The sequence below is a fragment of the Haliotis cracherodii genome, unplaced genomic scaffold (assembly GCF_022045235.1).
Source record: "Haliotis cracherodii isolate W230 unplaced genomic scaffold, xgHalCrac1.p SCAF_8, whole genome shotgun sequence".
Classification (NCBI taxonomy): Eukaryota; Metazoa; Mollusca; class Gastropoda; order Lepetellida; family Haliotidae; genus Haliotis; species Haliotis cracherodii.
The window spans coordinates 50039709-50183887 of record NW_027266341.1 but is presented as its reverse complement, the minus strand read 5'-3'; the positions used below and the strand labels follow the sequence as shown (position 1 = coordinate 50183887).

At 40.2% G+C, this 144179-nt stretch overlaps 9 protein-coding genes and 2 pseudogenes across 9 annotated transcripts in view; 9 read left to right on the top strand and 2 right to left on the bottom strand.

Annotated features, from left to right (window-relative positions):
- LOC139450665 (uncharacterized) overlaps positions 1 to 543 on the bottom strand; it is a gene marked incomplete at its 3' end in the record, with an annotated part of 1004 nt that extends 461 nt beyond the window's left edge. Inside the window, exons 1-2 of the mRNA XM_071232462.1 lie at positions 520 to 543; positions 1 to 226 (exon numbers count right to left, since the gene is read on the bottom strand). The exon at positions 1 to 226 is cut by the window's left edge and continues 461 nt beyond it. Of these exons, the coding sequence (XP_071088563.1) occupies positions 1 to 226; positions 520 to 543 (250 nt within the window). The remainder of the gene's footprint in view (positions 227 to 519) is intronic.
- A 5065-nt stretch (positions 544 to 5608) lies between these two features.
- On the top strand, positions 5609 to 17240 carry LOC139450038 (uncharacterized). The gene is made up of 6 exons (XM_071231668.1): positions 5609 to 5634; positions 7069 to 7300; positions 8718 to 8828; positions 11979 to 12038; positions 13622 to 13825; positions 14948 to 17240. The coding sequence occupies exons 1-6, from the start codon at positions 5611 to 5613 to the stop codon at positions 15127 to 15129; spliced, it is 813 nt and encodes a 270-aa protein (XP_071087769.1). The 5' UTR covers positions 5609 to 5610; the 3' UTR covers positions 15130 to 17240.
- Positions 17241 to 28265: 11025 nt separating this feature from the next.
- On the top strand, positions 28266 to 47378 carry LOC139450185 (transmembrane protein 272-like). Its single transcript, XM_071231859.1, has 6 exons — positions 28266 to 28319; positions 31226 to 31313; positions 44326 to 44436; positions 44956 to 45015; positions 45821 to 46033; positions 46774 to 47378. The coding sequence occupies exons 1-6, from the start codon at positions 28284 to 28286 to the stop codon at positions 46956 to 46958; spliced, it is 693 nt and encodes a 230-aa protein (XP_071087960.1). The 5' UTR covers positions 28266 to 28283; the 3' UTR covers positions 46959 to 47378.
- A 16770-nt stretch (positions 47379 to 64148) lies between these two features.
- Positions 64149 to 67683, top strand: LOC139450371 (uncharacterized). The gene is made up of 3 exons (XM_071232053.1): positions 64149 to 64399; positions 65935 to 65985; positions 67202 to 67683. Exons 1-3 carry the CDS (start codon positions 64334 to 64336, stop codon positions 67310 to 67312), a joined length of 228 nt encoding a protein of 75 aa, XP_071088154.1. The 5' UTR covers positions 64149 to 64333; the 3' UTR covers positions 67313 to 67683.
- Positions 67684 to 70716: 3033 nt separating this feature from the next.
- On the top strand, positions 70717 to 74259 carry LOC139450607 (uncharacterized). Its single transcript, XM_071232374.1, has 3 exons — positions 70717 to 70846; positions 71806 to 71856; positions 73910 to 74259. The coding sequence occupies exons 1-3, from the start codon at positions 70781 to 70783 to the stop codon at positions 74018 to 74020; spliced, it is 228 nt and encodes a 75-aa protein (XP_071088475.1). The 5' UTR covers positions 70717 to 70780; the 3' UTR covers positions 74021 to 74259.
- A 4881-nt stretch (positions 74260 to 79140) lies between these two features.
- LOC139450166 (uncharacterized) lies at positions 79141 to 95156 on the bottom strand. Its single transcript, XM_071231843.1, has 13 exons — positions 94922 to 95156; positions 93470 to 93578; positions 92838 to 92936; positions 91516 to 91662; positions 90183 to 90310; positions 88510 to 88618; positions 86796 to 87070; positions 85715 to 85853; positions 84962 to 85115; positions 83997 to 84126; positions 82979 to 83071; positions 81599 to 81743; positions 79141 to 79778 (listed from the first exon to the last, which is right to left on the bottom strand). Exons 1-13 carry the CDS (start codon positions 94984 to 94986, stop codon positions 79581 to 79583), a joined length of 1791 nt encoding a protein of 596 aa, XP_071087944.1. The 5' UTR covers positions 94987 to 95156; the 3' UTR covers positions 79141 to 79580.
- A 4456-nt stretch (positions 95157 to 99612) lies between these two features.
- Positions 99613 to 102306, top strand: LOC139450270 (multiple epidermal growth factor-like domains protein 11). Its single transcript, XM_071231949.1, has 3 exons — positions 99613 to 99823; positions 100036 to 101430; positions 102024 to 102306. Exons 1-3 carry the CDS (start codon positions 99613 to 99615, stop codon positions 102095 to 102097), a joined length of 1680 nt encoding a protein of 559 aa, XP_071088050.1. The 3' UTR covers positions 102098 to 102306.
- A 1311-nt stretch (positions 102307 to 103617) lies between these two features.
- On the top strand, positions 103618 to 106540 carry LOC139450272 (multiple epidermal growth factor-like domains protein 11; annotated as a pseudogene).
- Positions 106541 to 107935: 1395 nt separating this feature from the next.
- On the top strand, positions 107936 to 110973 carry LOC139450271 (multiple epidermal growth factor-like domains protein 11). The gene is made up of 3 exons (XM_071231950.1): positions 107936 to 108022; positions 108245 to 109639; positions 110510 to 110973. Exons 1-3 carry the CDS (start codon positions 107962 to 107964, stop codon positions 110581 to 110583), a joined length of 1530 nt encoding a protein of 509 aa, XP_071088051.1. The 5' UTR covers positions 107936 to 107961; the 3' UTR covers positions 110584 to 110973.
- Positions 110974 to 124177: 13204 nt separating this feature from the next.
- LOC139450266 (toll-like receptor 4) lies at positions 124178 to 126673 on the top strand. Its single transcript, XM_071231943.1, has one exon. The coding sequence runs from the start codon at positions 124178 to 124180 to the stop codon at positions 126671 to 126673; it is 2496 nt and encodes an 831-aa protein (XP_071088044.1).
- A 3923-nt stretch (positions 126674 to 130596) lies between these two features.
- On the top strand, positions 130597 to 131707 carry LOC139451048 (toll-like receptor 4; annotated as a pseudogene).
- The last annotated feature ends 12472 nt before the right edge of the window (positions 131708 to 144179 follow it).

Below are 144179 nucleotides of genomic sequence, written 5' to 3'. Positions count from 1 at the left end.
CCTGTTCTTCTTCCATGGACAATAGTGGTTCTCCACCAGTGGTACTACATTCAATAGAAACCTTCCCACTAATCCTGTCATGAAGTGTAGCAAATGGAGCAGCAAAGGTAGTGGCAGCTTTCCTAATTGCCACTCCATCCAAAACAGCATTATATGCCTTGTCTAGGGCGGCAGACAAATATTGCCTATATTGGCCTCTTCTGGTTGGTTCACCATTCGTCAAAACCTATAAAAATAAAGCTTTATTTTATATATCATCAAAACTACAGAGACAGAAGCATAAAGTTTTCAATAAAAAATGACCCTTACTTGTTTCCATAGTTTTAAATTTTGGCGAGCACGTCACTTGTCTCATCACGTGACATTTACACTATGATAGTAAACATGCAGACGATGGATGTGCCGTCGATTTACAACGTTTGAATTTATTACAATTGACATTTTATTTGAGCTGATCAAGTTACATAAGTGATCTCGGGTTAAAAAGTAGTTGTTTGCTGAATATGAGCTATTACTTACGTTTGGTAACTTGACACAAAGCATTTACCGGTCCAAGCAAACGAAAGCGGTGTTGCCTGAAGATCAAAGCTGCAGGTATCGTAATTTCTCGTTACATATCGCAAGAAATATCATTCAAAATGGCCTATCGAGGTGAGGACAAATGGGGTTTAACATCGCGTCCAAGATTAGCGACGTGCATGCACATGTGTGTATGTGGCTACTTAATTGTACTAGTCCGGACTAATGCAGATCTATAGTGCTAGCACACTGAGATACCATGCCGCAGTTTAACATGAATACCCCACTCAGACACAGTATACTGACTCCGAGCCGACCAGTCCTTGTTTTAGCCCCTTAATGCCGTAACAACAAGTACCATCTTTTAACGTCTGTTGGTATGACGCGGCCGGGGATCGAACCCCGTACCTTCCGCTTTCCAGGCGAACGCTCTACCTCTAGACCACGAAGGCGGTTAAAATGGCCGATCGAAGTTACATGTCGATCGAACTTGTGTGATTTGTCGATACATGGTTTTTTATCTTGTCATTTTCAAATCCCGTTTTTGAATAATTGGTTTCTCATAATAAAACATAAACTGTTACTAAATTTTGCGTCTGTTTTGTTTTAGACCAGACAATTGTTTGGTGGCGTATATTTTGCCTGTTAGTTTATGATTTAATGTAAATAAAATAATTACTGCTTAGATGCTTATAGATAATGCCTAACCTTTGATTACTACAATCTAGAAGTAAAGATATCTTAAATACTAACCTTTTATTGATGATCCCCAAATGCTCCCAATGAAGTGCATAGTGAAAGTGGCAATATGGAGTTCGTCAGAGCAAGAAGGTAGAGTTTGAATTTGCCCAATCACAGGACAGCTTGGGATGTGATTGATCTGGACATTGAATGTAGGAACAGCTTGGGATGTGATTGGTCAATAGAGGGCTGGACATAGAATGTAGGGATAAAAACTACTTCTTGGACAACAAAATATATTGCCACCCTGAAATGCCAACAAACCTCTGTTGAATATAATTCAATAGTGTGAGTGAGTGAGTTGGGTTTAACGCCGCTTTTAACAGTATTCCAGTTATATCACAGCGTGTCAGCTTAATGTGGGAGGAAAGCCCGAAGTGATGCAGGTCTCAGACGTTTACCTCTTCCGTGAAACCCACGAGCACGGGCATGGTGCTGACAAACCTAGAACCATAATCGGGGCGAACCGGGATTCGAACCCACAATCATAGGTTTCTGGCCCAAGGGACGCAACTCTGCACAGCGAATCGCGGCGCCTTGGACGACTGGGCCACCCGTGTCCCCTATTATTCAATAGAAACAAAGGCTGAAATAGAAAATACTTACAAAAACCTAAAATACAAATATATACACCTGCTACAATTAACGTCTCTGGTCGTCTTAACCTGGACTGAACATTGATATGAATATGTATACTTTAACATTTTAAACATTATAACCTAACATGCATAAATACGGTAATGAAATTGATAAGCGGTACTCCTTTGTTCTCGTTTTATTTACATGGTCAATTAACCGTGTCTGAGTCCTTATTGATCCCGGGAACGCAAAGAAGAGTTTTCCTCCTAAATATCAAATTTGGCGCTGCCGGGCCAACACCATTTATACCACCTGCTTCACTTCGGGCTTTCCTACAGCACATAGCTGCTACGCTCTGATATAACTGAAATAATGTTCAAGGCGGCGCTAAACCCATCTTATTCATAATTAAGTGGGTACTCGAAAGCTAGTTATTATGTAATGTCAGCAATAAACGTCATATTATGGTGCTAGAAGTGTATCTTTGGTATGACAATATGGCACTAAAAATGACTGAAACTCGTTTATATTCAATTCTCAATTCTTTATTCATGTACACGTGTAGGCCAGCGGCCCATGGTACAATATTCGGTCCATCATTAACATTTATAGGCTTTGTGTTTGGAGTGTAACATTCATAGCATGGTTTATAAAAGTTGCAACATTTCTAATTACAGTTTCATTGTTTACCGCCATAAGCATATTGAATTTAGCAAGAGTAGGATGTACAAAATACTTCTGTGGTAAATACTGAAGATGAAGTTCATCATAAGCGTTACAAATTAATAAAAAATGATACTCATTCTCGACATATCTTTGGTTGCAACTATTGCACAATCTCTGCTCTCGTGGAGTCTTAACGTATCTACCAGTCTCAATATTGAGAGTGTGGGAGCTACAGCGAAACTGGGCTAGTGCAACACGAAATTTGTTGATAGTGATAGCAGACAAATACAACTCTAGACTAAATAAATTTTTGAAAAGTTTATAATGGAACATTTTAGAACTATTTGCTAAAGACCAATGCCAGTCCTGTTCGTAAGCAAATTTTAACCGATCTTCACATTCGGAAATAAATGATTCGGGGCAAATAACATATTGGTTCTCCCATATATATCCAAATCCAAGGCTGTATAAAAGAGTTTTGACTTTAGTAGCCCAATTAGTTTTACCATGTGTGGCTAGCTGAAATAACATATCATAACTTTTCTTAGGATATCGTGAATTTGGTAGGGACATAAGTTTACACCAATATTTTATACAGCGTTTATACGCAGAAATGTACAGTGGGTATCTTCCACACTCTCCTCGCACAACATGATTGGGAGTAGAAGTTTTAACACCTAGCAGACGTTTACAAGCAAGTACATGGATACTTTCTATTTCTTTGCAGTTTTCAAAACTCGTTTATAGTAAGACCTATACACTTTAGATCATATGCAGGTTGTTACAAGGCGGGGGCTACTATGGGCATTGTAATGCGCCACATATGCAGCTTGGGTTGTATACTACCCAGGGAGCTGAGAATGATAAATGAGTGCACACTGATCCATTGACCGGATAATAATAGCGCTTTGAACATGCACCTGTGTGGTGTTGAAATATGCGCAATATGAATGGCCTATTATTATTATTAAGCTAAATTTGATAGACCCGCTTTGAAATTAATAATTAAGGATCTAGAGAAGTCTAACATGCATATCCCAAATCAGCGAATTCACGTTATTGCCTTCACTTCTAAGGAAAGTGTTTCAACATTCATGAACAATAAGGAAAATATATACATTTAGGAGCAGAGGGGTTTCTAGTGCCTGTAAAAAGGTAAAAAATCAACGCTGACTCGACGAAAAGTGCAATTCATACCAATATCTAGAGTTCCTGGATAGCCCTATTGTCCAGTGAGAGCATTCTGTCGGATAATGGACATGATTCCTGGTTTAGAACAGGAGCCAGCATTTGGTGTGACCCATGGAGCCTAAACGTAACTTCATGATCAGACGCTTGTTGGAAAAATATGACCTGCAAACTGATAATTATTCATTCCACAGCCTCAGAAGGGGAGGGGCATTCGCTCTTTGAATTGATTGATGCATGACACGTATCCAAATCGCCCCTTTTGTCAATCACTGGATTGTCTGGTCCATTCTCGATTATTTATATACCGCCGTTATATAGTTGGACTATTGTTGAGTGTGGTGTTCAACAAATAACAAACAGATATCAAATCTTATCCTGTCTCAAATATTGCCAGTGGGGTCATGCAGTCGTGTAAGGTGTCGCAAATCGCGTCCCTTGCAGAGTTGCGTCGCTTAGGCGTATGTAGCAGGACGTGGAGTCATCCCACAGATGACATCCTCACCTTGTCAGATTGCTGACGGAGTTAACCTCTTTGGTCATATGGACAAGGCGTCCGACCTCTGATCAGAAGGTTCTTGTTCGAATCCCATCACGGGATTTGGAAATTTTATGGCCGCTACACTGGCGCCCAATGTGGGGCTGAGCACGTTCATATAAAATTTGAGCAAAATAAGCCCCAGCACCCTACTATGCGACCCGGGACGTGCCTTCTGTTGACGGGGGAGTATGTAGCAGGACGTGGAGTCATCCCACAGATGACATCCTCACCTTGTCAGCTTGCTAACGGGGTTAACCTCTTTGGTCATGTGGACTAGGTGTCCGACCTCTGATCTGAAGGTCCGTGGTTCGAATCCCATCGCGGGACTCGGAAATTTTATGGCCGCTACACGTACAATAAAATTATGGTCGTGGGTTTGAATCCCTCATTCGCCCTCATTTCGTTGTTAATTTTGCTAATGAGCGCCATATCCGTGCCCGTGTGTTCCATCAAAGTAGTCATCGTCAATCCAAGTGGACTTCACCTGGCGTCTTGTAATAAATAAAATAGAACTCAACACATGGATAAAATACTCTTTCTAAATATATAAGTTCTTAAATCGTTTTGATATGATATATTTATGTTTCTGAATGCAACACAGTATAAGGAAGGGTTATTATCACCGATGTCCTTTCTTTTACTAAAATTTACCTGAACATTATGGACAAAGTGTCATCATTTTAACAATACATGGAGCTCACACCTTTCCTTTCGTATTTTTTGCGATTAAACATTTGCGCCGAAACAATATTTTTTCCAATATAATATTTTTTGTTTGTTTGTCTAATTGTTTGTTGTTTAGAAACGCACTTAACGTTATTTTCCACTTTATGACGGCGGCAAGTTCATAATCGAGGATATAACTTTACTTATTGTCTGTTCAATTCAAATTTCATGAATGAGTCAATTTAACTGTACATCCGAGAATCAAAATGAACCTTTGGAGCACAACATTATGTATGCACATACAATTGTGATGATTTAACGTTATAGACAGGGGTAATATCATCTCGCTCTCATAGTTGATAGGAATAATTTCCTCAACTACTAAAAACACAACAGTTAAAAAATAATGCTTCGAATGAAAATAAAGAGTGATTTTCACCTGGTTAATGCATAATGTTCACCTCCTCATGCAATTCTAGTACAGTTGTAAGAGAACAATTAGAAATAACTGATTTAGTTGCCGTGAGTAGACACGATGAAATTAGCTACTATCTAAAAAAGATTGCTTGCATCCGTCCACCTATTTCACATCACAGACGTGTGTAACCCATTTGGCATCATTTTGCTGGGCATGGGTTCGAGACTAGGGAATTCCCCTGATTTATATTTAGAAACGTATTTCCAAAACGTCATTTCCGGTATCAAGAAAAATGGCGGCGGCTGCCGACGATCAGGTTAGTGTTAGATGAGTTTTTGTAACTGTTTCGATTTCCTTCCAATAGAGCACTTTGCAGTTTAGTTATAAATGTGCTTTGATGCATTTAAATCATTATTTTGACAAATTCTATATTACCATTGGTCTGTGTTTCATGTAGTCGACGTGTGTTAGTTATTACTTGGCCAAGTAGAACTGCTTTCAACTCATAACAATGCCCAATCTATTACTCGTCGTCTTCTAATGTCAAAATCAATAATATATTGTCGACATTCATAACGTTACGTCATGACATTGACTATTTGTGTGTATCATGACTCTTTAATGACCGCCTAAGTTGGCCGCTCACATGATCAATATACACACCAGATGTTTACGCTGAATATGGACACAGAACAGGCGCATTGATATAGAATAATAGATGCTGCATAGATGCTGCGTTCATCTTTTGGACAAAATCCTTCATGAATAAATTAAGGGCCTGTTATTTTGGTTAAACTTTAATTTCTTTATGTTTTGTGATTATTAATGACCAGAAAAAATACTCCTTATGAATTTGCATCATATTTGTATGGTTTAATCTCATTTTACCTCAAAAATTGATTTCAAAGCTATTCGTAAATTTCGATAATTACACAACAACATCAAAATATTACTCAATGTTAGAGGTTGCATAATTTCATCATTTTTAGCCATCAGCATAAGGGTCACATTTCATCAAATGTATTTTCATGAACTTTGATAACGAAAAATACTTACTAAAAGATTTATGAAAAGCAATCACGTTGAGGGCAAGTCCCCTGTTATTTTTGTGAGGTAGCTATATACTGCATCTGAAAATCTTTGAAACCAAGGTGCACATCCCTTACCAAAATGGTATATCTGGTATATGCATTCTCTCACATTAGCCGTTATCTAAACATGTGAAGTTTTAATTACAAGCCCAAAGAAGTGTTTTTCCCAAGAAATTGTTTTTTCCAACATTTTTGTATAAAACTTGTATAAAAAATATTCAACCATTTATTAAATCTAAATTTGACATATGTAAATTACATATCAATGCTCTTATCTGTATCATTATGATTATTAATCATATTACCATATATTAAATAAGACAAAAAAATAATCGAGAATAAATTATTTAGATAATTACAGTACAATGTACTGGGTACAATGATGCGAAAATTATGAACTTATTACAGTTATGTAATGTATTTGTTGGCTAAGATGTTTTCCTCAATATTCAATTACCTGTCATAATGATCATGTCTTTTAGAATGATGTAACAATGCACTGGTTATCTTCATCATAGCTGTAACCATGTTACATTGCACTGGTTACCATGGTTACACAATACACTCTCTCTGACTCTCCATTCAACTCAGAGTTTTGCAATCATGTCATATTTCATAGATAGATGTCTTCTTCTACCCATCTCTTCTTCATTTCGTAGGTGAAGCCGCCAAAGTATGATGCTCTGTTTGGCGAGAATGAGGATGAAGCAGTATATGAACCATTGACATTCTGTCCACTAAACACACCCCCCCACCAGTCTCCTCCAGCCTATGACGTGTCAGAACAACAGGCCCTGGTAGATCGGCTTGTTCACCAAACTGCAGAGAGGAACACTGATTCTGATGTTGCTGTTGTTTGTCTACCTCCGCCTTACGAGCCACCACTTAGAGGTACTGGATGGAAGGGAAAAATTGCATACAAAAATACGTCCAAACAAAATTTGGGAATATATATAACCCTATTAGACTAAAAAAATATAACAGTCTTGGTTCTCAGGATCCGCCCGCATCATCATTCTTAGTTGATATTTCCATTTTTTTTTAAATAAAAAAAATTCCTAATACTTGAAAATAATGCAGTCCAATATGGCACACAGTTACTTCCCTTTACACTGCTCTACTGCACATCTCGGTGATGGTCATGGTGGCAATAGGAGTTTGTATACTTGTTTCTGTAAGGAGGCTCTTTCGAAGGTTGATGGTACACAACTGTTTATTTGGTTACATACTAGTTTTAACTACCAAAAAATAAAAAATACTGCTCGCCCGTCCGCACTATATTTGTAAAAGTCATTGCCTGAGAACCAATTCATTTATTTTTTTAAGCCTTATTTGATCTTGACGATATGACAAAAGAGACAAAGAGGCCAAAGAACCCTTTATTTGAGAAACAGTGTTGATAATTCTACATGTTTTTTGTGAAATAATAGGAAATGGAACCAGTGCATTTTTGAATGAAAAGTCAAAGAGTTACGCCCCTTCCGATATTGTCCTGATTTGAAGTGCTTTTGAGCACTGAAGTGTAGTAAGTCACAGGCTTTGAGGGAAAATAACATGACCGCTCTCAACATGCTCAATGGTATTGCTTTTTTACACATTTGTGTTTGTTTCCTTATTTATTTGTTGTTTAACGCCGCACTCAGCAATTATTTATGTTATATGACGGCGGTCTGTAAATAATCGAGTTTGGACCAGACAATCCAGTGAATACGATGACATGCATCAACCAAGTCAGCGAGCCTGACCACCCCATCCCGTTAGTCGCCTCTTACGACAAGCATAGTCGCCTTTTACGGCAAGCATGGGCCGAAGCATTGCTCAAGACGTAGTCTGTGAACATGGTGAAGTAAACCATATGATAAATTAATATCAAAATGCAGAAATGTACACACACACACAAAATATATGTTATTTATCAAGAACGTTCCAACATACTCAGCAGAAGATAGGGTGTGTGTTGTCATTTGGGTTGAACATCACTTGAATAGTATTTCATTTTTATCATGGCGTCAGCTTGATGTGGGAGGACAGCCTAACATGATGCAGGGCTAGAGGCTTACCACTAGAAATCCACTAGAAATCCACTAGAAACTGCTGACAAACCGAGAATAATATCAAGGGCTGGGCATATCTGAGATTTACTCATACTCGGTGGATTCTCAGGCAGCTAAGGGACGTAACTCTTCACAACAAAGACACGTCATGACATTGGACCACATGATATTTGCTGCAAAACTTGCACAGAAAATGCGGGTAACAAACAATGTTGTTTTAGTTTGTTCTGCATCTGATACATTTGTTGCTCCAGATTCTCCACCGTCATACGACTCGCTGTTCGGGCGAGTTATTGCAGCCCACAACCACAGCAGCAGCCGAATCGACTTCCTTAAAAAGTTCTATGAACTTCTGAGGGAAACATGTAAGTATGAAATCTTTCCTCCACGGGATAACGGATTATCTTCTAGTTTGGAGATATTCATATCATGTTTTGTTGATTATACATGTTTGGATATTGTGTTTACATAATTTTTACAGTTCAACACTTTTGTCTCCAACTCCGGTGGACAAGACACATAGCAGTTTATACACATTTAGAACCTTTTTTCAACTCGCATGTTAAAATTCTGTAGAGAATTTTACAAATTTAGCAGCATAAAATTGCAAAGTTCTGCACAAGTTCTGCATTTTGTGCAAAATAATCTGCGACCTCAGAATACAGTGGGTACTGTATTACTTCCTCTTGGTACTATAAACAGAGTTTGGGACAACCAGGAATTTAAGACACCCAGTTTGACATATCCAGGTAACAATAGTTTTAAACAGTGATAAATATGGTAAGAGTTTACCAGGATCGGTCTGTGAGTTCAACACTACAAGGTATTCGTCACATTTGAGTTCGAGACAGCAGGGTTTCACTGTATTTTAGTATAGTATTTAGGTTAATCAATAACCATTAAAATCGTTCTGTCCAGTATTTTCCCTTTAACTCAGACAAATCTTGACAACAATTTCCCAAGAAGATTAAAGTAAGGTGAAAACATGAAAATCCTCATTTGCAAATTGTTTGCAAGATGGCTACTTTTTCAAAAACTCAAAGAGCAGAGGAGAGGTTTACAGCAAAGATGTTTTAAACATAAGAAAATGCAATATTTTGTACAAAGTGTTTATGGTGCTTGTGTTTTACATTGTGTTGTCATAACATGTCTGATACTTACAAATGTTTTGAACCAGTTGTCGGTTTAACCCACACCACTTAAATTCATTTTTTGTCATTCCTTTTCACAACACAAGGCCCACTAGGTAGCCTCGTAGTTGACGTGTTTCGGTCATGCCATGCCAGGGTTCGATTCCCTATATGGGTACAATGTGTGAAATTGAAGCTTATTTCCGGCGTCCCTACCTCCATGATAATCTTGGTGGCATCTTACTCACTCACACAACACTGAAAGTGTCAAGTTCTCATGTATCTCCTACAAGTAGCAGGGGACTCCCAGTCTTTACATGAACACCCTCTGGAAATTATGTATTTATACCATGTGTCCGTGTTCCGGTTTACTGGTAATTATCATGTATCTCCTACAAGTAGCAGGCGACTCCAGTCTTTACATGAACACCCTCTGGAAATTATGTATTTATACCATGTGTCCGTGTTCCGGTTTACTGGTAATTATCATGTATCTCTACAGGTAGCAGGGGACCCCAGTCGTTACATGAACACCCTCCGGAAATTATGTAGTTATAACATGTGTCCGTGTTCCGGTTTACTGGTAATTATCATGTATCTCTACAGGTAGCAGGGGACCCCAGTCTTTACATGAACGCCCTCCGGAAATTATGTAGTTATACCATGTGTCCATGTTCCGGTTTACTGGTAATTATCATGTATCTCTACAAGTAGCAGGCGACCCCAGTCTTTACATGAACACCCTCCGGAAATTATGTAGTTATACCATGTGTCCGTGTTCCGGTTTACTGGTAATTATCATGTATCTCTACAAGTAGCAGGGGACCCCAGTCTTTACATGAACACCCTCCGGAAATTATGTAGTTATAACATGTGTCCGTGTTCCGGTTTACTGGTAATTATCATGTATCTCTACAGGTAGCAGGGGACCCCAGTCTTTACATGAACGCCCTCCGGAAATTATGTAGTTATACCATGTGTCCGTGTTCCGGTTTACTGGTAATTATCATGTATCTCTACAGGTAGCAGGGGACCCCAGTCGTTACATGAACACCCTCCGGAAATTATGTAGTTATACCATGTGTCCGTGTTCCGGTTTACTGGTAATTATCATGTATCTCTACAGGTAGCAGGGGACCCCAGTCGTTACATGAACGCCCTCCGGAAATTATGTAGTTATACCATGTGTCCGTGTTCCGGTTTACTGGTAATTATCATGTATCTCTACAGGTAGCAGGGGACCCCAGTCGTTACATGAACGCCCTCCGGAAATTATGTAGTTATACCATGTGTCCGTGTTCCGGTTTACTGGTAATTATCATGTATCTCTACAGGTAGCAGGGGACCCCAGTCGTTACATGAACACCCTCCGGAAATTATGTAGTTATACCATGTGTCCGTGTTCCGGTTTACTGGTAATTATCATGTATCTCTACAAGTAGCAGGGGACTCCCAGTCTTTACATGAACACCCTCCGGAAATTATGAATTTATACCATGTGTCCGTGTTCCGGTTTACTGGTAATTATCATGTATCTCTACAAGTAGCAGGGGACTCCCAGTCTTTACATGAACACCCTCCTGAAATTATGAATTTATACCATGTGTCCGTGTTCCGGTTTACTGGTAATTATCATGTATCTCTACAAGTAGCAGGGGACTCCCAGTCTTTACATGGACACCCTCCGGAAATTATGTAGTTATACCATGTGTCCGTGTTCCGGTTTACTGGTAATTATCATGTATCTCTACAAGTAGCAGGGGACCCCAGTCTTTACATGAACACCCTCCGGAAATTATGTAGTTATACCATGTGTCCGTGTTCCGGTTTACTGGTAATTATCATGTATCTCTACAAGTAGCAGGGAACTCCCAGTCTTTACATGAACGCCCTCCGGAAATTATGTAGTTATAACATGTGTGCGTGTTCCTTTTCACTGGTAATTAGTTTTCGACCAAAGTTAGCTTGTCTGTTACCATCAGGGTTTCCCCTTGTCTATTTTTAGTGCAAGGAAATAACAGTTTGCTTTGCTTCAAGGTTAAAAATATAGCCTCAGTTATTTCAACAAAAGAAAGAAACTTGTGATTGAACTTTGTGTGAATGACAAGTAGATCTAAGTTACCTCTGAGATGATGTCATTGCATTGAACATGACGTTAAAAGAATATAAAGCAGGTAATTTTCATTCCTTTTTTCGTTTGTTGAAAGTTGAGACAGACAAAAATTAGGGGGGACTGGTAATTTTTAGACTTGCCAGACAAACAGGACTGGCAGTTTCCAAAGTCAGCGGGACACTGATACTGCGGCCACCATACTGGTGTCTGTCTGGTGCATGTTCTTAGATAATCTCAGAATGGATCTCACTGTAGAATTGTTCTCGTTCCAGTGGGATGTACCCTCTTTCTGGGAATCATCATGGCAGTTCCGGTCACAATGATTGTCATGGGTAAGTTGATGCCAAGTTAGAGTCACTCATAGGCCCTGTTCCACAAAGTTATCTTAATGCTGTAACTGCCATAAGCCTATGTTTACCCGTGAAGATCCGGGGTAGAATAGGTCTTCGGCAACCCATGCTTGCCGTAAAAGGCGACTATGCTTGTCGTAAAAGGCGTCTTACGGGATCGGATGGTCAGGCTTGCTGACTTGGTTGATGCATGTCATCGATCCCAATTGCGTGGATCGATGCTCATGATGTCAATCACTGGATTGTCTGGACCAAACTCGATTATTTTACAGACCGCCGTCATATAGATGGAATATTGCTGAGTGCGGCGTTAAACAACAAACCAACCAACATAAGCCTATGTTATTTTATGGGAGCTATGATCACCCTAGTGCTAAGACGGCTTTGTGGAACAGGGTCCTGGGTCCCGTTCCACAAAGCGATCTTAGCGCTACGACTGTCATAAGTCTCTTTTAAAGTATGGGAGTTACGATCGACTTAGGGCTAAGATCTCTTTGTGGAACGGAGCCCTGGCCTTTAATTGCATGATCATGTCCCTTACATTGATATGGCTGGGATAATGTAAATCACTTGATCACTCAAACACCCCAAACCCCATCCACTGACACATCAACCAACACACCCATGAAAACATGTTGTGGGTTGAAAACTCCTACTGTACTGATATTACTGACTATGAGGTAACGGCACTGGTTATTTATCATAAAGGGTGGTGTGGGGTCTAGTATGATTGGTCTTAGGACTGTGTCCTATTTTGTCGACTCCTCCCCCATTTTATGTAACATTCTTTCACCACCCCCTCAAATACATATAACATTCCACCCACCCCCCCAAAATATCCCCATAACACATTGCCATATATATAAGTGGCAATAATCTTGAACGCAACGTTTAACCTTATTTCACCTCACCTCACTAAATTACCAGTCCCTAAATAATATTCATATTTTCATGGTGCCAGTCGTCTAAGGCACCACGATTCGCTGTGCAGAGTTGCGTCCCTTGGCATGCCAGAAACCTATGATTGTGGGTTCGAATCCCTGTTCGCCCCGATTATGTTTCTAGGTCTGTCAGCACCATACCTGTGCTCGTGGGTTTCACCGAAGTGGTAAACGTCTGAGACCTGCATCACTTGGAGCTTTCCTCCCACATTGAGCTGACACGCCGCGATATGACTGGAATACTGTTAAAAGCGGTGTTAAACCAAACTAACTCACTCACTCACTTTAATCTCTACCCCCATCCCACAGCTCCCACCCCCATCACTATAATAAATGACCAGTCCCTTAAATCTCTGTTTCAGTTTGGCCCAGGTGGCCAAGTGTCCTATAGCTGCAAATTTTGTTTTGCAGAGTTACTTCCCTTAGCATCAGAATCTGAAAATCACTGCAACCCTGTTTCACCCTAATTATGGTGCTTTGTTTGACAGCTCCATCACCATTCTTGTTAGTTTCACTATGGTCATGATAGTGGTAGCTATCTACAACCTGCATCAACTTTAGGCTCAGCAGCTATGTGACTGTAAAACTGTCCACGCAGCCTTCAACTCCCTCCCTCTGTTTCAGGGTGCATGCATCTGTTCGACTGTCCGGCGGAGCAGTACATACCACTGTACCTCCTGGTGGGGGGCATCGCCATATCAGCCAAGATCATCAAGGCCTTCCTAGAGATGTACACATGCAAGGACTGTCCCTTGTTCCAGCATGGCCGGGGCAAAGATGCACTGGAGGTGTTACTTGTCTTCTTCATTGTGGGATGGTTTATAGCTGGTAAGTAGGTTGGTAAATAAAATAGCAACTTCCTCAAGCTCCCCACAGCAATATCCTGTTCGCAGAGCTCTCTATACTATCGCTGCCACCAGTCAAAACTCCCCACAGTGATAGATGATCACAATCATGCTTGGAGTTGAACTCACAGCCGATTGACCATTATGTTTACAAACAAGTGACGACTGTCGTGAGGCCGAATACACTTACCCCTGCCTAATTACTTTCTTTGATTGTCAATTTGAATTTCTATTTAATTAAAACTATCATGTAATTGATAAATTGAGAATGTAAGAGAGAAGTTGGTTGATTTTCCCTTAGTCTGTAATCTCAAACCAATCTGATTATAAAAACAACAAAGTAAATTCATCTGGAAAACATGGTCAGTCGTAAACCTTTTCAAAATGAACTATGATGGCATTCCCAAACACATAAACAAAAGTTTGAATGTGACTACATTTGGGGCTAGAGGGCAGATTTCAAGATTCTTGTAATGGCCGCACCCACACTGGTGGCAGCGATGTTACCGAGAGTGTAATGAAGGAGTCACGCGCTCGGAAGGAGCTTGCAACTTCCTAAGGCAAGGGAGTTAACTGACCGGTAAATTTCTGGGTTCAGTCATGGCTATTAAGAGTTATGTCCCTTCTACGGTTTAGCCCCACGCTCAAGAATATTGCACTTATATAGAGACGTGCATGCACATGTGTGTGTGTATGTGGCTGCTTGTACTAGTCCGGACTAATGACAATTTTAAAGTGCTAGCCCACTAAGATACCATGCCACAGTTTAACATGAATACCCCACTCAGACACGGTATACTGACTCTGAGCCGACCAGTCCTTGATTTAGCCCTTTAAAGCCAAGCGCCAGACAGGGTAACAACAAGTACCATCTTTTAACATCTTTTGGTATGATGGCTGAGGATCGAACCCTGGAACCACTAGACCACGGAGGCGGTCTTTGTAGGCATAAGGATGCATTATAACACAACACAAAGGAGTTCGGCAAACTGTATTTCATCAATATTTCAGAAATTCTTTTATTTACTTGTAGTGTAATAGTACTGTTTTGTCATTTATGATGCGTATATGTTTAAGATACAGGAATAAATGTTTGTCGTTTCAGGGAACATGTGGATATATCGAACACAAGGCAGGTTTGACAGTAGGAATCCCAAGTCCCCAAACTACTGTTCTCCGTACGTGTTCTACTTCGCCTTTTGGCTGACAACGTCAGTGTATATACTGTTTGCTCTGTTTCTATGCTGCATGTATGGCATCTCAGCACTGGGGAGCAAGTCTACGTAGGGGCAGCTCTCCATAAAGTCCAGTGAATATTAAACTTTATCATTTAGTTATTGAATTATTACTGGTAATATTGTAATATACGATGGATCTCAGAACACTCATAAGAATATATTGTATATTGGGTGAAATATTATTTGGGGAGGAGTTTTATTAAGATGCAGATGCTGTAAAGGATTATTATCTCATTGGGTGTATTTTGTTTAACATGTCTAATGCTGTAGAGGTTTACTGAAGTATCAGACCATTGTGATACTTTGTCCCACGGTATGAGCATATCATGCGGCCATTATTGATACATATACATGTTTATATTGCATTGCATATTGTCATGATGGTATGAAAATGTAAAATTGAAAAATACTATTTTCTGACAGTATGTACAAGGTTATTGTTAGTGTAAATTAAGTGAGTCATTTCTTTATACATGGAATACGGCTCCTAATGAAACAGTGTCAAATATCCATGAATCACATCTCAAGCTTATATCAAGATATGTATCATATCACTACGTAGTGTATCATTATTGCCCACTTTTAACACTTAAACCCTAGGGATGAAACAATACACTAATGCATCGTGAGTTTTCATGCCTCGATAGGACGATACCATACACTTGCAAAAAAAAATATTTACTACTGCCTCCGTTTTTTGTCAATGTTATATCGCAATATGTATTGTAATTAGTTCACTGCTAAAAATAGCCATTACGAACATGTGTCTACAGCTAGATTTCATTTGAATCATGCTCTGAAATATTTACGGTCAAGGGTTTTGACGTGAATAATTATGTATAGCAATATGTATCGTATCGTGGGCTATGTAATGATATGATTATCGTTTTACCCCGGCTTAACCCATGACATGACGGCAGCAACAGAAACTAGTCCTTATTATGATAACGTATAGCAAAACCCTTAATTTCTACTAGTCTTTATGATACAGAGCTCCAGATAAGCTTTTGGTGTTGTGGGTATTTTACCCATGCATTTTAAAACCATTGGGTATCAGTAATTCTATCTGGGTATTCAAATTTCTGTTACCCACTAGTTTTTACACATGTGGGTATTTAAGTTAAATATTTAAAAACACTATTAATCTAGTCCCTGCAAACTGGTGTTGTGTGGCTTCGAGAGCTTTATAGGACTCAAAAATAGCATGATACTTCCACAAGAAAGTGTGATGGCAAATGATCATGATGTAACTGTCATCATGGAGTTTGGCAAGGTTGACGGAATGCCCGTTTATAATTTCAAAATAAGTTGCTGATTTGCTAATCGTATACGCAGGGTTACTTCACAATATTTTGATGATATGCACAAGTTTTATTTTTGTAGCGTATCTTTAATGTTCGTTGTGTATGTGATACGCTTGGATTTTATTTTACTGCGTATTTCTGCATTTCTGATGCGTATTTCTGGAGCTCTGATGATACCTTAAGCATGTTAAGTATTGGTCAGTTTGGCAAGGACTATAGGACCAGTGCCAATTTCTAACGCTGGATGTTCAGCCTTGACTATTTTCAACATCGACATCCAGTTCTCTAAGCATGCTAAGACTGTGGGAACGCTATTCATGAATGTTTGTTGTGTATCACCTATCCTCGATATGGCCAGACCAATTGTCTTATCTTGTACAGGTTTTTATTGTCAATATGCCGAAAAGCTGGATGCAGAATAATTGAATGAGGTTTAGATCCTAAAAAAAGGCCTTAAAAAATGTTCAACAAAACTACAACAAACATGACAAAAATATGTTCACAAACAGCATTTTTAGTGTCTATATGTAGGGAAGGTTTGTAAAAACAGTCTGATTTGGTATTGAAATTAATTTTCTGTGTGTCAGTCTTACTTTTTCTTGTTTTTATCATATTTGATAGAATTTCTGGTAATGCCTCTGTATGTCATGGTATATCAGAACAGGGGCCCATTCCACGAAGCAATCATAGCTCTAAGTAGATCGTAACTCATGCTTTAGAATAGACTTACGACAGTCATAGCTCTAAGATCGCTTTGTGGAACAGCACCCAGATCTTTATTAATTTATTTTTGTCACTTGTTCGTCTTTAAATTTCAGCCTTCCTTCAATCTCATTAAAGTCAGATCTTAGTTCTCGCTACTGCTAAACAAAGATCTGAGGACATCCCATTATGGGTCACGTCAGAACGACATTTCGCGACCAATGAAATGACTGACAAGAAATCGACATTAGCCAATCAGAAGGCAGCTTTCTCGAGTTTTAGGACACTAGTTTCTAACTGGCGACTACGCTTCAAAACATATTTTGACGTATTCTCGATTAAAAAAATTAAAACTGATAAGAAGAACACTCTGGAATGGCTTTTGGATGGCCTAGATTGTATAGATATAATCATAAAACCCGTAACTGTCGTTTGGAATACCCCATGTTAAATATTTCGTGGTGGCATAATTAGAAAACACATTCCGACTGTCACTTTCATGATCTGGTAAGCGACACTCTGATTGGTCGGATGTGAGGTCGTTCTGACGTGACCCCTAATGGGATGTCCTCAGATCTTTGTTTAGCTGTAGCGAGTACTAAGATCTGATTTTAATGAGATTGGCCTTCCTTTGACTCATGCACATAGCATGTCTTTTTCACTACATCATGTTTGCAGGGTTCTGAAAATAGTATTTCACACAAATATATCCAAAAATGATTTTTCTTACTTTCCCCGATTTCCTTCTGAACTGCTGACCTCCCTGCTGAAAAACCCATTGGAAAACATTGAGATAAGATCACAACAGTTATAGCTGTGAAATGTGTAATTAGAGTTATATGCCCTTGTTATACACTTACCAAGCTCCTCACTGCGATATCCTGTTCGTGGTGCTCTCTATACTATCGCTGCCACCAGTCAAAGCTCTACACTGTGATGGGTGGCTACAACCATGTATGGAGTTCAACTCGCAGCCGACTGATCGATATTTTTACAAACAAGTCATGATTGCCGTGACTCCAAATATACTGGTGGCAGCAATGTTACCAAGAATGTAACGAAGGTGTCACACACTGGGAAGGAGCTTTAACACTTTTCAACATAAATGAGAAACAATGTTTTTTCGCCCATGTTCTCACAGTTATGAAATGTGGGAATAATATCTATGTGTAAGAGTCAGTTAGGATCTGATGAGTTTTGAGATTAGAGAATTAGTGATAACAAACTGTATCACAGTATGATATTGTCATCAAATATTGCCAAATATTTGACATATTGTAAATTATGTAATATCAAATGCTGTCACATTGAGACATTGGTTTTTCATGATGAAGCTAGACATGTATGTATGTTTTCTTTTACTGTATATTGTCTTTGGATGATTTATGTTTTTGTATTTGTATGTTGTGATATTGAATGTAATTCCGGGTTTATTCTTGTTACTCTGGTATTGTTCCCTTTTCCTAATGAAACAAGTATAAAGGCAGGGTTTGTTTAAAGCTGTCGTAAGAGGCGACTAACGGGATCGGGTGGTCAGGCTTCCTGACTTGGTTGATGCATGTCATCATAGTCCAATTGTGTAAATCGATGCTCGTGATGTCAATCACTGGATTGTCTGGTCCAGACTTGATTATTTACGGGTCATCAGATAGCTGGACTATTGTTGAGTGCGGCGTAAAACAATTAACAAACGAAAAAACAAATAAAGCTTGTGCTACCCAGGTCAAGCTCATCCAAGGTTGCCCTTCATAGTAACCTATGCCAGTTTTGGGTGTGGACACTGTCCAGAAATTATCAGAAATCCTAAAAAGCACTAGGATGGAAAGTTACTTGTTGTGGTGGATCTCTAGTCGTAGTTGCCCCAAAGTGTTGAATAATGCAATTTAATGTATGTAGGAAACAATATACTAGGTTAGGTTGCAGATTGTGTGTATTGTTTCCTCTCCAATGAGAGATATGTTGTAAGCTTGTGCCCCCAAACCCAACACCACCCACAATAGACACTACACCATTTAGTTCATTTCCACTGGTCTCAAACAAAGGTAACTAGACTAGAGCCAATGAACCAGCATTAGTGTCATGAATGCATAAATGTTGCATAGCAGTAATCTACACAGGACCACCTATGGACTTTATTGTGACCCCTTGTTTGTATGGAGTTGTTACCTTGGAACTCCGTGGTTTTCTGTATATACTACATTCGTGACCAACTCGTGCTATTCCGGGACAAGCCGAATAGCCCCTCATGGCCATTTTTGTGACTGGGTTCCATCTAAGCGCAAACGGGTATAGTTAAAAGAATTGTCAACTTGTTGCATAATGATTCACGTAAATATGTCATATATATATTCCAGAAGTTTTTTAAAACACATCAGGACTTACGGTATTAATACAGTATGATTGAACACATTTAACTGTATCGAGGGTATATTTTTAGAACCAAGAATGGTAAATAAAAAATTATACCTGAGGGAGTCATACGCGCATTCTGATTGGTTTGTCATATTTTCAGACATAAGATTCATCGATAGGGGGACGAGTCTTCATGGAGGTTGAAGGAAGGTGCGAGTGGTGACGAATGAAAACTCCGAAAATACCACTGAACAAAAAAACTAGTGTAACATTCCATCCATCCTTTTATCAGTCGGAAATGTTAATCAGTAAGCATGTTGATAACAAAATTCATGTCCCATATTGAAAGTCTCGATTATGATACTGGCCTGATTAGGACAAGAGAAATGTCGCTGAATGCAATTATCCAGAAGTTGTAATCCATAAAGTTGAGTGTTTTGTTGTCAAGAATGAATTGGACCTTGTCGTAAGAGGCAACTAATGGGATCGGGTGGTCAGGCTCGCTGACTTGGTTGATACGTGTCATCGTATCCCAAATGCATGGATCAATGCTCATAACGTCAATCACTGGATTGTCTGGTCCAGACTTGATTATTTACAGACCGCCGTTGTATAGGTGGAATATTGCTGAGTGCGGCGTTAAACAAACAAACAAGAATAAATTGATCACAAAGTTACAAGGAAACTTTAATGAGATGCGTCAACATGGCAGCAAACTTTGTTGGTGAAATACAATTTACGATGAAATAATTTTCCTAAAATATTTTTCATCACTGGCATGTTTGAAACACTACGAACAATTTTGGTTTCTAGTCATTCTGTTATGCATCTTACACAATGTTTTTGACTACAATGCGATTACCTCATTTACATACTGAATTTGATAAACAATGTCTTGTTCAGGCCAACACTAGGTCAAGACACATTCTACTTGTGATTGTGATGGCGCAGTCTCCCTCATTCTTGCAGTAAAGTTTCTGACAATGTTCAATCTCATTAAAATCAGATCTTAGTTCTCGCTATTGCTAAACAAAGATCTGAGGACATCCCATTACGGATCACGTCAGACCGACCTTGCGCGAATTTTGACTGACCAATGGAAAGACTGACAAGAAGTCGACATTAGCCAATCAGAAGGCAGCTTCCTCGTGCTTTACGGCACTAATTTCAAATCGGCGATTACGCTTCGAAACATATTTTAACAAATTCTCGATTAAAAATTTGAAATACCCTGTGTGAAAGTTTTCGAGGTTGCATGATAAGAAATCACATTCTGATTGTCACTTTCATGATCTGGTAAGCGACGCTCTGATTGGTCTGATGAAAGGTCGTTCTGACGTGACCCCTAATGGGATGTCCTCAGATCTTTGTTTAGCAGTAGCGAGAACTAAGATGTGATTTTAATGAGATTGTGACAATGTTTTGCATTTCATGGTATAAATAAAAATGTAACTCAACAATTAACAACATATCAAGAATTTTAAGAACTAGCTAGTAGACCAAATATGATGTTATAAATATTTATTGAAAAAAAATACCAATGTATGTACTGTACTTTTACTCAATTACCTTTAAGTCCAGTAGACCTTGCAGAAAACTATTACAAAAATACCACGGCAGCATGGCCAGACTATTTGTGTTGCAGGTACAGATTAAATTATTAGTGCAGTCATCCTTGTCTCAAATGAGTAGACAAGAAAAATGCATAGTTCGTAACTTTTCTTCTTTGTAGAATTTGAACAGACACAAGATCTTCATATGCATTTAGTTTGTCTTATATGCTTGATCAGCTTACAATATTGATATTCAGTTGCTCAAAGAATCGTCATGCATATTTATCTCTTCATTCTTTGTCAATAAACATCGCTTTGTTTGTTTTATATTTGTACTTGCATTCCTGGGGCCATAGACATAAAAATCTCACAGCGCTTGAGAAGTCTTAAGTCTGAGAATATTTTTTGTGTTAAAAAAATTTCAAGAAAACAAAAAAGTTGCTCTGAAGTCTAAGAATTTTCTTAAGTCATTTTCATAGAAACTTTTTGCGTCCTCCTAAGTTAAGAGTAATAGAGAGGACTTTCAGTGAAACTGGCACGCCACAGCTGTTTTCAGGTTGAGTGTCACTCTTAGCTAAGAATTTTCTAAGCAAGTTGAAAGAGAATTTGGGTGAATACAGCTACTGGGCTTGTAATATGTGTCTGCTGTACATCTCATACAGTGATGTGCCCAGGTCCAGAATGCCAGGGGTTTAGACCTCTTTCCTCCCTAGTACCAGGGACCCCCGGGTAGGACTGGAGCCCTTTATGTCCCTTAGGACACACTTTATCAATTTCATGTTTCACCGATTTATTCCACACTAAATAAAACTAAATGTGAATTATTTATTTATATGAAAGTCATTCTGTTGTGGAGTTGCAGGTTGCCTCTTGATCACTGATAGTGATGTGTACATGGTATTTAGAACGTCATATGTTTTATAAGAGGGTGTATGTAACTTGTGGGAGACATAATAAATTATCAATATTTTTAGGTTTAATTTATTTCTTAGACTCATTTTGGCCTTACTTATATTATTAATCCTGTCAGAAATCTGAAAGGTGCCGGTGTATATTACCAGATGGGAATACTAGGACTAGATACATGATGCCTTGGGTCCCAGTGTAGGGATGGAAACCTTGGAGCATCACTAATCACGTTTTTTTATCTTGTTTTCGCCTGCCGCTCTCCCATATACTTTCAAGTCTTTCAAGTCACATATGCCATGTTTTGGCCCACTTTATGCATAATATATTTCCTTTGAAATTATCGATGCTGTATTTAATCCATCTTTGTTGTACATGTTCTATTGTGATTATTTTAGAAGTGTTTATTTATATGATTATATATGTCAACAATGGTGAGAAGACAACTGTTTTGCAGTGGAGAGTTCTTGAGAAACAGAAACTATCATCATGAAACTTTGATTTTTTATATTGTGTTAGGAGACAACTTACAAAGAATATATAAAAAAGATGACAGGTGCCTTGTCTCGGGCTGTAACAATTCACCGAAGTGTCTGTGCATTTTTAGCTTTGTTCCAAAATATATTGGGCTTAGAATTGATATGAAACGATGTAATCCTTGATATTAACATGATTAAACATCCTTACTTATCATGCATGAAGCATTACATTGGTCTTATATAATATACACTGTTTGGCATTTATCAAAGTGTATTTATCTTGTTTTATGTTTATGACAGAAAATGTCTAAAAAAATACATTATTTATTCATGGGTTGTCATTCATGACTAATAATCATTTTGACATATATTTTTTTCCGCCGTAAATCCAATCCAAGCTTTTTCTTCCTGTCAGAGCATCGCCCCTATTACCTACACTAGTGACTGTGGGACATTCAATATATGTTACTCGCCTGTGTGTATGTTTATAGCTCAAGTCTTGTCCAATGACACTGTGACATGGCACCACAAAAATATATAATTGTTTTAAAAAGTATTCTTTGTAAGCTTGTTTACCCTCGTCTTTCTATAGCAAAAGAAGTCAAAGGGTTTTCCTTTTTATCTGTCGCGAAAGGACTGATTTTGCGATTTTTTATCTGTTTATTTCACAGAGTATTCTTAATCATATGTCTGATTAGTTCCTGGCTCTATCAGCGTCTATAATTATCATATGGAACTGTACAGTGCAATATTTTTACCTGTATTTATTGCTGATGTCACAAACCAGTGTTCCTAATTATGCCAAATTTCTTTTAAGCATTATATTTATTTCTGCCTTTTGTTATGTTATAAAAAGTGAAGGTTTTGAATATTAAACAATATGTCACTTGTTACTGTGCTGTCTTGTCTTTGAGAATGGGGGCCTGTTGGGGAGTTCGGTGGTTAAGGTGTTTCTTGTGATGACAAAGGCCTTGGTTCGATTCTCCACATGGGTACAATGTGGGAAGTCTATTTCTGGTGTCCCCACACACTGATATTGCTCTAATACTGTAAATCTTAAAATTAACGCGAGCGTGAATTAAATGCGAAATATGAGAGTGGTCTCTTCTTTCATTATTAAATGTCGCATTTATATCAACAGTAAGACATTTTGGATAGCAGAAAGACCAACTTAGACATATGCTGAAACTATGTATTCAACATCACTGTTTATTGAACAGCACTTGTAACAAGTATATAAAGAATGTCATTCAAACACTAATTACAAACCGCCTCCGTGGTCTAGTGGTAGAGCGTCCACCCGGAGAGCGGAAGGTCCGGGGTTCGATCCCCAGCCGGATCATACCTAAAGACGTTAAAAGATGGTACTTGTTGTTACCCTGTCTGGCGCTCGGCATTAAGGGGCTAAAACAAGGACTGGTCGGCTCGGAGTCAGTATACTGTGTCTGAGTGGGGTATTCATGTTAAACTGCGGCATGGTATCTCAGTGAGCTAGCACTATAAATCGGCATCAGTCCGGACTAGTACAAGCAGCCACACAAACACACACACGTACATGCACGTCGCTATAGAAGTGCAATAATCTTGGACGCAACGTTAAACCCAATTTCACCTCACCACCTCACTAATTACATCCTGTGAATTGTCACTGCTGGGGTCAAGACAAGAGTTCCATTCACTTATGTCATCACTGATCACACCTGCAAGTCGAGGCAGACGCCACCCATACAACACGGTGTCTTTGTTCTTTGCGATTGCGTCAAAGGCCGACACGAGCCAGCGCGCACGTATTGTTTTAGCTGAAGTACTCTATTCAGCACTAATAAGCGGTGCTATTTGGTGTGTGATTGGATTAATGTAAGGTTGGACTGAGGTGAGGATTCTCCTGTAAACCTGACCGAGGACATTTTCATCAAATATCAATCCACTGATGCTTGAGAAGAAGGGGTGTCGCATTCATTTTGAGTCACATTTTTGGCTAGGGGCCAGCGGTCACATTCTTTTGGAGATGCATTAATTTCACCATTTACAGCATTTCTGCAATATTTTTAAAAGCGGCCTAAGACCATACACAATCACTCAGGTTTAGAACGTGGCACAGTGGATAGAGTGTGTGCCAGGGGACCATAAGGTCAGTGGTTTGATCCCCGTCTGCTTACCCTGCCTGGTACTCGGCATTAAGGGGATTAAATAAGTACAGAATGGCTCTGAGTATAATGTGTCAGAGTAGGGCATCCACGCAATCTCATTAAAATCAGATCTTAGTTCTCGCTACCGCTAAACAAAGATCTGAGGACATCCCATTACGGGTCATGTCAGAACACACACGACCTTTCGCGAATTTTGACTGACTAATGAAATGACTGAGAAGAAATCGACATTTGCCAATCAGAAGGCAGCTTACTCGAGCTTTACGACACTAGTTTCCAACTGGCGTATTTTGTCGTGTTCTCGATTAAAAAATTTAAAACTGATAAGAAGAACATTCTGGAATGGCTCATAGATGGCCTAGATTGTATGGATATAATCATAAAACCCATAATTGTCGTTCAGAATACCCAGTGTTAAATATATCGTGGTTGCATGATAAGAAAACACATTCCGACTGTCACTTTCATAATCTGGTAAGCAATGCTCTGATTGGTTGGATGAAAGGTCGTTCTGACGTGACCCCTAATGGGATGTCCTCAGATCTTTGTTTAGCGATAGCGAAAACTAAAATCTGATTTTAATGAGATTGAGCATCCATGTATATCAGACTGCTAGGGTATCTCAGTTGGCAAGCGCTATAAAACAAGCATAAGTCCCAGACGTGCACTCACACCCACACGCACGTCACAATATAAGTGCAATGAACTTGAATGCAGTGTGAAACCCCATTTACCTCACCTCTTTTCTTTTAGAAAAGTCAATATATATCAGTGTAGCTCACCTGATAAAAGTTACCATGGTTACTATTTGAATTTGGTGAGTGACAGTGATTTTATACCAGTCAGCAATATTTCAAGGTTATAACGAAAGCCTTTAAATAATAAGGACCAGACAAACAAGTGGTCAACAACATGAGCAACGATCAATTTCTACTTGAGTACAACAAGCCAGGTCAGCCATTGTTACCACTCATTTATCATTTGTTTGTTTGTTGTTTAACGCCGCACTCAACAATATTCCAGCTGTATGATGGCGTCCTGAAAATAATTGAATCTGGACCAGACAATCAAGTAACTGACATCTTGAGCATCGATCCACGCATTTGGGATACAATGACATGCATCAACCAAGTCAGCAAGATGTCAGGTCCCGTTAGACGGCTCTTTGGACAAGCATCGTCACCTTTTACAGCAAGCATGGGTTGCTGAAGACCTATTCTACCCCGGATCCTCACAGCCCACTCATTTATAAACAAGTATGGGTACTGATGACCCTTTTTAGCCCCAGAAGTCCCTTTGGGATTTTTAACAGTAATTATGCAAACACATGCACTAAACAGCTTATTAATCAAAATAACCTATTTGAGTCAGCAATGCTCAAGTCATATCAGGCCAGCTGTAAGTGTTCCAGTCTGGTCCTGGCAAACCAGTGATTAATATCATGAGCCACATTCAACGCCAGTATAATGACATCCAGTCTATCAAGTCTGAGCCAACTGAACTATCAAGGATGCATGATTTACCATTTTATGGGCATTAATTTCACAGGAACACTAGTTTTACATAATTAATACTAATCCTAAGAGGCGACTATAACGGGATTGGTGGTCAGGCTTGCTGACTTGGTTGATGCATGTCATCGTATCTCAATTGCATAGGTCGATGTTCATGATTCTAATCACTGCATTGTTTGGTCCAAACTCAGTTATTGACAGACCGCCGTCGTATAGCTGACTGCCGTCGTATAGCTGACTGCGAACAACCAGAGACAAATCCCCTGCAAATTCTAAAGAACAAATTTGTTACTGCATGTTCGACAAGAGTGATCTGTCTAACTTGATGAGAGTATTCCTTGCCAATCTGTCTGTCTGTATACAAGACAAGTTATTGACTATCAAAACAATACCATGGAATTAAGATTTGGAACTTTGAACTTCATGTAAATATAAATAATCATGATAATGTGAACACACAATGCCATTAAGAGAGTGGTCAGATGTAACAAATGTTATATTTGGGATAACACTTTATTAGTAAAGTACAGATTCTCGTACTTTTGGGTGTTGAGTTCAGTCCGGGATTCTAACTCACACTGCCAGAGTGAGGCACCTAATCCACAGCACATGAAGTCAGCGATCTAACCCATTCAGCCACCGAGGCTTCCACAAAAATGAAAGTGTGGTAGTTTAGATCACATACTTTGTGTACCCACCTGACAAGTGTAAATTGACATGGCTCCCATGGCCGAAAGCTATGAACACACACACAACAATTTAGAAAGTGGCCAAATGTAACAAATGTTATGTTTGGAGTAACACTTATTTACTAAAGTACAGATTCTCGTACTTTTTGGGGTACGTCTGGGATTCGAACCAACACTTCCGGGGGCTGAGTGGGTGGGATCACTGACTTTGTGTGCTGGGATTAGGTGCCTCACTCTGGCAGTGTGGGTTCAAATCCCGGATGGTCCGGACAAACACATCTTCCCGAGGCAACTGAGTTAACCCCTGCCTCTAGATCCGCGTGTGCAAGACTGAATCTCTGAACAAACATCGAGTACAATATTCGACGTCATAAGCGCCCCGCTCTAATAAGCGCCCACAGCGATATTTGCTAATATATTGGCTAGTGAACAATCCCAATTAGCACCCCTCCCGATTGATCAATGTACACAAGACTTATTTATTCGCGTATAATACACACTCAAGTGTCATATGCACCCTTAATTATGGGCAATTAAATTCTGGAAAAATATATCTGTCGTATATAAACATTTCAGGCTGTCAGCATAAACCACGAATTTTATTTTTCAACTCTGTTTTTTCACAAAATAATATTCTAATAAGATCCCCCTATTTCCAATTTTGAGAGCGCCCTGGGCACTTATTACATCAAATACGGTATTTAGTGTCCCATGATGAAACAACTCGTCATTTTGTTTACATGAATTATGATGAAAAGGTTGATATTTTATTTGTTAAATTGTGACAAGCACTGGAATCCATTTTATCTATTCCAAACAAGTGTTTCGTTCTCTTTTATTTTCATTTCATTTTAATCTTTCTTGCTTATTATGTATAGTTGAATCAACTTTAAAGGACAAATTGAGTATTCATCTGACCACAGATGATAAAATAACATTGGTTTACTAGCAGGTTACCGTATTCGACCTAATAAGCGCCCCGCTCTGCGCCCACAGTGATAATTGCTAACATATTGACAAGTGAACAATCCATGGCCAATTAGCACCCCTTCCGATTGATCAATGTTCACAAGACTTATCAATTCGCGTATAATACACACTCGTGTGTTATATGCAACCTAAACATGGGCCATGGAAAAAAATATATATCTGTCGTACATAAACATTTCAGGCTGTCAGCATAAACCACGAAATGTATCTTTCAACTCTGTTTTTTTTCACCAAAATAATATTCTAAAAAGAGCCCCCTATTTCTAATTTTTAGAGCGACCTGTGCGCTTATTACATCAAATACGGTACATGTAATTACTTATGTGACACGTGGATTGGGACGATGCTAATGCCTCCAATCACTGTTTTTCTCGCCAAGATTCGTTGAATTACTAACATGCCACGATATGTATAACTGTTATACTGTCGAAAACATTTGCGAACTCCGACGACGCCTGTCGGAGGCGGACGTCGCACCCATCTTCTGTATTCGTGTTCACTCGTGCCTTTCCGTGACATTCCCGAAACCTTACGGAAACACTTGAGTTGACAGCGAAAACAAAAATGGCGTCTGCTGATATGGAGAAAGGCTATCAACAGGTAAAATCGTTTGCATGTGACAAATACCGATCAATTCAGTACGAAATACCCGAAAGTATCGAGTGTGCGTTAACCACGGAATAGTTTCGTGTATTTCTTTAAGCGAGACACTGCATCTTAGGGTTAATATTTCCATTTGTTTAGCTTATTATGTCTACTTTCTGTTGATCGCAGACCGACAGTCATTATTAGCTGTGATTAAAAATAACACAGAGGAGTGACTTTAGGATCATGACAGTCATTGTCACGTGTATTTATACACAGTTGGTTAAAGTTCTAAAGTTGTGTTAATATTTTAAGAAACCGTGGACACATTTTGTAATAAACAAGGTAGACTTCGTTTCATTCCCTGCATTCTTCAGATAGTTGCGGTCTCTTACTAAGAGTCTTAGGCTATATGTCGCAATGGTGTTGGTAATTTTACGTCGTGTAGTCTGAGTACAGGAAATGAATCAGCAACCAGCAGGGAATTATCTCGAGACAATTGGCAACAGGTCATATTAAGTTCATGTTTGATTGGACATTCTTCTTGGTCCTTACAAAATAATTGAATCTTTAAGTCATTTTTTATAACAATCACCATAAACACTGGAACAGCCAATGTCTAAGAACTTGAGCCATTCTGATTCCTTGGACCCGGATGATTCATTACAACATTTTGTATTATCCAAAATTAAAAAATGTAAATAAGATTGATGGATGTCAAATATATAGTTGACATGGATAAAAGAAAGTAAGACCTTATCTTATAAGAAATTGGCACAAGTCCTATAAAGTCCTTGCCAAACTGCCATATAGTTAAGGTATCATAAGGACTATTTGAAATTTGCCCTCTTTAAGGGTTTTGCTGTATGTTATCATTTTAAGGACTAATGGACTATAACTGTTAGTTATTATCGCTGTTATCATGTGTGTCGTTATTTTGGTGTCATATCAATATTGAGTCATAAAAATATATCAACGTGATAAAATTGTTCATAGTTCAAGACAAGCAGACTGTAATTCTGGACTGTCAGTATATATAGCATTGATAAGTGTTCTGTCAGGAACTTATGTATATTATGGTAATGTGATCTTAAACCATATACATATGTGTATCAAATTGATGGAGTCTTGAGTTATAAAGTTTCACTATGTATGTTTAATCATATGGTACACTAGTTGGCAAGCCAATTGCAAGTGTTGCTGTATTGCTGACAGATGGAAATATATAACATGTGTTAATGTCAATGATCACATTACATTAATTAGGCATTCTCTCTCATTATTAGGCTTTCTCTCACTCAGTGAAAGAATGCCTAATAATGTAAAGTGATCATTGACATTAACACATCTTATATACTTCAGCCATCCATTGCTGATTACCAATCAGTGCTAATTAAACCCCTGCCTTCCATTTACAAATCAGCGCCAATCAACTGTTGGCTTCCCTTTTGTTTCTCTCTATGATTTCTGCATCCTAGCATTTATTCACCTCATGAAGGAGTAAGCTTATACTCTGAAACATTGTGTTCCTCATAAGGAAGTTGAAACCCATAAATTCTCTCTCTCATGTGTATCACTTATAAATGCCATTCAAAGACTTGATTCTCTCACTTGTTTTAAGCAATTATGCATCATTAGGCAACAATGGGTGGGTAGAGGTTTTCCATGCAGGGATAGACATGGACACTGGTCTGTAAGTCCAAGACAAGTAACAATCTACATGGACTTGTTATTTTATCTAAAGTCTAGTTATGTTACATAACCACTAGTCTGCAGGCCAGTTGGATATGACCAAGGTATCTACCCCTGATTTACCTATATCATTTAATTCATTCAGACAAGTACTGTCCAGTATGAGGTTGACATAGCTTGTTCAATAAAGAAGGTCAGTAATCATTGTATGGCAGGTTGCTAAATCATGTTAATGTGTATGATCAGATCGCAACAAATATTCAGGATTTTCCTGAGCCATGTTAGGCAGTATGTGTAGGCTTAAGCTAAGTGACTGCATGCTTCAGTGATCTTGTGGTTTGGGGCTGCTTTTACCCTCTCCTGTTTCTACCAAAGGTCAGCCAGGGGGCGGTCGGGTAGCCTAGTGGTTAAAGCGTTCACTCGTCGCACGAAGACCCGGGTTCGATTCCCGACATGGGTACAATGTGTGAAGCCCATTTCTGGTGTCCCCCGCTATGATATTGCTGGAATATTGCTAAAAGCAGTGTAAAACCATACTCACTTACTCAGGTTAGTCAGCATGATCAGTCTGGGTGAATCATGGCTTAGATTAACACAGGGAAGATCATCTACATGATATTGTGAAGTTGGTTAACAAGAAACGTGTATAAACTGTTAACACTTCATCACTTCATCACTATATAAGGTCAGGTTCGGTGACTTAGTTATTTGCGTGTCACCATACCCTGACGATATTAGACGTTGCTCGTGATATCCATCACCGGTTTGTCTGGCCCAGACTCGATAATCGTTCTGCTACATGACCCACATTTTCACAGGCAGTTAGTTGCTTGATCCCCATGGAGAATTGAAATCAGTCAGAAACTCTTTCAGCTAACGACCACATAACATGTTCATGTTCTGCTGCTATTACTCTTTGGTTTTTTATGTCATTGAATGCAATTCTAAAATACCCATGAATTTAGAAAATGAGGACATTAGTTTAAAATATGTTCCTGTTTTGGACATGTAAGATTGAACAAAATAATGCCCTTTTCCCTAATTTTGTGTCTACATGGTCTACATTAACACTTTGCATGCTTAGTTTTGATTGATAATTCCTCAGTGTTTGTGTTGAATCTTAGAAATGTCATACCTTTTATCCCTTCAGCTTCAACACAGAGTATTGGATTGTACATTAATATTTTCTACCCGTGACTACAGTTAAGTTTCCTTGTGTTGTATTTCAGGGACCTCCCCCTGTGTATCCAGGCATGGATCCTCCATCAGGCAACATGCCACCCCCACCCTACAGCCAGGCTATCCATGACCCCACAGGTAACTGTTGTCCCGCGGTGTATACTCGCTCCAGGACAAACCTAGGGTATACAAATAATTGATGACAGTACCAAGGGAACATATTCAACTGTTATTATTTTAATTTTCATGTTTATGCATGTTTTAAGAGTTTATGAATTGTATCGACTTTACCTGATGCATCTTCCCGAGGCAAGGGAGTTAAAAGTCCAGTTTCCATCCTTGCAAAACTAGTCAGGAATTATGGCGATACATCTTGGCTGGACTAACGAGTCCATGTACAATCCACTCAAGACCGCGTAACAAAATCATAATCTATTTCAACTGCCGTGCAGATTTTGGTCGATTGCAGGGTTTGTAAAGCTTGTGTACCGTCAACTCGGCTTCAACAGATATTTTCAAAATGCTTTCATGTTTCTAATTAAGGTGCTCACATGATCTGATGCACGACACAAAGTAAGACCCGGTTCTGTTTTTACAATATTCAACTTGATCATCGATCTAATCGTCTTGACTGGGCACCGCCATTTTGTTTGAAGCAAATGCAAGATATATGAGGGGTGGAATCTGATTGGTCAGTAGGAGGGACATAACTCATAATATCCACTGGTGATGCTACCATGGCTACTGATCGAGCCCAGACATTCCAGCCTTGTTCGGCAAGGGTGGAAACTGGACTTTTACAGTCAGTTAACCAGCGTTAGAAAGTGACACTGGTCCTATAGTCCTTGCCAAACTGCCCAATGGTAAAGGTATCATAAGGACTAGTAGAAATTGGCACTTTTTAAGGGTTTTGCTATATGTTATATATAGCACAGAATAAATATACCCTAAATGTGTCATATATTTTTCTCCCGTAAATTTATCAAAGTTGAAAGTAAGTCCAGTCTGTTGCTTGTGTCACATTAATTAATGACATAGTGCTGAATTACAGTAGGAACATTGCAGCATTAGAAATTGGCACTCATTGTCCTCTTGTCCTTACCAAACTGCTATCACAAGGACTAGTAGAAATTTGCCATGTTTTAAGTTTTTGCTATATGTTATCATTATAAGGACTAGTTGACTAAAATTATTTGCTTCTATCGCTGTCTGGGCTAGAATAGGTTTTCAGCCACCCATGCTTGCCGTAAAAGACAACAATGCTTGTTGTAAGAGGGATTGGGTGGTCAGGGTCACTGATTTGGTTGATTCATGTCATCACATTCCAAATGCGTACGTCAATGCTCATGATGTCAATCATGGGATTGTCTGGTCCATACTCAATTATTTAGAGACTGTCGTCATATAACTGGATCATTGCTGACTGCGACTAGTATAAACAAACAAACAAATAAAGCTTCTATTGCTGAAGCAGCATATGAGATGTCAGTGATCATCTTCCTGAGGCAAGAGAGTTAACTGTCTATAAATGTCCAGTTTCCAACCTTGCCGAACTGTGCTGGTATTATGGAGTTACATTTTTGCTGGACTAAAGAGTCCATGCATAGTCCAATCAAAATCGTGCACCGAAATCATAACCTTGTTCATTAACTGTCATGCAGGTTTGGGTCGATTGCAGGATTTGCAAAGCATGTGCACCGCCAACTCGTTGTCAGCAGATATTATCCAAATCTTTTCATGTTTTTAATGAAGGTGCTTACGTGATTTGATCCATTTCGTGATGTAAGACCCGTTTTATCACAATTTAGATCTTGATTATCGATCAGATAGTCCTGACCAGGCGCCACCATTTTGTGTGAAGCAAACGCAAGTGATACGAGAGGTAGAATCTGATTGGTCCATAGGAGATGCTTAGAAGGGACATAACTGGTAATAGCCACTGGTGGCGCTACGATCGAGCCCAGTAATTCCAGCCTAGGTCAGCAAGGGTGGAAACTGGACTTTTAAAGTCAGTTAATTCTCTTGCCTTGGGAAGATGAATTCAAGTATACATGAGTAAAGACTATGAACTGGTCTACCGTGTCACTACCTTTAATAGAAGGCTGTCTGCTATTTCTTCTGGCCATCAGACAAAGGAACTAGTAAATTAGCACATGACTATAATCATGACTGTCTGAGAGTATACATGGTAAGCAGTGCTTGGTGCTGTGTCATGTGATGCAGTGTTCGAAATTAAGCATGAATGTCAAGTGGTTGTAGTTTGAAGAGAGCCTAGCTCCCAAGAGACAAATATCACATGAGAACATCTCATGGGTCCTGTCCATCCCCTTCAGTTTTGAACACTAATGATATTTTGGAAAGGATAAAAGAAGTTAAGGATGAAACTAAATGGGTTAAAGTCATTACCAATTGTAAAGGATGAAATAATTAGGGGTTCCCCAGCCATGGTAGACATGCCAGATAATCAAGATAGCAACACAATATTATTTAAAAAACTGCAGCATGCTGTATACAAAACAATTAGCTCCCATCATCTCAATGTTTATGATTGAAAAAAGGTTTTGATTGTTGACATGCCAACCTTTAGTGATGGGTATTGGCCTGAATATCATATTTCAATTTATTGCAATGATGATTCATGCTTTATGATACCACAATATATTGCATGCATTCTTTCATGTGTAATTTGTTATGAACCTGAATAATCTCGTCGGCACACTTTGCATGTTGCAATACCCGATACACTTACTTTGGCATCAATTCACATTAAACCCCATATTGATTGTCACATCAATAAGTACCAACTGTCTTTTTAGATACTCATAAGTTCCTTGGTCTTCTTTGGATAACAAAGATGGCCCTATAACAAGACTGACCAGCGTCCTTGCTAAGTGTTATAATACAGTATGTAAACTTGCTTGTTTGTTATTATTTTTTCAAACAGTATAGGGGCACGAGTGGCCCAGTCGTCTAAGGCTCCGCGGTTCGCTGTGCAGAGTTGCGTCCCTTGGGCACGCCAGAAACCTATGATGGGTTTCAATTCCGGTTTGCCCCGATTATGTTTCTAGGTTTGTCAGCACCATACCCGTGCACGTTGGTTTCAGGGAAGTGGTAAACATCTGAGACCTGCATCACTTCGGGCTTTCCTCCCACATTAAGCTGAAATGCCATGATATAACTGGAATAATGTTAAAGGGGCGTTAAACCAAACTGACTCACTTATAGTTATACAGATTAGTTGACTTGACTGAAGGTCATGTCAAAAGAATGTCTTGAGAAAATGTTGTATATTCATACAACATCGAGATATGTATCGTATTGTGGCTTCTGTATCGAGATACGTACCATATCATGTGACACCTCTATCGTGACATCCCTAATATCGGTATTTTCCAAACATATTGTGATGCGTATTCATTAGTATTTCATATGTCGTGGTATACCGGATATACCACACGCCTCTACTAATCTTTGGTTAAATTAATCTTAGTTAAAACCTTGAAGAAACCTGTCAGCATGGTCAGTAGTCTCAGGACCTTACCATGCAAAAGAAATCAGATGTTTCCAATTTAATGAATACTTCTTGTTTCCTTTTCAACAGACATCACTCATCATGCCCCTAGTGCTCAGAGAAATACATATATATCATATGATCAGCGGGGGCACGGGTGGCCCAGTCGTCTAAGGCGCCCAAATTAGCTGTGCAGAGTTGCGTCCCTTGGGCACGCCAGAAACCTATGATTATGGGTTCGAATCCCGGTTTGCCCTGATTATGTTTCTAGGTTTGTGAGCACCATACCCTTGCTCGTGGGTTTCACCGAAGTGGTAAACGTCTGAGACCTGCATCACTTCGGGCTTTCCTCCCACATTAAGCTGACACGCCGTGATATAACTGGAATACTGTTAAAAGCGGCGTTAACCCCAACTCACTCACTCACACATATGATCAGCAGAAGTTGAACTACCCAACACCAGATATTTAATTTTAGTTGATGCTTTTGAATACACAGTCACAGGTAAAATAAATATCAGTCAATAACTGTTAACAAGTTCGTAACACTTCCTGAGTTGATATGGAACGAATAAGCGTGACAATGAAAATGTTCTGCATTATTTATTTATGTATCCTGTAAGTAATGGCAAATTGATCATGTTGTTCATATATATTATGTTTAAATATATATATATATATATATATATATATATATATATATATATATATATATATATATATATATATGTAGAATAGAGTTGTTTTATAAAGCAATTCGGCTTCCAAAGCTGTTTCTGGTGGCATCTAATTTGTACAAGTGCTGCCCAACGTGTAACACATGTTGCTGGTGCTCGCAACAGTACACATACATGGTATAGGTAATTAGGTATACAGTGTTCGGCTCTGGGAAGTTGGGTAGTTTCAATTTAATTTTGTATGGCTCCTTATGGTCTGCAGTAAATTTAAGTGTTGATTTATTTGTCCTCAAAACCTGTCCTCAAAAGTTATTTCCGTTTCGTTTTTCTTGACAAATAATTTCCATCCGTCACTTGACAAAGTTCAACGTTTGTTTCCGAAATCTGAAGCTTTCGCAATCACTTCAGTTGATAAATTTATGTAACCTGTCGAAGCAGGCTTCTTATTGTGTAGTTTTAGGCATCACAATACCATGCAGAGTTCATCTTGACCCTAATCAACATGTGGTGATGTGTGGAAGGCCTCAAACCTCCGAAAAACAAAAACAGGTTCTGAAATTTGATGGCAGTAGGGCTGATGTTTTTGTTTCAAACACTTCATGTCTAATGTCTGCAGGTGAGTTCGTGTACACATGATAACTGGGTTTGATCTGTGAATACAGGAGTACAGGTACATACAAACTGAAGAGGTGAGGTGAGGTGAGGTGAGGTGAAATGGGGTTTAACATTGCATCCATGATTATTGCAGTTATATTTACTGTAGCTATGTGTGTGCGTGCGTGCTTGTGCTCTTGTAGTAGTCCAGACAAATGCCGATTTTTATATTGCTAACCCACTGAGATACCAAGCCGCAGTTTTAACAAGAATACCCCACTTAGACACAGTATACCGACTCCAAGTCGACCAGTCTTTGTTTTAGTGCCTTAATGCAGAGCACCAGGCAGGGTAACAACAAGTACCATCTTTTAACGTCTTTTATTATGACGCGGCTGGGGATCGAATCCTGGACCTTCCGCTCTCTGGGCGGACGCTCTACCATCAGACCACGGAGGCGGTCCGTTCACTGACTGAAACAATTAGCCGTAATAGCCATGTATTCAGTGTCAGGATTTTCAGAAGTTTCATCATTTATGTCAAGTATCAATAATGTCTGTATTGGTCTTTTGGGTAATCATGGTAATGTCAAATACTGTAGAAAATGTGATCAGTCTGTGTCAAAATAAATTGGTCTACCAGCCATGCTAACCCGAACTCTCTTGGCAATTTTCACAGCATTCTGTAGATATGTGGCTACAGTCACAGACTCAGATATAATAAGCAGCTTGAGCATCTTGAACAACTTCTTTTTATAATATTATTATGTGCTGCCTTAGCATGCTCCTTTATACCATTTTTCTCGCCCATGCTAATTAAGGCCACAATAAATTAGTTTTCATATTTTCATTAAAAAAAGTCTAATATGAGGTGGTGACATTATATTTTCAATTATTTTTTCTATGAACAATTGTTCCAGGCATCTGTGTACATACACCGTCAACAGGTGTTCTTCACATGAAGCATGAATGTTTGGGTAGTACTATGCATGTTGTGTATTTCTTCAAGTGAATTAATTAAAACAACCAATCTCATTCAAATCAAATATTTTGCTTCCATATGATACCTCCATATTGAACATCTGACAAACAAACCCTCCATGGGAAGTCACTTCAGGTGAACTTTGTCAGAGTATTTTACAAAAGAATGCATTTACAGAACACGAATATTCCAATTTTTGTACTCCCTTCTTGGTACCTGTGGTATGGGTGCCATGGTCACAATAGCTCTCTGAAGAGAGAGGGTGGATAGTGTATCCACTGCACTATAAAAGCGCAGGCAAGTGTGTGATACGAATGGTAAACCCATGGCTATCAACATTCTGATTGGTCTATGATGATTAAATGGAAGGATCAGTTAGAATGTTGTAGCAATAAATTTTCTTCAGCATATTAACATTGTTCTGACTTAATTTTTCTTGTCAATTGACAAAATCTGTTAATTTATCCAGCTAAAAAAGCAACAAGAAAAATGTTTTTGAAAAAGGTTTTTAATTCTTGCTCAAGATCACACCATTTGCAGTTTAGATTCCAAATTATCAAGGGGTGCATGCCCTAGAGGGCCGAATTGTAGCATTTTACAATTATGGGGGGGGCCTCCTTCCAAGGTTTTGGGGCTACCAATTATATATTTCTTGACAGCCCAATAGGCTATCTGTGATACTTTTTGGTGTCGTACACTAACAGCCTTTATTATTTTCATTTGGAACTGTCTGTGTTTGTTATTTAAAACCCCCCAGCTTAAATGCCTTGTACCAAGACTCAATGCTGACAGGTTTATAAGAAAGTTCTCATGACGTGACCTCCTGTGGATTGATTTCAGTACACACAGAGAGAGATGTCTCATTAAAATCGATCTCTGCTTGAAAACCTGACAACCACCACAGAATATGTAGAAGGTCCTCCCAGTGTAAATAAAGGATTTGTGGGCTCTTGAGCTTAACAGATCACCTTTCTAAAACTATTTCTTTATAACATCAATATGGAAATTTCAGTCTTAGCAAAAGAAAACTTCCCCTGAGCACAAATACACCCTCAAGAGCAACCCCGTCTTCCCGAGGCAAGAGAGTTAACTGACTATAAAAGTCCAGTTTCCACCCTTGCCGAACTAGGCTGGAATTGCTGGGCTCGATTGTAGCGCCACCTGTGGCTATTGCCAGTTATGTCCCTTCTAAGCCTCTCCTATGGACCAATCAAATTCCACCTCTCGTATCACTTGCGTTTGCTTCACATAAAATGGTGGCGCCCGGTCAGGATGATCTGATCGATAATCAAGATCTAAATTGTGATAAAACGGGTCTTACATCACGAAATACATCAAACCACGTGAGCACATTGATTAGAAACATGAAAAGATTTGGAAAATATCTGCTGACAATGCGTTGGCGGTGCACATGCTTTGCAAATCCTGCAATTGACCGAAATCTGTACGACAGTTATCGAACAGGATTTTGATTTCGATGCACGATTTTGATTGGACTATGCATAGACTCGTTAGTCCAGCCAAAATATAACTCCATAATACTAGCCTAGTTCGGCAAGGGTGGTTACTGGACCTTAAAAGTCAGTTAACTCTCTTGCCTCGGGAAGATGGAGCAACCCATGCTTGACATAACACTGACTTACAGGATAAGGTGATCTGACTCGCTGACTTGGTTGATGCATGTCACCGTATCCCAATTGCGTGGATCGATGCTCATGATATAAATAAGTGGATTGTCGGATCCAAACTCAATTATTTACAAAATGTTGTCACATAGCTGGAATATTGCTGAGTGCAGCGTTAAACAACAAACAAACATTAATAGAATATCTACAACGATATAATAGCACTGCATTATTTTTTGCAGTGTCATCCGATCTTCTCGCAAAGGGGTTTCATTATTGGAGTTAAAGATCTGATTTCAATGAAATTGTTATCTCGTCATAGAAAGGTGTCTGATTTTTAAAATGTGAATAGTAATGATAAATGGATAATTGTAATGCACTATAGTCCATCCATTGAAGCTTGCTCAAAGGGCTAACACCATTATCAACCCTGTCAATGGATCAGTGTGCACTCGATTCTCATCTCCCTGGGGAGTATACAACCCATGTTTCCTGGGAGACACTATGAAGTTGACAGCCACATGGCCATCTCATCCTACTGGGTACCCATTAACTGCTAGATGAACAGATGCAGGAGGTTGGAAAGGAACACATAGAAACTTACTTCATCTGTAGGAACTTGGGGTCAATCACATGATGTGCGGCGGCATGTATGGTTGTGTGAAGGTTTGAATGAAAGTCTTATATGATCATGATAATGGCCCTATCAAAATGTTTTAAACAGAAGAAAGTATATAGTCAAAAGTCAAAGATATGTATTGCATGTAAGGCCTCCGGCCCATATACAAGAGAGTTACAAATAAGTAGTTTTACATATTTGGATATATATATATGTTTAACAATTTGTTTCTGAGGGAAATTTCATTTTTAACATATATAGCCAGTTTTAATATGACAGCATAATGTTTTGAAGAAAGAAGAGAAATAAAAGTTGGTACAGGATAATTTGACAGATAGCGTTCTGGTATAAACTTGTTTCTTAGATCACAATAATAAGACATACAAAAGTAAAATGAATTTCATTTTCTATAGCTGAATGACATAATGGGCACAGCCTCTTTGACTTTTCAGTGGACATTTTTCTTCCTTCATTTATCATGAAATCTAAAAATCCGAATTAGACTCTTAAAAGTTTTATACAAGTCATACCTTGAACTGTTTTCTAGAGTGGAATGTCATTCCTGGTAAAACATATTTATAGATTGTACACAAAATTGTTTCAAGAAGAGTTTAACATCACCAACTGTTTGGTTTAACCATACAAAACTGCCATGAGAAAATAAAAGGTTTCTTATAGGTGAGGCCCATGTTACTTTGCCCATGTTGTCTAAATGTACAAGCATATTGTAAGCAAGTTTGGGGATTCGGCGTGCATGCATTCCAAGAATATCAAACCGGTATTTCACGCATCTAGTTTGGCAGTTGATGTATATCGTGTATCTGCCACACTCGCCATAGACCATACAAATGGGTGTTGATAACACGGTTGGAAATTGACACTATGGTCCTTGCCTAACTTCCCAATAGTTAACGTATCATAAGGATGAGTAGAAATGTGCCATTTTTTAATGTTTTGCTATATGTTGTCATTATCAGTACTACTAGACAAGAACTGTTAGTTTCTATCACTGATTGATAGTGTATCAAGTGGGACTCATGGGATCCTTGAACAGATAGTTACACTGACGACAGTATTCATTCAGCGAAGTATTGATCAAAAGTCACAAACGGCAGTGAGCGTGAGTGCAGGTTTATTGTTGGTATTCATGCAACTGGTTACAGGATCTATGCCATGGAATTCTGTGAATGTTATTGATTATATATAAGTGAGCTAATTCAGGTGGAAGGTATAAATGCTGTCCTGTCTGTGAACACCTGCTCGCCTCAGTTTTCCTGATGCCAGTAATGTATCTACCTTGTATCTACACGACCATCTGTTACATACAGTTGTATTATGTCTGGCATCTGGAGTTTCATTAAGTAAAATAATCAAGCTTCTAAAATAGGTTGTATGACACTTTGTTTACATGAGCATTTGGACCACGTCATGGCTGTCGTCATCATCTCAACATGCTCAGTGTCAGTAACAAGCAGCATGAGTATTGTCATGTCATTGTCTTGTGAAATTTGATTAGCCTAGAATCTAAACCAGCCAGAATAATTACCCTATATGTCACTGTGTGCTCTAATAATGAAGGGAGAGGCTTCCATGTATTAGTAAAACGATGATAGTGGGACTATATCCATGATAATCGGGCTTATTGGTAGAACTGTCAAATATTTAAATGTTTGTCATCAAAATGAAAGTTTATTATGTAGGTTTTTTAAAGGCATTTGGCATGTTTAGAAGTTACATGAAGTCTTATGGATGTCAACTTCTGTATTGCAGAGCCACTCATAAGCGTAAAATCCCCCTCCAAAAAAACCCAACAACAACAACTATTCAAAACCCAATTACTTTCGATTAACATGCGTACAGAAACGCATGCATTAAATGAAAAACTCATGTATAAAATCAGCATGCATAAATACCTAATGAAGATTTTTCAGCAGGTGTAAAACGGAGCAAATGTCCGAAACACAATTACAATCTAATTTACCTTCCGAGTCATGCCTATATTTAGAACCTTTATATACATGATCTGCATCTAAAACATTATTTCATATTTTTTTTACATCTCAAAATGTTTACTCATTTGGAGAAAAAACCAACAGAGTGATGAATAGATGTGTGAAAAAATATTGGTCACCCAATGAAAAAATGTTATAACCCAATTAAAATAGAAACAGTAGACTAGAGCTTATGTGTGTGATGCACTTGATCAGCACATAAAGATGTCGAAACAAGTATAGGTATGCAGGTTGAAGAGGTTAGTTTACTCAAAATAAATTGGTTAATGGCGATTTTATGTTGCTTGTGGCAAATACTCAGTTTATGTGGAGCTCTGGCTCAGATAGATTTAGGTAGGTAGATAGGTAGACATATGAACACTAATTATGACAATCAATGTAGAATGTGCGGAACAATGGATAAACAACACAAGGAAACAGTTTTGGAAAGAGTTGGATATTGAGCTGGTCTTTAGGAAGCCAACAGTGATGGGAAACCAATGTTACATACTGATAGGTAATGGGTATCTGTTACCCAACAAGTGGTAATGAGATGAGATTTATTACTGCTCATGCCGATACTCATTATTTACATCATAAGACAATAGCAACAATACTGTCTGTTATGGAGAAACACACTGAAACCAGATAGTATGTCAAAGTGGTGGTTTTAGCTCACATCCAGGCAGCACATTACAGCAGTGATTTAAATCAGATCTTTAAATAGAATTGGAGGTATAACAGTTTTATTGGCAATCTATATTGTATGTTTCATGAATGTACATTACATTGGAACCACTGAGCCTATATTGCCACACGATGGATTGGAAAATGTAGGAAAAGTATGGATTTATAATGTTGAAATAAAAATGAAAGTTAAACAAAAATTGTGGTTCCATGATTTTATCAGCAATGAAACATGGCAGCATCCAGCAAAGCTCACTTTTAGTTTTTGAGTTATTGGAAATGTTGATACCTCTGTGCTGTGTTAGTGTGGACTGCTAATGAGTGAGTGAGTGAGTTTTGGTTTTATGCTCCTTTAACAATATTTCAGCAATATCAAGACGGTGCACACCAGAATTGGGCTTAACACATTGTACCAATGTGGGGAATCGAACCCGGGTCTTCAGGGTGACGAGCTAATGCCTTAAACACTAGGCTACCCAACTGCCCTGGATTGCTATTGAAAAAAACACTTTCTTGTTGCCGGTGAGCCGCGCAGCACTGCTTCAGTGTGGGTTGCCCTTTCAAGATTAACAGTGTCCACTGGTCTTTAAACAGAACCAAAGTCAAGGGGTCTTTTAATGACCCTGATGTTACAAATCTGTTTTAGTGTTCCGTGTATTTGAATTCTGTGGCAGACCTCTTCAAGGATCCCAGAACACCACATTCCCCCCACCCACCCCACCCCATCCCATCACTTTCAAACAGTGGAAGTATTTGACTAGGATATAAAGCATGTTATATAAATCCCATGTCTACATCACTATCAGTGATTCAAGAGGCCAGCTGCTGTTTGAACTCCACAGCAGAATGATTTAATAAATAAATAAATAAATAAATAAATAAATAAATAAATAAATAAATAAATAAATAAATAAATAAATAAATAAATAAATAAATAAATAAATAAATAAATAAATAAATAAATAAATAAATATTTTTATTTTGACCAACCTTGTGGATTAGCTGGCATAAATCCGTGAAACATGAAATTAAAAAAATAAACTGACATAAAATATGTGATTAAAGGACTCCTGGTACACGATAGTTCAAGATGCACAGTGAACACAAAACCATACCAGCTGACATCCTTATTATATATGTATGTACTTGTTAGATATGGTGATAGTTCAATATTTATTCATTTTACCAGGTTATATGAGGAAAGTACTGTATCCCTGAAGTGAATGCCAATCATATTAGATCAGATCTTTTAATGTGATACGATACCTCTCTACATAATAATCTGAGGACACCTCCAAAGATTCTCTAATCATCCAATGAATGCCAAGGCTTCTAAATTCTTGGTACAAGTGAGTGAAGCATTCAGACTGTTGTATACAAAAAACTAAGTTTATCGACCTGTTCTGAATGCCAGAAAATAATGCTGCCCTATAATATTGTTGTGTATATTTTATGATCCTGTATTTTCTGACCACCATTGCATCTACCAGAGACCATATACCGATTTGTATATGGTCTCTGCTTCTACATAAGTAAAGGGTGTACTATCATATTGTTGCGGATCCTGTAATTTCTGACCACCGTTGCATCTACCAGAGACCATATACCGATTTGTATATGGTCTCTGCTTCTACATAAGTAAAGGGTGTACTATCATATTGTTGCGGATCCTGTAATTTCTGACCACCGTTGCATCTACCAGAGACCATATACCGATTTGTATATGGTCTCTGCTTCTACATAAGTAAAGGGTGTACTATCATATTGTTGCGGATCCTGTAATTTCTGACCACCGTTGCATCTACCAGAGACCATATACCGATTTGTATATGGTCTCTGCTTCTACATAAGTAAAGGGTGTACTATCATATTGTTGCGGATCCTGTAATTTCTGACCACCGTTGCATCTACCAGAGACCATATACCGATTTGTATATGGTCTCTGCTTCTACATAAGTAAAGGGTGTACTATCATATTGTTGCGGATCCTGTAATTTCTGACCACCGTTGCATCTACCAGAGACCATATACCGATTTGTATATGGTCTCTGCTTCTACATAAGTAAAGGGTGTACTATCATATTGTTGCGGATCCTGTAATTTCTGACCACCGTTGCATCTACAAAAATACAGGGTGTTCTGTCCAGTGTATATGTGGTCTGTGGTTGTTGTGTTTTGCTAAAATCAAACTTGCAGAATTGAGGTTGAAGGAAATGGAATGATATCATTGATGACAGAGACATGAAACCCACTTTTCTGTACCTCTTCAGTGGTCATAATTAGGTGTAGTCCTGTCTCCTTTTGGTCTTCTGCCATAGCTTAGAATCTACAGACTTCCTGAGTCCTTAACTTTTTGCATTAATCTTGACAAAGACCCCTTGACTTTCAACTTCAAACCCTGCACATGTACTTGTACACTACTACAGAGTTGATACATGTAATCATGTTCATGTTCTGTGTGACAGAGCCCCCGCCGACCTATGAGTCCCTGTATGGGAGAGTGAAGGCTGCCAAGACACAGTCTAGTGGAGTTCCAGACTTCCTCAAGAGATTCGCCCTCCTCCTGGCAGGCACAAGTAAGTCACATGGCCAGAGTGTATCATCAACATATTACTCTGGGTAGCAATAGATCCGCTCCAGCCTATGCTTGTTGTAGGAGATGACTTCCTGAATCCAGTGGACATGTGGATATCTCCACTTACCATGCTTACCGGATGTTGACCACAGCATTAAGCAATTTAATATTCCTAGTCCTTCATAATTCTTTACTGATGCATAAACTAGTCTAAATAAATAAAATCTCAGGTCTCTGATGTCTGTGTCATGAATTACGAACAACACAGGGATTAGTGATGCAATGTGGTAAATAAAGCTTTGAGGTATAGAGTGTATTCAGAGATTGGTCAAGTGAGGGTCAGTCCGACAAAATTGTGAATGTTATTTACATGCACTTGGTGCATGTAGACATACATAGTAGGTTGCACTGGTGCATGTTTTTTATAACTAAATCGAGCCCTGTTAAAGTAAGATAGTAATTAAGCATCGTTGAAAGCTTACAGCTCATGTATTTACTTCCTGTGTCTTTATTGTTTCAGTTGGTTGCACCATTCTGATTGGGCTTTTCATGGCCATCCCTGTTGCTATGATTGTAATGGGTAAGTTATCCTTGTGTTGTGTATTATACAATATTCCCCACAGGCAAGTTATAGGGGGCCTGATATTTCTAGTAGTTAAAGCGTTCGCTCATGACACGCCCAAGACCCATGTTCAATTCCACACGTAGGTGCAAAATGTGAAGGCCATTTCTGGTGTCCGCCGCCATAATATTACTGATAAAACCTCTCCCTCGCTCACTCACTCACTCACTCACTCACTCACTCACTCACTCACTCACTCACTCGTGCTCATGGTAATAACTTACTGATGTTTCATGTTGCCCAGGTACCAAGTTTCTGTTAGGTGCAAAGTTAATTATCTAATTATCTACATGACATTGTGTTTATGTGTATCTAAACTTCTTTATTACCCATAGTGTTAGAATTAACCAAATTCTTTTAATTCCTAGACACTAGTGCAAATATCACTTCACACACACCAGTGTGTGGTTTTTGGCATCTTGATGCCATTGTTGATGTCATCTAAATCTTATTGTGACGTAAATTTTGTCACACTAGAAACGATGTCATAGCTGATGATTGTTGACGTCATTTAACGAATGTGTTTTTCTAAGATAGTGGTCATGATAAGTGCATTTTGTTACAGGGGAGCTCAAAAGAATTAAGAAATAAAGGGCAATAAAGAACTTATTACACTCGCAAGTGAATCTAACTGACTTTATGAAACTTGTATACATGGAGTAACAATTCATGTATTACCCTTTTCGTCGGGAAATACAATAATTCTGATACTCGTTTTGTAAAATCAGTATGACACACACGCTAATCTATATGTATTTTCCAGGTTCCATCCATCTGGATAACTGCCCTGCCGAGCGCTACATTCCAATATATCTGGTTGTTGCTGGTAGTGTGTGGTCATTACAAAGTTTAATGAGTTTAGTGAAGCGATGTTGTTGCCAGAAGTCGGAGGAGACAGAAGGAGAAGAGGGAAAGAAGAAAACAAACCCGTGTGAGGCCATCCTCAACACGTTCATGTTTGCCTGGTTCATCGCAGGTGAGATACCTCCATCGACAAGTCAAGTGGGTTGTCCGGTAGAACTGTGTACTCGCTCTGATGAACGTAGCTTTACTTTTCTTTGTCTCTTACAAAATTATTCACGATAATACTCTTTTTAACTTTTGATAACAATATTTCTGTTATTTCTTTATCAATACAGAAATGTCCCCTTCAAATGTGGAGTTGTGGAATTCATTTTTGTAAGATTCAAATTTTGTCTTTTTGATTTTAATGTTTCCCATTAAGTCATTGTGCAGTTGTTGGAAATGGTCAATGTTTTTGCTAGGATGTTGATGCTTTTTTAGGAACTACCATCTGTAAGGTTTTGTTTCCAGAGCAAAGACAGGTAAATATTTCTTGACCAAACATTGCCTTTTGCCGTTTTGAGTTTTATGTTATGGTTTCCTTGACAACAAACTCAAATGAGGGTAGGGTTTGTTTCTGGAGCATATGCTCAACATGGTCAAGGGTACAATATGCTCAATATTTCTTGGTCAAATTTTCAGATATCAGTCACGCCCTAACTGGTGTTACTTGATATTTAGGAATACTTTAATCGATTTCCAGAGCAGAACTCATGAATCTTTTGTATTTCCTCATTTATCAATCAAGTGGTGAACTACTGACTTACAGTTTTGGATTTTTTCTTTTTTGTTTTTTTTAATTAAATTACAGTATTATTTTTGAATGATTAGAAAAATCAAATGATAACGTCATTAACCTTCTTTTTTTTACAGGTAATGTATGGGTATACAGAACCAATGGCCACTTCAGCTCTGATCCGACGTCGCAGGACTACTGTGACCACACACTGTACTGGTTTGCATTCTGGCTGATCACAGCCACCTACATCATGTTCGGCAGCTTGTGCTGCTGCATGACCCTCAGTGGCTGCATCGCCATGTGCGTCGACAGCAAGTAGACCGCAAGTAGACAGCATCCTCCCACCCTAAAGTCAGTGCTGTTGGTGCATGGAAACATTACCTCCGTGCCTGTCCAAGACTGGCAGATAGCAGTGGGACTCTTGACAAAGTGTTTTTTTAGTGGATGAATTTCAGACCTGTTTGAAACTCTGGAATGGTTCTGCTGACTTTATATGCCATGATATACTAACAACTAACCATTGGCATGATCAGTGGTGAATTCTAATCCTCAGCAGCCTAAATATGACTGTAATCCAGCCATATCACTTCAACAACTCTTGTGTTGCAGATCATCTTTATTACCTACAGTGTATTTAGCATGAGACAAACAGCTGAGAGAGATACAATGTTTAAATTGAGTATGAAAGTCAAGGGGTCGTTGTCCCAGCCCTGATATTTAAACGGATATAAGAATGTGCTTGGGATATATATATATATATATATATATATATATATATATATATTATATATATATATATATATATATATATATATATATATATCAGTCTGAAGGGAGCAATCAAGCCCGAAACTAGTTATTGTTACCTCAGAGAATATTCTTAGGTGTTAGCCCAACTCGCATCAGCTCATTTTCACCTAATATTTACAGTTACAACTGTAGTGTTTATATCCCCAGGTTCAACTATCACAGAAAACCCCAAGGACCCCAATGACCCCTTAATTCAAACACTGGAAATAGAGTTTGCCCTCTTCCTTCTCTTCATCTTCATCTTCTGGCACAGAATGTGCCAGGCACTGCTCAGCTCACTTACCCAAAGCAATCTACCCAATATTAAAAGTATTGTTTTGACAAGTAGTTATATCTTATTTAAGATAGTTTATTGTGTTATCATGAGTTCGGCAAGTTTTGATAAAAACGCTTTTTCCCCAGAATTTACAAATGAAATCTTCTGACATCTATTAATATTATCCATGAATATATATGATAAGCAATCTTTTATGATTGACCATAACATCAGGTTTTGATATAACACACTTCAAAGGACAATAACTGAATTTGTGATTATATAGATCCATCTTCCTAAGGCAAAGTAGTTGACAGACTGGAACATTTTGCTTTTCTAATCCATCCAAGAAAATAGTCGCCGTAGTGCCCACGTGTTGCGAAACAACTGGTACTTGTATCAACACATGAAATTCACTGTCATTTGTAAGCATGCATATTTACAAATTGCTGATGTGATACTAGTGTCAGATTACTTAGCTGAATATGCCAGCTATATTATACTATACTGTTCTGTAATGGTGAAAATAATATCATATCAATACTGGTATGAAATGCTGAAAATAAGTGGTTGGATCAGTTTTTACCTGAAAATCTTAACAGCTGCTTAGATTATAACAAATTAATTTGTTCATGAGCACATGGTGTTCCTACTCCTTCATGGAGGCAGCCATTGTGGTTAACTACAAAAAGTCAAACTGGCTACTGGTTAACTGTAAAACTAGGACTGATCCGAGTCTAACAAATTAAAATGAACACAGGTTTCTTCGGCTAATGCTACACAAATCCTGTGATTTAGTTAAATAATAATAAAATATTATATGTCATATGTTATTCAATCTAAATGAGGCTTCTTTACAGATGGCATTGTATGGACACGGGTATTTAGTCAGTTTGCCATGATGTACAGTCAGTCTTTGTGGAAAATGGTTGGAGCCCATTCCTGGTGACCCCGCTGTAAAAGTTTGGGTTTTTTGCTGAAAGCAGCGTAAAACGATACTCACTCGGTCACACTAAATGGTGATCCCTTGTGCCCTGGAGTGATTGGTGCTCTCAGTATGGCTGATCAATGAAGTCTCAGGTTTTTTTGAAGGAACCGTAAATCACTGATGGTGTCCGGTGCTTTGCATTGGATTTTGTGGTTAATGTTTCTATAGAAACAGCTCACATAATGTTTCAGTTGAGATGATAAATAAATGAAGTCAAGTCTTGTGTCAGTATGTTAAGGAATACTGTAAATGTTGGCCTTCTTATTGTGTGACTGATTCTGGTCAACGTTGTTACCATGGCTACTGGCATTAAACTCATTGCAATACAATAGATAAGTTTATTATCAACACCATACAGTCAATGGTGATAACTTTTTTTCAATAATTTATTTTAGACTCTGATTTTCCAAGTTACCTCAGTTTGGGATTGGCAAATCAAGAACTGCAAAAGTAACATGCTTAAAGAAAATATATTTTCTGGATATTCTGCCTGGATAACTTTATAAAAAATAATAATGTATAATTGTTCATTTTGCCTGAGGTCAGAGTCACTGAACAATAAAAATAACATGCCCCTCAGTTTGTGATTAATATGGGTCTCCAGGCCCTGATTTAACATGTGCCCCATCATTTTCTCTGGTGACAAGCCACTTGACTCCTAGTACTCAGTCAGACTGAATCAGCCATTGTTATTTGTGTATATATTACCATGATTAAGCGCCTACTACATATGCAGTAATGGTAATAGTATGGTTAAGGGAGAAGTCAGAGCAGCTTGACCCATAACGTTTCCAATGTCAGTATGTATCTATTTATGCTATAGTTGTCTCCCTTTAGTAAGTTATACAAACTCCTCACAGCGATATCCCTTTTGCAGAGCTCTCTATACTATCGCTGCCACCAGTCAAAACTGCCCACAGTGATAGATGATCACAACCATGCTTGGAGTTGAACTCGCTGCCGAATGACCGTTATGTTTACAAACAAGTGACGACTGTCGTGTCGCCGAATACACTTAGCCCCTGCTAAATTAAATTCTTTGTTTGTCAATTTGAATTTCTATTTCATTACAACTATCATGTAATTGATATAGTAAGAATGTAAGGGAGAAGTTAAGGGATTTTCCATTCGTCTGTAATCTCAGACCAATCTGATTGAAGAAACAAAAAGGTAAATTCATCTGGGAAATATGGTCAGTTGTAAACCTTTTCAAACTTCACTATGATGGCATTCCCAAAGACATAAACAAAAGTGTCAACGTTCCTACAATTTGTGTTAGAGGGCAAATTTCAAGTTTTTGTAATTGACGCACCCCCACTGGTGGCAGCGATGTTACAGAGAGTGTAACAGAGGTGTCAGGCGCTGGGAAGGAGCTTGAGTTATATATTGTGTGGAAATTTTCTTTGATAATGAAATAGGATATTCTGCTTCATATGGAAAGCTGGACACACCATGTTATTTTGTCATGTGCTGCGTATGTATATATATGCAATATAGCTTCAGTGGTGAATGTTGTGAAAGTTCTTGTGTGAGCCTTTATTCACAGTGTGTCTTTTTGTAGATATTTGTGATATATGAAGTGATGTATGCTCTATTTTACAAAGGGAATGGTTGTTTGCTCATGTTAAGTGCTGGACTATGTTAACAACTGAAGACATTGCCAAGGACAGATTACCAGCAACATCTGTGCCTAATTTTTACATTACTCCAGGAGAATATTTGGTAAATAATTCTTGATTTTCTATTTAACATAGATCACTTTGGATGATGATCATAATGATTACTATCTTATAGAATGTACTAAACAAAAGAAAAGTTAGTGTTCATGAATAGTTTTTCGGGATGTTTTTTGTAGTGATACTGTGCGCACAATTTGATAAAAAATATCCCCCAAAATATTCATGATGCCTAACATTTTTTTGTTCATTATCGTTAAACTTGTGTTCAACTGGACATCAATATCAGACCTAGGCTTGTAGCAGTTATTTGGGGGATTGTTCTTTGGAAACAGTCCGAGCCAATTATCTTTGTCTACATGCTACATATCTTTTTGGTAATGTTTTTGTTGTTGTGTGTTTCCTGACCTGTACATTCCATTTATTTTAAGCATTAACACATCAGTGTGTGCTTGTGTGACCTACAGACATGAGTTCCCTTTAAGCATTAACACATCAGTGAGTGCTTTTGTGACCTACAGACATGAGTTCCCTTTAAGCATTAACACATCAGTGTGTGCTTTTGTGACCTACAGACATGAGTTCCCTTTAAGCATTAACACATCAGTGTGTGCTTGTGTGACCTACGGACATGAGTTCCCTTTAAGCATTAACACATCAGTGTGTGCTTGTGTGACCTACAGACATGAGTTCCCTTTAAGCATTAACACATCAGTGTGTGCTTGTGTGACCTACGGACATGAGTTCCCTTTAAGCATTAACACATCAGTGTGTGCTTGTGTGACCTACGGACATGAGTTCCCTTTAAGCATTAACACATCAGTGTGTGCTTGTGTGACCTACGGACATGAGTTCCCTTTAAGCATTAACACATCAGTGTGTGCTTGTGTGACCTACGGACATGAGTTCCCTTTAAGCATTAACACATCAGTGAGTGCTTGTGTGACCTACGGACATGAGTTCCCTTTAAGCATTAACACATCAGTATGTGCTTGTGTGACCTACAGACATGAGTTCCCTTTAAGCATTAACACATCAGTGTGTGCTTGTGTGACCTACAGACATGAGTTCCCTTTAAGCATTAACACATCAGTATGTGCTTGTGTGACCTACGGACATGAGTTCCCTTTAAGCATTAACACATCAGTATGTGCTTGTGTGACCTACGGACATGAGTTCCCTTTAAACATTAACACATCAGTATGTGCTTGTGTGACCTACAGACATGAGTTCCCTTTAAGCATTAACACATCAGTGAGTGCTTGTGTGACCTACGGACATGAGTTCCCTTTAAACATTAACACATCAGTATGTGCTTGTGTGACCTACGGACATGAGTTCCCTTTAAGCATTAACACATCAGTGTGTGCTTGTGTGACCTACAGACATGAGTTCCCTTTAAGCATTAACACATCAGTATGTGCTTGTGTGACCTACAGACATGAGTTCCCTTTAAGCATTAACACATCAGTGTGTGCTTGTGTGACCTACGGACATGAGTTCCCTTTAAACATTAACACATCAGTGTGTGCTTGTGTGACCTACGGACATGAGTTCCCTTTAAGCATTAACACATCAGTGTGTGCTTGTGTGACCTACGGACATGAGTTCCCTTTAAACATTAACACATCAGTGTGTGCTTGTGTGACCTACGGACATGAGTTCCCTTTAAGCATTAACACATCAGTGAGTGCTTGTGTGACCTACAGACTTGAGTTCCCTTTAAGCATTAACAAATCAGTGAGTGCTTGTGTGACCTACGGACATGAGTTCCCTTTAAACATGGTAAATGAATCTCAATAAAGTTGTTATGCTCAAGACTTAAAAATATATACTAAACAAAGCTCAATTTTGTATTTGGGTAACAGACCCAAATATTAAAGAGATATGATAAGTTGAAAATTTGTTCGAATACACATCACCAACTATTTTGCCATGCTTGCAGTTATGTCATCCTGTTATCTAATATGCATAATCTCCTGGCCTTGATATGTATTTAACAGCTGCAACATACAATGTGCTGATTAAGCTGTGGTTGTGACACAAAGTTGGGGACCAACCATTTCATATTCAGGGGTGGGGAGTTTGGAATTTATGTGAGGGACAGAATACTACTTCATTACATAAAATGAGTTTTTGTGCAATTTACTCTCCCTGAATGTCAGTGTTTCAGCATGTTCAGAAAAATATTGCGTGTAAAGCCAAAGGCGAAATGTTATTGTCTTCCAAGCCGTTCTTATTTCTGTTTCTGAAAGAAGAACATTTTTCAGGATGTCCAGTGATATTTTTGTGCGTGTGTGTGGGGGTGTAAACTTCACCCCCACAACACTACATCCCAAACCCCCACCACCCTCAGCCTGAATATGGAATAGTCGGTCCCTTACAGTATGTGATGTAACAATGAACATTACATTGTTACATCATTGTCATCAGCTTTGCATAAACTTAGGATAACATGTTCGTATCGACTCCATGTCTGGGGCGGTCGGGTAGCCTAGTGGTTAAAGCGTTAGCTCGTCATGCCGAAGACCCGGGTTCGATTCCCGACATGGGTACAATGTGTGAAGCCCATTTCTGGTGTCCCCCGCCGTGATATTGCTGGAATATTGCTAAAAGCGGCGTAAAACTATACTCACTCACTCACTCACGACTCCATGTCTTGACGTACACCAATTTCTGCATTCATTAATCATCCTACTATTCAGATAGAAAGTCACTAAGTTCATTTGACTTCAGCACGAGTGTCTGTAGCATGTTGGATGCCTGTGTTTCTTATACCACATCATGACGTTCATTTCACATCACAACATGCACCCAGTATGCACTTGCAGCAAATGATAAGTATTGAAGGACACTTTCATTTTTTGGAATTCTCTGTAAGGGATAATGAAGTTAAGGATTTCCCAGTCTTCACCCTTACAACAGACATGCCACATTCCAAGGTAGACCATAGGGCTGGGACAAGTCCAAATTTACTACCTGGGTACCCACCACCCTATGACCTGATTCTACCAGGGTACCCACTGTAGGTCTCAGGAGATGTCTCAAAATGTCCGATTGGGAACATTTTTAGCATAGCCCTGGCAAAACGTACGTATTTAGATACATGTATTAAATAATCTGGTCATTCATACACTGAAGTTGAATTAAGTTATATCTTTATTCAACCATTTGAAAAATCAGAAGGAATGGGTGCATAGTCAGAAAGAAATGCGAACATTAGTGACATTAGTGCAACTATAGAGTTCTGGATAATTTTTGTCATTAAACAATATATCACGTGACTAACCACGGGTCCGGGTCCCAGCCCTAGTAGACCAATCAACTTTCTAAAATGATTATGAACAACTTTTAAAGTGGTTGAAAGTCATGTCAGCACTGGTCTAGGAATTTAATCTTAAGATTCAGACTGTCAAGATATTAAGAACTTTTTGTTCTGTCCAGCAGGAGATAGCCAGATGTTTGCAGAAATGTTTTTAGTAATGTGATCAGTTATTTCATCAACAATCAACATCTTGTCACATGAATTATCCAACATCTTCAGGACATGATTTTGCCAGTGCAAGAATACCTCATGCATGTTGTAACTATAGTAACTGAGGATCCGGTGGTCACAATGGCTGCAGGGTATAAATAGTGTTTGGATGACGACCACATGGAAAAGCTGCTCTGGTATGTGTGTCCTACTTGATTCTGTGTCACCTTACCTCTATGTTGTGATGCCGCTCACTGAGGGCCCAGGGACCTGTCACACAGAGCCATCTTAGCGCTGAGATTGTAACTCCCATATTACAGCAGTCGTATCGATAAGATTGCTTTGTGGAGCAGGCCAAGTGCTGCTCAAGCTACCTTATGTCAACCCAACTTACTCACTCACTTGTAAGTTTGTCTGTTACTTTAACATGCTATTCATGTTCAAGAAATAATGTCTTGTATAACAAGTGAAGTCAGAACAGAAACTGATCCTGAAATTGTTTGTGTATATATGTATTTCTGTTTGTTATGGAATATATTTTGTAAAGCAACTGTGAGTCAAATGTTCCTGTTTTGGTGTTGAACGATTGTGAAAGAATTCTAAGGTTAATTTACATGCAACTATTTTTATGTTATTATAGAATTAGCTCAAGTGTCCTCAACAATGTGATTATGCTCCATGGGAGTTTGTTTGAAGGTTTTTAGATGTGTCCAAGTGTACATTGACTTGCCTGTATTGCCACTAGATCTGATTCTGTTTATTTTTTGCAATAATATATTTATATGTAGTTAGATTAAGAAATATGAAATCAATGTATTGATATATTTGTGCATGTAGCTAGTGTATCCAGTGTTAATGTTTACAATTCAAGGAAGCAGAGCAACGGGCTGTTGTACAAACTTCATGTAATCTTAACTATTTCAGAGCCTTTTTATTAGGCACATGGGAAAAAATAACTGTATTCATTGGTAAATATTCTAGAAAATAAATAGTTACTCAAACATTGATCAAACTCCTTGAAGTTCATTAACTATTTCACAGAAGTATATTTTCATAAAAATAAGAATTAAGATTTACCAATTCTGAGATTTTATTTTATCTACAGGCAATATGAAGTCAGTTAAAATCATAATGTTTGTGTGCTTAGGATATTACCTGCTTATTACCTTGGTTTGAGCGTTTAAAGGTGATTGTCAAGCAGAGTAGAGAATTCTTTCACCTGATTGGCTGATGATATGCATTGTGTAAGTCTCTACCGGGTATACTATTTTGATGTGAAGCATTCTGTAGGAGTGGTTTTTTAATATGATTTGCAACATCCGCACGTTTTATTGGTGCTTCCTTTCAGGACTGCACTAAGTATTATATTGTATTGTGTTGACCATGGGACAGTCGAACATATGATTTGAAAACTTCAATAAAAAATTATCTTCATTCAAAGCTGCAACTGAAATAAGAAAGTCATTCATTATTGTACATTATTTAACACCATTGAGCCAAACCTAAACTGGTTGTATCAGTGATTAGTGATGACAGAGTCAAAAAAGTAAATTAAAGAAGGTATAAGAACGAAGTTATGATAAGTAATACATTGTGAGTAGGATGAAATATGCAACTTATCTGAAGAATGAATCCAAAACATTCAGATTAGGTACTTTGTGTTGAAATGATAACTTTGAAAAAAAGTATGGGTAACATGCTCTGCTGCTTAGATAATAGGTTGCAAAGATCAGTGACAGTCCCTATTGTTTTATGTAAGTCAAAACAATTCAGTTCACAAGAAAGTTTCTGGTCGTTTTCTCAATAAATAGATGTCATAGAAATGAGGGGGGGGCACGGGTGGCCCAGTCGTCTAAGGCGCCGCGATCCGCTGTGCAGAGTTGCGTCCTTTGGGCACGCCAGAAACCTATGATTGTGGGTTCGAATCCCGGTTCGTCCCAACTATGTTTGAGGTTTGTCAGCACCATACCTGTGCTCGTGGGTTTCACTGAAGTGGTAAACGTCTGAGACCTGCATCACTTCGGGCTTTCCTCCCACATTAAGCTGACACGCCACGATATAACTGGTATACTGTTAAAAACGGCGTTAAACCCAACTCACTCACTCATAGAAATGAATCTACCAGGGCATTTTGAAAGTGGTTTTGTTTGGAGGTAATACCAGTGTTACACAGGTTACACAACTTATTTTTTGCTGTGTGAATCTTTCAAAGATAGACTTTGTAGACTATTCCTTGCATGTACTATGTGAATAAAGTTAGTGTTGTAATGATAAGGCGATACAAAACCCACGATACAATATATTGAATTTCAACCCTGTATCGAGATACATAGAATACATCATATTACAAGTTATGTTAGTGTAAAACACATGAATATTAACAGATTAGTTATGATCAGTTATTGAACAGTAAATCAGTGATAGGATTTGGTGATGTCCTCTCAACTTCTTTGTTATAAAAACATTAAAGAGTTGGGCAGTGTTTGTCATGTTATAAGTCTTGATTCAGGCTTTTGGTTCACCCGCAAAAAGAATAAATATCAATAAAAGTACTGTATCGGGATACAAATCGTGTCACAGTATTGGGATACGTATTGTATCGCCACCCCACCATATCGTTAAACCTCGAGAATAGATCTTCAGAAGGCCAGACCAGTAGTTTTCTACAAAATAAGTAGTTCTATGAAGATACAGCATTAGGGAATAGGGCTGTTTCCAACACTGTACATGTGTACCATTAAGCCTTTCATGGTCAGATGGATGGACATGAGCCTTCTTGTACATAGAGAACTTCTGTATAATCCTCTACATGTGTTATAGTGACCGTGTTGTCAAATGTGTATTGTACATAAGATCTGTATGGTTTATTCTGTTGATAGGTATATTCTCTGCAATAATTTGAATAAAATATCTGTTTACATTTAAGTGTTCAGATCAGTTGTTGACCATGTGTTTGCCTTCAGTTTGTGTCAGCAATAATGCATCTTGGTAATTATCTTGTCTTTAGATTTCTTTCAAAATGAACTGCAGTTTTAGGGGTGTGTTAGGGTCGGAAGGTTTTGGAAGTAACATCTGTAAGAAACGATCAATCCTGCATGTGATATAATACACCCCAGGGTTTTTTTAACCAGTATTACATCAACATTTTCCTGCAGTTGCTAACCCACTCAGAACACACACTGGCTGGCACAAGCTGGTCACAGTTGGTTGCCATGAGGGTGTAACAGTTGGCTGTGTGGAGTTGTGTCCCTTCGGCATGACAAGATAAGTTGGTTGAATCTTAGATTCGCACTGATTGTGAACATTTGATGGTCAGCACATCTGATGGTGGGTTTCACCAAAGTAAACCTCAAACACCATCATCCCTCATGGCTTAAGCCTAACAAACGGCAGACAGGCTGAAATAATGTTTAAAGAAGTGTAAAACAGGGGTTAAAATACTCAAATTCCTTCCTAACATAGAAGGAGTGAGTATGGTTTTACGCCGCTTTTAGCAATATCCCAGCAATATCATGGTGAGGGACACAGAAATGGGCTTCACACAATGAGCCCTATCGGGAATCAACCCAGGTCTTTCGCCCGACAAGAGACACCTTTGACCACAAGGCAACCCCACTGGCCCCAAACATGGAGTGGTGATGGGGTACCCTAGTGGTTTAAGCATTCACTTGTCAAGAGGAAAGTGGTTCAGTTCCCATGAGTACAAAATGTGAAACTAATTTCTGGTGTCCCCTGCTGTGATATTGCTTGAATATTGCTAAAGGCAGCATTGAAACCAACTCACTCGGTCAACCTTAACATGGATGAACAAACCTTCTTGGTCACATGCACACTGATGTGCTAGAACTGATGCCACACTTATTCCTACAGGAGAAACCCGTGACTAGCAGGATCGGATGGTCAGGCTTGATGACTTGGTTGATGCATGTCATTGTATCCCAATTGAGTGGATTGATGCTCATGACATCAATCACTGGATTGTCTAGTCCAGGCTCTATTATTTACAGACCACCATCATATAGCTGGAAAATTGCTGAGTGCAGAGTTAATCAACAAACAAACAAACAAACCCTACAAGAGAATCATTAATAATATTAAATAAGTAGCTCACACATACTGCCGTTAGGATTTTAGTTTAGGTGCTGTTGATTTGGGATAGAAGCTATTGGGCTGGAAGACCGATACAGTGCCCTTTACAGATTCTGTTCCCTTTACAGATGTCCGTTCCCTTTACAGATGTCTGTCCCCTTTACAGATGTCCGTCAACTTTACAGATGTCCGTTCCCTTTACAGATGTCTGTTCCCTTTACAAATGTCCGTCCTCTTTACAGATGTCCATTCCCATTACAGATGTCTGTTCCCTTTACAGATGTCCCTTCCCTTTACAGATGTCTGTTCCATTTACAGATGTCCGTTCACTTTACAGATGTCCCTTCCCTTTACAGATGTCGGTTCCCTTTACAGATATCCCTTCCCTTTACAGATGTCCCGTCCCTTTACAGATGTCCGTTCCCTTTACAGATGTCTGTCCCCTTTACAGATGTCCGTCAACTTTACAGATGTCCGTTCCCTTTACAGATGTCTGTTCCCTTTACAAATGTCCGTCCTCTTTACAGATGTCCATTCCCATTACAGATGTCTGTTCCCTTTACAGATGTCCCTTCCCTTTACAGATGTCTGTTCCATTTACAGATGTCCGTTCACTTTACAGATGTCCCTTCCCTTTACAGATGTCGGTTCCCTTTACAGATATCCCTTCCCTTTACAGATGTCCCGTCCCTTTACAGATGTCTGTTCCCTTTACAGATGTCCGTTCCCTTTACAGATGTCCGTTCCCTTTACAGATGTCTGTTCCCTTTACAGATGTCTGTTCCCTTTACAGATGTCCCTTCCCTTTACAGATGTCCCTTCCCTTTACAGATGTCCCTTCCCTTTACAGATGTCTGTTTCCTTTACAGATGTATGTTCCCTTTACAGATGTCTGTTTCCTTTACAGATGTCCCTTCCCTTTACAGATGTCCCTTCCCTTTACAGATGTCCCTTCCCTTTACAGATGTATGTTCCCTTTACAGATGTCTGTTCCCTTTACAGATGTCCGTTCCCTTTACAGATGTCCGTTCCCTTTACAGATGTCTGTTCCCTTTACAGATGTCCGTTCCCTTTACAGATGTCTGTTCCCTTTACAGATGTCCGTCCTCTTTACAAATGTCCGTCCTCTTTACAGATGTCTGTTCCCTTTACAGATGTCTGTTCCCTTTACAGATGTCCGTTCCCTTTACAGATGTCCCTTCCCTTTACAGATGTCTGTTCCCTTTACAGATGTCCATGCTCTTTACAAATGTCCGTCCTCTTTACAGATGTCCCTTCCCTTTACAGATGTCTGTTCCCTTTACAGATGTCCGTCCTCTTTACAAATGTCCGTCCTCTTTACAGATGTCTGTTCCCTTTACAGATGTCTGTTCCCTTTACAGATGTCCGTTCCCTTTACAGATGTCCCTTCCCTTTACAGATGTCCCTTCCCTTTACAGATGTCTGTTCCCTTTACAGATGTCCGTTCCCTTTACAGATGTCTGTTTCCTTTACAGATGTCCGTCCCCTTTACAGATGTCCCTTCCCTTTACAGATGTCCCTTCCCTTTACAGATGTCCGTCCTCTTTACAGATGTATGTTCCCTTTACAGATGTCTGTTTCCTTTACAGATGTCTGTTCCCTTTACAGATGTCCCTTCCCTTTACAGATGTCCGTTCCCTTTACAGATGTCCCTTCCTTTTTCAGATGTATGTACCCTTTACAGATGTCTGTTTCCTTTACAGATGTCCGTTCCCTTTACAAATGTCTGTTCCCTTTACAAATGTCCGTCCTCTTTACAGATGTCTGTTCCCTTTACAGATGTCTTGTTTCCTTTACAGATGTCCGTTCCCTTTACAGATGTCTGTTCCCTTTACATATGTCCGTTCCCATTACAGATGTCTGTTCCCTTTACAGATGTCCGTTCCCTTTACAGATGTCCGTTTCCTTTATAGATGTCCCTTCCCTTTACAGATGTCCCTTCCCTTTACAGATGTCTGTTTCCTCTACAGATGTCTGTTCCCTTTACAGATGTCCGTTCCCTTTACAGATGTCTTGTTTCCTTTACAGATGTCTGTTCCCTTTACAGATGTCCCTTCCCTTTACAGATGTCCGTTCCCTTTACAGATGTCCATTCCCATTACAGATGTCCCGTCCCTTTACAGATGTCTGTTTCCTCTACAGATGTCTGTTCCCTTTACAGATGTCCGTCCCCTTTACAGATGTCCCTTCCCTTTACAGATGTCCCTTCCCTTTACAGATGTCCGTTCTCTTTACAGATGTCCCTTCCCTTTACAGATGTCTGTTTCTTTTACAGATGTCCGTTCCCATTACAGATGCCCCTACCCTTTACAGATGTCCCTTCCCTTTACAGATGTATGTTCCCTTTACAGATGTCCGTTCCCTTTACGGATGTCTGTTCCCTTTACAAATGTCCGTCCTCTTTACAGATGTCTGTTCCCTTTACAGATGTCTGTTTCCTTTACTGATGTCGTGTTCCCTTTACAGATGTCTGTTCCCTTTACATATGTCCGTTCCCTTTACAGATGTCTGTTCCCTTTACAGATGTCCGTTCCCTTTACAGATGTCCCTTCCCTTTACAGATGTCCCTTCCCTTTACAGATGTCCCTTCCCTTTACAGATGTCTGTTCCCTTTACAGATGTCTGTTCCCTTTACAGATGTCTGTTTCCTTTACAGATGTCCCTTCCCTTTACAGATGTCCGTTCCCTTTATAGATGTCCGTTCCCTTTACAGATGTCCCTTCCCTTTACAGATGTCCGTCCCCTTTACAGATGTCCCTTCCCTTTACAGATGTCCCTTCCCTTTACCGATGTCCGTCCTCTTTACAGATGTCTGTTTCCTTTACAGATGTCTGTTCCCTTTACAGATGTCCCTTCCCTTTACAAATGTCCGTTCCCTTTACAGATGTCCCTTCCTTTTTCAGATGTATGTACCCTTTACAGATGTCTGTTTCCTTTACAGATGTCCGTTCCCTTTACAAATGTCTGTTCCCTTTACAAATGTCCGTCCTCTTTACAGATGTCTATTCCCTTTACAGATGTCTTGTTTCCTTTACAGATGTCCGTTCCCTTTACAGATGTCTGTTCCCTTTACATGTGTCCGTTCCCATTACAGATGTCTGTTCCCTTTACAGATGTCCGTTCCCTTTACAGATGTCCGTTTCCTTTATAGATGTCCCTTCCCTTTACAGATGTCCCTTCCCTTTACAGATGTCTGTTTCCTCTACAGATGTCTGTTCCCTTTACAGATGTCCGTTCCCTTTACAGATGTCTTGTTTCCTTTACAGATGTCTGTTCCCTTTACAGATGTCCCTTCCCTTTACAGATGTCCGTTCCCTTTACAGATGTCGGTTCCCTTTACAGATGTCCCTTCCCTTTACAGATGTCCCTTCCCTTTACAGATGTCCCTTCCCTTTACAGATGTCTGTTCCCTTTACAGATGTCTGTTCCCTTTACAGATGTCTGTTTCCTTTACAGATGTCCCTTCCCTTTACAGATGTCCGTTCCCTTTATAGATGTCCCTTCCCTTTACAGATGTCCGTTCCCTTTACAGATGCCCCTACCCTTTACAGATGTCCCTTCCCTTTACAGATGTATGTTCCCTTTACAGATGTCCGTTCCCTTTACGGATGTCTGTTCCCTTTACAAATGTCCGTCCTCTTTACAGATGTCTGTTCCCTTTACAGATGTCTGTTTCCTTTACAGATGTCCGTTCCCTTTACAGATGTCTGTTCCCTTTACATATGTCCGTTCCCTTTACAGATGTCTGTTCCCTTTACAGATGTCCGTTCCCTTTACAGATGTCGGTTCCCTTTACAGATGTCCCTTCCCTTTACAGATGTCCCTTCCCTTTACAGATGTCCCTTCCCTTTACAGATGTCTGTTCCCTTTACAGATGTCTGTTCCCTTTACAGATGTCTGTTTCCTTTAGAGATGTCCCTTCCCTTTACAGATGTCCGTTCCCTTTATAGATGTCCGTTGCCTTTACAGATGTCCCTTCCCTTTACAGATGTCTGTTTCCTCTACAGATGTCTGTTCCCTTTACAGATGTCCGTTCCCTTTACAGATGTCTTGTTTCCCTTACAGATGTCCGTTCCCTTTACAGATGTCCCTTCCCTTTACAGATGTCCGTTCCCTTTACAGATGTCCCTTCCCTTTACAGATGTCTGTTTCCTCTACAGATGTCTGTTCCCTTTACAGATGTCTGTTCCCTTTACAGATGTCTGTTTCCGTTACAGATGTCCGTCCCTTTACAGATGTGTCCCTTCCCTTTACAGATGTCCCTTCCCTTTACAGATGTCTGTTCCCTTTACATATGTCTGTTCCCTTTACAGATGTCTGTCCCCGTTACAGATGTCTGTCCCTTTACAGATGTCTGTTCCCTTTACAGATGTCTGTTCCCTTTACAGATGTGTGTTTCCTTTACAGATGTCTGTTCCCTTTACAGATGTCCCTTCCCTTTACAGATGTCCGTTCCCTTTACAGATGTCCCTTCCCTTTTCAGATGTATGTACCCTTTACAGATGTCTGTTTCCTTTACAGATGTCCGTTCCCTTTACAGATGTCTGTTCCCTTTACAAATGTCCGTCCTCTTTACAGATGTCTGTTCCCTTTACAGATGTCTTTTTCCTTTACAGATGTCCGTTCCCTTTACAGATGTCTGTTCCCTTTACATATGTCCGTTCCCATTACAGATGTCTGTTCCCTTTACAGATGTCCGTTCCCTTTACAGATGTCCGTTTCCTTTATAGATGTCCCTTCCCTTTACAGATGTCCCTTCTCTTTACAGATGTCTGTTTCCTCTACAGATGTCTGTTCCCTTTACAGATGTCCGTTCCCTTTACAGATGTCTTGTTTCCTTTACAGATGTCTGTTCCCTTTACAGATGTCCCTTCCCTTTACAGATGTCCGTTCCCTTTACAGATGTCCATTCCCATTACAGATGTCCCGTCCCTTTACAGATGTCTGTTTCCTCTACAGATGTCTGTTCCCTTTACAGATGTCCGTCCCCTTTACAGATGTCCCTTCCCTTTACAGATGTCCCTTCTCTTTACAGATGTCCGTTCCCTTTACAGATGTCTGTTCCCTTTACATATGTCCGTTCCCTTTACAGATGTCTGTTCCCTTTACAGGTGTCCGTTCCCTTTACAGATGTCGGTTCCCTTTACAGATGTCCCTTCCCTTTACAGATGTCCCTTCCCTTTACAGATGTCCCTTCCCTTTACAGATGTCTGTTCCCTTTACAGATGTCTGTTCCCTTTACAGATGTCTGTTTCCTTTACAGATGTCCCTTCCCTTTACAGATGTCCGTTCCCTTTATAGATGTCCCTTCCCTTTACAGATGTCCCTTCCCTTTACAGATGTCTGTTTCCTCTACAGATGTCTGTTCCCTTTACAAATGTCCGTTCCCTTTACAGATGTCTGTCTCCGTTACAGATGTCCGTCCCTTTACAGATGGGTCCCTTCCCTTTACAGATGTCCCTTCCCTTTACAGATGTCTGTTCCCTTTACAGATGTCTGTTCCCTTTACAGATGTCTGTCCCCGTTACAGATGTCTGTCCCTTTACAGATGTCTGTTCCCTTTACAGATGTCTGTTCCCTTTACAGATGTGTGTTTCCTTTACAGATGTCTGTTCCCTTTACAGATGTCTGTTCCCTTTACAGATGTCTGTTCCCTTTACAGATGTCCGTTCCCTTTACAGATGTCCATTCCCATTACAGATGTCCATTCCCATTACAGATGTCCGTCCCCTTTAACCATGTCCCTTCCCATGTAAATAGTAAATAACTGTAGGGCCATCAGCGAAGATGAACACTCTGGCGGATCCAGATACCTGTGTTCAGGACTTGGGTTTGCTCCCTCTTTCAACAGGATCCGTCTCCGTAATATATACCCTGTTGCAAACAACGTGCAAGTTAAACACTTATGTACACTCACTGATAATCATATTCAGTAGACGTATTTCTATGCAAGAGCGTGCGGATCACTCTAAAGGGAACTTCAACTTTGAACCTCACGAGATTGTTGCCTTTACATTAACAACCTGTGCACTGTGTCGTCCTGAATAGAACATGCAGAATGCATACAAATGTTCGAAGGCTGTGCGAGTCCTAGGCCCACGTAGATTACGTGTAACACTGTTGCTAATTCATAACGAGTTGAGAGGATACACCTCTCTACTGTTGGATAACAGGTTACATCCACGCACCTGAATAGAACTCCTTCCCTGCGCTTGTTTGCGATTGTCAAACCCCGGCGTATTTAATAATGTGCATTCTTGGTCTGAAAATAGAACACGCATAGATTAGTCCCATATCGTAGAACTTGTTTGAAGCTGTAAAGTGTGGATGGTATATACATTCCATTCTGTCTGATCGTTGTTTGAGGGCTCATTTTACAATGAATGAACACCGCGACCCTGCAACAGCACCAACCAAGGATGAATGGCCAGAGCTTCTTCATAAGGTGAGAGGAAGCATCATAACTTATTAAGGATACCTTCTTTGGGAGAGTTCACATGCTTATTAATCTCCCAGCATATACATGTACAAAAGATGCATGCTACAATGGCCCTTATACGAGTCCAGCGGGAAATGTAAGTATCGAGGTCAGGGCACAGTATTGTCACGCGAATAATGTATAGCTGACATTATGAAATCTGACATCTGAAATAATTGAGAATATGGCGTCTCGTGTGCATGCAAGGGGCCATAACGTCTGTCAGTTTGTTTTCACGTTGAAACCAGTTTCCCTCTGCTGCAAAACTACAGCACATCAGGATAATTGAGTCCGGTCACAAAGGATCACATCTGAACATCTTAAAAGGGCACTATTAAAGCTAGGACCAATTGAACCCAGGTAGATTAAAAACCGTTTTGTTACCTCGCGCTTTGGGATGAACGTCAATCCATCAGTCACTGATTCCATAAATCCATGGATATTATCTCTCAGTTTCACGCGAAACCAATGATTGTGGGTTCGAATCCCGACTCGCCCCGATTATGTTTCTAGGTTTGTCAGCACCATACCCGTGCTCGTGGCTTTCACCGAAGTGGTGAACGTCTGAGACCTGCATCACTTCGGGCTTTCCTCCTACATTTAGCTGACACGCCGCCATATAACTGGAATACTGTTAAAAGCGGCATTAAACCCAACTCACTCACTAAGTTTCACGCAGTGGATTAAAGTGAGTGAGTATGGTTTTACGCCGCTTTTAGCAATATTCCAGCAATATCACGGCGGGGGACACCCCAAAATGGGCTTCACACATTGTACCCATGTCGGGAATCGAACTCGGGAAGTACATAGATGCATACCTTCTGAAATGAAACCTGAAAGATGAAATTGTTTACGATTTGTGGAGTGATTATTGTTTATTTTTAATGTTGGTTATATACTCACGGACAAAAGAAACGCGAATACTATACATGATGGTTCCTATAATCTTTTTGAAGAGTTACTCATGTTCAAGTGACTGAGTGAGTGTGTATGGTTTTACGCCGCTTTTAGCAATATTCCAGCAATATCATGGCGGGGGACACCAGAAATGGGCTTCACACAATGTACCCATGTCGGGAATCGAACCCGGGACGTCGGCGTGACGAGCGAACGCTTTAACCACTAGGCTACCCGACCGCTCCTACTCATATTCAATAGATATTATAGATTGGTTAGATGCACAAACGAACGCGTCACATGTGACTATGATAGGTGGAATCGGAGTGGTCAGTAGGAGGGACAAAGAAGGGACATAACTCGTAATAGCCACAGGTGGCGCTACGATCGAGCCCAGAAAATCCCGGCAAGGTCGACAAGGATGGAAACTGGATTTTCATAGTCAGTAACTCCCTTGCCTCGGGAAGATGATGACCAACGAGATACACGGAGTCACGGATTGTCTGTATCCTCCGAACCTTGGGTTTTCTTCTTGGCATCATTCGCTGTGTTTAAAGAACAATGTTAGTCTGTGGATATTCTAAGGTAATCTATTTGTTTTTTAGCTTGGCGTTGATGCAAGGGATGCCATACGACAAGACAACCCCGACCTAGAGGTACACTTATTCTTGTGTGGTTTGCAGACTGAACTCACCCCATTCCTATAATGCAATGACATCATCTATTCTTCAGATATACATTTGTCACGAATGTCTTACTTTAGATGGACCGCCTCCGTGGTCTAGCGGTAAAGTGTACGCCCGGATAGCGGAAGGTCTGGGGTTCGATCCCCGGCCGAGTCATACCAAAATGCGTTAAAATATAGTGCTTGTTGTTACCCTGCCTGGTGCTCGGAAGTTAAGGGATTAAAACAAGAACTGGTCGGCTCAGAGTCAACTCTGTCTGAACTCTGTTAAACTGCGGCATGGTATCTCAGAGGGCTGGCACTATAAGTCGGCATCAGTCCGGACTAGTACAAGCAGCAACACACACGTGCATGTACAAGTGCAATAATCTTGGAAGTAACGTTAAGACCCATTTTACCTCACCTCACCCCCTTACTTTAGAGGGGTGGTGGGGTAGCTAGTGGTAAAGCTGTTGGCTAGTCAGGCTGAAGACCCAGGTTTGATTCTCAATAAGAATGAAATGTGTGAAGTCTGTTTCTGGTGTCCTCCGACGTTATAACCCCTCACTCGCTCTCGACAATGCCTGTTGTTGCGCTAATTGATATCCCCTGTCCTGTAATACTGATACATAATTAAATATGATACATATCAAATCACTTTCAACCTGCAAATATTTACCTTTTAAAATTTGCTGAAGATCCGGGGTAGAATAGGTCTTCAACAACCCATGCTTGCCGTAATAGGCGACTATGCTTGTCGTAACAGGCGACTTACGGGATCGGGTGGTCAGGCTCGCCGACTTGGTTGATGCATGTCATCGTGTCCCAGTTACGTAGATCGATGCTCATGATATCAATCACTTAATTGTCTGGTCGAGATTCGACTTATTTACAGACGTCTTAATGACGTCATAATGCAAGGAATGTCAACCATTGTATATTTATTATGGAAATAGAACTCTGGATAAATGTGAACAATATGAATCTATCTAATGCAAGAAATCAATAGGTTATTCTGTTATTTGTGTTTTTGGGGTATGAAACTGCTGGGCCGGTAAATTCTTTTAAGGTTGAAAAAAGTACAAAAAAATAGTTTTTGTTTTTTTCCTTTTTGAGGATACTCTATAAAATGTTGACGTCTATCGTTATTAGCAAAAAATGGGATTGATGGGGTGTGTCTTGATATTATAGTTTTCTTGTGTTGTCAGGTATTTGTACTACCGGCGGACTCATTTGTTACGGAGGACTTCCGTCGGAGTAGAGTTAGGATCTTCGTTCAGGTAGATGGGACAGTCGCAAGCATCCCCAGGATTGGTTAAAGCGCCTGTGCGGACATCATCATTGTGTGAACGCCCTACCTGATGCTGTGACTGGCAGAAACACAACGTAACAACGTCGTCCGATGATTGGAAGACATCATTGTGAGAGAAACGTTTTAACCTCAAGTTTGTATTTGTGCGTTACCTGGGTGTATTTGTACGAAGACGGGAGTTGTTGTTGTTTATATCTTGCAGTCTGGCTTTGTATAATCATGTGGTGTCAAGAGTTAGCATTAGGATCTCTCTTTCATGTCGTAACGTCACGAAATAGAACAAGAGCTTTTCACTTCATCATGTTTCCTATCGTATGATCCTGTATAAATCCAAAAAATAAATAATAAAACGTCACGACCTTGGCTAGGCGTTAACGGTGCCACATTCATCTGAGATCTACTCCGCTGATCATTGGACCCTGTGCCTCGTCCACAATGTGATCGCAGCACTACCATTGTCGTCAATCTATGCAAAGGTATTGGAGGTACCATCATCTGATTGCTATGATCTCTTTATGGGATCTGATTGGGATCGCTCGTCAGTCGAGGGTCAAGTGGACCAGACAGCATCTTCCCGAGACAAGTGAGTTAACTGCCTGTAAAAGTCCAGTTTCCAAGGCAAGTGAGTTAACTGACTGTAAAAGTCCAGTTTCCACCCTTGCCAAACTAGGTTGGTATTATGGAGTTAGATTTTGGCTGGACTAACGAGTCTATGCATAGTCCAATCAAAATTGCGCACCGAAATAGAAATCCGGTTTGTAAAGTGTCATACAGATTTCGGTCGACTGCAGGATTTGCAAAGCATGTGCACCGCCAACTCGTTGTCAACAGATATCTTCTAAATCTTTTCATGTTTATAAATCAAGGTGCTCATGTGATTTGATGCACTTCGCGATGTAAGACTCGTTTTATCACAATATATATCGTGATTATGGATCAGATCGTCATGACTGGGCGCCAACGTTTTGTTTGACGCAAATGCATGTGATACGAGAGGTGGAATCTGATTGGTCAATAGGAGAGGCATAGAAGGGACATAACTCTTAATAGCCACTGGTGGCGCTACGATCGAGCCCAGGAATTCCAGCCTAGTTCGGCAAGGGTGGAAACTGGACTTTTAAAGTCAGTTAACTCCCTTGCCTCGGGAAGATGACCAGACAGTCGAGGGCTCAGAGGTCCAATCCGCTGTTCAGGTTGTGTTCCTTAGGCGTGCAAGACTCACGTCATCGTGGTTTCCAATCCCAGATTCGTCCTGGTTATAATTCTTGATTTTCACCATGCCCGTTCTCGAGAAGGGGGTGGGGGAGTGGTGGGGGGGAGTGGGGCAACTTTTAAAGACTAAGACCTGCACCACGCCCCTCCCACGTCAACCAGACGCGTCGTGATGTAGCTACTTTAAATTCTGTTAAGTATTGGGGGCTCTTAAGATCTAAATATAAATATAATTTGAACGCGTAAACAACTACTTTTACCTTCATTTACCTTCTTTGTGCACGCTCCAGCTATTATATACAATATGTTTCATAAGTTATGGACAGCCTCGCAATCAAAAGTAAATACCTCTATAAAAATAGTCACTTCAAACGAACGTCACTTGCTTGATAAAAATGTTATAGGATCTACACCGAAACGTCGCACTAATTGTAATAAAGAAGTTGTTCATCCATAGAACTCGTCTTACTTCATCACACCAACTTCTAAATGCCACTGAAAGAAGTTATGCGCCGTCATATAACTGAAATATTGTTGAGAGCGGCGTTAAACAACAAAGAGAATACCATGTTTACTCATATTTGTATTACCTAATATGAGTCTAGGAAATATCATCTTTCCGAGGCAAGAGAGTTAACTGACTATAAAAGTCCAGTTTCCACCCTTGCCGAACTAGGCTGGAATTCCTTGGCTCGATCGTAGCTCCACCAGTGGCTATTAGCCTCTCCTATGGACCAATCAGATTCCACCTCTCGTATCACTTGCGTTTGCTTCATACAAAATGGTGGCGCCCAGTCAAAACGATCTGAACAATAATCAAGATCTATATTGTGATAAAACGGATCTTACATCTTGAAATGCATCAAATCACGTGAACACCTTGAGTAAAAACACGAAAAGATTTGGAAAATATCTGCTGACAACGAGTTGACGGTGCACATGCTTTGCAAATCCTGCAATCGACCGAAATCTGCACGACAGTTTACGAACCGGATTTCGATTTCGGACTATGCATAGACTCGTTAGTCCAGCCAAAACGTAATTCCATAATACCAGCCTTGTTCGGCAAGGGTGGAAACTGGACTTTTATAGTCAGTTAACTCTCTTGCCTCGGGAAGATGGGAAATATTGACCTGAAACCAAATTCAATAAAGGACGAGTTACGACAGGGATCCTTTCAGGTCAATAGGTGTGAGTGAGTTTAGTTTAACGCCGCTCTGAATAGTGTTCCAGTTGTGTCACGGCGTGTCAGCTTAGTGTGGGAGGAAAGCCAGAACTGATGCAGGTCTCAGATTTTTGATACTTTTGTGAAACCCACGACCACAGGTATAGTGCTGACAAACCTAGAAACACAATCATTTCGAACCGGGATTCGAACCCAAGAGAATATTTATTTCCGATTTCTGCCGTGTCCAAGGAACGCAGCTCTGCGACTAACGGGTTCGGTGGTAACCGGTCAGGCTCGCTGATTTGGTTGATGCATGTCGCCGTATCCCAATTGCGTAAATCGATGCTCATGATGTCAATCACTGGATTGTCTGGCCCAGACTTGATTATTTACAGACCGCCGTCATATAGCTTGAATATTACTGAATGCGGCGTTAAACAACAAACAAACACATGCCAATATTCACATTCAAATTTGACATTTCCAGCGGTTCAAAAGGATCCTTGTCATATTTCGTTGAAGAATTTTTTTAAGACAAATGGATGGGTCACATGTCACATTCAAGCGACTTTGTGACTTTCACTTTGAGGCTTTCACTTTGTGACTTTCACTTTGTGTATAACACGAACATACACACACGCATGCATACAAATGTAGCATATTTATGCATTTATAACAGACACCTACATTTCAGCAGTTACAACACAGCGGTAGTTATTGCTGGTATGCAGTGAGCAGTAATCTTACAGAACATGAACTGCAATAACCCTACTAGAATCTAACAATATGTGAATTACGGGTGCATCAGTGAATCTCAATGAACGACATAACAGTGCATTATATATAGTAGAGCATAGTGTCCCACACTACCCTATTAAAGTTACAACTGTTTATCGTGGCGGGGCATATTCTTAACTATAAGTTGCACATGCTTTAGAATCTTTTGTCAGAGTGTGTCCAAAATATAAAAGCGGGTGCGGTTTAAAACGTGAAAAGATAGTCATTCTTAAACACAGTTCCGCGTTGTTGATATGTTTTCGATGGTGAGTAATGTGTAGTTAGGTTGTTTGTGAGTAGGTGTTGTGGTCAGCTGTCATGGCGCAGAACCAAAAGACGCCGGAAACGTGGACGAAACAGGCATGGCCGGAACTACTTTTAGAGGTAAGATGTAGCAGTGTTATCACGTCTATGAGTCGTTCCCCGTGACCGCCGGGGAGAGAGTAGTTTCCCTGGGTCCCGTATTACTACGCGTTATAAGGGACACGACTGTCGTACGGTTATATTCAAACATGGAAGTCAAGCTCCGTGACTTCGGTGATACGTCATCGTAGTACGACGGCGTTGAAGTTGTTCATGATATCAACACGTGGTTTGTCTGTTCTGTCTCTCTCATCCTCCCCCCCCCCCCCCCCCCATCTCTCTCTCTCTCTCTCTCTCTCTCACACACACACACACACACACACACACACACACACACACACACACACAGAGCAGCCAATGTATTCTAGTTTTGGTATCAACTCTTTCTAAGAACGGCTTTCATAACAGTTAAACTCATTTGCCTGGAAAAACCAAGCATACACTTGAAAATTGGATTTGACCAAAAAATTTACAAACTTTATCCTTTTCATAGGCTGTAAACCATCTTCCCCAAGCTCCTCACAGCAATAACCCGTTCCCGGAGCTCGAGAGTGTAACGATGGTGTCACGCGCTGGGACGGAGCTTGCATCTTCCCGAGGCAAGGGAGTTAACTGTCGGTGGAAACTGGGCTTTTAGTGCCAGTTAACTCCCTTGCCTCGGGAAGATGGCAGAAAGCAGTCACTGAAACACTGCAAAATTAAGGTCGAAAATACTAAGTGATACCCGTATCAAATACATCACTATCGAACAACCATTTCCTTTTTGTTTTATTTTCAGTCCAGGCAGTTTATATGTAGTAACTTGAATGACTGTAATTTCTTGTTTTTGATGATATTACGAACTGTAAAAACCTGCAGTTTGTCTTAAACCCTCCTATCGCCATCTTCTCGAGACAAGGGCGTTAATTGGCTATGAACTGGCCATTAAGATGGCTATCACGTATGCTGCTATGATAAACTGGGACATTTATTTTTTTCAGGATGGAGAACATGCCAAAGCTGTCATATTACAGGAAAATCCACATCTGGAGGTATTTTTCATTTTAAATATCATGCTTATACATGCTCTAGAGTCGCATGTTACCGGTAGGGGAGGTCATGCCCTCCCGCGTCGCGAACACCTTGTGTCATTACTCCCTTCGTGGAGTCATATTGTAAGAGGTGCGTTCTTGAAGATCAGGCCTCCATTTGTCACTGTTTATTTTCTAGTGAGAGATCTTCCAACATATCTACTCAAAGGTGGTAACGTTGTTTCAAATTACGCTATCCTTATTGAGTGCAACGCATATTGTCAGTGAATATGATAGTACCTTTGCAGAACAGGAGTTCCCCATAAATAAAGCACTATCTGAGACAAAATCATTGCAAGCCATGGACACGGTGTGTATGGTTTTTATTCAAGTCAAAAAGGCCACTGGCCCATATAGGACATGCATTGTCAATATTAAAACAAAATAGATAGTTACAATATACACGAGAGGAATAAAACAATATATATACATGACAACAAGCAATTATTGATGAAGTGTAGGATACAGTTTAAAAGCGAAAAATATGTATTTACTTAAATTTAACAGTGTTTGGGGGCATTTGGAATTGATTAGCTTTACAAATGTTGTAACAGAAGGATGATTATAATAAATAGGTTGAATATAAGATTCACGGAGTTGAGAGAAGGCTTTGCAGACAAGTAAAAAATGATATTCGTTTTCAATTACAGTATGGACATAATCTGATTTCTTCATCCAATCCCATTCTTCGTCCAAGTTCAAACATATAATTGTGTCATCCGCATCTAAATCTTGATAGTGCTTGTCTGTAAGTCCGTAAACTGATATGTGTGAGATAAAGTTCGACATTTAAAACAGATTTATAAGTAGAGTAGGAAGATAGTTTGGAGTTGCCTGTAATGTCTGCTTGCCATTGTTGAATATCTACGTCGATGATACGTTGTTTTATTTCTGATAAGAATACTGATTTATTTCCTGAGTCCTGCATGATCCAGGTGTATCCAAATCCATATCTAAATAAAGTTCCTTTAACATATGACACCCACGATGTACGGTTCACACTGTCCGGTCCATGTAACATTATGTACGTTTGCTTCGGAAGTCGATTGAGATAAGTTTAGTCCAAAAAGATAACAATTTCATTACTTGCGTCACGAAGACAGTATTTCTTCCACATTCACCAAGAACAGCAGCATTGCATGCATTTTGAGGAACCTAGATAATCTTCTTGAAATATTTTAGCTGAACTGTTTCAATACATTGAATCCGTTGAAACCCCCAAATTACAGCGCCGTAGGTAAGGATTGGTAATATCATTCTGTCAAATAGGTTTGCAGCAACATTTATTGGCAGTTCACCACGCTTAAAGTCGAGTTTATAGATAAGCTGGCATGCTTTTTCGGCTTGCCGTGCCAATGTCGTTGTTGCTCGAGTCCACACTGCCTTAGTCGGAAGACGTGGCCCATGTACTTATAGAATGGCACAACTTTAACCTGTGTTCCTTTGTAAAACCACTTTTCGTAGTTGCGTAGGTATCCTCCGTTCCGAAATATGGAGAAGGTGTCGCCACACTGGATTGGCCGTTAACGCCCGTACTGTCATTGTCTGTCGTTTGTTGTTCTTTAAGAGTCAAGCGAAATGCTTGCAGGGTGTATAATAGTTGCTGTTGGACGCTGATGCTTAAACATTTAACAGTCACATCACTGATAGTACCAGGTGCCTTTTCCGTTTAAGATGATTGAACTTAAATCCGCCTTTCGATATCCATGTATTTACATTCACGGGTGAAACAGATCAGTCCTTTAAGAGCCGTGGTAGAATAGATCTTCAGCAACCCATGCTTGCCGTAGCAGGCGACTATGCTTGTCGTAAGAGGCGTCTAACAGTATCCGGTGGTCAGGCTCGCTGACTTGTTGATGCATGTCATCGTATCCCAACTGGGTAAATCGATGCTTATGATGTCAATCACTGGATTGTGTGGTCCAGACTCGATTATTTACATACAGACCACCGTCATGTAGTTGGAGTGTTGCCGAGTGCCGTAAAACTACAAGCAAACCCATTTCGTTGACAGGTATACCTGGTGCCAGTGGATTACATCGTCACCTCGGAGGTCGACAAGGAGAGAGTGAGGATACGGGTTGATGAAGATGGTATGGTCACCAAGACGCCAGTACGTGGATAAGCCATGCTTCACAGCAACTTTGTTCCAAATGTAATTACACTGGCGGATGCTGCCAGAGTGGGTGCAGGGACTTCATGACTTGAGCAGTATGTGCATCCCTAGCTCAAACGTCGCACTGGATAAACCATATCCAAACTGTTCCAAATGTATGTTATTAAAGGTAGTCGCTCATTTCAAACTTTACTTCATATGCCAAACCGAGGCTTACACTATTGGGATGTTTAAACATCGCAACATTTTCCACCCACAAATCCTTGACAAGTGTTTTATTAACAAGCAGGAACTGATGTGTGAATATAGGGAATTGTGACGTATATTGGTCACGTGTTAGTTTAGGTATTCCAGCCTTCAGGTATTGCTCGATGACTTCCTTTAAACCTCGTACTGTATTGTATGGCATTCGATTCGACGTTACCACGTTCTTCAGAAGGGGCACGGCTGGCCCAGTCGTCTACGGCACCGCAATTCGCTGTGCAGAGTTTCGTCCCTTGGGCATGCCAGGAACCTATGGATGCAGGTTCGAATCCCGGTTCGCCCCGATTATGTTTCTTGTTCTTTTCAGCACCATACCCGTGTGGGTTACACCAAAGTGGTGAACGTCTGAGACATGCATTACTTCGGTCTTTCTTCCCACATTAAGCTGACACGCAGGGATATAACCCGAATATTGATTAAAGCGGACTCACTCAGGAGAACCTTCCACGGTCCAGCGGCAATGTCCCGACTTGCTCCAAACCTGCTAAGTGCCATGTGAGAAACTGAGACATTGCATGTGTTTTTTGTTGTTTAACGCCGTACACAGCAATATTTCAGCTATATGACGCCGATCTGTAAATAATCGAGTCTGGACCAGACAATCCAGTGATTGACATCATGAGCATCGATGTACGCAATTGGGATATGATGACATGCACCAACCAGGTCAGCGAGCCTTCCTCTGATCATAGTGGCCTCAAATGACAAGCATGGGCTGCTGACGACCTATTCTCAACCCGTGAAGTCACTGGGTGAAATATTGTGTAATGAGGGAAATCATATTGATGTTTGTTTGTTTGTTGTTTAACGCCGCACTCGGCAATATTCCAGCTATATAAGCGCGGTCTGTAAAATAATCGAGCCTGGACCAGACAATCCAGTGATTGACATCATGAGCATCGATCCACGTAATTGTGATCGATGACATGTATCAACCAAGTCAGCGAGCCTGACCACCCGATGCCGTTAGTCGCCTTTTACGACAAGCATAGTCGCCTTTTACGACAAGCATAGTCGCCTTTTACGGTAAGTATGGGTTGCTGAAGACCTATTCTTTAAGTAATAAAAGGTTTTTGTTTCATACATCTACAGCTATGCCGCCTTTCATATCGCCATGGAAACACTGGTGAATTTTTCATCTTTTGGTAAGAAATCATGGCTAAAGAAGTTGCATTTTTTATTGTTTCAACCAATAACACTGAACTAAAACCAGTGATTGATATCATGAGCAACGTCCCACAATGGGATACGATGACAAATAATGAAACAAGTCACGAGCCTGCCTACCCAATCGATTAAGTCAAGTATAGACTGATGGGGGCCTTTTCCAACCATGTGGCTGTGACTTCAAAGATAAGGTAACTACAAATGCGAAAATATTTGGAAGATTTTGTTGTTGTTTGACACTGTACTCACCAATACTCCATCTATCTGACAGCAGCCTGTAATAATCAAGACCGTGGCAGCCAATCCAGTGGTTAATACCATGAGCAATGATCCATGCCATCGGGAACTACGACAGGCTGTCTAAAAGGGCATGTTTTGTTTGTTGTTTAACATCGCTATCAGCAGTATTTCAGCTATATGACAAGGATCTGTGTAAATAATTCAGTCCAGACTAGACACACCAGTGGTTGATATAATGAGCAACGATCCATGTCGTCCGTGAATGACGACATGCAATCAACCAAGTCACCGAGACTGACCACCAGATCCATATTGTTGTCTCATCGATCCAGGATCGATTGCTGGGGACCTATTCTGATATAGGAAGTGGCAAAGATGTAATCGTGAATGTGAAGATGAAGATGAGATCTCAGCCATGACATCAAAACTTAATACCTTTGTCTGAGAACAATGTATCAGTTAAACCACAATTTCAAAACTTAACACTATAAAAGTGCGATCATATCCCAAAATGACAATGTAAATATTATAAGTATTAAATTGATTATGAGTAGCTAATAGCTCAACAAACAAATTGAATATGCAAATTAGATTCCATTTCATATAGGCTTGGAATAATCAGATTTAAATATTTTTCAGTTCTTAAATACAATGGCTCCAAGACATATATGTTCCTCTGGCACAGCAACACATAGGGTCATATATGTCCCAGTGGCAGCCAGGGGTTTACAACCACCTGGTATCTCAAACACTATTTACCCTGGACGTCACATACAACATGATACTCACTGGAGGTGTTAAATGAGTTTTATTCAGTAATAGTGTATACATTTGGAATACAATCCATTGAGTATTAAGGTCAACTATTATGATTATAACCATATTCGACGTAATAAGCGCCCCGCTCTAAAAAGCGCCCACTGCGATATTTGCAAATATATCGGCTAGTGAACAATCCCAGTTCCTTCCGATTGATCAATGTATACAAGAATTATTTAATCATGTATAATACACACTTTTGTTATATGCACCCTTAATTATGGTCAATTAAATTCTGGAAAAATATATGTATAATACACACTTTTTTTTGTATCATTTCAGGCTTCAGCACAATCCACGAAATTTACGGTCTTTCAACTCTGTTTTTTTTTCACCAAAATTTCATTCTATTAAGAGCCCCGTATTTCTAATTTTGAGTGCGCCCTGGGCGCTTATTACGCCAAATACGGTCATTTAATTTTGAATTAATCACGGCTTCCAGACATGCATTGTCCAGATGGATCTGGAGCAACTGATGATATTATTTGGTTTGTTTGTTGTTTTTTAACGCCACACTCGGCAATATTCCATTTAAAAGACGTCAGTCTGTAAATAATCGAGTCTGGACCAGACAATCCAGTGATTGACATCATGAGCATTGATTTACGCAACTGGGATACGATGGCATGCATCAACCAAGTCAGCGAGCCTGACCACCCGATCCCGTTACTCGCCTCTTACACAACAAGTACAGTTGCCTGTTACAGCAAACTCTAAGCCAGATCTTCATGTTTTGGTCTTACCGTATTCGACATAATAGGCGCCCAGGGTGCTCTCAAAGTTAAAAATAGGGGGCTCTTATTAGAATATTATTTCGGTGAAAAGATCTTATTATTCTTGTTGAAAGATCGTAAATTTCGTGGTTTATGCTGACAGCCTGAAATGTTTATATACGACATATATAATATACATATTATACACGAATAAATAAGTCCTGTGCACATTGATCAATCAAAAGGGGTGCTAATTGGGATTGTTCACTAGCCAATATATTAGCAAATATCGCCGTGGCTGCTTATTAGAGCGGGGCGCTTATTAGAATACGGTATTTCACGTGGGCATGTCAAATAATATTCGAAAAAAAGGTTTAACTACAATGCATCTTTGAAACTTCGGGAACAAAACTACAATGTGAAGCTCTTCCTGAAATCCAAGTAAAATGATTTAGTGCCAATTTAAATGTAAGTTGTATAGATAAGTATATCTAAATGCAAGTTGTAAAAGACTTGATAAAATAATCAATAAGGCAGCTTCGAGATTAAAATCTCCTCACACTGAAGACTCTGAGATCCAAGCGTTGCTGGTCCATGCTGTGAAGTTGTTCATCACAAGGTAAAATATTTCTCACTCCCTCACACAATCTGTAAACAATTCTAGTAATTATGCAAACTATGCAACCTGTGTAATTATCAATATCCAGTGATGGCTATTATGAGCAGCCATCCATCCCGCAGGAAATGATGAGTGAGTATGATTTTACGCCGCTTTTAGCAATATTCCAGCAATATAACGGCGGGGGACACCAGAAATGGGCTTCACACATTTTACCCAAGTCAGGAATCGAACCCGGGTGTTCGGCGTGACGAGCGAACGCTTTAACCATGAGACTACCAGACCATCCCCAGGAAATGATGACAAGCAGCCAACCAAGTCATCGAGCCTGACCACACGACCCATCTTGTCACCTCTTTCAATCAGTATAGGTTCCTGGGGATCTCATCTAACACGGAATCAACAGGGGGGACAGAGGACATAGAAACTAAATGCCGAGATATTGGTCCCCACAGGCATCACAGATGGGTATCTTTGGTCCACATGTTTTGACAAAGTATGCAGCCTCTTAGAAGGGTGCCTGTATAGTTAATAAAAGTCACACCAATTGTAGGTCACAGCGACCTATTTTTCCAACCGTTTAGGTAATTCTGCATGAGTTCTGTAACTCACTGATGTAATTTCATAAACACTAATAAATCAATAGAAATTAAAGACAACATTAGGTGAGTGAGTGAGCATTCCAGCAATATCACGGTGGGGGTCACCAGAAATGGGCTTCATACATTGTACCCATGTTGGGAATCAAACCCGGGTCTTCGGCATGACGAGCGAATGCTTTAACCACTCGGCTACCCGACCGCCCCGACAATATTAGGTCACAGTGAACTTATGTATAAAGTTTATCAGATGCACATTTTCCTTTGGTATCTGGTGATGTTTACATACTTGGCACAGAACAAAAGCTGATCATGTAAAATCAGGAAATGCTGTTTTGACTACTTGGGCAGTTGACCAGGTTATGATGATGATGATGATGATGATGATGATGATGATGACAGAAGAAACAAATCTAAAACAAAATACTAAATCAAGACAACACAATTCTTAACTGACTATAATATATCAGGAGATAAAGCTACTTTGTTTTCAATTTAGAGGTTTTCAATGTTGATTTGATTACCATAAATTTTCATATGAATACGAAAGTGCCATTTTAAGGTTTTTCAAATTATAGGTCTGAAACCCCTACATTAAAAACAAAAACAAAGTGAGAAAATAAACACATACACTTTCAAAAGAGAACTGATGACACAATCTTATCTGATTATTAATATTTTGCAGTGTACTTACCAAATCATTTTTCATCAGGCTTTCTGTGTAAAATGTATTGCCATACTTGTATTAAATACTCCACAACCCACAATATTGTATTTTGCAGCAATTATTAAGTACAATCAGTGCATGAAATTGCCAACTGTTTTAAAAAAAAAAAAAAAAAAAAAAAAAAATGCTTTCAAATAAATATATTCTTTAATATTTTTTTTGTGGCCATCAGCAAAATTATGGTCTGAAGCGGATTTGCTACTCCTGCTGGACCAATCAGAATACAGGATTCTAAAATGTCATGGTAGAATGGTATGTGTAAAGTGATGATCATGATGATAGACTATGTAAATAAATAATTTGAAAAATGGTTCTGTGAATAATAATGGTGATTATGACTGAAAGATATGCAAACCCTGACAAGCCATTCCATGTAAAGACTGTGTCATGGACAAGGTGAAGGTCAGTCATCTACATTTCTCTATATATGGAAGATTTTGTTGAGGAAGTCGATACAGTCAGAAAATGGCTGCCTGGTCTGCAGCCGGACCAGCCAGGTGGCAACAGAGGGGTACCTGTCTGCCGAGATCTTCATCCCCACGTGGGCAAACAGGGCCAGGCGAGAGAACACGCAGATGTCTGCCAGAGACAGGTCCTCCCCAACCAGGTAGGTCTTGTCCTGGAACACAATACTATAGGTCACCAGCGGTAGATCATTGAACCTGCTAGATAAACATACCGAATTCGACGTAATAAACGCCCAGGGCGCTCTCAAAATTAGAAATTGGGGGCTCTTATTAGAATAAAATTTTGGAAAGTTGAAAGATCTTAAATTTTATGGTTTATGCTGACAGCTTGTAATGATACAAAAGAAAAGTCTGTGTGTATTACACGCGATATATATATTTTCCAAAATTTAATTGCCCATAATTAAGGGTGCATATAACACACTGGTGGGTAATATACATGAATAAATAAGTCTTGTGTACATTGATCGATTGGAAGGGCTGCTAATTAGGATTGTTCACTAGCCAATATATCAGCAAATATCGCCGTGGGCGCTTATTAGAGTGGGGCGCTTATTACGTTGAATACGGTAATTCAAAATATGACCTCCTTACCTCATGGAAATGAATGTAACAATTTGAATGTGACCCCATACACAGGTTTGTTTGTTTGTTTATTGTTTAACGCTGCACTTAGCAATGTTCCAGCTATATGATAGCGGTCGGTAAATAATCGAGTCTGGACCAGACAATCCAGTGATTGACATCATGAGCATCAATCCAAGCAATTGGGATTGATGACATGCATCAACCAAGTCAGCGAGTCTGACCACCCGATCCTGTTAGTCGCCACTCACAAGCATAGTCGCCTTTTACGGCAAGCATGGGTTGCTAAAGACATATTCTACCCCGGATCTTCACGGGTCCACACACAGGTACCCCGCCGAAGTTACCAATTCAAAAGAGAACTGTGTATCTGTCGGTGGCTGAGTGATGCTCAGGAATGCAACTCTAATTGCGATGGGGCTACCCAATACTACCGGGTTACCCTTGACTTCTCCATAGTTTGTGGAGTGACGTGAGTATTGATCTTTCTTGACGGTCCCCAATACAAGGAATTGTCTCTCGACCACCCTCGGGATGCTGAGCCCGGGCGACTAGAAGACTGCATGAGAAGCAGCAGTGTTTACTTCCCTGGAACTTTTAAGTGGTTGTTGATGACAGGAATCTTAACACTACCGATAACAGACAGTGATCCTTGAATGTAGCTTCCTCCTGAATAGATTGCTGATAGATCAGTGCACATGGGACCACTTGGACTATTCCTTAACACTGGTAAGCAGCTCCTCATTTTGATCCCATAGTGTTCTAATATTGATGTCAAGTAAAACACCAACCACAGGGACTTTCTGTCATAAACTGCAGTCAGATGTGTGAAAAGTCCTGGTTGGTAGGCGGGCAGGAAGATATACAAGAAGGTATTTATGCCAAATGTTATTGAGGTGAATAAAATTATTGTTGTTTATGCTGCCAACCACAGGGTTGCCTGACCAGACTCACATCTTTACAAGCTACTCTAGCATAGCAGGATTCACTGGACTGCTGAGTGATGTGTACCATATAATAAACATCTACATTTCTCTATATATGAGTGACATTCCGCCTGTATACGTACCACACGACCTGTGAAGATCCGGGGCAGAATAGGTCTTCAGGAACCCAGTCTTGCCGTAAAAAGGTGACATTGCTTGTCATAAGAGGCGACTAACGGGATTGGGGTGGTCAGATTCGCTGACTTTGTTGATGCATGTCATCGGTCCCAATTGCGTGGATCGATGCTCATGATATCAATCACTTGATTGTCTGGTCCAGACTTGATTATTTACAGACCGACGTCATGTAGCTGGAGTATTGCTGAGTGCGGGGTTAAACAACAAGCCAAACCAAAAAACGTACCACACAATAAATATATGTGACACTCCCCGCCACCCACCTGTAACGATGCCTCGAGATGCTGGAGACGGATGTGAAGTAACTCAAATGTTAGTTCCTTCTTCTTCCTCCTGTCCATATTAGTGTCCATCAAATGTCCATAGTCTCTCGTCAGCTGGGGCCAACAGGGACTGTCTTCTCGTAATCTAAAAAATGTTTTCAGGGAATAGTTGACGCACAAATTTCCTGAATGAGTTGTAGCAAAAATGAAAAAAAAGAATATTTTCAACATTTACAAAAAAGCATATTTTTTGTTTTCATATCCCTGTTTCCAAGTATTTTTGTTTACTTTACCTAAATGTAGGTAGTTTTGTCTGTAAAACACAAATATATATGGGTCTGGCATTGCTGAGTAGAAGAAAAACAAAACAAATTATGCAGGAAAATCAAAAGCTTTAAGGTAACATTTGTAGTTTTATTACCTAATTAATAAATGCCCTCATTATCAAACAAATGGAAAATAGTAAAATTCAGATATCCTTGATGATCCAGTGTATCATATCTCCATTTTATTCTGATGAATATCCTGGCCCAGTTTGCCACCAGTTTCAGCAGCTCCATCTTAGCACACAAATTTCTCTTAGTAGTGAGCATGAAACAACCAATCAAAATGCCTCTTTTGGATCTGAGTTCGGCCTGGATCTTCTTTCACAAGTAGCCCGATATGTGCGAGTCCCTGATGTGTTTAAACAAATCACAAGCCTGTTATAAATGATATTTTAGCTGGAAGGGATGTTTGTGTGTGTGTGTGTGTCTGTATGTGTGTATGTGCGTGCCTGTGTCTGTGTGTATGTCTGTGGTTGTATATGTGTATGTGTGTGTGTCTGTATGTGTGTGTGTATGTCTGTGTGTGCATGAGTGTATGTCTGTGTGTGCGTGTGTCTGTATGTGTGTGTGCATGCCTGTGTATGTCTCTATGTGTGTATGTCTCTGTGTGCGTGAGTGTCTGTCTGTGTGTGTATTTATTTGTGTGCGTGCCTGTGTATGTGTCTCTGTGTGTGTGTGCGAGAGTGTGTGTGCGAGAGTGTGTGTGCGAGAGTGTGTGTGTGTGTGTGTGTGCGAGAGAGAGAGAGAGAGAGAGAGAGAGAGAGAGAGAGAGAGAGAGAGAGTGTGTGTGTGTGTGTGTGTGTGTGTGTGTGTGTGTGTGTGTGTGTGTGTGTGTGTGTGTGTGTGTGTGTACGGGTGTGAGTGTATGCGTGCATGCCTGTCTGTCGCTGTGTCTGTGTGTGCCTGTGCCATGCCATACTCCATACTCTCCAGGCAAGACACACTAGACCACGGAGACGGTCAGCAGACTTTGTTGGAGATTTCATGATACTTAAGTCCCACTGTGACTGACACAGTGCGACCCAGGTACTTGTGATGCTGGGGCAGGACTTACCCCATCATGAAACACCTGAGGATGCTGTTGAACTTGGCGTGGTACGTGGGGTTACCTCTCAGCGACAGCAGCTCGTCCAGGTGCTCCTCGTACCTGTCATATCGCACCATAACTTGCATATATTTTGAGGCTTAGTTATCACAATGATAGTAGCATTCTTGCATCTTAAATGTTAGACATTATTCATTACATCTTAAGCTCGCAACAACAGTTTGCAGTGTTTTCAGTTCACATAGAATAAAATCAATTGTCTGCAATGAAAACTGTTGATAATTTGCATCCATTTTTAGCATAGTTCCTAACTTTGATTTAAGTTTTCTTACCATAGGTTACTTTAAGTCTAATTGTCATTCATAAAACATAAATATGTAAAATATGTTCACAAAAATAACAAGATATAATTGGATTGTGTCATCTAGTTATTTGTCTGAATGATGCTCCTCCCGTCCCTAAAGTTCCCTGTGTTATCCAACTAATCCTTTGACTTTGACTTCGCTGTGCAGAGTTGCTTCCCTTTGGCATTAAAGATCCTGTGATTGTGATTTCAAATCTGAAATTCACCCTGATTATTATTCTTGATATTTGGACAACTAACATCCACCAAAAGTTAAAAGACCTCTATGACCACCATCATTTAATGGTTATTCTACATCAAGTTGACATTCCCTGAAATACCGTTCCCAGCGACAGAAAACATACTCCTCCACACTTTGACTCAAATCACAAAAGGGTTTGAGTAAAATTGTTTACAATTTTGGGTAAAAAGATTAATATTACAAATAGAGTGTGTGAGTGAGTGAGTGAGTGAGTGAGTGAGTGAGTGAGTGAGTGAGTGAGTGAGGTTTTACGCAGCAATATCACGGCGGGGGACACCAGAAATGGGATTCAAACTGTACCCATTTGGGGAATCGAACCCGGGTCTTCGGCGTGACGAGAAATCGCTTTAACCACTAGGCTACCCCATGGCCCTCAAATATAGACAATAAATTATTTCCAGTACGTTTCGTAGATAAATTACCTGAGTACCATAACCTTAGAGACAATGCACATTTCAACAAGGGGAGCTAACTCATTGAAGTACATGGCTTGTTCCCAAGCCTGCCAACACTGCACTTGTGACCTCTGTTCTGGATTCTCCGGCAACAGTTCTGTAACCATAACAACGTGGTAAGGAAGAAGAAAAGATTGCATCTTACAATTTTGCTAAGCCCCTATCCATCCACCACCACTATAGAAAGTATACCAAATATTGACAAACTTAGTAATTCAAAATTTAAAAACTGAACTAAAGATCATTCTGGAATATCTAGCAGATGGCCAAGGCTGTGTGGCAGTACTCCCATAGTCTATGGGAAGTCTCTTATGTTTCAAACCTTTATCCTATCAAAGCTTACGATAGATGATGATTTTGATGGAATCAGTCTTACAGCCCATGACTTTTGTTCGGAATACCCCGTGTTAACATTTTTGAGCTAGCATGATTAGAGAACACATTCTGACTGTTATTCTCCCAATCTGGTAAGCGACGCTCTGATTGGTCGTATTTAAGTCGTTCTGACAGATCCCGTAATGGGATGTCCTCAGATCTTTGTTCCGCAGTAGCGAGAACAAAGGCCTGAATTACATGAGATTTGATGAAAAGATGCATCTACAAACATCTAACAGAAAATTACTGTTACCATGGTTACCCATTTGATGGTTATTGATCATATCCATTTTATATAGTCTCTGGCCACTACAAAACCTTTATGAAGGCAACTAACCTCTGATTGAACAAAATAGATATATACTGCTTCATTTCTTTGGCTGCTAATCACATCAACTCAAGACGAATGCCAAAAGAAACAAATAATATTAAAATTAACCAAAAAAATTATTTAATTTCAACCTACCATTACTTAGTACAAAATCTGTTAAATCTTTCAGTTTAGGAAAAACCTTACTTACTCCAAGTGTACTTTCAAAACAAACTGAGGTACCTACTTTTGCCACTGAATGCCTTGTCCAGATACTCCAGGACGGTCCTGGAACCTGTCACCATACGGCCGCCATGCTGTATCCTCATCACTGATCCTGACCCTGCTGCTCGGCCAATCAGATCGATGAAGGGGCAGTCAACACTCTTGTAGGACACACCCTTCCATGGAAACAATAGGAATCATAGTGAGGACCCAGCAATCAATATTCATGACCAACAATGATCAGAATGACAGGTGACCTGTGCAAATGTTCCAACCCCTAATAACTCTCAATTTTTTAACAAGCATTAAATACTCATATCCCCCACCAATATGACATGTCCGGTTGTGTGCAAGGCAAGAAATATATTACGTTTTTCAAGATCTGCTCCAGAAACAAGCACTACCGCACTACTATTTTCAGTCTAAGTCACAATTGTTGCTATGGAAACTAAAAGAAATCCCAAACTGTTAAAAGGCACCAGTTTACCACTAGACCTATCTATGTGCCAAGTTTGGTGAAGAAATATTGCACAGTTTTCAAGATCTGCTCTGGAAAGGAGCACTGAAATCTTTACAGCCAAGACATTTCCCCGTGATTGAATGTACCCCGGTAAATATGTGTATCATATGAATCGTATCGTGACCTATGAATCGGTATACATATCTGATCGTGATACATATCATATCGTGATATTGCTGTATCGTTTCACCCCCAGTTACAAGTGCTGATACTGGGAGAACAGGAACATGTTCACAAGAAGAGTGGACATTTTACCTTTTCACTGAGGAGTATTTTCACCTGCCACACCTCGGTGGAGGTTGGGTAGTTGTAGACAGTGATGTCATCCTCGTGGACGTAGGGTAGCTTGGCCTGGATCAGGGACTTGGTGCTTGCCTCTGTCTCTCCTATAGCCCTAGGACCAAACCACAACAATTTACTATCATTTTCATAATTGCAATGGTATTGAGATAGGTAAACACACTATTGTAGGGGGTTCATATTGGCCTACAAAGTGACTGTGGCAGCCAAATTCTGAATAAATCAATGTTTTGTTAATAATTTGGATCTTTTTAAAAGTAATATTTTCTTAAATTCAGAGGCACCGCAACACTATATTTGAACACTGAATTCAATGCATGATGAAAATCCTTCTTCTCTTTCTTGGTCCCGTTATCAATGAAACACATGCCACTTCTGCAAAGCCATAACAGTAGTCGCAACTATCATAATTATTACAACATAAATTGGAAATTTTTCAATACAAATGTGGAAATTTTAATGACATTTGTTGTATTTTTGGTGCCAAATATCGGCCTCATGAAATACTCATATCCCCTGCCAATATGACATGTCCGGTTGTGTTCAAGGCAAGAAATTTTTACATTTTTCAAGATCTGCTCCGGCGGAAACGAGCACTACCACCATTTTCAAACTTAGTCAAAGTCGTTGCCATGGAAGGTCAAAAAAATAAATTTTCAAAAATCCCAAACTATCAAAAGGCACCAGATCACCATTAGACCTATCTATGTGCCAAGTTGGTTAAGATATCTCTCATGGTTTTTGACAGACGGAAGGAAGGATGGACAGCACCAATTACTATATTCCCCAGCTATTGTGAGGCTACAACCACTGCAGTGACAGCTTGATAAGTACAGATACTGTCCAACAGTGTTAACTTCCATGGCGGCCATATTGAACTTTGGATTCTAACCTCTTGCTAATGATGCAATGACTGACAAACATTCCATGACATAAGCCCGCTTGTCTTTCAGTCAGGTGAGATGACAAAGCGATAATAATTTTGTATAAAAAAGTAAACTTATTAACTATAATTCAGAAATTTCAACATCCATACCTGTCTATGTGCGGACTTCCATCAAAGCGCTTGTGTCTTGTGCCACACTTGAAGTTACTCAGTCCAACGAGCAGCCATGGGGCTTTGGTCATGATGGTGTTTGAAAAGCGTACCATGGTTTTCTCACTTGCCTTGAAGGATGGTCTACCTTCCAAGTTTTTTAAATATCGGACAATATTGGGGAAGTGCTTGTCTGTGAATGGTAGCCCACTGACAAAGAACATCCGAACTCGGGGCAAAACTGTCAAATCGGCCACTGTGAATCTGTCTCCAACCTAAACATATCGAGCTGACACTGATCAATCTGGACATATATATGTACAGAGCTCCAGATAAGCTGCGTTTCTGCATAAAACATGCATCAGAAATGCAGAAATACTCAGTAAAATAAAATACAAGCGTATCAAATACGCAACGAAAATTACAGATACGCTACAAAAATAGAATTTGTGAGTATCATCAAAAAATTGTGAAGTAACCCTGTGTATTCGATTAGCAAATCAGCAACTTATTTTGAAAATATAAACAGGCATTCCGTCAACCTTGCCAAACTCCACAATGACAGTTACATCATGATCATTTGCCATCACACTTTCTTGTGGAAGTATCGTGGTATTTTTAGTCCTATAAAGCCCCCGAACCCACACGACACCAATTGGCAGGGACTAGATGAATAGTGTTTTTAAAAATTTAACTTAAATACCCACATGTGTAAAAACTAGTGGGTAACAGAAATTTGAATACCCAGATAGAATTACTGATACCCAATGATTTTAAAATGCATGGGTTAAATACCCAACAACACCAAAAGCTAATCTGGAGCTCTGTATGTAGAAATCATATGAGTATGTGTCATACTGATTTTACGAAATCAGTGTCAGAATTCTTCTATTTCCAGAGGGTAATACTAGAACTCTTACACGAGTTTAATAAAATCAGTACGACGCAAGTGTAATAATTTAGTTATTAGTTTCATCTTAGTTTTTGCTACCGCTAAACAAGGATCTGAAGACATCCCACTAAAGGTCAAGTCACAACGACCTTTCAGCCGACCAATCAGAGCCTCGCTTACCTGATTAGGAATGTGATATTTGGAATGTATTTCCTAATCAGGCAACCTCAAAAGTGTTAACACGGAGTATTTCAAACAACAGTTATGAGCCGTATGACTGATTCTGTCAAAATAGTTCCCTGCATCTCGCTTCCGTTGGATAAACATTTGAAACAGAACAGCCCCTAGGAGAACTACCTTACAATCTTGGCCATGTATTAGACATTACAGAATGTTATTTTGTTCAGTCGTCCACTTCTAAATTGAGAACTTTGTCCAAATACTTTTCAAAGCGTTGCCCGGGGAAGTTTGAAACTAGTGCTGTAAAGCTAAAAAAGCTGCTTTCTGATTGGATAATGTCCACTTCTTGTTGGTCATTTCATTGGTTGGTCAAAGTCCCTGAAAGGTCATTGTGACATGAGCTGTAATAGGATTTCCTCTGATCTGCTTTGCGGTATCGAGAACAAAGATCTGATTTGAATGAGATTGACAAGACTAAAGACCAACGAAAGAAGAATTTGTCCTGCTTTAGACATGTCAGATGAAACGAAGAATCTTAATTCAAAACAAAACTAGTAAGCAAGATACTACTCAAAGCACATTATACTTCTACTCAGCACTGAATGAGAAACCACTATGTAAAATGGAGAGAGAGATTCTGACCAGGTACTGTCTGTCTTGCAGCCCCGTCTCCAGGACGACCAGGTTCTGGTAGCAAGCGAGGGCATGTTTCTCCAGCTCCTCCTGGGTTCGGTGGGTCCCATCATACACTCTGAAACAGGCAGGACAACAGGGCCTTACCAGGTGCCAGATACTGGATCATATATGCATGCAAATAATTTACATTATTAGTCTTGCTTCAGATTTCCCCCAAAGTACTAGTGAGAATCCTCTGCTAAAAGAAAAAAAGACTGTGTGTTTGGATACAAAGATGCTAGCCCTTATTGTAAAACACAGGACCAGAACAAGACCTTGCCAAAGGAAAAACAACTAACTCCCTCTCTCTCTCTCTCTCTCTCTCTCTCTCTCCAAACGTAAAGAGATGCATTGAAGAAACACTGTTCACTATTTACATCATTCACTTTGAGCATGTCTCCAGAACGCAGTCGTTTCATGCAGCACAAAGCACATGCAGAAATGTGTGCATTTTCCCCCTTTTCACCATATAAAAAAAACAAAACACCAAGCATTTCACACTTGACTTTGGTTCGATTAACTGAACTCCAAAGAGGTTTTGCTGTTTGGATGCTACAGGCCGGATCAACGTCAGCTGCAGTGGCGAGGCACTTTGGCTGTCATGTGTCTACCATCCCCAGATCAGTCACAAGGCATCCACAGAGAGCCAGTTTCCAACACCGGCCTTGTACTGTGTCGCCAAGGATCACTACTCCAGTGCAGGACTGTTACATCTGTGTGACTGACAGTGATGAGCAATACAGACAGGTGCAACCATTCAAGGTCCACATGTAAGCCAAAACAGAGGGGCTGGAATCAGATATCATGTGCTATGTCGGGCCCATACTAAACAACGCCAACAATGTCTGCAGTGGCCCAACAGCACCTGTGTTGGCGACGTCAACAGCGGCAGCAAGTTGTCTTTCTCACTTCGATCAGAGTGTGCATGCAAACTACTTAATGAGGGTTACGGCTGTGTCTTACAGGCCGACCGGTGGGAAGGAGGAAGCATCGTGGTGTGGGGAGGCTTCAGTTATCATCACATGACCCCTCTACACGTGTTCCGTTAGCGTGTGGCTACTGTCGTGTACATGGATGATGTTCTTTGTATTCATGTCAGACCTCTTCCTGGGTCAACCTCAACTCTAGGTCTTTCAGCAGGACAACGCTTGTCCCCATATAGCACAGGTCTCTATGCACTTCCTCAGAGTGAATAACATTCCTGTGATACCCTGGCCGTCTTTGTCATCAGACATGGCGCCAATGGAGCATGTCTTGTACAAGACGTCTTCAGGCTGCAAGGCAGCAACATACACTTCAGGAACTGAAAGCCTTTTTGGTTCGGGAATGGAACGGCATTCTTCCAAAGACTAGCAACTCAATGAGACGGTGATGTGTGGCCTGTATAGCAGCTATCGGAAGCCACACACGCTATTGATGGGCATAACTGACACTTATCATGTTTCTGTTTGGGGGGTACCAAGTTTTCAGGGGGGATTTTTCAAATCAAACAATTAAAGCTAATTTGTTCTCGAATGTTTTTTTTGTCATGATTTCTTAATATTATCTACATATCTTTAATGGTCTGAACGCTGTCCCCATTATATGTACAACTGGTGGGATATAGATTCAAGCTGGTCCTCACCCCTTCATTCACGTACCTACAAAAAATGTCCCTTCTTGCCTTGGGCATGTTAGGATGGACAGTCTTCAGGTAGGCCTCCTTTGATGGGTGTTTGAGTCTCAGGATGAAAGGGAGGGTATTCTGATACACCAGAGGTACATGGTCCTGCAGCAAAACACATCATCATCATCATCATCATCATCATAGTAGACACGGTTCACATATAAAGACTTGGACCTGGCTGTATCAAAGCTTCATTAACTAATAGCTACAGTAAACCCTTATGATACATTAAATACATTGCCTTCCTACAGCAGAAGCATGCACTAACTACTTAGTTTCTACCCTTGCCGAACTAGGCTGGAGTTATGGAGTTATATTTGGGCTGGACTATGGCTATGCATAGTCAAATGAAAAGCGTGTATCAAAATCAACGTCCTGTTCGTAAACTGCCGTGTAGATTTCAGTCAATTGCAGGATTTAGTGTCAACAGATATTTTCCAAATCTTTTCATATTTTTAATCAAGATATTCGAAGCTAGTTCGGCAGGGTGGAAACTGGACTTTCACAGTCAGTTAACTCCCTTGCCCCCGGAAGATAGGATTTGAGGTGCCGAGTTTGTTTTCTGAAAACACAGTCTTTCCTTGTGTGTCCTAAGCCTTCAAACAATATGTTCGCAGCCCTGTTTGTTTTTAATGACACGCTAATGATACCCCAGGACCTTAATTATGTTAATGACGTCATCAAAATGTAAGTACATCTTGATTTAATGATACATTAGTTAATGAGGTTTAATGATATGTTGATGCATCAATGAAGTTTGATACAGCCAGGTCTTGGACAAAATAATCCAAATTAATTTTATTTATCATGAACCCTGAAGATCCGGGTCAGAATAGGTCATCAGCAACCCATTCTTGCGATAATAGGTGACAACGTTCGTAAGAGGCGACTAATGGGATTGGTTGATGCTTGTCATCGAATCCCAATTACACAGATCGATGCTCATGATGTCAATCAGTGGATTGTCTGGTCCAGCCCACAGTCATATAGTTGTAATATTGCTGAGTGTGGCATTAAACAACAAACAGTGTTTGAGTGAGTGAGTGAGTGAGTGAGTTCGGTTTAACGCCGCTTTTAACAGTATTCCAGTCATATCCAGTCAGCCACACCTTATTAGGTTTCTTAAAGGTGACTAAACTTGTCGTAGGATGCGACTAACTGGATCGGGTGGTCAGACTGGCTGACTTGGTTGATGCATTTCATCGATCCCAATTGCTTTGATCGATGATCATGATGTCAATCACTGGAATGTCTGGTCCAGACTCGATTATTTACAGAACGCCGTCTTATAAAAAAACAAATCTTACATCAACAAGACCAAGCTCCCAATCCATCCACATCTTGACCTGTGCCCTTTCCCAGGGGTCAACTGGGTACAGCCTGCTGCCTGGGTACACTGTGTCCAAGTACTCGATGATCACACTGGACTCGAACATCACACAATCAGGGACGTCCTGCGAAAACACAAGTCTAAACGTTACAACAGGAGTCAGAGGGAGGAGTGAGTGAGTGAGTGAGTGAGTGAGTGAGTGAGTGAATATTGCTTAACGCCGCATAAGCAATTTTGCAGCTATTCGCAGCGAGAAATGAGTCAGAGGGAGCAAATAAACATTATGTGTGTTTAAATTTGAGGGTGTTTTTCACTACATTAAACTACAGTTATAATAAACTTGAGGGGCCCACTAATTTTACTTCGTAATAACTGTAGTTTGTTATAAGCATATATACATCATTTCAACAAACGGTCAGGATGAAAAAATTAGTTTGTTATATCGGTCAGTTGGTTTTAAACGTAGTAACTGTATTTGATGCCCTGAAATTTTTATATTTATATATACACCCTAAAATCTAAAACATTTTGCTTTTTGACATTGTATCAAAAGTCATCAGTAGGATCCCGGAGGACACTTTCTCTACATGACCTCCCATAGTTGTCAGACACAGGTGATGTCACTCTGGAAGGCTAGGACGTTGACCTGGAAAGCCATGACATCACCATGGAATGCACCGACATCGTCATACAATGGATGATGTCAGGCGTAATCCAGTGAACTCACCTACAGCTTTAGAAATTGGCACTAGTCCTGTAGTCCTTGCCAAACTGCCCAATACTAAAGGTATCATATGGACTAGTAGAAATTTGCCATTTTTAGGGGGTTTGCTATATGTTTTCATTATAAGGAGTGAGTGAGTGAGTTGGGTTTAACACCGCTTTTAACATTATTCCAGTTATATCACGGCGTGTCAGCTTAATGTGGGAGGAAAGCACGAAGTGATGCAGGTCTCAGACGTTTACCACTTCGGTGAAACTCACGAGCACGGGTATGGTGCTGACAAACCTAGAAACATAATCGGGGTGAACCGGGATTCGAACCCACAATCATAGGTTTCTGGCGTGCCTAAGGGACGCAACTCTGCAAAGCGAATCGCGGCGCCTTAGACGACTGGGCCACCCGTGCCCCCTCATAATAAGGACTATTGGACTGAAAATGTTAGTTTCTAAGGCTGACCTAGCTAGCAGAAAGTGGGAAAATACAATTAAAATCCAGTAGGTTTGATTTACAAACATGTAACTGCTGGACATCACATGCAATACAGACTGTTTTGGAAAACTGATTAATGTTGTCACCTGTACATTCTTGAATGCAATGGCTGGTATTTTTCTGTTGGGACTGATATTCACGAAGTCTGGGTGATGATTCTCTCCCGTGAGCAGATCCACCTCAACCTGATGTACACAAACACACATAAAATACACATTGAGCGAATGGGCTTAAAAACGCAGCATTGATGACTTGCCATCTTAATATTGAGGAAAGAAAGCAAGAAGTGATAGGTCGGTGCTGAGATCAATGATGGGGGCAGGACCCAGTGATATCATAGAAGACAACCCCTGAAGATCCTGGGTAGAATAGGTCTTCAGGAATTGATGCTTGCCATAAAAGGTAACTTATGATGCTTGAGGCGACTAATGGGATCTGGTGGTCAGGCTTGCTGACTTGGTTGATGCATGTCATCGTATCCAAATTGTGTAAATCGATACTCATGATGTCAAATATTGGATTGTCTGGTCCAGACTCGATTATTTACAGACCGCCGTCATATAGCTGGAATATAGCTGAGTGCGGCATTAAACTACAAACAAAACATACAAGACCATAGAATACCCAGCTAACATATTGCTATGGCTGCACTTGATTCACAGACAAACCAGTGATTGATAGCATGAACACTCCACACCATCTGGAATACGGTTCTTACCGTCTTATATGGAATCTTCTTTTCATGGAGAGCAATACGGACTCTCCTTGCACAAGGGCTGTGTTCATTGTCAAACAAGGTGATGCCATCTTCAATTTCAAATTTGTTCCTGAGGTTAAAAAATATGAAACATAAGGCTTAAAAAATAAAAGAATTGGTTCTCAGGCAATGTTTTTTAAAAATATAGTGCGGGTAAGCGGTTTCTTTTTTTCTTTTCTTTTTTTGGTGTGTGTGTGTTCAAACTAGTATGTAACCAATAAACAATTGTGTACAATCAACCTGGGAAAGGGCCTCTCTACATGAATATATTCCTTGATGAGTAAATTACTGGAATACAGTATTTAACTACCGTTGGACTTATTTAAGGATTTTTTTTTATAAAATGGAAATAAAAACGTAACATGCTGTGAACTTTATGACGATGCGTGTGGTGCCTGAGAACCAAGACTATTATTTGTTTTAGCCTAATAAATTAATATAAATGTAACCAACAGGTCTCGATCAATATTACCGCAATATCGTAGTGGAACTAATCGAGGCCAGGCCAGTCATTCATGAAGCAGACCGTAGGAAGGATTTTCATAGTAGGGGGTAGTCGCTGCAATGAAATTACATCACAATGCTTTGCAGACCATTGTGACGTCACCGGTTACCATGACGTCACAATCAAACGACATCACTAATGGCTCTGCTACTGAAGCTGTTAGCAGTACTTTTTACACTGAAAACACTGCTAATTACTGTCTACAAATTGAAAAAGTTGGAAGAATGATGTTGGATGATATATAAAATCTCACCCTCGTGTCTTTTGATATCAAATATATCAACACTCGTTGATAAAAGCGGCAAAAATCCTCGGCAAGCCTCGGAATTTTACCACTTTTATCAACTTGTGTTGATATATTTGATATCAAAAGACACTCGGGTGAGATTCTCTATTTATCATCCAAAACTGGCTCCCATAGGAGATATGGCTTGGATGAGATCAAGTGATATCTAGTTCTACACTGTAGATATCGCTGCAATGTAATTGCATCACAATGCTTTGCAGACCATTGTGACGTCACTGGTTACCATGACGTCACAATCAAATGACATCACTAATGGCTCTGCTACTGAAGCTGTTAGCAGTACTTTTTACACTGAAGACACTGCTAATTACTGTCTACAAACTGAAAAAGTTTGAAGAATGATGTTGGATGATAAATAAAATCTCACCCTTGTTTCAAAGTTGATAAAAGTGTAAAAAATCTGTGGCCTGCAAAGCATTGTGATGCAATTTCATTGCAGCGATATCTACAGTGTAGATATGGCTTGATATCATCCAAGCTATATCTCCTGTGGGAGCCAGTTTTGGGTGATAAATCAGTGTTATGAGTGACTACAGAGTGTATTTCAAAATTTCTACAATACTGATGTGTAAAATATAACAAAAACATCGTAACAACCTACCTTGATCCGCTTTTCTGGAACAGTTTTTCAAAGAACAATTGACAGAACGATATGATAAGCCCCATCGTGCAAACACATCTGCCTATGTCAACTCAGTTCGCAATATGTCTCAGCTGCGTTATCGACGACAGTATAACCTGGATTGTGTTAAGTGACAGGTGTTTATTTACAAACGACTGTCATGCTGCGAAAACCGCATGATCTTTGAAGTCGTTTTCATATCCCGCGTTGGGAAACCCGGAAGCAACAACTGCTATTTAAACATTGTTAGAGTTACCCCCCTTGACCACTGCTACACGCCCAGACATTTTCACGATCTGTCTTCGTAAGACATGATTGAGATAGTGTTACGTAGATAGATAAAACATGTAAGGTTTAAGATAAATTAATTAAACAAATATAGACTAATTGTACATATACAAGCGTACGAAAAGTAGAGAAAGATGAACTTTTAACAATAATTTTAATGTATAAATAGCCGCAAAATACATGCAAATCCTATTCGGACGAACATACGGGCCATTTTTTTAAGGCCCCGATCACTAAGCGATCATTGCGCAGAGGTGATCATAACCTCAATACTTTAACATAGACTTACGGCAATCGTAGCGCTAAGATTGCTTTGTGGAACGGGGCCCTGGCTGGCATGGGGATCACTGTGGTATCAGCTGCAGCAGACAAAAGAGAAGTTTGGTGGAGGACAAAGGAGAAACACATTTATGCTCAGGACAAGTGTCTATTAGAGGTCAGGTTTCCACTTTTCACTTAAAATAATTTGGTTGCATTGATAAAACAAGGCTTTTTCGTTTTCTTTATTTTGTTGAGTAGATTTTTATGATGTAATTAACCTTCATGATGTTATGTGATATTGAATATCGTTGTCAAATCGATGTTACACATAAAGTTTGTTGTTACAAAGGCAACACAAACATACTAAGCAACATATTTTATCAAAATAATTTGTTTCGATAAAAATGATAAATTTATTTGTTTTATTATATTTCACATTGCAGGTGCAGATCACAAGACAGTGGTTGTGGTTCTATTATTCTGTTCTGATGGTATTGTGGATGACATTCCTACCGTGTCAGCCTGCTGACGGGGTAACGTCTTTGGTCATGCAGTTGTATCGAGACATCTAAACCGCACTTGGAAGAGTCTGGTTAGACGATGGTCTTGAGAACACTGCTGGACGTTCCACTTCAAGTATCTTCACAACCCATCATCCTATTAACTAAATTCATTATTTTGCCTCGCCTTCGTGATCACCGTAACAGTTTTGGATCTTATCACCATCCAATGTTCCTTAAACAGATTTTTTAATTACATGTACAAACTGATCCATGCAGTTTTATCATGTTGATAATCTTGATCACTTACCCAATGGACCGCCTCCGTGGTCTAGTGGTAGACCGTCCGCCCGGAGAGCGGAAGGTCCTGGGTTCGATCCCCGACCGCGTCATACCAAAAGACGTTAAAAGATGGTACTTGTTGTTACCCTGTCTGGCGCTCGGCATTAAGGGGCTAAAACAAGGACTGGTCGGCTCGGAGTCAGTATACTGTGTCTGAGTGGGGTATTCATGTTAAACTGCGACATGGTATCTCAGTGAGCTAGCACTATAAATCGGCATCAGTCCGGACTAGTACAAGCAGCCACACAAACACACACACGTACATGCACGTCGCTATATATAAGCGCAATAATCTTGGACGCGACGTTAAACCCAATTTCACCTCACCTCACTTATCCAATGTGAACAATGCTCAGGAGGGGTATTGGACACGAGAGGCCCAGTCGCCTTAGGCGTCGCATTTCTCTATGCATAGTATCGTCCCTTGGCCGTGTCAGCATTCTATGATCGTTGGAATAGCCATGGATGGTACCAAAGGTGTAAACATCAAAAACCTGGATCACTCACTCACTCACTCATGTGGTATACATATGATAATATAGAAAATGTAACAACTTAAAGATATTCATGTATTTAGTTTTTGTTTGTTCAGGATTATGGTAATGATACTTTATGTTAGCTATTTAGTATTGACTACGAACAATAAAATCATGTGAAATAACTGTACTGTTGTGATCTTTGTGATCTTTATCTTATTTGATATTGGACGTAGTGATATGACTTTATACACATACTTACATCCTGTGTGTTCAGAATACTTTGACGTTTTCGTATGAGCATGATGTTAATCACTGGATTATCTGGTCTAGACTCGATTATTTACAGACCGCCTTCATATAGCTTTTTCATTGCAGAGTACGGCTTTAAACAAACAAACAAACAAACACGACATACTCGTAGCTGTGTGGAGCCTCGGGGCTTATTGTTAACATACATGTATTGACATCTGTGTTGTACTTGGACCTATCAACACGAAGGTGTATATATTACTGAAATGGAGCTGTGGACATTCCCATTCAAATAGAATAAACATTTAACCTTTGAGTAATAAATATGGTTCATTAAATTCTATTATCATCATATTGCTGGCTTGTCCTTTTGTGTATCACATCACATTCCTTGTTTGACTGCGACAGGGCAGATAAAGCCGTTCTTGCATCCTTCATTAAGATACAATATACCATTGGTGATCTCACGGCATGCCATGATATACCATAAATACTGCTCAATGAGGCGTTAAACCCAACTCACTCACTCGTCGTAAATAATATCATATTACACTGTAAAAGTCGTAGACTTATTAGTGAAAGGCGATGACCGTTCATTGTGACACACATATATGAACACTTCCATCATGATCAGACCATTCGTGACCAACTCGTGTTATTCCGGGACAAGCCGAATAGCTTCTTATAGGTTACGGAAAGGGGCGAGTGGTGACGAATGATGATCAGACGTCACAATTGACCTCATCGTTAAATGTACCTCCGTGCATTCCGATACATTTGCACTGTTGTGCAAGGGGTAGGGGAGAATGTATGTACCACACATAGAAGGCTAGCGTACCATTTGTCTCTGTCTAAATCTAAATAAAGCATATTGCACGTGCAATTTGGTTATACACGTATTTTGCCTTTTAACGTTGTTTTTTGTCTTTGCAGTGAGAGGTGAGTGATTATAATTTTACAGCGCAGTCAACAATATTCCCGCCACATGTCTACAGTATCTAAAACCTTTAATTACAAATTAATCTGGAAAAGAAACAGTGGTTGATGCCATGAACAACATCCACGACATCGATTTACAACCACATATAATCCTTCAGATCACACGGTTTAACCTCATGGGGTCCCCATCAGTTATCTGTTACAATAAGAACCCTCGAAGTGAGAGTGAGTGAGTGAGTTGGGTTTAACGCCGCTTTTAACATTATTCTAGTTATATCACGGCGTGTCAGCTTAATGTGGGAGGAAAGCCCGAAGTGATGCAGGTCTCAGACGTTACCACTTCGGTGAAACCCACGAGCACGGGTATGGTGCTGACAAACCTAGAAACATAATTAGGGCGAACCGGGATTCGAACCCACAATCATAGGTAGATGATGACAATATTTGACGACTGGGCCACCCGTGCCCCCTAGAAGAACCCGCGAAGACCCGGGGTAGAATAATCTTCAGCAACCCATGCTTGCCGTAAGGGGCGACTATGCTTGTCGTGAGAGGCGTCTGACGAGATCGGGTGGTCAGGCTCGCAGACTTTGTTGATACATGTTATCGTATCCCAATTGCGTGGATCGATGCTCATGATATCACTGGATTGTCTGGTCCAGACTCGATTATTTACAGATCGCCGTCATATAGCTGGAATATTTTTAGTGCGGCGTTAAACAACAATCAACATCAACAATACATAACGGTAAGCATGGGTATTCGGAACCTTTCTGTTCTGGAATGCCAACATGGTAGAAAGTGTTGGAATATGACCGTTAACCTTATTGAGAACTTTACATTTTCATTCCTACTGAATCCTATCGACCTGCCACTGGCAGTGAGTGATCACTTGGTACAAAGTACACACTTCGTCGTTGATAAAATACACATAGACAAGATAGACTGACATGCACAGCGGATCCGCGCAGTATATTAATACTGTCCAGTGCGCTACATTTTTCTTTCTCGCTACATATTGTACTCCTCAGCTCACAGATAAGATCACATTACGACATGCAACATAATGTCATTGATTATGCTGGTATACTTGTAACACGTATCTACTTGTTAAACTACACTTATAAATACATTTACCTATTAGGAATGAATTATTCTTCAATATATAGAACCATATTTGCTTCTTTATAGTAAGATAGGTGACTACAAATCAAAGTTCAAATAAGTATTGTTGAGCACATCATGCAGATGTCTAAGTTTTGTCAACCATTCAAACAAACTCTGTTTTATATTATTCATAGACGGCGTCATACCAACCCTCAATCTTCCATAGGAGATTATTATTGGAACTTAAAGAAAGATAAAACTGATTGTTAGAAAAGTTTGTACCGAATTAAAAAAAATTAACTCAGAAAACATACGTGTATAATATTACCTAACACACTGAACATATCAGACACTGAATTGATAAAAAAAACTATAAAGACAGGTTTCGTCATGCACTGCTGGCAGCCTGCCAGACATGGAGTCAGGTGTTTATAATCTAACACTGTTTATGGCTGAAACGCCAAGTCAGAATTATAAATAGATAGATCAAATCTTGTGGACTTATATGGGTGTACAGTCCCTTGCACGTATCCTGCACATATACGAGGCGACACTGGGTGTGCTGGTCGCGGTCCAATGTGTCCCCCGACATAGAGTGCTGGTGATATGCTTTCTCCGATACTGTACTGCATACCGCATATTGGCGTTTAAGAAGATGGAAAGAATTCTCAGTCGCACTGTGACAATCGTCGCCTTGATATATACATGTGTCCACGGTAAGAAAATGTTTGTCAGTTTGAAATTGGGCACTCATGAAACAGATGAATCACGTTTTAATTAACATTTTTCTCATGTTGAATGGTAAAACTATAGTTTTGACATTACCTTATGGTAATCAAACATGACGTATTTCATAAATATGATACTGTTAAAACTCACTCACTCACTCAAAAAAAATTTACTTAACAGTAGTTCTGTTATTCCACAGAAAACATCGGTTCACATGTCGGCAAATGTGAAGATGGGTGCACCCCTCCATATGGGGGATTAACTTGTCAAGCCTGCATACACGGTTGTTATGGAGACAGATGTACTGACCACTGCAGCCACTGTGACAGTGATGGGTGTGACAGAGATACAGGCAGGTGTTACAGGTGTAAACCAGGTTACCACGGTGACGGGTGTAACACTATATGTCCAGGCAACTGTCCTGCAGATTACAAGGGTGAAGTTCACTGCAACAGAAGCTCAGGAAACTGCCTGGAAACTTGTAACAAGGGACATTTCGGGAGCTCATGTCAGAAACGCTGTCCACAACATTGCAAACACTCGTTGTGCGCCAAGACCAATGGGTATTGTCTTGTTGGATGTGCGCATGGATGGAGAGGGTCCTTCTGTAATGAGAAGTGCTCTGCTAACTGCTTGCGAGGTATCTGCCACAGTGACGGCAAGTGCAAAGAGGGCTGCGAATCTGGTTACTATGGCCAGTTCTGTGACAAGAGGTGCTCTAACTGTTACACAACTGGATGTGACAGATTTTCAGGCAGATGTGATCAATGCTCACCTGGTTTCCATGGCGACAACTGCACCATGACATGTAGTCACTACTGCTTCACAGAACGTGACGGCTACAGACATTGTGCGCGTGCAGACGGAACCTGTGTGCAAGGGTGTATAGATGGGAGACATGGACCTCATTGTGGTAGCAGTTGTAGTAGAAACTGTAAAAACTCAGTATGCTTTCCAAAAGATGGGTCTTGTGTCAACGGCTGTACACACGGGTGGAAAGGATCATTCTGTAACGAAAAATGCTCGAAAAGTTGTCGAACAGGCGCCTGTTACACCGATGGAAAATGTAAATATGGTTGCGAACCAGGATTTTATGGTCCGTTTTGTGATAGGCAATGTCCGCATTGCCATACCACTGGATGTGACAGAACATCGGGCAGGTGCGAGGAATGCTCCCGAGGGCGATATGGCAATGGATGCCATCTGAAATGCAGCAATTGTTATGCAGGTGGAGATGGCTTGACTCTTTGTGATCGTGATACCGGCACGTGCCAGGAGGGATGCAGGGAAGGTCGGTATGGACCAACATGTAGTCATCATTGCAGCAAAACGTGCAGACACTCGTGCTCCTATACAGATGGCTCTTGTCCCCATGGCTGTATCGGAGGATGGAGAGGAACCCACTGCGACAGCAAGTGCCCTGAAAACTGTTTGAATAATGACTGTCTCAATGATGGAAGGTGTAAGCAGGGTTGCCGCGATGGGTTCACTGGTCGGTCCTGTCACGAGAAATGTTCGACCTGTAAAAACGTTCCTAAATCTGCGGCATTCATGATCAGTAGTAATGGGTCATCTCGCCTAGCGTCCATGTCAGGTGAGAGTTTCATTCCTCATACAGTCCTTTCGACTAATTTTTGTTTGTTTATTTGTTGTTTAACGCCGCACTCGGCAATATTCCTGCTATATGACGGGGGTCTGTAACTAATCGAGTCTGGACCAGACAATCCGGTGATTGACATCATAAGCATCGATCCACGCGATTGGGATACGATGACATGACCACCCGATCCTGTCAGACTTCTCTCGGGACAAGAATAGTCGCCTTTTACAGCAAGCATGGGTTGCTGAAGACCTATTCTAATCAGATCTTCACGGGTCCCTTTCGACTAATACGTCAATAAAAGAAAATACGTTTCATTAAAAGCACGTGTTGTTACAGTTCACATAATGTGACCCTCTATACCATAGGTAATGACATAACTAAACATACAATGTGACCCTCTATACCATAGGTAATGACATAACTAAACATATAATCATGTAAGTCATGTTTTCACTGATCTTTTTTGAAAACAACAATATGTGCTAGGTGAGCACTGACCTTAATTATATAATATTGATATACATAAACATATATATCGTAAATCTCTAAGTTTCATCGTTTTTAAATGTGTATCCATGTTGCAGGGTTTTGGATCCAAGTGGCCGTGGTCATAGTGTGGGCGTGTCACCGTTGTACAATGAGCTCCCAGGACATCTGAACTGCAATCTTATCGGGGGTAGTTAGAAGAGTCCTGGCAGTTCATTGTAAGCTGATATGTCAATCCAACCTACTCGTGTGTATACGTGACTGACATCACCTCTACAGCCATCACCATCAGAAGATATAGAACAAATACAACCAAACTTACTTGAAACGCCGCAGAAGTTGCATGTTCATGTATACAATAAATATGTAAATCAATTGCCAGTACATTGTCATGATTATATACATAAAGGATTGTTTATGTACATAAGTGAGTGTATATCCTATTTATAAATTTAGTTGCATTTGTATATTTTCATGAGTGTACCATCGTTGTAAACAACTTGTTTGTGGGAAGACATTTGAAGATAAGGGCGTACAGTGTTACAATTGCCCCTTCTTGAATATGAAAAACGACAATAAATCTGGTTTATGAAAACATTCTGTTATATATTTACTTAAGCGATGAAGCCTCTTTGAGGTTCTGGGTGAAACATGAGGCCCCAAATGCATGCCAGGTAATCAATTAATGAAATGACTAGTAACAACGTGTGATGTGGACGGTGTTTTGTCATCTGCTCTCCAGCGGAGTGAACCATGGTTCATGCTATCATCCACTGCCTTGTCTGGTCCCGATTCGATAGTAATAAGTCAGAACGGGCAAATAAGGCATCAATAAGGAAGAGTGGACATCCCTCTAGCAATCTGAACATCTTACATCAAACCTTGCAATCGGTGTAATTCGTCATGATGTTACTCTAAAATCAGGTAAAGAGCTGCAACCAGGTAAATTATATTGCATAACTGCCAGGGAAATAGTAAAGTCTATGAGTGAAACAAAACCCTGCCTCACGAGTGCGTGATACGACTGATAAACTGACGTCGTCACTCTCGATAGTGGTGATATCATAAAAGTAAAAGGTAAAAGTTCAATGTCACTTGTAGCAACAAGGAAAGCGTTGCCGAAGCGGCACTGCCAAGTCGTGGCTTGAAGAGACCCCTTGATGTTGGTAAAATATAGCACTTGATAATTCGGAGTTGTCTGGCCTGTTGACAACACTCTGATCGGTTATTTGGAAATGACTGCAGTGTCAAATAATACTTTAAATGTTTCTTTACTGATATTAGAAGAGGGAACGGGTGGCCCAGTCGCCGCAATTCGCTGTGCGTTCTTTGAACACACCAGAAACCTAGGATCCTGGGTTTGAGTCCCGGTTCACCGTCATTATGTTTCTAGGTTTGTCAGCACCATTCCCGTGCTTGTGGGTTTCACTAAAGTGGTATAAGAAACTAAACTAAAGAAACTATAAAGACTGGTTTCGTCATGCACTGCTGGCAGCCTGCCAGACATGGAGTCAGGTCTTTATAATCGAACACTGATTATGGCTGAAATGCCAAGTTAGAATTATAAATAGATAGTAACTATGAACCTTGTAGACTTATCCGGGTGTACAGTCCTTCGTACATATCCTGCACATCTACGAGGCGACACTGGGTTTGTTTGGTCGCGGTCCAATGTGTCCCCCGACATAGAGTCCTGGTGATATGCTTTCTCCGATACTGTACTGCATACCGCATATTGGCGTTTAAGAAGATGGAAAGAATTCTCAGTCGCATTGTGACAATCGTCGCCTTGATATACATATGTGTTCACGGTAAGAAAATGTTTGTCAGTTTGAAATTGGGCACTCATGAAACAGATGAATCACGTTTTAATTAACATTTTCCTTATGTAGTATAGTAAAGTAAACTATAGTTTTGACATTACCTTATGGCAATCAAACATGACGTATTTCATAAATATGGTACTGTTAAAACTCACTCACTCACTCATTAATATGAATTACTTAACAGTAGTTCTGTTATTCCACAGTAAACATCGGTTCTCATGTCGGCATTTGTGAAGATGGGTGCACCCCTCCATATGGGGGATTAACTTGTCAAGCCTGCATACACGGTTGTTATGGAGACAGATGTACTGACCACTGCAGCCACTGTAGCAGTGATGGGTGTGACAGAGATACAGGCAGGTGTTACAGGTGTAAACCAGGTTACCACGGTGACGGGTGTAACACTATATGTCCAGGCAACTGTCCTGCAGATTACAAGGGTGAAGTTCACTGCAACAGAAGCTCAGGAAACTGCCTGGAAACTTGTAACAAGGGACATTTCGGGAGCTCATGTCAGAAACGCTGTCCACAACATTGCAAACACTCGTTGTGCGCCAAGACCAATGGGTATTGTCTTGTTGGATGTGCGCATGGATGGAGAGGGTCCTTCTGTAATGAGAAGTGCTCTGCTAACTGCTTGCGAGGTATCTGCCACAGTGACGGCAAGTGCAAAGAGGGCTGCGAATCTGGTTACTATGACCAGTTCTGTGACAAGAGGTGCTATAACTGTTACACAACTGGATGTGACAGATTTTCAGGCAGATGTGATCAATGCTCACCTGGTTTCCATGGCGACAACTGCACCATGACATGTAGTCACTACTGCTTCACAGAACGTGACGGCTACAGACATTGTGCGCGTGCAGACGGAACCTGTGTGCAAGGGTGTATAGATGGGAGACATGGACCTCATTGTGGTAGCAGTTGTAGTAGAAACTGTAAAAAACTCAGTATGCTTTCCAAAAGATGGGTCTTGTGTCAACGGCTGTACACACGGGTGGAAAGGATCATTCTGTAACGAAAAATGCTCGAAAAGTTGTCGAACAGGCGCTTGTTACACCGATGGAAAATGTAAATATGGTTGCGAACCAGGATTTTATGGTCCGTTTTGTGATAGGCAATGTCCGCATTGCCATACCACTGGATGTGACAGAACATCGGGCAGGTGCGAGGAATGCTCCCGAGGGCGATATGGCGATGGATGCCATCTGAAATGCAGCAATTGTTATGCAGGTCGAGATGGCTTGAGTCTATGTGATCGTGATACCGGCACGTGCCAGGAGGGATGCAGGGAAGGTCGGTATGGACCAACATGTAGTCATCATTGCAGCAAAACGTGCAGACACTCGTGCTCCTATACAGATGGCTCCTGTATCAATGGCTGTATCGGGGGATGGAGAGGAACCCACTGCGACAGCAAGTGCCCTGAAAACTGTTTGAATAATGACTGTCTCACTGATGGAAGTTGTAAGCAGGGTTGCCGCGATGGGTTCACTGGTCGGTCCTGTCACGAGAAATGTTCGACCTGTAGAAACGTTCCTAAATCTGCGGTATACACTAGCAATGGGTCATCTCGTCTAGCGTCCATGTCAGGTGAGAGTTTAATTCATCACACCGTACTTTCGACTAATTTTGGTTTGTTTATTTGTTGCTTGACGCCGCACTCGGCAATATTCCTGCTATATGACGGGGGTCTGTAACTAATCGAGTCTGGACCAGACAATCCGGTGATTGACATCATAAGCATCGATCCACTCAATTGAGATACGATGACATGCATCAACCAAGTCTGCGAGCTTGACCACCCGATCCCGTCAGACTTCTCTCGCGACAAGCATAGTGGCCTTTTACTGCAAGCATGGGTTGCTGAAGACCTATTCTAATCAGATCTTCACGGGTCCCTTTCGACTAATACGTCAATAAAAGAAAATACGTCTCATTAAAAGCACGTGTTGTTACAGTTCATATAATGTGACCCTCTATACCATAGGTAATGACATAACTAAACATACAATGTGACCCTCTATACCATAGGTAATGACATAACTAAACATATAATGTGATCCTCTATACCATAGGTAATGACATAACTAAACATATAATGTGACCCTCTATACCATAGGTAATGACATAACTAAACATATAATGTGATCCTCTATACCATAGGTTGATGACATAACTAAACATATATGTGATCCTCTATACCATAGGTAATGACATAACTAAACATATAATGTGATCCTCTATACCATAGGTAATGACATAACTAAACATATAATGTGATCCTCTATACCATAGGTAATGACATAACTAAACATATAATGTGATCCTCTATACCATAGGTAATGACATAACTAAACATATAATGTGATCCTCTATACCATAGGTAATGACATAACTAAACATATAATCATGTAAGTCATGTTTTCACTGATCTTTTTTGAAAACAACAATATGTGCTAGGTGAGCACTGACCTTAATTATATAATACTGATATACATAAACATATATATCGTAAATCTCTAAGTTTCATCGTTTTTAAATGTGTATCCATGTTGCAGGGTTTTGGATCCAAGTGGCTGTGGTCATAGTGTGGGCGTGTCGCCGTTGTACAATGAGCTGCCAGGACATCTGAACTGCAATCTCGTCGGGGGTAGTTAGAAGAGTCCTGGCAGTTCATTGTAAGCTGATATGTCAATCCAACCTACTCGTGTGTATACGTGACTGACATCACCTCTACAGCCATCACCATCAGAAGATATAGAACAAACACAACCAAACTTACTTGAAACGCCGCAGAAGTTGCATGTTCATGTATACAATAAATATGTAAATCAACTACCAGTACATATTTATGATTATACACATAAAGGATTGTTTATGTACATAAGTGAGTGTACATCCTATTTATAAATTTAGTTGCATTTGTATATTTTCATGAGTGTATCATCGTTGTAAACATCTTGTTTGTGGGAAGACATTTGAAGATAAGGGCGTACAATGTTACAATTGCCCCTTCTTGAATATGAAAAACGACAATAAATCTGGTTTATGAAAACATTCAGTTATATATTTACTTAAGCGATGAAGCCTCTTTGAGGTTCTGTGTGAAACATGAGGCCCCAAATGCATGCCAGGTAATCAATCAATGAAATGACTAGTTTGTAACAATGTGTGATGTGGACTGTGTTTTGTCTCTCCAGCGGAGTGAATCATGGTCCATGCTATCATCCACTGCCTTGTCTTGTCCCGATTCGATGGTAATAAGTCAGAACGGGCAAATAAGGCATCAGTAAGGTAGAGTGGACATCCCACTAGCAATCTCACCATCATACATCCAACCTTGCCATCGGTGTAATTCGTCATGATGTTACTCTAAAATCAGGTAAAGAGCTGCAACCAGGTAAATTATATTGCATTTTTCCCAGGGAAATAGTAAAGTCTATGAGTGAAACAAAACCCTGCCTCACGAGTGTGTGATACGACGGATAAACTGACGTCGTCATTCTCGTTAGTGGTGATATCATAATGGACACTGGTAAAAGTTCAAGGCCACTTGTAGCAACAAGGAAAGCGTTGCCGAAGCCGCACTGCCAAGTCGGGGCTCGAAGAGACCCCTTGATGTTGGTAAAATATAGCACTTGTTAATTCGGAGTTGTCTGGCCTGTTGACAACACTCTGATCGGTCATTTAGAAATGACTGCTGTGTCAAATAATACTTTAAATGTTTCTTTTCTGATATTAGAAGAGGGAACGGGTGGCCCAGTCGCCGCAATTCGCTGTGCGTTCTTTGAACACACCAGAAACCTAGGATCCTGGGTTTGAGTCCCGGTTCACCGTCATTATGTTTCTAGGTTTGTCAGCACCATTCCCGTGCTTGTGGGTTTCACTAAAGTGGTATAAGAAACTAAACTAAAGAAACTATAAAGACTGGTTTCGTCATGCACTGCTGGCAGCCTGCCAGACATGGAGTCAGGTCTTTATAATCGAACACTGATTATGGCTGAAATGCCAAGTCAGAATTATAAATAGATAGTAACTATGAACCTTGTAGACTTATTCGGGTGTACAGTCCCTCGTACATATCCTGCACATCTACGAGGCGACACTGGGTGTGCTGGTCGCGGTCCAATGTGTCCCCCGACATAGAGTCCTGGTGATATGCTTTCTCCGATACTGTACTGCATACCGCATATTGGCGTTTAAGAAGATGGAAAGAATTCCCAGTCGCATTGTGACAATCGTCGCCTTGATATACATATGTGTTCACGGTAAGAAAATGTTTGTCAGTTTGAAATTGGGCACTCATGAAACAGATGAATCACGTTTAAATTAACATTTTTCTTATTTAGTATAGTAAAATAAACTAAAGTTTTGACATTACCTTATGGCAATCAAACATGACGTATTTCATTAATATATATGATAGTGTTAATACTCATTCACTCACTCATTAATATGAATTACTTTACAGTAGTTCTGTTATTCCACAGTAAGCATCGGTTCTCATGTCGGCAAATGTGAAGATGGGTGCACCCCTCCATATGGGGGATTAACTTGTCAAGCCTGCGTACACGGTTGTTATGGAGACAGATGTACTGACCACTGCAGCCACTGTAGCAGTGATGGGTGTGACAGAGATACAGGCAGGTGTTACAGGTGTAAACCAGGTTACCACGGTGACGGGTGTAACACTATATGTCCAGGCAACTGTCCTGCAGATTACAAGGGTGAAGTTCACTGCAACAGAAGCTCAGGAAACTGCCTGGAAACTTGTAACAAGGGACATTTCGGGAGCTCATGTCAGAAACGCTGTCCACAACATTGCAAACACTCGTTGTGCGCCAAGACCAATGGGTATTGTCTGATTGGATGTGCGCATGGATGGAGAGGGTCCTTCTGTAATGAGAAGTGCTCGGCTAACTGCTTGCGAGGTATCTGCCACAGTGACAGCAAGTGCAAAGAGGGCTGCGAACCTGGTTACTATGGCCAGTTCTGTGACAAGAAGTGCTCTAACTGTTACACAACTGGATGTGACAGATTTTCAGGCAGATGTGATCAGTGCTCACCTGGTTTCCATGGCGACAACTGCACCATGACATGTAGTCACTACTGCTACACAGAACGTGATGGCTACAGACATTGTGCGCGTGCAGACGGAAATTGTGTGCAAGGATGTATAGATGGGAGACATGGACCTCATTGTGGTAGCAGTTGTAGTAGCAACTGTAAAAACTCAGTATGCTTTCCAAAAGATGGGTCTTGTATCAACGGCTGTACACACGGATGGCAAGGGTCATTCTGTAACGAAAAATGCTCGAAAGGTTGTCGAACTGGCGCCTGTTACGCCAATGGAAAATGTAAATATGGTTGCGAACCAGGATTTTATGGCCTGTTTTGTGATAGGCAATGTCCGCATTGCCATACCACTGGATGTGACAGAACATCGGGCAGGTGCGAGGAATGCTCCCCAGGGCGATATGGCAATGGATGTCATCTGAAATGCAGCAATTGTTATGCAGGTGGAGATGGCTTGAGTTTTTGTGATCGTGACACCGGCACGTGCCATGAAGGATGCAGGGAAGGTTGGTATGGACCAACATGTAGTCATCATTGCAGCAAAACGTGCAGACACTCGTGCTCCTATACAGATGGCTCCTGTACCCATGGCTGTATCGGGGGATGGAGAGGAACCCACTGCGACAGCAAGTGCCCTGAAAACTGTTTGAATAATGACTGTCTCACTGATGGAAGGTGTAAGCAGGGTTGCCGCGATGGGTTCACTGGTCGATCCTGTGACGAGAAATGTTCGACCTGTAAAAACGTTCCTAAATCTGCGGCATTCATGATCAGTAGTAATGGGTCATCTCGCCGAGCGTCCATGTCAGGTGAGAGTTTCATTCCTCATACTGTCCTTTCGACTAATTTTTGGACCAGACAATCCGGTAATTGACATCATAAGCATCGATCCACGCGATTGGGATACGATGACATGACCACCCGATCCCGTCAGACTTCTCTCGTGACAAGCATAGTCGCCTTTTACTGCAAGCATAGGTTGCTGAAGACCTATTCTAATCAGATCTTCACGGGTCCCTTTCGACTAATACGTCAATAAACATATAATGTGACCCTCTGTACCATAGGTAATGACACAACTAAACATATAATGTGAACCTCTATGCCATAGGTAATGACATAACTAAACATATTATATGACCCTCTATACCATAGATAATGACATAACTAAACACATAATATGACCCTCTATACCAAAGGTAATGACATAACTAAACATATAATGTGACCCTCTATACCATAGGTAATGACATAACTAAACGTAAAATGTGACCCTCTGTACCATAGGTAATGACACAACTAAACATATAATGTGACCCTCTATACCATAGGTAATGACATAACTAAACATATAATGTGACCCGCTATACCATAGGTAATGACATAACTAAACATATAATGTGACCCGCTATACCATAGGTAATGACATAACTTAACATATAATGTGACCCGCTATACCATAGGTAATGACATAACTAAACATGTAAAGTGACCCTCTATACCATAGGTAATGACATAACTAAACATATAATGTGAGTCATATTTTCATTGCATTTGTTTGAAAACAACAATATGTGCTAGGTGATCACTGACCTTGATTATATAATATTGATATAAATAAACATATAAATCGTAAATCTCTAAGTTTCATCGTTTTTAAATGTGTATCCATGTTGCAGGGTTTTGGATCCAAGTGGCTGTGGTCATAGTGTGGGCGTGTCATCGTTGTACAATGAGCTGCCAGGACATCTGAACTGCAATCTCGTCGGGGGTAGTTAGAAGAGTCCTGGCAGTGCATTGTAAGCGAATATGTCAATTCAACCTACTCGTGTGTATACGTGACTGACATCACCTCTACAGCCATCACCATCAGAAGATATAGAACAAATACAACCAAACTTACTTGAAACGCCACAGAGGTTGCATGTTCATGCATACAATAAATATGTAAATCAGTTGCCAGTACATTGTCATGATTGAATACATAAAGGATTGTTTATGTACATAAGTGAGTGTATATCCTATTTATAAATTTAGTTGCATTTGTATATTTTCATGAGTGTACTATCGGTGTAAACAACTTGTTTGTGGGAAGACATTTGAAGATAAGGGCGTACAAATGTTACAACTGCCCCTTCTTGAATATGAAAAAAACGACAATAAATCTGGTTTATGAAAACATTCAGTTATATATTTACTTAAGCGATGAAGCCTCTTTGAGGTTCTGGGTGAAACATGAGGCCCCAAATGCATGCCAGGTAATCAATTAATGAAATGACTAGTAACAACGTGTGATGTGGACGGTGTTTTGTCATCTGCTCTCCAGCGGAGTGAACCATGGTTCATGCTATCATCCACTGCCTTGTCTGGTCCCGATTCGATAGTAATAAGTCAGAACGGGCAAATAAGGCATCAATAAGGAAGAGTGGACATCCCTCTAGCAATCTGAACATCTTACATCAAACCTTGCAATCGGTGTAATTCGTCATGATGTTACTCTAAAATCAGGTAAAGAGCTGCAACCAGGTAAATTATATTGCATAACTGCCAGGGAAATAGTAAAGTCTATGAGTGAAACAAAACCCTGCCTCACGAGTGCGTGATACGACTGATAAACTGACGTCGTCACTCTCGATAGTGGTGATATCATAAAAGTAAAAGGTAAAAGTTCAAGGTCACTTGTAGCAACAAGGAAAGCGTTGTTGCGGCACTGCCAAGTCGTGGCTTGAAGAGACCCCTTGATGTTGGTAAAATATAGCACTTGATAATTCGGAGTTGTCTGGCCTGTTGACAACACTCTGATCGGTTATTTGGAAATGACTGCAGTGTCAAATAATACTTTAAATGTTTCTTTACTGATATTCGAAGAGGGAACAGGTGATACAGTCGCCTAAGGCCCCGCAATTCGCTGTGCGTTCTTTGAACACACCAGAAACCTGGGATCCCGGGTTCGAGTCCCGGTTCACCGTCATTATGTTTCTAGGTTTGTCAGCACCATTCCCGTGCTTGTGGGTTTCACTAAAGCATCTAAACACCTAAGTCTAATATATATTTATCACTAATAGCCTAGGCAAACCTAGATCATACTGAACCAAGTCTAGTTTCCTTGATTCCATATGAAAACAAGGGAAGAGAAAAGATTCTTTGGAAATTACAGTTATTTTTTGGAAATGTTTAAAAAATGTAGTTTTGGTAATTCAGGTGATGTGTATTTAAGAACATGTGCAGTTCAGGACATGTGTAGTTCAGGGCATGTGTAGTTTAGAACATGTGTAGTTCAGGGCATGTGTAGTTTAGGAATGTGTTGTGTGAGGTATATGTAGTTTAGAACGTGTAGTTCAGGACATCTGTAGTCTAGGAATGTGTAGTGTGAGGTATATCTAGTTTAGAACGTGTAGTTCAGGGCATGTGTAGTTTAGAACATGTGTAGTTTAGAACATGTGTAGTTTAGAACATGTGTAGTTTAGAACGTGTACTTCAGGACATCTGTAGTGTGAGGTATATGTAGTTTAGAACATGTGTAGTTTAGAACGTGTAGTTCAGGTCATCTGTAGTCTAGGAATGTGTAGTGTGAGGTATATCTAGTTTAGAACGTGTAGTTCAGGGCATGTGTAGTTTAGAACATGTGTAGTTTAGAACGTGTAGTTCAGGGCATGTGTAGTTTCGGAATGTGTAGTGTGAGGTATATCTAGTTTAGAACGTGTAGTTCAGGGCATGTGTAGTTTAGAACATGTGTAGTGTGAGGTATATCTAGTTTAGAACGTGTGGCTCAGGGCATGTGTAGTCTAGGAATGTGTAGTGTGAGGTATATCTAGTTTAGAACGTGTAGTTCAGGGCATGTGTAGTTTAGGAATGTGTAGTGTGAGGAATATCTAGTTTCGAACGTGTAGTTCAGGGCATGTGTAGTCTAGGAATGTGTAGTGTGAGGTATATCTATTTTAGAACATGTGTAGTTCAGAACATGTGTAGTTGAGAACATGTGTAGTTTAGAACGTGTACTTCAAGACATCTGTAGTGTGAGGTATATGTAGTTTAGATCATGTGTAGTTCAGGGCATGTGTAGTTTAGAACATGTGTAGTTTAGAACGTGTAGTTCAGGACATGTGTAGATTCGGAATGTGTAGTGTGAGGTATATCTAGTTTAGAACGTGTAGTTCAGGACATCTGTAGTTTAGTAATGTGTAGTGTGAGGAATATCTAGTTTCGAACGTGTAGTTCAGGGCATGTGTACTTTAGAACATGTGTAGTTTAGAACGTGTAGTTCAGGGCATGTGTAGTTGAGAACATGTGAAGTTTAGAACGTGTAGTTCATGGCATGTGTAGTGTGAGGTATATCTAGTTTAGAACATGTGTAGTTTAGAACATGTGTAGTTCAGGGCATGTGTAGTTTAGGAATGTGTAGTGTGAGGTATATCTAGTTTAGAACGTGTAGTTCAGGACATCTGTAGTCTAGGAATGTGTAGTGTGAGGTATATCTAGTTTAGAACGTGTAGTTCAGGGCATTTGTAGTTTAGAACATGTGTAGTTTAGAACGTGTACATCAGAACATCTGTAGTGTGAGGTATATGTAGTTTAGAACATGTGTAGTTTAGAACGTGTAGTTCAGGTCATCTGTAGTCTCGGAATGTGTAGTGTGAGGTATATCTAGTTTAAAACGTGTAGTTCAGGGCATGTGTAGTTTAGAACATGTGTAGTTTAGAACGTGTAGTTCAGGGCATGTGTAGTTGAGAACATGTGAAGTTTAGAACGTGTAGTTCAGGGCATGTGTAGTGTGAGGTATATGTTTTTTAGAACATTTGTAGTTTAGAACATGTGTAGTTCAGGGCATGTGTAGTTTAGGAATGTGTAGTGTGAGGTATATCTAGTTTAGAACGTGTAGTTCAGGACATCTGTAGTCTAGGAATGTGTAGTGTGAGGTATATCTAGTTTAGAACGTGTAGTTCAGGGCATGTGTAGTTTAGAACATGTGTAGTTTAGAACGTGTACTTCAGAACATCTGTAGTGTGAGGTATATGTAGTTTAGAACATGTGTAGTTTAGAACGTGTATTTCAGGTCATCTGTAGTCTCGGAATGTGTAGTGTGAGGTATATCTAGTTTAAAACGTGTAGTTCAGGGCATGTGTAGTTTAGAACATGTGTAGTTTAGAACGTGTAGTTCAGGGCATGTGTAGTTTCGGAATGTGTAGTGTGAGGTATATCTAGTTTAGAACGTGTAGTTCAGGACATCTGTAGTCTAGTAATGTGTAGTGCGAGGAATATCTAGTTTCGAACGTGTATTTCCGGGCATGTCTAGTTTAGAACATGTGTAGTTTAAAATATGTGTAGTTTAGAACGTGTAGTTCAGAACATGTGTAGTGGGAGGTATATGTAGTTTAGAACATGTCTGGTTTAGAACGTGTAGTTCAGGACATCTGTAGTCTCGGAATGTGTAGTGTGAGGTATATTTAGTTTAGAACATGTAGTTCAGGGCATGTGTAGTTTAGAACGTGTAGTTTAGAACTAGTTTGTCTTACAGACCCTGATACAAATATATATCAAATACAGCCCATGCAAGTCTATAATGTTTGGCAAGTCTAGATCACTGCAGTATCTGAAAATGAAGAGAGTCACTGGGCTCCTTTTTATTATATTTTTATTAAGATAACTGAACAACTGTTTTTTATGTACGATATGTTCATTTCAGACTATATGTTAGTCTAGTTTAGAACGTGTAGTTCAGAACATCTGTAGTGTGAGGTATATGTAGTTTAGAACATGTGTAGTTTAGAACGTGTAGTTCAGAACATCTGTAGTGTGAGGTATATGTAGTTTAGAACATGTGTAGTTTAGAACATGTGTAGTTCAGGACATCTGTAGTGTGAGGTATATGTAGTTTAGAACATGTGTAGTTTAGAACATGTGTAGTTTAGAACACGTGTAGTTTAAGGTATGTGTAGTTTAGGGCATGTGTAGCTGAGAACATGTGAAGTTCAAGGCATGTGTAGTTTAGTTTAGAACGTGTAGTTCAGGGCATGTGTAGTTCACGACATGTGTAGTTTAGAACGTGTAGTTCAGGGCATGTGTAGTTCACGACATGTGTAGTTTAGAACGTGTAGTTCAAGTCATCTGTAGTCTCGGAATGTGTAGTGTGAGGTATATCTAGTTTAAAACGTGTAGTTCAGGGCATGTGTAGTTTAGAACATGTGTAGTTTAGAACGTGTAGTTCAGGGCATGTGTAGATTCGGAATGTGTAGTGTGAGGTATATCTAGTTTAGAACGTGTAGTTCAGGACATCTGTTGTCTAGTAATGTGTAGTGCGAGGAATATCTAGTTTCGAACGTGTATTTCCGGGCATGTGTAGTTTAGAACATGTGTAGTTTAGAATATGTGTAGTTTAGAACGTGTAGTTCAGAACATGTGTAGTGGGAGGTATATGTAGTTTAGAACATGTCTGGTTTAGAGCGTGTAGTTCAGGACATCCGTAGTCTCGGAATGTGTAGTGTGAGGTATATTTAGTTTAGAACATGTAGTTCAGGGCATGTGTAGTTTAGAACATGTGTAGTTTAGAACTAGTTTGTCTTACAGACCCTGATACAAATATATATCAAATACAGCCCATGCAAGTCTATAATGTTTGGCAAGTCTAGATCACTGCAGTATCTGAAAATGAAGAGAGTCACTGGGACCCTTTTTATTATATTTTTATTAAAATAACTGAACAACTGTTTTTTATGTACGATATGTTCATTTCAGACTATATGTTAGTTAGTTTAGAACGTGTATTTCAGAACATCTGTAGTGTGAGGTATATGTAGTTTAGAACATGTGTAGTTTAGAACGTGCAGTTCAGAACATCTGTAGTGTGAGGTATATGTAGTTTAGAACATGTGTAGTTTAGAACGTGTAGTTCAGGACATCTGTAGTGTGAGGTATATGTAGTTTAGAACATGTGTAGTTTAGAACATGTGTAGTTTAGAACACGTGTAGTTTAAGGTATGTGTATTTTAGGGCATGTGTAGCTGAGAACATGTGAAGTTCAAGGCATGTGTAGTTCACGACATGTGTAGTTTAGAACGTGTAGTTCAGGGCATGTGTAGTTCACGACATGTGTAGTTTAGAACGTGTAGTTCAGAGCATGTGTAGTTCACGACATGTGTAGTTTAGAACGTGTAGTTCAGGGCATGTGTAGTTCACGACATGTGTAGTTTAGAACGTGTAGTTCACGACATGTGTAGTTTAGAACGTGTAGTTCAGGGCATGTGTAGTTCACGACATGTGTAGTTTAGAACGTGTAGTTCAGGGCATGTGTAGTTCACGACATGTGTAGTTTAGAACGTGTAGTTCAGGGCATGTGTAGTTCACGACATGTGTAGTTTAGAACGTGTAGTTCAGGGCATGTGTAGTTCACGACATGTTTAGTTTAGAACGTGTAGTTCAGGACATGTGTAGTTCACGACATGTGTAGTTTAGAACGTGTAGTTCAGGGCATGTGTAGTTCACGACGTGTGTAGTTTAGAACGTGTAGTTCAGGGCATGTGTAGTTCACGACATGTGTAGTTTAGAACGTGTAGTTCACGACATGTGTAGTTTAGAACGTGTAGTTCAGGGCATGTGTAGTTCACGACATGTGTAGTTTAGAACGTGTAGTTCAGGGTATGTGTTGTTCACGACATGTGTAGTTTAGAACGTGTAGTTCACGACATGTGTAGTTCACGACATGTGTAGTTTAGAACGTGTAGTTCAGGGCATGTGTAGTTCACGACATGTGTAGTTTAGAACGTGTAGTTCAGGGCATGTGTAGTTCACGACATGTGTAGTTTAGAACGTGTAGTTCAGGGCATGTGTAGTTCACGACATGTTTAGTTTAGAACGTTTAGTTCAGGGCATGTGTAGTTCACGACATGTGTAGTTTAGAACGTGTAGTTCAGGGCATGTGTAGTTCACGACATGTGTAGTTCAGGGCATGTGTAGTTCACGACATGTGTAGTTTAGAACGTGTAGTTCAGGACATGTGTAGTTCACGACATGTGTAGTTTAGAACGTGTAGTTCAGGGCATGTGTAGTTCACGACATGTGTAGTTTAGAACGTGTAGTTCAGGACATGTGTAGTTTAGAATGTGTAGTTCAGGGCATGTGTAGTTCACGACATGTGTAGTTTAGAACGTGTAGTTCAGGACATGTGTAGTTCACGACATGTGTAGTTTAGAACGTGTAGTTCAGGGCATGTGTAGTTCACGACATGTTTAGTTTAGAACGTGTAGTTCACGACATGTGTAGTTCACGACATGTGTAGTTTAGAACGTGTAGTTCAGGGCATGTGTAGTTCACGACATGTGTAGTTTAGAACGTGTAGTTCAGGGCATGTGTAGTTCACGACATGTGTAGTTTAGAACGTGTAGTTCAGGGCATGTGTAGTTCACGACATGTGTAGTTTAGAACGTGTAGTTCAGGGCATGTGTAGTTCACGACATGTTTAGTTTAGAACGTGTAGTTCAGGACATGTGTAGTTCACGACATGTGTAGTTTAGAACGTGTAGTTCAGGGCATGTGTAGTTCACGACGTGTGTAGTTTAGAACGTGTAGTTCAGGGCATGTGTAGTTCACGACATGTGTAGTTTAGAACGTGTAGTTCAGGGCATGTGTAGTTCACGACATGTGTAGTTTAGAACGTGTAGTTCAGGGCATGTGTAGTTCACGACATGTGTAGTTTAGAACGTGTAGTTCAGGGCATGTGTAGTTCACGACATGTGTAGTTTAGAACGTGTAGTTCACGACATGTGTAGTTTAGAACGTGTAGTTCAGGGCATGTGTAGTTCACGACATGTGTAGTTTAGAACGTGTAGTTCACGACATGTGTAGTTTAGAACGTGTAGTTCAGGGCATGTGTAGTTCACGACATGTGTAGTTTAGAACGTGTAGTTCACGACATGTGTAGTTTAGAACGTGTAGTTCAGGGCATGTGTAGTTCACGACATGTGTAGTTTAGAACGTGTAGTTCACGACATGTGTAGTTTAGAACGTGTAGTTCAGGGCATGTGTAGTTCACGACATGTGTAGTTTAGAACGTGTAGTTCAGGGCATGTGTAGTTCACGACATGTGTAGTTTAGAACGTGTAGTTCAGGGCATGTGTAGTACAGTGGCGAAACAACATATACACAATTGCCTAAACAAATTGTTTTTACTTTCCTGTCGCGGCAATCCACCGGTCTGTCCGTAAGAGTAGCTACCCTTTGTCAAAGGGAAGCTACTCTAACCCTGGTCTATGGGACGCCGCGGCCACGACCAGAAGTTGTTGACAGTCTGTCCTGTCATAACGTTAAGAAGTGCAGTCAGACGTACATACAGCGTCAAAACAAAAAAAGGTAACAATTCCAACTATTTTTATTTTGGAAAAGGTTCCAAGCCGCAGAGGTCTACAAGCAAGGATATGGCTCCTAATCTCGCTTGGCTAGCTTAGTGCCCTCGAAAATATTTTCGCAATTTATTTTGCCAAAACTTGTAAAATGCCTTAGTTACGTCACAAGTAAACACTGATTTTCAGTATTTAAGACTGTTCTTTTGATAATGACAGCAAATATCCCAGTAGTTTTCCACATTCCTGTTGGTTAATTCTGACTCGACCGCCGAATGTCAAAGGCGACGCCATGTTTGTTTATAAACTCTGAAAGTAGTCCCTACTTGACCTTTGATATTTGCATCTCTATCCGCATATGACCCCAACGGATATCGTTTTTATCCGCTAGCTTTATCCTGCCGTGAAACCTACCCATTGTATGATAAATAGAGGTTATCACGCGAGTGTGTTTGAGTGTGCTCGCCAAGGCTCGCTGAATACAATGTTTATTCCTAATGCAAGATATTTAGCATCCCTAAACACACAAGCGTGATAACCTCCTTATAATATAATAATGTCATTCTTTAATTCTGTGCTTTCCTTCTCTCACAAACATTACCGAAACATTGCGAGTTTTTCCTGGAAAGCGCGCATTAATATTTATTATGTCACAGGGTAAGTGATGTGTCAGTCGGACAGTGACAGTAGCCGATATAGTTCCAACTGAAATCTGTTTCTTATACAGTGGCAAAGCAACATATACACAAAACAACAGTTATTTTTAATTGCCTTTCGCGGCAATCCATCGGTCTTTTCGCTAGAATAACTTACCTTTGTCAAAGGGAAGGCTACTCTTACCCTAGTCTATGAGACTTCACGGCCACGGTCAGACGTTGTTGACAGTCGGTCTGACCTGTCATTACGTTAAGAAGTGTAATCAGATGTACACACAGCGACAAAACTAAACAAGGTAACAATTCAAATATATTTCGGCTAAATCCAACTATTTTAATGTGCGGAGAAGGTTTCAAGTAGCAGAGGTCTACAAGCACAGATATGGCTACTGATCCCGCTTAGCTGGGCGTCGTGTCCTCGCGAAATTGTTTTAGAAACTTATAAAATGCCTTAGCTACGTAACAGTTAGACACTGATTTTCAGTATATTAGACTGTTATTTTGATAATTGATAGCAAAGATCCCTGTAGTTTATCCAGATTCCCGATGGTTAATTCTTACTCGATCGCCGAATGACGAGGGCAACGCCATGTTTGTTTATTATATTATAAATTATATTTACCTAGCACAATAAAGACAACTGTCATACGTGATAAATTCGGGTTACCCAAGGCTCAGCCACTCACACCTCGTACGCTTAAGTATAGCTACAGAAATACGACCAGACAGTGGCGAAAAAAAGTGTTATGTAGCAAATACCCAAACGTCAAAATGAGTGTGTTGATATTGAAACTGAATATTGTTTTATGGTACTCAGTAGAAAACAAGTTTGGATATAGCTGGGTCAACAATATCCAACATCAACCAACATCTCGTACCCCAACTACCGTCATACAGAAATGGATGAACCCCGTATCGAATGGTCGGTCTCGACGACTTGGTTAATAGCGTGTCATCACACCCAGAAGGTGTGCAATATTAATCACTGGATTGTCTGGTCCAGACTCGATTATAACAGACCTCCGTCATATAGCTGGAATATTGCCGAGAGCGGCGACAACCAACATAATAATTATTTAAATAACCCACAAAAAAACAACCAAATTAATGACACATGGTCCGTTGGGTGCACATTTAGAAGAATGATCCACTTGTAAGGGTAGGTTGTCAGACTTACCAAAACAATAATTATTTTTCAGTAATCAATACATTTATATGGTCACAGTTACATTTGCCTTTAGTAGACATGTTGGCTTTGAAAACGCTGCTTAAAACATAACGAAACTAAAAAAATATTAATTGTGTGCAAAACCTTATAGCAATAACTTCACATTCAATTAGTCCGATTCAGAATAGGGTTTCTGTTAAGTGTAACTTCCTCGTAGCTAGTTCACAATCCTAAGTTTAATTTTTGATGTCTAAAGCCACAGTCAGCTATTTGACAGGTATATCACAAGGACTGTAAATAATCGAATCATGGACAAACAAACCAGTGACTCCTACTATGAGCAATGTGCCACGCTGTCGGTACACGATGATACGCAATCGACTAAGTCACCCAGACTGACCATCCGATCCAATGAGTCGCCTCTTACGACAAGTTTAGACTGCTAGATCTCCCAAAGTTTCCAATATTCAAAAAGCATTCTCAGCATTATGTCCACTATAGTTTCATTGTAATCACGACCGGCGTCACTTCCATGTTTAGCTTCCCTGTGTGTCAAACGTGTGTTTTGACAATACTTTGAAGTGGAAATCTGACGGAGGACATTCTCCTACACCTACAAGGTTTACCTTCAACAAACATTGGCAAAAGAAAATGGAACTTTGATAATTTACATTTGTGGCTTCAGCACTCCACGCTAACATTCATATGGGAGTATTTCTTTCAAATCATCAGATTCATATGAGCCCTGACAATTCGGTCAGAGAATCAAAACTGCCCAGCCGTAACCTGTCAAGAATTGTGAGAAGTCCAACCGGACGTCTTAGTACATGCCAAAGCTTTGACTACACGGCCTCCTGTTCACCCCCATCACGAACAGAGATGTTGAGGGAACACTTTGTCAGTCATGCTGACTGAGCAAGACATGCATCTCGGCCAGCACTGGGTGAATACATATTGGAATTAGTTTCACTCGTTCACGTGACTATCATATCAGATGGTGCCAGCCACTTTGTGGTGTGCAGGATGCCGGGCTCTGTATTCCGGATGACGCAGTGCAGTACGCTGGAAGCCATCTGGTACGCAGATGTCATTATCTCAATATTCAAATATTTTTTTCGTCTTTTGTATTGCAAACAAGAAAAAAAACCAAATAAAATATTTAGCCCCAAGCTTATGATTACGCATCCACTCTATGTGAAAATCCCAGTCTAATTGATCTCCGTGTTATGGGTTTTCGGACGCTTAAGAAACATTCGTAGTTTTCTCGCCATTCACAAGAACAACTGTAAAACATCTCACTCAATTATAAAAGACGACTCTATCTTAAACACAGGCTCTCATCTGAGTATTTACCTCATATTACAAAACCCGCAATATGGGCGGATAGAACTTTATGAGTTTCACATGCCGACGGATCCGTCGGTATGTGGTTTACAGTGAAAGCACATGTCTGCACTGTCTGAATCTGTTCTTTACTGACTGAGTGAGTGAGTTAGTATGGATTTACGCCGCTTTTAGCAATATTCCGGCAAATGGGCTTCACACATTGTACCCATGTGGTGAACCACACCCGGCGTGACGAGCGAACGCCTAAACCACTAGGCTACCCGAACGCCTCCTTTACTAAGAAAGTGTTATCCCAAATATAACATTTTTTAAGTATTAAGTAGGTAAATGCAATCTGCCGGGTAGACCCAAAACGGCAGGGTCAAGTGAAATTTCATATCTCGAGTGTTCGTTGCTGACGGAAGTCAAGGTCTCGTGTGAGGTGTGTGTCTGAAATCGAAACCCGTGCTCCCGCTCACGAGGATGATTTACGATGGTATGTTTGATTAATGATATGTGTCTTTTTCCTGCAGATTCGTCTGTATTTCGATCAGTTATATTTTTGAAGAGGCGTGCGTGTAGTGTTTTTGGATATTTGAGTACCCAAACTGAATACGTAACAATCAGCCAAGCGCCCTTCCAGAAGGTCAGTATTGGAACATTCTATCAACATTTCGCAAGTTTCACTCTCAGCTGTGTAAGTCGTCAAAACAGATAGTGAGTGGTTTGGGTTTGAATAGTAGTTCAGTGGCCGTATGGCTCGAAGGTTTGACTTGCGTGGGAAGACCAGCAGTGCAGGAAGTCGTGGAGCTTTTGCAGCATGAGTGAGTGAGTGAATGAGTGAGTGTTTAGTGGGTGTTGAGTGTGTGAGTGAGTGAATAAGTGAGTGTTGAGTGAGAGTGAATGAGTGTGTGAGTGTTCAGTGAGTGAGTGAATAAGTGAGTGTTGAGTGTGAAAGTTGAGTGAGGGAGTGAATGAGTGAGTGTTCAGTGTGTGAGTGAGTGAGTGAGTGTTGAGTGAGTGAGTTGAGTGCATGGCTCGAAGGTTTGACTTGCGTGGGAAGCCCATGGCCAGCAGTGCAGGAAGTCGTGGAGATTTTGCTGCATGAGTGAGTGAGTGAATGAGTGAGTGTTTAGTGAGTGTTGAGTGAGTGAGTGAGTGAGTGTTGTGTAAGTGAGTGTGTGAGTGAGAATGAATGAGTGAGTGTTGAGTGTGTGAGTGAGTGAGTGAATAAGTGAGTGTTGAGTGTAAAAGTTGAGTGTGAGTGAGCGAGTGAGTGAGTGTTGAGTGAGTGAGTTGAGTGCATGGCTCGAAGGTTTGACTTGCGTGGGAAGCTCATGGCCAGCAGTGCAAAAAGTCGTGGATATTTGGCAGCATGAGTGAGTGAGTGGATGAGTGAGTGTTGAGTGTGTGAGTGAGTGAGTGTTGTGTGAGTAAGTGAGTGTGTGAGTGAGAGTGAATGAGTGAGTGAATAAGTGAGTGTTGAGTGTAAAAGTTGAGTGTGAGTGAGCGAGTGAGTGAGTGTTGAGTGAGTGAGTTGAGTGCATGGCTCGAAGGTTTGACTTGCTTTGGAAGCTCATGGCCAGCAGTGCAAAAAGTCGTGGATATTTGGCAGCATGAGTGAGTGAGTGGATGAGTGAGTGTTGAGTGTGTGAGTGAGTGAGTGTTGTGTGAGTGAGTGTTGTGTGAGTGAGAGTGAATGAGTGAGTGTGTGAGTGAGTGTTGAGTGTGTGAGTGAGTGAGTGAATAAGTGAGTGTTGAGTGTGAAAGTTGAGTGAGTGTGTGTGTGAGTGAATGAGTGAGTGTTGAGTGTGTGAGTGAGTGAGTGTTGAATGACTGAGTGTGTGAGTGAGTGACTGAGTGAACGAGTGAGTGTTGAGTGAGTGAGTGGGTGTGAGTTGGGTATTTCGAAGCATTTGGCAATATTCAAACAATATCACGATGGGGGACACCAGAAATCGGTTCACACATCGTACCCATTTTGGGAATAGAAGCCGAGCCTTATGATTGACGAGCAAACGCGATAACCACTAGGCTACGTCAAGGTCTGCGATACGATTTAGGTCGTCTTTACAGAAGATACAGTATACTCGTTATCTTCTTGTTAAGCAAGCGAAGAGGACCTCGTGACAATCAACCGGACATAATTCGATTCTAATTTCGCTTGAATGCATAATTGTAAATTGTTTTTCATGTGAATGTCTTGGGTGTATACCTTCTCTTACATGTATATGTCATTATCACACAGATCACGTTTTGACGTATCACACAGAGAACAGTATGACTTATCACACAGATCAAGTTTTGACGTATCACACAGATAACGGTGTGACATACCACACATATAATGATGTGACTTATCACACAGAGAACGGTGTGACTCATCACACAAATAATAGTGTGACTTATCATACAGATCACGTTTTGACTTATCACACAGAGAACAGTATGCCTTATCACACAGAACAAGTTTTGACGTATCACACAGATAACGGTGTGACATACCACACATATAATGATGTGACTTATCACACAGATAACGGTGTAACTTATCACACAGATAACGGTGTAACGTACGTATCACACAGATAAAGGTGTGACGTTCGCGCTAAGACGAAACCCAGTCGCAAAAATGGCCACCAGAGGGTCCTGACTCGCTATTCAGAATAACAAGAGTTGGTCACGAATGATGTTAACCTACGAGCTGCATACAAGTACGGATTATCAGTCCCGTGTACATTAATTCTAGAAGTCCTGAGCTTTGCTGTGATATTGCTTGAATGATGCTAATACAGGCTTAAAACACAACTCACTCTCTTCACAATCGTCTTCACCAGTATCCTTTTTATTACAGACTCTCCTACGATGGATCTGAGATGCCTCCTTTTGTGTCTAGCACAGATCATGTTCCGCAGCCATATAAAGGCTGAGGTCATCGATCTTTGTAACCTTTCAGCCTGTGACTGTAAGGACACAGAAGGCCGTGTAGCGGCGGATTGCCGCAATGGTGGATTTACTGAAATACCAAAGAACCCCTTCAACAACACCCGCATCTGTGGTCTGAATCTCGGCACAAACAACATATCTGCACTCAAGGGATATGACTTTCTGTGGTACACGAATTTGACATTCCTTGATCTGTCCTTTAACTTGATTTCTGATATTGAAAATAATACCTTCGTTGGTCTGGACCGACTTCTCTATTTGGATCTGGCTGGCAATAAGGTGTCATCATTTCCCATTCCGGATGTACTGGCCCCTTTAACATCCTTACAGATGCTGAATATCAGTGTAACAGAAGGTTTCATCGTTCGAAGCACCATCGCCTTTAACACGTTGTCTTCTGGACAGGTGGGTGTGAACGGAACATACAGTGAGGGGCTGCACGTGAAATATCTGTCTTTCTCAGGTTCACACATTAAACACCTTCCAGGGGAGACATTCCACCTCTTCCCGTGGTTAGAATATCTAAACATGTCATTTTGCCAAATGGAAACCGTTGAACCTGGCGCACTGTCTTCACTTATATACCTCCGCACTCTGGATGTATCGGGAAACCGGGATTTAGGGTTTCTTGGTGTGCAGAACATTACGACGGGACTTGGTAATTCCAAACTCAGAAACTTAATAATTAACCAAATCGTCAAAGAGAACAGTATCTGCGTGATTGTACCAAAGACTCTTGCGTCCAATCTACAGAACACCTCCCTATACATGTTGGAAGCTAACAGTAACCGCATCGAGATATTTCACGAGGATGTTTTCAGTCTGTTACCCAAGACGCTGGAGAAGGTTACTATCCAGAGTACCCGCTTCACATATGGGAATTACGTACATAATCTTCAGCACCTTTCGGGTTTAAGGTATCTGGATCTGAGTAGAAATCCGATACAGGGTAAACTACCTGTTGAACATAATGCACTCTTTGAGTGGAGCTCCATTTGTGATGATGACCAGTGTCTTACATATGAATACATCGATATTGATAACCAAGATGGCTCAAATGAATTCTTGCCTCCCAAGGAGAGGGATATGAATGCATGTTTGGGAATTCCACCAAATCTTACAACGTTTAAATTAAGCAATCACAGATTATCGTTTGAATTATCTAAAATGTGTTTTAAGGAAAACATACTAAGATATATTGATTTATCTAATAATGCATTCACACGTTGGACTGGTCCAGTATTTGGCTTGGAAAATGTCACCAATTTATATCTCTCAGGCAACTCTGCCAATCACATATCGCCACACTTTTTCAGCCACTTTACATCTCTTACACATCTAGACCTGTCGCACAACTCATTTGGTTTCCCGAACAATCATTGTAAAGATAGGCGTTACTTTCGCAATCAACGCAAATTAGAATATTTGAATATGTCTTTCAATGGTATTTTCCTCTTGCATCGAGATTTCCTTATCGGTTTAAGATCTCTTAGAATTCTAGATTTTTCCTACAATTCTATTTTCAACCTTTCTTTTAATTTTGAACATAATACTCACCTAATAAATATTAACTGTGCATACAACAATATAAAAACGATAACGCCGTATGGTAGGTCTCAAATGAAATTGTTACCAGATTTGAGACTAGATCTATCTTACAATCCCTTACTCTGCACTTGTGAGAATATTGACTTCTTTGATTGGTTATTGAGTGCCCACATTGCAAGTAACCTACAGAGCTATCATTGTGTGAACAAAGAAAGACACACGTTGTCATTGAAAGGCAATGCTGAAACAATCCTGACGGGCCTTAAAGTCGCATGCTACAATGTCTTAGGAATAACCCTGGGGGTTCTCACAACGCTTCTACTCATACTTTTCTTTGTGTCATCATTGCTTTGTTACCGGTATCGATGGAAAATTATTTATTGGTTTTATGTTATCAAACTGAAACTAAGAAATAACAGAAACGAATACATCTGTCTGTTTGACTTTGACGTCTACGTATCCTACGCCGACCCTGACCTTGGCTTTGTCCGTAATGACATGATACAGATACTTGAGCACCTTCGTGGAACTCGTCTGTATATCCGTGATCGAGACTCCATTCCGGGAGCCCCCATATCTGAGAACATCATCGACGGGATTAGAAGAAGCAGAAAAACTGTGTTGTTGTTGTCTCGGGCGTTCCTGAAGAAGAAGTGGTGTAGGTATGAGTTACACATGGCCAACATGGAGAGTGTGTCTACTGGGCGATCTGTGATGGTCATCATGATGCTTGAGGATATTCCTAATAAGGACATTCCACTTGAAATTCTGTATGACATTCAAAAGAGTCGCTTTCTTGACTACCCTAAAACAAGCAATGGATTAGAACTGTTTTGGGCAAATGTAACTGCTGCTATAGAAGGATAGGCATACAAGTTGGTTAAAACAAGGTGATGATTTTATTGATGTAAACATCGTGAGCGTAAAAATAAATAGAATCCAAGCTTACTAAAATATTCGTTTGCAGCCATTTCACTATCTAAATTAGATTTGTTTGTTTTCGATTATAAGTATCGCTCCTTATATCGATGTAAGACCCGTTTTTTCACACTATAGAACTTGATTATCGATCAGATCGTCCTGACTGGGCGCCACCATTTTGTTTGATACAAATGCAAGTGGTGCGAGAGGTGGAATCTGATTGGTCCATAGGAGAGGCTCAGAAGGTCCATGACTCGTAATAACCACTGGTGGCGCTACGATTGAGCCCAGGAATTCCAGCCTAGTTCGGCAAGGGTGGAAACTTGACTTTTGAAGTCAGTTAACTCCCTTGCTTCGGGAAGATGTCTGGTCCAGACTCGATTATTTACAGACCGCCGTCATATAGCCGGAATATTACTTAGAGCAGCGTTAAACAACAAACACCTTTATCAATCAGTGGATTGTCTGGCCCAGATTCAATTATTTTCTTACCACCGTTATAATGCTTTAATATCGCTAAGCGAACCGAAACAAACCCAACTAATCGCTGCAGTCATCTTTAACGTAATCTGACAATCCCCTCTCTAATATTCATCTGGTACCTCTAACTTAGCGCATAGTTTCTCTCGTTCAGCTGAGTAGCTTGATTGGATTTTTTATTGGATTCGTGCCGTTCAAAACGGGCTCAATGTGAAGCTATTGTATGTGATGCGCGCATGGTATTTATTCCAGAATAATCGAGAATTTATCTCAACTTAAAGTGGTTCGTTTTGGGTAAACTCCATATTGATACTCATCTATACGCATGACGGTGGTGTGTAAATAATCGTGGCATAGTTCATTGATTGATATTGTGTGCAACGATCAACGCCGTCGGGTTATAATGATTTGCCAACCCTCCAATTCGTACATACATGTAACTGTATAGGTGACAACAATACTAGTATGTCATATTATGAACTACGGATTGTGTTTAGCAATACAGACACGGCAAAGCCGTTGTAATAAAAATAAAACATACATTTTATTGTGCGTAATTTTATTCTATTATATCTATGAAAATTATATAAATTGATCACTGAAAATCAGTGATGACACCAGGTGTTAGCGAAATGGGTAAGCATGTCCTGCTCTAGAATGTCCCACTAACAAAGGTTGAAAAGTGGACTGTACTTCAGATAGTATGAAGCCTGTTTCCGTATGATACTAAACCAGGAAGTAATACCTACCATTTTATTATAGATATATTATAGATAAAGAGGTTTATTTGTCCTATCAAGGCGATAAAATTCCAAATATGTTCGCAGGGATTCCGGAGAGAATATACACATATTTATCTATGCTTCTCTAAAAACTCTCCTTCTCCTGAGAGGGGGGAACGGGTGGTCCAGTCGTATAAGGAGCCGCAATTCGCTGTGCAGAGTTGCGTCCCTTGGGCACACCAGAAACCTATGATTGTGGGTTCGAAACCAGGTTCGCCCCGATTATGTTTGTAGGTTTGTCAGCATCATACCCGTGCTCGTGGGTTTCACCGAAAAGGTAATCATCTGAGACCTTCGGGCTTCCCTACCACATTTAGCTGACACGCCGTGATATAACTGGAATACTGTTAAAAGTGGCGTTAAACCCAACTCACACACTCACTCATTCTCCTAAGAAATAGAACAAGTAATTAGCCTCAGTGTCAACAAACAAACAAGCAACTATGGACGTTATACACTTTAGCTACACTGACAGGTTGACTCTACTAATTCATTGTCTGCATTGTGCATACTCCACTGACGGATTCAGTGACCGAAACTAACACAAGATTCAATGGCAGGTATGTCTTCCTTATGGGTTGTGAGAATGTTTACGAGAACGTTTGGCTTCATTAAAACATTACGTTTAAGATTCCTTCTTGTGAGGTTCTGAACTATAGATGCGCGCTAGTTACTGCAGTGACTTCTTGTTGCTGGTATTGGATGCTAAAAACCTCTATGAATCCATACGTCACCTGATTGAATACATGTGATGATCACAGCGGGGACGCTGGGAATGAGCATTACACGTTGTACCGATTTGGTGTTACTAACACTTGACCACGAAGTTACCCTAGCTGATTGATCGATCTCACGAGCTCTACATGATATATATCATTCGTCACCACTCGCCCCATTCCGTAACCTGCAAGAAAACTTGTCCCGGAATAACACGAGTTGGTCACGAATGAATATATATAACATAACAGGAAAATGATAAGGGTTTTTACAATGGCACGTATTGCTAATTTAAAGTACGCGCGAATGATCAGATACAGTATCAACATTTTTCAACGCAGTGTCAGTTTGGGAAGGTCACATGAATAAAAACAGAACAAACAAAATGGACAACTCATTGATGACGACACGGACGAGCTCATTCTATCTATTCGCAAGACTCACTGTACATGAAGGTCGAGAGCTGCGATCATTCAATTTCAGGAAATAGTTAGGTTTGTTTGTTGCGTTCCAAATATTCCAACTCTATTACGTCTGTCTGTAAAATATTCGCGTCAAGATCAGACAATGTGCAATATTTAACCATGCAGTGATCCATTCCTATAAGTCTATCACCATTTTGCCTTTTAAGCACTATGGGTCGTTTTCGACAAATATTCAATTTTCTCTGGCTTTGACCTTTCGAATTTAGAGGATACAATTTGCTTCTTGGGTCTTATGGGTCAACAGAAACAAACGTTCAGGAACATCTACATATATCAAGGTATGTGTAAGCAGGGTTCCTAGAATATTATGAGATGATATGAAGGTTACGCGGGTCACTACCCCTTTAATCGCGACCCTGAAGATTGTCATTTTAGACGTGTGACTGGTGATGAGATCTGCATCCGTCCCTTTATCCCCGAGAGCATGTCTGGGATAGTACATGCAGTCACACAGACACAGACACAGGCTGTTTGCCGCATCAATTATCTTATCTGTATAACACAATGAAATCCCACAATGCCAGTACTTAAGTCTTGCAGCTGTATTTCTTTTCTTTTAACCATGAAGAATTTCAACCCTCAAAATCGACCGTGATGTTGTGAGAACTATATGGGGATCGGTCGGTATGCAGTTATCAATGGAATATTGCAATATCGCTGTACCATTGGCGCCCGGGGTATTATGGACATAAAAGCCAAACAAACACACACACACACGCAAAAACTACTTTCCAAAATCATAAGAAATCTCTACTAAATACAGAATCCACCAGAGGACATGGAATACGCGGAATGGATATGAATGTCGGCACCCCGAACAAGACACTCTTGTGTTCATTACTAAAGTCAACCTAGTTATCTCGAATGTACTGATATATTGAACCCATTCTCCGGCCCCTACAGCCTCTGTCATTCCTCTTCATCTCGAATGTCAGGATATCGCGAAGTTACAACACGGTCCCGTTAGGTTCGAGATAAAGGAGTTCGTCAGTATGATTAAGTTGTTTTTTTATCAGATGAATGTGCAGACAATTACAATTATCACACCTCCATGTCATAATGATGATATAGTGCCAAACAGTCACTGATGACATTGAAGAGAATTCCTATCAAACTGACCACTGTTCACCATCAAAAGAGAGAAGAAAGGACTACAATACACTACCGAATTATATACCGCAGAATTCTCGGCATCAGTTAAAACCGTTTCGTATCCCACCTAACCTACAGGCATTTAAGTACACATATTCCCAGTTAGTTTTTACTCTGTCAGAACAACAATTTGCAAGAAATAATCTTAAATATATCGATCTATCATTTAATATTTTCAATATTTGGAAAGACCCAGTATATGGTTTAGATAATCTGACACACCTTGACCCCGTCTGTAAACCCTGCCCGAAACATACAGCCCTCTTTTTTGGCAAATTTCAAGTCACTAAAATACCTTTACATATCCCATAATTCCATCGATGTATTTTCTCAGGACACAAAGGGTGAGCAATCTGCACACATTAGAAGTACTGGATATGTCTTTTAATAATATAGCAACATTACATGACAATATTTTTCTGGATTAAAATCAATTCGAGAGCTGAATTTATCCTATAACAACTTGGATAACCTTTGCCTTGATCTTGAAAATAATTCAGAGCTAACACATATCAATATTTCACAATACTACATTGAATGGCTGGATCTACAAGATCTCAGATGAACAAAATAGCCGAGTTACACGACTTTAGCATAGATTTGTCTCAAAACGATCTACGTTGTACTTGTGAAAACATAGACTTCCTTGGCTGGTTATCTAACTCAAAGGTTAAGGCGATGCATCTCGAAAGATCCCATTGCATAGACCTATATATGGAAAAAAACGATTTTCTTTACTGACATCCAAAATACACTAAACTCGCTGATGGCTTCTTGTAATCAGTATCCTGGGTTGTCCATGGGAACCCCCAGCACGGTTGTTCCGATATTATCGCCGGTAATCGGAGCCAATGGTTATCGATATCGGTGGAAAGTCATATGTTGTCAAGATTAAACTGAGAAACAACAGAAAAGAATATACCCGTATCTTTGATTATGACATGTGCGTATCATACGCCGATGAGGACCTCAACTTTGTTCTCGGTGGCATGATACCTATGCTGGAACGCCGTTATGGTAAAAGACTTTACATCCGGGATCGAGACTCTGCTCCAGGAGCTCGCATTGCAGAGAACATCATCGACGGGATAAGGAGCAGCAAGAAAACTGTGTTGTTGTTGTCCCAGGCGTTCCTGAAGAAGAAGTGGTGTAGGTATGAGTTACACATGGCCAACATGGAGAGCGTGTCTACTGGCCGATCAGTGATGGTCATCACCATGCTTGAGGATATTCCTAATAAGGACATTCCACCCGAGATCCTCTATGATGTGCAGAACAGCCGTTTCTTAGACTGCCCAATCGATAGAAGCGATCAGGAACTGTTCTGGGCAAATGTTGCCCGTGAAGACGCCGGGGTAGAATAGGTCTTCAGCAACCCATGCTTGCCGTAAAAGGGGACTATGCTTGTCGTAAGAGACGACTAACGGGATCGGGTGGTCAGGCTCGCTGACTTGGTTGATGCATGTCATCCATCCCAATTGCGTGGATCGATGTTCATGATATTAATCACTGGATTGTCTGGTCCCGACTCGATTATTTACAGACGGCCGTCATATAGCTGGAATATTGCTGAGTGCGGCGTTAAACAACAATTGATAGTTAGATTGTCTTCTGTGTTATCTTTCATATATACATAGAGAGTATTATACGAGCATGTGTGTCACACTGATTTTACGAATCGAATGTCAGAATTCTTCTTTTTCACGAGCGAGAGCGAGGGTGGTACATGAATTCTTACACGAGTTACTTAGACTACCGGAGAAATGGCAACGATCTGGACTTGTTCTAGGCTAATGTTGCCACTGCAACAGATGGCTAGATCATTTGTATATTGATAGCCGTTGTGGTGTAATTAAGGATTGAATACAATCCGATTTTCAGTCACACTAGAAGGATATATCCCAAACTGGTAGCAAGACTCTTGTCCCAGAATAGAAATAAGAAACCACTGCGAAGTACAAGTATTTACCTCTTCATGTTAGAACAGTCTTACAGTCAGGTACATGCAGACACTGTGGCGGAACACCCACCTGAGCGGGTTTTGAGTGACCCCAGTCTACACGCAATGTCATGTTTGTTTGTAAAGTAGGTGTGCCTGTCCTATTTTTTTGTGCTTTTTGTAAGTATATCATAGGATCTATTCCTGGGATGAGTGCACATCAGCTATTTGTAGACAGCCAAGGCCCCATTTCACAAAACAACCTTTGCTAAGGTTAACCCTAATCACTAAGGCTAGAACTAAACACTAAGGTCTGAAGTCACGTCCATTTCACAAAGCAAACCTTCCATTTTGCAATCGTATTCTGAGACCATTACTCGATGTGCTTTAAAAACATGACAGATTAGGATTTCTTTGCCTTTTTCTAACACAATTTGTGTGTTCTGATCTTTTAGATCAATTCACATAATTGTCATTTTCGAAACATGAACGGTTACGAAAATATCGGTGACTTCTATCACAACGTACCTTTCTTAATACAGGTCCACGTGTTTTCTAAAAAGCTATATATAAGAGCGGTATTTAAATAACCCTAAGTGAAATCATATTACACAACAACTTCTGTACAAACCAGTCAGATCAGTTCCTCATCATCTTCCCAAAAATGAATCAAATTTCAGAAAGTATCTCAAGACAAGGGGCACGGGTGGCCCAGTCGTCTAAGGCGCCGCGATTCGCTGTGCAGAGTTGCGTCCCTTGGGCACGCCAGCAACCGATGATTGTGGGTTCGAATCCAGGTTCGCCCTTATTATGTTTCTAGGTTTGTCAGCACCATACCCGTGCTCGTGGGTTTCACCGTAGTGGTAAACGTCTGAGACCTGCATCACTTCGGGCTTTCCTCCCACATTAAGCTGCAGCTGGCACGCCGTGATATAACTGCAATAGTGTTAAAAGCTGCGTTAAACCCAACTCACTCACTCACTCTTAATTCTAGACAGATATTAGCAGTACATTCACTGGCATTAACACATGTTTAAGCTACAGCCTTCGTTTATAAAATAATGACAACGTTTTCATTGGGGTAAAAAGTGTCCACTTCGAAAAAAAGAACATGCATTTCGCTTCAGGAAGTTTCAAAAGACAATGGAGTTTAATTCTGAGGTCTCCTCAAAGAATTGTTTTCAAAGCAACCTGTCATTAACTGGCTTGTTTAATGAATACACATCCTGGGAAATTATGCGCAGATGAAATATTAAGTTAATCAGGTATTTCATAACTCATACTGAAAATTTTTCGCCCTTTGGTGACATTGTTGACACACATACCCATGTGTTAGAAGATATCTATTTACTGTTGTAATGCAATATTACTAATTAAGTTATATATTGTTATTGTGTAATGTGTTATTTAACTTATATTTTACATTGTAGATATCGCTGCAATGAAATTGCATCACAATCCTTTGCAGACCATTATGGCATCATTGGTTACCATGACGTCACACTCCAATGATGTCACTGACGGCTCTGGTACTGAAGCTGTTAGCAGAACATTTTACAAATTAAGACATTGCTTATTACTGTTTACAAACCGAAAAAGTTTGAAGAATGACGTTTGATGATAAATATAATCTAACCCTTAACATAACATATCAACACTTGTTGATAAAGGTAGATAAACTCCTCGGCTGGCCTCGGAGTTTTTCCACTTTTATAAACTCGTGCTGTTATATTTGATATCAAAAGACACGAGGTGAGATTCTCTATATATCTCGATAAGTATCACGAAAGTCATGAATATATCAACTTTGCAGGGTCACACGCACTATGAAATCAACACCCCCCACCAAACGGATTTATAATATGGGCCCCTTGGTATTGTGACGTCATAGTTTCCTAAATGTTATGACGTCACGTAACTATATGTTACTACTTCATGTCCGTTATTCAGTTATGGCCTGATGAGACTCGTACGTGGCCCGAGTTGAAAGTGCTAGCCTATTAAAACTGTGTTCAATCTTACTTACTCCACTTATTTAATTATTAATCGGCAGGATAAAGACAACGGATAAAAACGATATCCGTTGGGGTCATATGCGGATAGAGATGCAAATATCAAAGGTCAAGTAGGGACTACTTTCAGTGTTTATAAACAAACATGGCGTCGCACTTGTCATTCGGCGATCGAGTCAGAATTAACCATCGTGAATCTGGATAAACTACAGGGATAATTGATACATTTATTAAAAAAACAGTCTCATATACTGAAAGTTAGTGTCGAACTGCGACGTAACTAAGGCATTTTATAAGTTTTTGCAACTTTGGAGATATAAATTTCGAAACAATAATTTTGCGGGATCAGAAGCCATATCTGTGCTTGTAGGCCTCTGCGGCTTGAAACCTTTTCCACAAATAAAAATAGTTGGGTTTAGGCGAAATATGTATGAATTGTTACCTTGTTTCGTTTTGGCGCTGTGTGTACATCTGACTACACTTCTTAACGTTATGACAGAACAGGCCGACTGTAAACAATCACTGGCCGTGATGTCTCATAGACTAGGGTTAGAGTAGCTTCCCTTTGACAAAGGGCAGTTACTCTAGCGGACAGACCGATGGATTGTCGCGAAAGGCAAGTAAAAACATTTGTTGTTTTACGTATATGTTGCTTTGCCACTGTATAAGAAACAGATTTCAGTTGGAACTATATTGGCTACTGTCACTGTCTGACTGACACATCACTTACCCTGTGACATAATAAATATTAATGAGCGCATTCCAGGAAAACTTGCAATGTTTAGGTAATGTTTGTGAGTGAGGGGAAGCGATTTTCAAGCACAGAATTGAAGAATGACATTATATGATAAAGAGGTTATCACGCTTGTGTGTTTAGGGATGGTACATATCCTGTATTAGGAATAAACACTATGCATTTAGCTCATCAAGGCTCGCTAAATACAATGTTTATTCCTAATGCAGGACATCTACCATCCCGAAACACACTCGCGTGATAACCTCTCTCTCTCTCTCTCTCTCTCTCTCTCTCTCTCTCTCTCTCTCTATATATATATATATATAGATATATATTGCTTAAAAGTTCGGCTTCTGTTTCTGCATGTACACATACTTCCTAGATGCAGCTTTATGGGTGAACAAACATCTATAGATAAAGCTAAAAGGTGATCAATGTTTATGTTACTAGTACGTTTTCCTCTTTGTTTCTTGTCTATGACATGATATATTAATTGTAAATAAACATATTTGTACATCTTTGGATAACAGCGATCTAAGTCGCAGTAACTTACTCTTATGTTCTTTACATGGGAATACAATATGTTTAAGCTTTTAAAACGTTGTCAATGTGATATATGCACATATGTCCATAAAATATTAATGAAATAAAATGTAGTTTAATCACTTTTATTTTTCTTTGTCAATCGTCAATCTCTCTCGTACCTGATTTTATTATCTACAGACGAAATATATTTACGGCAGCAATTAATTGAATCATCAATGTCACCTCTTCCCTTAACGGGCAGTAGGGTAGCCACTGCTCGCTCATCACACTGAAGGCCCAGGTTCGATTGCCCACATAGGTACAACGTCTTAAAGCCATTGCTGGTGTCCCCCACCGTGATACTGCAGTAATATTGTGAAAAGCAGCGTAAACACCAACTCACTCTTCCAATGACCACACTGACATTACCACTTCTCATCCTCCAGTGCCGTAACAAACGTTTCAACAGAAGCCTCTTGATGGCTTAACAGGAAATAATAGTGATGATCATGCAAGCGTTATATTTTCTCTAGTGAGTGAATGGTGTTTGACGCCGCAATCAGCAATATCCCATCCATATCACTGTGGCCTGAAACAATCGAGTCTGAGCAGGCAAACCAGTGACTTAAATAATAGCAACAATCCACACTCACACAATCGATGATAAAACAGTCAAGTCACCAAATCTGATAACAGGAAACAATTTAATCACCTCTTACATAAAAATATAGAGTGTGAGAAAGTGTTTGTATCAGTAAAAAGCCAATACGTTTTAACGATGCGTCATACAATCACTAAAACATTTTGTATTGACGAAAAAGTTGACACGTTTTCTAGGGTTAGAAACACATATTTAACCAAGCAATTGATGACATATTTACTATTTGAAAACATTGACTGTTTAATGTTCGTGCTATTGGTAGCTGACCCGTGGAGATCCGGGGTAGAATAGGTCTTCAGCAACCCATACTTGCCGTAAAAGGCGACTATGCTTGTCGTAAGAGGCGACTAACGGGATCGGGTGGTCAGGCTCGCTGACTTGGTTGATGCATGTCATCGATCGATCCCAAATGCGTGGATCGATGCTCATGATATCAATCACTGGATTGTCTGGTCCAGACTTGATTATTTACAGACCGCCGTCATATAGCTGGAATACTGCTGAGTGTGGCGTTAAACAACAAACAACAACCATTGGGAGCTACAATTGCCGCGTTAATTACGTGGAGCATTGTGATTTTACATTCCGTATCGAGTTGATATTCTGACTCAGTATTTGGAACCATACAAAATGGACTCTACTTAATCATTCATTACGGACTGAACCAATCCCTCTCCCGTCTTCAATAGCTCGTGATGAGAACACTGACATTTACACAATGCAATACGATAAGCTGGCACAGTAACCATCATCTAATAATTCTCAAGTTTATTTTCGAATTTTATACTTCTGTACACATCAAGCTTCACGAACCGAGCAATATGTTCAAGCCAAACTTGAAATTATCTATTGAAATACACCATCTCAAAGTTAGACAAAATTGTACTTATACAACCGTTGACTTGGTTCGTCCATCAATACCCAAAGCCACAATTATGTGAGAACTTCTTAACCTGGAGTGCCCAACACTTTAGTCCACCTTCAGGTTACACACCACCAAATATTTTCCCACAGACTTCTATAGTAACGTTATATTTTTTTATAAAATAACTAAGCATTCAACAGCTATTACCTGTACGTGTGTGCACAGTTTGGCCTAAGAGCAGCAATAAAAACATAAAAAATGACTAGCTTAGCCAGCTCCTTTCCCGAGTACCGGAAGCTAAACACACCACCCCCAGTTTCGCTCCAAATGTCACCTACCTGAAAATAGCTGTGGTCACATTCAGCATAAGTCATCATGTTGAAAAAGACAGTACTAAATATATAAAAAAACATGGTCAGTTTTAATAACTGGATGGATGTACATTTGAAAGACATAAAAATCTTACAGAATATCCTCCAATCACAGCCTGCAGATATATCTCGATCTGCACTGAAGGCTCCCTGCGAAAACCGCACTAGTCCCAACTGGTTCTGATTTGGTGTAGTAGAACCTTCAGCTGTATAATACTGGTATTCATGGGCTCTTTTTAAAATAGTATTGTCCTGTTGATATAACTTCTTCACCCGATACTTAATTATCCTGACATTCTGAACGACCCAACGCGCCTCTACCAACTATTTAAGCTGTACTTCCACCTAAATGCAAACCTAAAGTTTGTATAGGAAACTGTGTTGTGGTAGACTCAGAATAATTGCAAAATACAATTGAGCTCATGAGGAAACTCGGAGACTTTCTGACAACTATGTTGACCACTCAGTCCTACTGCAGAAACATTGACCCAGTAAATAGGTGGGAATTCCAACACAAACTATACTGTTAAATGTAAATATCAAATTCGTGGTTGATCATATTTTCAATATTATTTATCACAATTTATGATTAAGATGATCTGTGCATGTTGCACTAATGCTCAATAAGCCATACTTTCGTAAGTAACGGTAATTCTCAACAAAGCTCGGTGAAACAATCCATCAAATATACATTATTTCATATCAGTGTAATGCGTCGGGGGTGGTCGGGTACGTAGCCTGGTGGTTAAAGCGTTCGCTCGCCACGCCGAAGACCCGGGCTCCATTCCCGACATGGGTACAATGTGTAAAGCCTATTTCTGGAGTCCCCCTTGATATTGCTGGAATATTGCTAAAAATGGCGTAAAACCATATTCACTCACACGCTCACGTGAAGCGTCGGACTCTGTCAATCGGATTATGTCGTTTCTTCCGACTTAAAATCCAATGGTACTTGACACACCCATGTCGAATCGGGGTATGCAATTTTCCTTCTTCCTCCTTGACAAAAGTTGCGACACGCAGTCTAAGGGTTAAAGCAATGTTAAGCTTAAAATGCAGTATGCGTAACCAGTATGCTGTTGTAATAATATTATAGATAACGCTTCTCAGTTGCTCTGGGCGCTACGGAAACTGCCGAGTAGGTTATGTACGGAAAGTGCCGAGTAGGTTTTGTACGGGAAGTACCGAGCGGCTTTATGCCACTGACATACTCGGGTTATTATCAGCCTGCTATTGGCCAAGTCTCAGTTGCAGCAATGTAGCGGGTTGCCGTTTGATTTAGCGACCTAAAGACCAGAATGTCTTATTTGAAGGCCAATCTGGAACAAACGGAACAAATGCTAACACACCCGTGGAACACTCGTTTGGGCAAGACCAGCCCAATTCTCGCATTAGGACGTATTACAAACATTCGAGAGACAGTTGGCTGAAAAAACAGATTTGTGATATCAGGTGAACTATTATTCATTAAGTGAATATTTAACAGCCATCACATAATTAGTGGCTATAGTTCAATATATTTTCTATTGAACTGACGTTGTATTTTCATCTGAAAATGAATAGATTCCTACACTTTTCGCTTTTCTTACCCATAGTGGCACATAGTCCAGTGCATATAGCACGGTAACCGCAATCAACTTAACGATGAGCAGCAAGAAGCTCGATTATCACCGGATGAGTTCGGATTACAAAACACTTTAGAGTTTCTAGAGTGTATACTTGCCCAACACAGAGTGTGAGTGAGTGAGTTGGGTTTAACGCCGCTGGGAGGAAAGCCCGAAGCGATGCAGGTCTCAGACATTTACCACTTCGGTGAAACTCACGAGCACGGGTATGCCTAGAAGCATAATCGGGGCGAACCGGGATTCGAACCCAAAAGCGAATTGCGGCGCCTTAGACGACTGGGCCACCCGTGCAGGTACACACAGTAATAAAAAGTAATAGTGATTCACCAGCAGTACTATTCAGTGTCTTTTAAGAAGAGTTTGTAATATGTTTGACAACCATATAGCGCCTTACTGGGAGCTTGGGTTGTAGACTCCCTAGGGAGTTGAGAAAGACTATGAAAACCAAATGATCCGTTAAATAGAGTAAAACAATGCCCAGCGCCTTGTGCATGCCCCTTCTTGGTGTGGAGCCTTGCCCTACACAATCTGTGTGTACGATTCATTTGCCACTTTTTAAGCAAACAGCTTGTTACCCTTCCGCATTCGACATGTCTGAAGTGTGAGCGAAGAGTTAATGCTGAGTCATGCCCCAGTTAGTGACTTTTCCGTCTTCCCGAGGAAAGGGTGTTACCTCCTCGTCGACATCTTGAGTATCGATTCATATCGAGTATCGGTGTGGTTCCGAATCGCCTCTCTTATCGAGGTGGACACGGGTGGCTGTCGTCAAAGGCGCCACAATTCGCCCTGTAGAATTGCGTTCCTTGGGCACGCCAGAAACCTATGTTTATGGGTTCGAATCCCGGTTTGCCTCGATTGTGTTTCTAGGTTTGTCTGCACCATACCCATGGTTTCACCAAAGTGGTAAACATCAGAGACCTGCATCACTTCGTGAAATACGCCGTCATATAATTGGGATACTGTTAAAAGCGGCGTTAAACCTAACTGACTTTCTCACTCTCTTGTCGAATCTCACTGTAAAAATGTGTGCTTTTATCTGCGTTGCACTAGAGACAACATAGATAACCTTACTCCATTGAAACCCGTTAATCTGTCACTGTTTGCATTGAATTCGTCCGGATTAAAATTAAGCGGAATTTAACGCATATATATAGAGTTTATTTCCTCCAAGTTTCAGGCCATAGGCCCATAGAACATACATGATCTCAATAAAGTGTATGCATAAATACATGAAAAGAATATAATACATAAATAATACATCAGTGAATTGTGAGTGACTCGCGTAGTCTAAAAGCGTGGTAGATATATTTAGCAAGTTGTATAATAGTGTATTTACATTTAGAAGACATAAGATTTACAAATTTTTTGATAGGATGGATTAGTGTGAAAATATGTATCAATAAAATGTAAACGTTATGTTGAATTTGAAGTAGAAAATAAGAAGGAAATGATATTCATTTTCAATGTAGTTGAAGTCGAGTTTAACGCATAAGTGTTACAAAATAGAATATACCCTTCGTATACACGTGGGTGTGCCTATCAGAATATGCGGAAAGCAGGGTGTCCGGCCTAAGGAGGTTTAACTGTATTGCTCTCCTTCCAACTACTTGGAGCAGAAATAAGAACATTGTTGTTGTTTTTCATTTAAATAAAGTGCTGAAGCAAGCATGTGTTTTTGTTAAGTGTAATCTAGTTTTACTGAACTTTACATTAAAATGACACCAACCCATTAATTTCGATGATCGACCGGTTGCGATGATCTCATCATCAATAATGATTTTGCAAGCAGTCCCCAACACTAATGTCCTGACTAACTTTAGTCGATTCAGTGTCTGAAAGAGCGGACTAAAAGTAGCGTTGTTTGACTCGAATACTTCAGCGCTTACCCGTGAAGATCCGGAGTAGAATAGATCTTCAGCAACCCCTGCTTGCCGTAAAAGGCGACTATGCTTGCCGTAAAAGGCGACTATGCTTGCCGTAAAAGGCGACTATGCTTGTCGTAAGAGGCGACTAACAGGGTCGGGTGGTCAGGTTAGCTGACTTGGTTGATGCATGTCATCGATCCTAATAGCGTGGATCGATGATCATGATGTCAATCACTGGATTGTCTGGTCCAGACTCGATTATTTACAGACCGCCGTCATATAGCTGGAATGTTGCTGAGTGCGGCGTTGAACAAAAAAATCGCTCACTCTCTTCAATGCTGGGCTCGTGAACATCCGGTTAGAACAGGTTTTGTCGTAAGAGGCGACTAACGGCGTCCGGTGGTCAGGCTCGCTGCTTGGTTGATGAATGGTCTCCCATTCGGTAGATCGATGCTCAAGATATCAGTCACTATATTGTCCGGTCCTGACTCAATTATATACACACCGCCGCCATTGAAGCTCGAATATGTCTGCGTTGGGCGTTAAACAACAAACAAATTATAATTGCTGGCGTGATGTAGTTACAATATTTCCTTAATGCAGCTCAATACCGCAAATAGCGACACGGTTAGCGTGTGTGTTAGGTTTGAGGGAGAAATTACTTTGCCGGTGATATCAACAGAACGGACTTGCATGAGGAAGTGGATATCTAGTATTGTATCTAACTATAGGAAACTATAGGAAATGCTTACAGACAAGTCACGTGCGTCCGTGCAGTCTTCCTTGTTTTGATGAGTGACAAAGTTCATACTTGACTGCGCCGTCAACATCCAGACATCGCATGATACCCGGATGACGCTGCGTCTACAGGGAAAGAAGCGAGGTGAGTGGTTGTGATCTATCACTTTATTTGACATCTTTTGTATAAGTAAATACGCGTATTTGAAGGCAAGTGTTTTAGAAAGTGACCAGGTTGTATTTGTCGTTAGATCACGACGCATACTATTTGCTAAAGCGTCGCAGATTAGGATCGGGGATCTGTTACGGCCATGTTTTACGGCAAGAATGGGTTGCTGAAGACCTATTCTACTCCGGATCTTCACAGGCCTTGCAATAAGTATGAATACACATGATCAGAATGGTTATACTTACACGAACATTGCTGGACCCCCAGTAAAATTGACTGAGAGTGAATTTTGAAAATTTTAAAGATGCTGGATCCGCCCTTGATGTATGTGTGTGTGCTTGCGTGCCTGCTGGCGTGCGTGCGTGCGTGCTTGCGCGCGCGCGCGCGCGTGTGTGTGTGTGTGTGTGTGTGTCGGGGTCTGATTCATCTTTATATATTTACTAAAGTATAGCTGGAGGTGGAGTATTTTCATTTTCACAACACCAATCGCAAAATTCGTATTGACCATTGTATTTGTGACTGTCGTCGCTTTATTGCCATTGGACAAAGGATAAATGCATCGATACAGTGACTCATTGTTACACAAATAGTTCAGATTTCTCAACAGGGAAAGTTTGCAAAACTAATAAAAACAGATTCATTACCCATATGATGAGGATACAGGTGGTGAGTCACAAATCAAATCTAAGTCACACGTGTGGTGTTCAAGGTTGACCTCGTTCTTTTTGTTTTGAAAGGATAACCGTGACCTCTGTCAAACCGGAATTACATTTTTCGTGCATAAACAATTTGCATTACAAACACTTTATGAAACCAAACAAGATAGTCACACACATCAAATTCACTTTGCATTCTATATTAGTTACGCTTAGAGCTCATGCAGATATTGTATAATTTCCTGGTTGCAGATGTATCGTGGTCCCAGGGTGCGTAAAGCACGACTTTCACATTCGTCACCACTCGCCCCTTTCCGTAACCTTCAAGAAGACTCGTCCCCCTACATTCTTCACCACTCGCCCCTTTCCGTAACCTTCAAGAAAGACTCGCCCCCTATCGATGAATGTTATGTGCGTAAATACGACAAACCAATCAGAATGCGCGTATGATTTAACGTTCTACATCAAAGAATCCCTTAGAAATAATTTTTGATTTTACATATGTCTTGCATCTAAAAATATACCCATGACACAGCTAAGTCCTGTATAATTCCGCATGTCCCGATGTGCTATTAATTGCATCTGAAATATATATATAATATATGAAGAAATATATGTGAAACATTACGCAACGAGTTGACAACTGTTTTAGGTATGTCCGTTTGCGCTTAGACGCAACCCGGTCGCTGAAATAGGCCACGAGAGGGGCACGAGTCGCTATTCGGCTTGTCCCGGAATAACACGAGTTGGTCACGAATGCGACTTTCAGTTTCATTTAATGTACAAAATGAGGTCAGTTTAAACTGTTGGGCCCATATCTAGATTTACGTTGAATGCTCCGGATGTGCCATTAGTGTCTCCTTCGAGGCGTATTCTGTGACTTTGTTTCCGAAAGTGTTCATGAATGAACGTACAAGACTTCCTGAACATATCACTCAAAGTGGACAGTCCCGGCGCTGCGACTGAAGGTTTTCTTACAGTTGTCGGGTACTTACACCTATGGGCTTAAATTACCATTAGTTTTAGAAACGTTTTCTTAAAGATCTTGACGTTACTTCTGTCATATTTGCACACACAATAGCAAGAACATTGGGTTAATGCGTAAGCATACAGAATGTCAACAATGTCCATGTTTGGGCATATATCAATATTCATGCGCATACCGATTTGCAACCGGTTTCGGTTTGGTCTGTTCAACGTGATTTATTTACACTTAAAACATATTTAACATGGGCAATAAATAAATACCCCACTTATTCTCTGACCAAGCATAGAAAGTCCATGAGTTTCGTAAAAATGGTATCTAACGAGAATGAGTGTAGCATTCTATATATCTCTCTGGTCGGTTTGCAACCGACACGGAAAACCAGTGGTTTTGAAAGCTTCAATGTCTGAACCTCCACGTGGAGGAATCTTTGGAGTGGATAACCCCAAAACTAGATCTGACTTGCAACAGACCCCTGGGATAAACAACATAGCACCCCTAGAACCCTTAGCTATCCCTAGAACACTGAGGTGACCATCATTTATCAGAAACCATCGCCTGGCCTTTGGTGCTTATATTTGGTTCCAAAAATATCACAGGATACCCCAAGTCAGACCTCAGTTCAAATTAGAGATATGTTGACAACATGAACACAATAGTACTAATACCGCATTATCGACACCATGCAG

Coding starts and splice junctions, on each gene's coding strand:
- LOC139450038 (XM_071231668.1), top strand. CDS start 5,611: ATGGCGGCGGCTGCCGACGATCAG. Junction 8,829..11,978: donor TGAACTTCTGAGGGAAACAT/GTAAGTATGAAA, acceptor TTCTCGTTCCAG/TGGGATGTACCCTCTTTCTG. Junction 12,039..13,621: donor GGTCACAATGATTGTCATGG/GTAAGTTGATGC, acceptor CCTCTGTTTCAG/GGTGCATGCATCTGTTCGAC.
- LOC139450185 (XM_071231859.1), top strand. CDS start 28,284: ATGGCGTCTGCTGATATGGAGAAAGGCTATCAACAG. Junction 28,320..31,225: donor TGGAGAAAGGCTATCAACAG/GTAAAATCGTTT, acceptor GTTGTATTTCAG/GGACCTCCCCCTGTGTATCC. Junction 46,034..46,773: donor GTTTGCCTGGTTCATCGCAG/GTGAGATACCTC, acceptor TTTTTTTTACAG/GTAATGTATGGGTATACAGA.
- LOC139450371 (XM_071232053.1), top strand. CDS start 64,334: ATGAATGAACACCGCGACCCTGCAACAGCACCAACCAAGGATGAATGG. Junction 64,400..65,934: donor GGCCAGAGCTTCTTCATAAG/GTGAGAGGAAGC, acceptor TTTGTTTTTTAG/CTTGGCGTTGATGCAAGGGA. Junction 65,986..67,201: donor AAGACAACCCCGACCTAGAG/GTACACTTATTC, acceptor TTGTGTTGTCAG/GTATTTGTACTACCGGCGGA.
- LOC139450607 (XM_071232374.1), top strand. CDS start 70,781: ATGGCGCAGAACCAAAAGACGCCGGAAACGTGGACGAAACAGGCATGG. Junction 70,847..71,805: donor GGCCGGAACTACTTTTAGAG/GTAAGATGTAGC, acceptor TATTTTTTTCAG/GATGGAGAACATGCCAAAGC. Junction 71,857..73,909: donor AGGAAAATCCACATCTGGAG/GTATTTTTCATT, acceptor TTTCGTTGACAG/GTATACCTGGTGCCAGTGGA.
- LOC139450166 (XM_071231843.1), bottom strand. CDS start 94,986: ATGGGGCTTATCATATCGTTCTGTCAATTGTTCTTTGAAAAACTGTTC. Junction 91,663..92,837: donor TTGCATTCAAGAATGTACAG/GTGACAACATTA, acceptor GTGTTTTCGCAG/GACGTCCCTGATTGTGTGAT. Junction 83,072..83,996: donor TCTAAGGTTATGGTACTCAG/GTAATTTATCTA, acceptor GCGATATGACAG/GTACGAGGAGCACCTGGACG.
- LOC139450270 (XM_071231949.1), top strand. CDS start 99,613: ATGGGTGTACAGTCCCTTGCACGTATCCTGCACATATACGAGGCGACA. Junction 99,824..100,035: donor GATATATACATGTGTCCACG/GTAAGAAAATGT, acceptor GTTATTCCACAG/AAAACATCGGTTCACATGTC. Junction 101,431..102,023: donor TCGCCTAGCGTCCATGTCAG/GTGAGAGTTTCA, acceptor TCCATGTTGCAG/GGTTTTGGATCCAAGTGGCC.
- LOC139450271 (XM_071231950.1), top strand. CDS start 107,962: ATGGAAAGAATTCCCAGTCGCATTGTGACAATCGTCGCCTTGATATAC. Junction 108,023..108,244: donor GATATACATATGTGTTCACG/GTAAGAAAATGT, acceptor GTTATTCCACAG/TAAGCATCGGTTCTCATGTC. Junction 109,640..110,509: donor TCGCCGAGCGTCCATGTCAG/GTGAGAGTTTCA, acceptor TCCATGTTGCAG/GGTTTTGGATCCAAGTGGCT.
- LOC139450266 (XM_071231943.1), top strand. CDS start 124,178: ATGGATCTGAGATGCCTCCTTTTGTGTCTAGCACAGATCATGTTCCGC.